The following is a 132,787-nucleotide window of genomic DNA, read 5'->3' on the forward strand; positions in this document are numbered from 1 at the left end:
CGTATGTATATGGTGTGTAGAAAGGATCTACATGCGAGTAGATAGTGGAAACCCTCTTAGTTTTAGATGGAACTGCATAGCGTGGTTTCAAAGTACCAGGGTAGTAGGACACATGTGGACCTTTTGGAACTGTGGCACTGTCCTCCATCTCCCTAAGGAACACTTGGTAGCTTCCTACCTTGTTCATTAAGTCTGCCATGCTAGAAAAGTATGCATCATGATGTTTGGCCCACTGACAGGTTTCCAAACCTTTTATAGCAATGCGAATGGCATCTTGTTCCGCGAGCGGTGTACTGCACTTTGCTTGCTGAACCTTGAACCTCTTCAGGAACTCTATTGCCGACTCCATTGGTTGTTGATACATGGAAGTCAAAGATGACAAATCCACTTCAAGCTCAACACTTCCAAAAGTCGTTTTAAACATTGTCTCGAGCATGGACCAATCTGAAATGGACCTTGGTGCTAACTTGGAGAACCAAGATACCGCCGGTCCTGATAGAGATGAACCGAAAGCCCTCATCTTGAAGACTGAATCAGATGCATATGGCCCGCAATCGCTGTGGAAATGCGAAATGTGCTCAGCTGCATTCTCGGAACCCTCTCCCGAGAAAGTCTGGAACTTGATTGGTCGATAACCCGAGGGCCAAGGACATGCTGTCACCCATTCCGGGAATGGACTTGTATAGGATATGTTCGCGGCAGCATGACCATGAATGGTCCTCACACTCTCTTGGATCATCTTCTGAACCTGCTCTTTGGTAAGGATCTGACCCTCTTCTACTTCTTGCTCAAGCTCTTCTCGATGCTCTTCTCGATGCTCTTCTCGCCGCTCGCGACGGAACTGGTGTTGACGCTCATGTCTTCCGCCTGGTTGAAGAAATGCCAATGCCCTCTGAAGTGCCTCAACCTTGGGTGTGTTCGACTGTCTTGAACTTCCAAACGTGAACTTTCCCTTTTTGGCCTTCGTCTTCTTCTTCCTTGCGAGTTTGATATGCTCAACATCTGATTTGTCAGCCTCATCACCTCTGGCCTTGTCCACTTCACCGCCGTCGTCATTACCGGCACTATTTTTCTTGTTGGACCTAGCCTTTTTGGTTGCCTTAGGCTTGTCATGGTTCTGTTTCTCGTAAAGCCCAACGACAGTCCGTTGGATTCCCAACGCTTCCTCGATTTGCTTGAACCGCTCATCCTGGCCTTCAAACTCTAAGCGAGCATTGTTCGCGTGCTCGTTAGCACCCAGAACCAACTTCTTCAATCTGTCGTTGGTCTCAGCCAGACGCTGCCCCTGTGTCGACTGTAGTTGCGACACAATATCCAACGTTCTCTCGACCGCAGTCATTCACTCGCCGGATGACTCCTCCAATGACTTGACTACCTTTGTCAACTCCTTGAAAGCTAGTTGCATATCTTCCGATGTCGCCATCACTTCAAATTTCAGTAATGCCTCAACCGCTGTTAAACCTCTGCAAGTCGCTGTGTTGTAAGGAACACACTGCGAATGCCCTGGTTTCGAGCAAGAAGGATATCCTCGCGAGTAAGGATTCCGGCTTGCTATCTTGACATGGTTCCACTGGGCGTGCCAAATGTTCGAGCTGGGAAAAAGATCTCCTCAGGGAATAATCAGCAAGTCCCGGTTTTGAACCCTAGGTGGTTATAACCTTTATCTTATGTTGTTGCTTGGCGTGCCAGTACCTTTGAGTTAGGTACAACTCTTGCTTTGTTGATGATGATTGCGCTCACGTACTGTCTTCTTCTCAAACAATTGATATGCAGTTGCGGATAAACCGCTGAAGTTCGAATGACCTATATACAACCGGAGTTTCTAGGTACCTTTCACTCCATCTCAAGTAGATGGCCGATTTTACTTTAGACCGCTTGGGAAAAAGCAGAGCTTATAATGTGTCGTTGATAGCGGGACTCTCTCGCTGTAGGGAATTGCTGACTAGTGCAGACTTTTGTGTTTGCTAGAAGCTAGGCTAGCGACTCGATGGACTTGACTCTATTTGCCGAGGTTAATCGGACTTGTTTGCTACATGCAGCGCGAGGCGTACATCTGGGTAGCTCCGTTCCGATGGGAGACTTGGTTGCCGAAGCTAATCGGACTTTTACCCCGCGGGGAGATTTGACTATGCGGTTGTGCGATAGTTTGTTTGACGTTGTGTGTGTATTATTCTGCACATTCGACCCCTTTATATAGAGAACATAAATTGTTCTTTCTTGCGGATCAAGTCTCGAGAACCTCTTAGTTGATTTGGATTCACCTTCCTTATTCAACTCAGATTCTATGCAGCATTAGTCCCCGAAATCTATTCCAATAAGGAACGTAATCTTGCTTTTTGATAGATTTTTCCCAAATAACCGGTCCACGAGCCTAAGTAGTCTATAGATAATACCAGAGTATTATTTTAGGCCCAAAAATTAGGTCGATTCATTCAGTCACTTGCTGAGTTCTGGTGATTGTCATACTAATTAGCTCACTAAACATATATATCGTTTGGAACATGCATGGATTCTTTTGGCTCTATGGTCAACATGTTTTGCAAGTTTTTTTTCCCAATTATAGTCTTCTGCAGTATCTAATTGTTTATCTAAGACCTAATGAGATATTACCAACGTGAGAGGTTCTTACTTCCTAGTGATAAACACAAACAGAAAAAAAATTAATCTTTAAATTTCTCAACTTTTGTTTAATTTTTTTAGTACGAAGTTCTGATCTACATTGAATTTTACAATAATCTTAATCGAGGAAAAAGACACCTTATGTGTATCTGCTGCTGCTGGCACATTAGGACAATAGCAATAGCAATTAGACGGAAGTCTTATAGGTCAAGCGAATTGAAAGTTGGCCTTTTAGCAGGCTTGCAGAAATTAGCCTAGCTGCGGGAATTGAGTACGCACTTATTCACTATGAAAATTGAAAAGGAAAATGGTTTAGTGCTATAATTTGATGCCGCAATCACACGTGGCATGTCACGTCATCTTGTCATGTCAGTAATTGCAATAATCACAAAATGTCATTTTAAATGAAAAGACAATCATATCCTTATTAATTCAACGAATCTAGATTATTATAAACATGATTATAGTTCTTTTTTATATTATTTATTTTTCAAAATGCTTTCAAAATACTTTCAAAATGTAATAAAAAATACGATATATACAAATATACTTGAATATATATATATATATGTGTGCGCGTGGGCGAGATATATATATATATATATATGTATGTGTGGTAATTGTATTAATTAATTATAGTTATTAATTAATCATAAATGTAAATTAATTAAATAAGAAATTCATGAATCTTGACATATTTGTCATTAGGAATATTACCATCGACATAATTGTATTAAATATGATATTAATTAAGATATGTATACTCTAGGAAAAATAACATTTGTTACCTTACATATCTCCTTAAATCGATTATACCCTAACAAAAAAATATTTCATTTCAGAAAAAAAAACCAAAAGAATCTTACCAAAAGTTTTCATATAAATATAAATGTTATAGTTACCTTACATCTAAATATATTTTGTGCATATATATATATATTTCGGGCGTGCACACACGTATTTCAAGCATATTTTCTTAAATTTCAATTTTTTAAATTGTATTTTTGAATATTATTGTGATGAAAAAGAAGAAATAATAAAAAGAATAAAAATATTTTTTAATAATTTAGAACAGTTAGATTAACAAAGATATGATTGTCTTTTCATTTAAAATAATATTTTTTATATATTTTAATTGTTAATGTGGCATGCCACTTAAGATAGCGGCGTCGGATTTAGCCTCATATTACGACGCCTTAGCACTCCTGAATTTGAAAATAACTTTAACTAATAAGAGCATCTCTAACAACTTTTCTAAAACTCAAATAATCTCTATTATGAAGGAAAAATATCAATTTTTAACTCAAACAGATCATGTAAACCATAATTATAATAGAAAAAGTGAGAAGAGAGAGAAACAAAATATCTAGATCTGTAGAATTTTCAAAATGTGTATAATTTTGAAAATAATCTCTAAACTTTATTTCTTACTAAAAAATTCACTCTTCATCCTAAAAAATAACAAAAAAAGGAACAATTTATCCCTCATTCTCTCGTCTTAGTATAAACTATAATATTATGATATTTAATTTTTTTTAATTATATAAATTTGTATTAAATTTTATAAAATAGAACAAAGGAGCTGTGGGAGTTGAATATTTTTTTTTAAAGAAATTTGGTGTTTTCGTCATCTATAATAGAGATTTTTTTTTTTTGAAAATGAGGGTTTGTGAGGCTACCCTCAAAATTAATTGATGAAACTGATGTATACATGCAAGGTGAGACATGAAGCCTAAACTCTGATTACAAAGATAAAAAATAATATCAGACACATCTACAAACTTGTACTAAACTGGCACCAACTAGAAAATAGTGCTCTAACGGCTACTCTATTTACTTTAGAATAGTTGTGACATACCGGAAGGATAACTTAATTGAGTACTGCGAAACATAATTACCTATGCCATAGTTTTCCCACTATGTTGCCGTCAGAAAAATAAATCCGATGACACTTACCTTCACCATGTGATAGAGCATTCTAAGACGTCTATAATTAACCCTGCAAAATGTCATCGTTAGTATAGAATAAGCATGAATCGTTCAATCCGGGGAATTGAAGGGAACTCAACACTCATCATGTTAATGAAATAGGGAGGTTTTGAGATTGATTGTTTAACTACTAAAGTAAAACTTAAACTACTATTTACATGATCGACTTCCCTTAACTAACTCTCATAGAAAACACTCCTAACATATAACAATCACATGCTTGGACTGAGAAACACGTTAAGCATAATTCATATTTTAGTTCCGATTTAATTAGAGCCTCAGTGGTCATCTAATCGTTATAGACTTCTTAAATGTTTAGAAATAACTCGGAGTTGAATCCTAAACTTTATGCTAATTCGTTTAAAGACACTCAATGTAGAAATTAAGCAGAGAAACATATAAGCACAAAAGTCTTTATCGGAGACATGTTAACACAACGACATAGTACCAACACAAACCGAATCTACTCAGTGCATGATTCGATGCATATTGATATGACTGATGAAAACAGTACTCAAATAACATCATGGCCAGGATTGCATTCAAGCACCAAATTCGTTTGGACGAAACTATAAATTAACTAAAAACATATAAAGAACTATGAAGAACACATAAACTGAAATCCAAAAAAAAATGTCTCATGATTAGGTTGTGAATTGCCTTTTAATAATAAAATAAAATCTGAAAATTTATTAACAACATACAATACCAAAGTCTAAACATTAACACGAATTCACACCCTTCATAGATAAAGGGTTGTGAAACTATAAAATCAGATGATAACATAATGAAGGGTTGCGAGAATCACACTTTGGAGTGGCTTTTGGATGGCTCGGCTGAAAATAGGACTGCTCGGCTAGATTGTGGAATGTCACACGACTATGGCTTAGTGCTAAGGCCGTGAGAGTGGTGGTAGATAGGTGGTGATGGAGGGTGGAACGGCTGCTAAGTTTATAGGATTGTATGGAGATATTTTTGGCAGAAGTTAGGCTTGTATTTGTAAAGGAGAAGTGATGATTTTCTATTGAGAACGTGATGTATATATAGAGGCACAAAGGTTAGGGTTTGCACACGTCCACAGCCTTGAGTTTGGCTGATTGAAAATTGATATTTTTTTCAAGAGGCACAACCTCTTTCTAACTGTCCTATCTCTTCCTAGTTCTTCTCCTCAATTTGTGGATTCAAGTGCTGCATGGTATCCTCTCTTTAATTAATTCTCTCATTCCTTCTTTTGTATTCTATCTGCAGTCATCTTTGACTTGTCTCTTCTTTTGAAAACCGTACCCTCTCTCTCTTCTCTCTTCATGGTTTCCGTTCTTTCTTTAATTTAATTATGTCTTCTTTTATCTATTCCTTCTTTTTCTCATTTAATTTGAGTGCAGCCTGGTCTTCTTGATTACTGTTGCATGCATAGTTCAAACTTTTTCCTCATTGGGCTACCGTTCTCTCTCTCTCTCTTATCTTTTCCTTCATTTTAGCTACATTTTCTCTCATGCCGTGCACCTTTCTTTTTATTTAATTAATCTCTCTTTTATCTCTTCTTCTTTTCTCTTTTTTACCTCCTCACGGCTTCCTCCTTCTTCTTTTTTAATTTCACTTGTTTTTGTCCTTGGTAAATCAGATTTTTATCCCTTTAATCAATTCTTTCTTTTCAGTCGTGCTCTCTCTCTTTTCCCCTTAAATATTCTGCATGGTTTCCTTGTTTTAAGGGTAGCACAATTGGTCTTCTCTTCATTTCTCACGACTGTTCGTTGCTTAATTTCTTTTTAATTATCTTCTCCTTTTATTTTACACGGCATTCCATTCTTTCTCTCTTGCATTATCTCTTCATTCAAATATGAAATTAAGAAAAGAAAAGAATAAATACAGGATAATACATTAAAATAAACTTGTTCTAATCTAGACAATTATTGTCTTAAAAAGATATATATGTAATAGATAAGCTCGTTTAGATTAGGAAAGTTTCAATTTCACAACATGGAACTTGCTCGATCAAGTAAGTTACTAGATTAGGAAAGTTCAATTAGGAAAGTTACTGAATAAAAGTTTTAGTTCAAGTATGACTTTCCAAATTGGTACGTTTCTTAGTTCCAATACAAATAGGATTCTCAACTTACCACAAATGTTACAGAAACGTCGAATAATGAAGACTCATAATCCAAGTAGGTTTCTTAGTTCCACATGGATTCCTACTACAAATAGAACTCTCGACAATTTTTGCGTTTTAAGCCTGTTTTTTCACCATAATGCAACCAACGCCACCATAGACTCGTAACTCGACTAAATGACTTAATACTACAACAATAAGAGCTAAGTAAAGTACCAATAGAGGTAAAAATATGTTAAGAACGTCGCACAAAGTGCTTCTATCAACTATCTCACACTTGGTTTTTGCTAGTCCCTTAGCAAAACTAAACAAAACAAGAAGTCTACAAAATACAAAATACACTATTGCCCCTAAATGATTCTCTCAGAATCTCAAAACACATAGCTTTTAAGTTTTAAGCATTTGAATGTAAGCACATAAATTCCAAGCTTCATAAACATGTTTTATGGTATGAATAAGTCAAAAACGAGAAAATAAGCATTTAACATATTTTAGTCAAGTTCAATCCGCCTCACATGACATACTCTCTTCTTTTTACTCAGATTCATGACTATATTTTACACACAAATATATGACAGATAATAGATAGTAAGGCAACAAATAATTTGCATATTTCGACAAATGAGAGCACTTTGTACCCCAAATTTGCACCCCGAACTTGCATTTGAGTCAATTTACCTCCTAAACTTGGTAAAAATTGCCGATTTACACCCCGAACTTGTATTTGAGTCAATTTACCTCCTAAACTTGGTAAAAATTGCCGATTTGCACCCCATCTGTTAAATTTAACTGTTTCTATCCAATTTTGCGTCACATGTCATACACATGAGGAGTAATGTTGTCATTTTCTATTTATATTTTTCTTAAAAATAAATAAAAATATTCTTTAAAATGAGATTATTTTGTTAATCAAATTATTTATTTACATCTTTTTTCTACCTACTTAACCCTACTTTGAATTATATATTCAATATACCCACCCATTCAAATATAGTGTGTTGTGTATAGATATATTTTTATATGTACACATTGTTGGAGGATGAACAAAACGAGAATAATAACGACATAATAGAACAGAACGTAACCGTTTATTGATTGATAATGAGGCCAATATATAGGCATTATATAACCATAATCAGTAGGATTCAGAGTCCTAATCTATTACAGACATGCGAATCTATCTCTAACAGGAAACCTAATAAGGCTAACACACACAATGGTAGAATAGTAATTCTCTCGGAACACACATTTATTTTTAATTTTCAATGTATTTATTTATTTATATTTTTTCTAATATCTTTTAACATACCATATCACATAAAATAATAAATATATATATCAATAACATGTTTCGAAAAAACAAACATTGTAGCAAGTGTTACTCTTAAGTAATTTTATTAATTTATTTCATTATTCAATATGAATAAATATATAATGACAATACTACCCCTTAAATGCATGATATATGACTTAAAATTGGATTGAAAACATTAAATTTGACTGATAGGGTGTAAATCCGTAATTTTTACCAAGTTTAGGAGGTAAATTGACTCAAATGCAAGTTTGAGGTGCAAATTGACAATTTCAGCCAAGTTTGGGGTGCAAATCGGCATTTATGCCGCATATCTTTTGGAAAACCTCATTTTATAACTAAGTGCATAAATGAACCAAAATCATATGCTCAACTCTTCTGATCATCTCCACAAACCAAGATTTGCTCATTTTAAGAATCATTAGGATCATTATACAAGGTAAGTGTTTAGGCTCAGCTAAAGGCATGAAATATCAAGGAATCACAAATATCATCCTATAGACTTAGCAGAGTAAACATCACCTTAATGGTCAATACAAGTTGGGCCCAATCATCATGTTATACACAATGTGAAAATTGACAAAGGTCAAATGAAAATTTTTAGACCTTCAATTGCAACTCAACTCCAAATCACAAATATAAGACAATATAACATTTTTTTCTCTTTTGCCGATCTCATTTTTCAATTTCATTCATCATTTTTTTTCGGCAACTTGATTAAAAGATTTCGTTCAATTTTTTCTTCACATGTCTTCCAACCCACACTTATTTCATATATCATATCAAAACATCAACTCAAAAATAGTTCTGCCAAGTCTATAGGACAAGGTAGAAGTAACTATACTAAGCATGGAGATAATATATGTGATGAAAAAAAGCTCAATGTAGACTCAAATGAGGTTTAACTAAGGGGTCTCAAACATGACACATATATGAATACATGACTGTTTGGCTAAAGTAGTGGTATTCTTAAAAATGATCTATAAATCTATTTCAAAGTCATAACATTTTATGACTTAAACCTTTCAATAATCACAAAAGCGAGTTCTAATAAATTCTAGAGTCCATTAAAACCTATGACACATAGTCATTGAATATGCAAAGAATAATGAGGTTCAAAAACAAATCATGAAATTTTATATTAAATCTCATGAAAAAAGTACATATAGGCTCAAAAACTCACAGGTTATTATGGACTAAAACTAACCAAATATGTATGTCATATCATAATCAATCCATATCTCACATGTTCATACAAAATCCACATTATTAATGAAACTCACAATTTAATTCTTATGCAATGCAAAACCATCATCTATGCATTTAGAGACATAATCATCTTAGATTTTAAGGGCATCCTAAGACTCAATAAAGCAATACATTTTTTTTTTCATTTTTTCATTCATTTTTTTCCGTTTTTTATATATAACAAAATAGAAACAAACAATCAATGATCTTGCAACCCTACTCCACACTTAGAAAATTACATTATTCACAATGTAAGCTCAATAGTAAGAATGTAATTCACAAGCATAGAATAAGATCACACATCAAACATATACAATTCAACCATAAGAGTGAAGGGATTAAAAAATTCAAACTCCCGTAGACGACTCCTCCACAGGTACGGTTGAAATGGATTGCCTCCCATGCAACGCTTGAGTTTTATAGTCTCTCAGTCTAAACTCTTCTCATGTTCATTCTCCTTTTGGCGCATCTCTCAAATTGTTCTCCTCATACGCGTGGTCCTCAAATGGCTCATAGTAGGGCTTAAGTCGATGCCCATTCATCTTGAAAGCATTCCCTGTTTGATCACTTTGTATCTCAACTGTACCATGAGCAAACACATTAGTAACAACAAATGGGCCAACCCAACGCGAACGAAGTTTCTCTGGAAACAACATAAGCCTCGAATAGAATAACAACACTTTCTAGTTCACTTCGAACTTTCCTCTAATCATTTTGTCATGGTAGACACGGGTTTTCTCCTTGTAAATCCATGAACATCGAAAGCCTCATTCTTAATCTCCTCAAGCTCATTCACCTGCAATTTCTGATGTAGGCCCACTTCATCCAAGCTCATATTGAACTTTTTCACCGCCGACCAAGCTCTATGCTCTAACTCAACTGGAAGGTGACATGCCTTCCCATAAGTCAATTTGAAGGGTGACATCCCAATTGGCATCTTGTACTCTGTCATCTAGGCCCACAATGCATCATCTAAGCGATCACTCTAATCTTTCCTTGTCGGACCTACAGTTTTCTTTAGAATTCATTTTATCTCTCTGTTGGACACTTATGCCATTCCATTTGTCTGAGGGTGCTAAGGTGTCGAAACTTTGTGGGTCACTCCATACTTCTTGAGCAATGTCTCTATTGTCCGATTGTAGAAATGAGAACCTTCATCGCTAATCAGAACACGTGGAACTCCAAACCTAGAAAAGATGTTGGTTCTAAAGAAACCTGCAACCACTTTAGAATCATTAGTCCTGGTGGCTTTTGCCTCCACTCACTTTGACTTATAATCAACAGCCAATAAGATATACAAGAAACCTTTAGATGAAGGAAATAGACACATAAAATCAATACCCCAAACATAAAAAATTTCAACAGTGATAATAGGAGAAATGGGCATCTGATCCCTTGGATCAATCTTGCCGGTCCTCTGACATCTATCAAAAGAAATACAAAACAAGTTTGCATCCTTGAAGATAGTAGGCCAATAAAATCCACATTCCAAAACTTTCATGGTTGTTCTCCGAGGTCCAAAGTGACCTCCACACGCCTCATTATGACAAAAAGTAAGGATTGACCTATGCTCATTTTCTGGGACACATCTCCTAATAACTTAATCACTACATTGTTTCCATAAATACGATTCATCCCAAATGTAATATCTAGCCATTTTCTTCAACTTAGCCTTATTAGCATGCGAAAGTGTACTAGGAAAAGTCATAGTAACTAAATAATTGAAAATGTCTGCATACCAAGGCACACTTACCTCCATCCCAAAGAGCTGTTCATCTGGGAAAGTCTCTCAGAGTGGCTACCTTTCCTTATCTCGCACAATCTTGCTTAAATGATCAGCACCACATTCTCACTTCCATTCTTGTCTCAGCCTGAATCAATAGTATCTATCGGATCAGCCTAGGTTTAGCATCCTTCTTAGTCATCAAATATCTCAGGCTGCATGATCAAAATACACAATTACTTTAGATTGCAAAAGATATGATCGAAATTTTTCTAAAACAAAAATTACAGACAATAGCTCTTTTCCGTAGTTGAGTAATTTATTTGGGCCTCATTAAGAGTCCGAGAAGCATAGTAAAAAACTATGGGATTATTTTATTTTCTTTGGCCCAAAACTGTCCCAACTACATAATCTGAAGCATCACACATTAACTCGAAGGGCAAGCTCTAATCCGGAGAACAAATAATGGGTGCACTCGTCAATAACTCCTCCAACCTCATAAATGCTTGCTCACATGCATCATCACAAAGAAACGGCACATCATTCTGCAATAGGGTACACATAGGCCTAGCCACCATGGAAAAATCATTAATGAACCTCCTGTAAAATCCTGCATGACCAAGGAAAGAACGAACCTCCCCCACAGTTCTGGGAAGCACAATATCAACCTTAGCCTTGTCTACATCTATACCCTTAGCATATACAATATGTCCTAAAACTATCCCTTGATTGACCATGAAATGACATTTCCCCAATTAAGCACAAGGTTAATTTCTACACACCTTTTCAAGATTAGCTCTAAGTTCTCTAAACATGCATCAAAGTTTGTTCCATAAATGCTAAAATCATCCATAAAGACCTCAATGATATTTTCGATAAAGTCAGAGAAAATAGCAAGCATATATCGGTAAAATGTACCTGGTGCGTTGCACAACCCAAAAGACATGCGTTGATAGGCAAAAGTGCCAAATGGACATGTAAACGTGGTCTTTTTCTCATCCTCTGGTGAATGAATATCTGGTTGTACTCACTGTACCCATCTAGAAAACAATACAACTCGTGCCCAGCCAATCTCTCTAGCATCTGGTCCATGAACGTCAAATGCATGTGATCTTTGCGTGTTGTAGCATTCAGCTTCCTGTAATCGATGAACATCCTATGACCAGTAACCAACCTCTGGGGTACTAACTCATTCGCCTCATTCTTCACAACAGTGACTGATAGAGCGTTTTGTTAGAACGTCTATAAAATACCCTGAAAAACATCATTGTTAGTATAGAATAAGCAGGGATCGTTCAGTCCGGGGAATCAAAAGGACCTCAAAACTTATCATGTTAATGGGGGGATTTGATTTGGATTCTAAAACTACAACTTAAAATAAATCCTAAATTACTTATATACAATTGATCAACCATTCATCACATAAAAAAAACATGAATTTCACTCAAGAAACATGTATAACACGTGTAGAACAACATATAGGCAGCAAGTATTTTCGATTATATCTAAGTCTATTTCAATTCCAATTCTAATTAGAGTCTGAAGCGGTTCATCTAATCGTTAAGACTTCTTAATCAATTAGAATCAACGAAGCGTTCAATCCTAAACATATGCTAAAGAGGGTTCAACATAACGAAGCGTACTAGTTAAACAACAAAGTAGCACATAAGCACATTAAGTCGAATTGGAAACATGTTACACAAGCATGGCGTCACTCATCTTGATTAAACATGCAAATCCCTAGAACTATCACAACCCTAAACAAGTATCAATTATTGAAACACGAAGCGCATATTCAATCAAAGAATACTTTGGTGAATGAAATCGCAACCTTAGGAGAACCATGGCCTTGGCTTCCTCAAGCATTGATTTAGATGCACAAGTTCAAGGAATAAATCAAAATAAAACCTAAAAACAATTCGAAAACCTACTGCCCCTATTCATCTAGCACGTCATACATACATATTTCAATGAATTCATACAATCAAAACATAAAACCAAAGAAGTCTGAATTTATGCTCTTCATATATAAAACTGAAAATCACATCCAAGAATTCATACAATGAAATCGAAAATTGCAGAAAACCAAAAGAAAAATTACAATCCATGGATGAATCACACTTTAGAAACCTTCTAGGATTCGGCAAGAATGGATTCGATTTGGAAGAGGAGGAAGATGAGCACGGCTTGGTGGTGATGGATGAAGGTTTTTGGCTTGAATTTTCTGGATGGATTTTGGCAGAATTTCGGCTGTGTTTATGAGAGAATGGAGATGAAAAATATGAAGGGAGGCCGAGCTATATATAGAGGAAGGAAGAGAGGAGGGGCTGCTAAGGTTTAGGATGGCTGATCCATGTATGCACGGTTGGGATTTCTCCTTCTTAATGGGATCGAATGGCTCTCCTTTTTCCTTGGATTAATTCAGCTCTTATCCCCTTGTTTCTCTAGGGTTACACACGGCTGGACTCCTTTTTATTTGCTGAATTGATAAGGCACGTCATCTCCTAGTTATTCTCTTAAAGCTTCACACGAATTGGACTTCTTCTCCTTAATGAATATGGACGGCATGAAAGCTTCCTTGTTGCACACAACCTCCTTGTTTTCCTCAAGCCGTGAGTTTTATCTTCAGCTGATTGTATATGCACGACATGGCCTCTCCTATTATCTTGTGTAACTCGGATTTGACTCCTTCTTTATCTCTTTGAATTATCTCTTCAATCTGAAAATAAGAAAAGAAAATCAATAGTAAGAGATAATGTATTTCAAAAATCATGTTCTAATCTAGACATTAGTTGTCTTAAAAAGACATATGTAATAGGTCAGCTCAACTAGATTAGGAAAGTTTCTAATTTGCAAAAAGGAAACTTACTAGAATAAGTAAGTTACTAGAACAAGAAAGTTCATTTAGGAAAGTTTCGTAATAAGAGTTTGAGTTCAAGTATGACTTTCCAAAATGGTACGTTTCCTAGTCTAGCAAGGATTCCTAATGCAAACATGACTCTCAAGATATCGCCAATGCGACCAAAACGTAGAAAGATGAAGACTCCTAATTCAACTAAGTTTCCTAGTCCTATAAGGATTCCTACTCAAACTAGGACTCTAGACCAATTCTTCTTTTTTAACTCGTTTAAGCACAAAAACACATCCATAACCATCCAAGACTCCTATTGTGACTCAATGACTCGATATTACAACAATAAGGGTTAAGTAAAGTACAAATGGAGGTAAAAACATATTAAGAACGTAGCACAAAGTGCTCCTATCAGTGAGCCCACTTTTCTTTGCACGACTTGCACTGGAGAAATCCACCAACTATCTGAGATAGGGTATATTACTCCACAATCTAACAGCTTGATCATCTCATCTTTCACAATTTTCATCATTGGTGGGTGCAATCTCCTTTGAGCATCACGTGTTGGCTTTGCGTCATCCTCAATAGTATATGATGAACACATGTAGTAGGGCTGATTCCCTTGATATCTGCCAAAGTCCAACCAATGGCAGTCTTGTTCCTATTCAGCACATCTATCGAACTCGCTTCTTGTTGCTCACTCAACGTTGATGACACAATAACTGGTAACGTATCATCTTGTCCTAAGTACACATATTTCAAATGATCCGGAAGCTCCTTCAAGTCTAGCTTTGGGGCCTGTACCACAGATGATAACAAATTGTTAGTGGAAATAATAATTGACAAGGAAGAAAGATACCTTTTGTATGGTCGAGCCTCAAGCTCATCCACTACTTCAACGATCTTAGGCTCAAAATGAGCCCACTCTTCTCTTGAGACACGGTCCCCATGCTTGTCAAATCCGGCCCCAAACTCCATAGCTAATTGTTATGCATCCAAAGTTTTTGATAAAACATGTGCAATAGAATCAACAACATCAACATAAAAGCAAGGTTTTAAATCAGAAACCGGGTACTTCATTGCTTCAAAAATGTTGAAGCTAATATCGTCTCCATAAAATTCCATTGTGAGACTTCCATTTGCAACATTAATGCAAGTCCTTGCAGTCGTCATAAATGGCCTCCCTTAAAGCAATGACGTTGTTTCCAAAGGCGAGACCTCCATGTCTAGCACATAAAAATCTGTAGGGAAAATTAGGTGACTGACATGCACAAGAACATCCTTAACATACCCAATGTTCTAAATATCGTTTTTGGTATCGTATCGGTCGAGAGGTAAAACGATATATCGGAGGATATATCGGTTTTATCGGGGATATATCGGTTTTATCGGATTTGCTTATTTTCAATAAAATTTATAAAATTATACTTTAATATGTATCAAATAAACTAAAAAAACGGTACTAAGTAAACTAAAGAAAATAAATACTTGATTTAATGACAATTAAAGTACACGAACGACATCTAATAATAAAAATAGGCATTTAAGAATGATTATTTAAACTTAAAATTCATCATATATATTTAAAATATATAAAGTAAAAATATATATGAAAAAATGAAAAAAAAATAACTTTTTCAAAAAAAAAAAGAGGAAATAAATATTAAAAAATTAAACAAAAATTGAGAAAATAATTAAAAAAATCAAAGTTTGACCGATATATCGGCGTTTGACCGATATTTGACCGATATATCGGGGTTTGACCGATATTTGACCGTTGACCGATATAGTCAACCGATATGGCGATATCGTATCGTTTTCTAAATATCGCCGATATATCCGATATTTAGAACACTGAACATACCCCTTAGGGTACTTGTTAGACCTATCTGCCAATTGAATAATTACATTATGATTCTTTAAGGGGTCTTAATCCTAGTGATTGATAAACATTAAAAGACATAACATTTATTGAAGCACCTAGATCAAGCATGACATTTTCAAAGAATGTGTTACCAATTTTGCATGGGATAGAAAAACTTCTCATGACCATCATCTTAGGGGGTAGTTTCATCTGGATAACAGCTGAAACTATCTCATTCATCTTTACTACATTCTCTTCCCTAGTATGTCTCCGTGAAGTGCAAAGCTCTTTTAAGAATTTGGCATACTTTGGGATTTGCTTGATACACTCCAACAATAGAAGATTAACTTGCACCGTCCTAAAGACTTTCAACACTTCCTCATCAGATTTGTCCTTCTTGCTCTTAGCAAACCTAGAAGGAAAATGTACACACGAAATGAGATTAATCTTAACTGAATCACTTGAGTTAACATTTGTACTTTTAGGTGCCTTTTGGAAAGGCACACTTTCCTTCTTCGAGGTCGGTGGATCTTTCTCCAAATCATTGTTGATCAAAATCTCTTCATCATCATCATCATCAATGTGGGCCGTTTGGGCCTTTTTTAGAACTCTAGGCTAATCCACTAGCTCGAGCCCACTCCTTGTTATGAAGGCTTGGGCTTGCTCATTTCTTGGGTTGGGTATAACTCCCCACAAATTTGTGCTCCACTTGTTCTCATAAACGGACTCATCATCTTCGAAACCTTGTCAACCTTGTCCTCTAGAGCAGAATCTGAACTTGCATTTGTCTCATGCACTTGTCTTGTGGAACTAGCATATGTTCCAAATTGTTGATTGTTCATGGCTCTTTTCTCCCATAGATCTTTTGCTACCATATTACTCTTGTCTAGAAATGATCCACCATCACTCTCTCTCCATTTGTAGCAATCCTTCATAGAAATATTGAAGCAACAGACCTTCTCTAATCCCATAGGCCGGGTATGATGGTACAAGAGATTTGAACACTCATAGTAATTGTAGGATGACTCATCTGGCCCTTGCTTGATTCCTGTTATCTACTTCCTAATGTGTGTCACCCTTGATGAGGGAAAATACTTTGACAAAAACTCATCATTGTTGTCCATAAAGTAATACGACCAGCAGGTACCTCAAACAACCACTTTTGAGCTCAATCCTCTAATGAATATGGAAACGCCTTCATTTTTACTATATGAATATCAGCTCCTCTAGGGCATATGGTCTCACAATTGAACTGAAACAATGTAAGATGCTGATTGGGGTCCTCTCCTGAGAGTCCATGGAACTTAGGCAAATGATGTAGGAATCCACTCTTCAACACAAAATCACTCGTCTTGCCCTCCTCTGGAACATGGTATGTTATGTTAGAGGGTGATATCCCCCCAACTGCTCTTTCTACTTGACCATTATGTACTCTGATTGACGCCATTTCTGGTCCTGGAACTGGGTTTTCCTCTGTTGGGCTTTGAACTGTGGGCTCTGGATCATGTAAATCAAAATTCAATTGGCACAAAGGACACAGACTTGTCAAAAACTCTAGCTATGAATCCTCAAAGAACAATGGATTAAGCCCACTACAACTTGATGAAGCTAGAAATGGTGAAATTGATCCAAAGTCTCTTCCTTCGTGAAATGAACAATCTGAGTTGATAGAAACGTTATCTCCCTCTCCTTGTAGTTGAATTCTCTTCAGGTATTCACTAAGCTCTTGAGACCAGCCACTAAATTTGGACATTCATGTGCCTGAAAAGACTAAGTGTTAGCAACTTTACATAGTATGAAATACAAGTATGAGTAAATAAAGACTTTATTTCTATCTTTCTTTTTCTTTGTTTCTCTTTCTTTGTTTTTTTTCTTCTTTTTGTTTTTACAGAAATGTAGGACTAACACTATGTCTAATTGATTTTATTCACAAAATCCTGAATTTAAAGTTCGTTGAGCAGAAGAGCTAATTATGCAATGGACTGAGACATCCCTAGGTAGGGTCTTGCTTTTATTTGATATACCTTAAACTTTAGGGTATCATTTTCTTTAAAAAACTACATATACTTATTTATAAAAAGTTATTTTCTAAGTTGTAAAGTAAGGTGGACGTGCGGCCTAAATATGTCGTCTAGACAAAACTCATTCCTTTTATTTCAGAATGCTGCATAGCTATATTCAGAGATAGTCACAAACCATGACTCATTTGTTGGACACCACACATGCTATATCCTCGAAAGGATGTTTCCACTATCGACTCCATCACTGAGATGTATGTCAGTCTATGGGCCTCTGAGATCTAATTTTGTAAACCTTGAACTAGGGTAATGAAAATATCATGCCCCATACTCAGTTTGGAATAAATATTTGTGTTAGACTGCTCGTAAAGTGTTAATAAAACTCGCCATCAACTCCAAGTGACATTAACAAGGTACAAATGGAGAGTTAAGGCTAATATTAACAAAATGGACTTTACATATTTTGTTTGCTTTAAAACTTACAATAAACTAAGCATAAATAAATATTTAGCTACCTTAAAAATTTAACTAAGTGTACTTCTTATATGCATACTACTCGAAACATTGTAACAAATAACTCAATCAACAATTTTACAACTAATAATTTTTACACAATGATACTGTTCACGGGTTCTTTTACCTTTTTAAGTTAATTTTTTTAATTTACTACTGTTCATTGTTTAGTAATAAGCTTATTTATTTTTAAAGTTGTATGTTCTATGAATAATACAAGCATATCAATAGGAAAAATACTAAGTGAAAACACTATATTCCCTTTATAAGTAAATGTGAGATCCATAATTCACTATATTTGTAAATTGTTATACCGCAGGCCCATAGCTAAGTGCAAACGTTGAGAAACATTCCAAGTGAACTCACAGTTAAAGTCGATAAATCAATAATTATGTACGATAAATTAATATTTTATTACCATTCTAAATAATAATTTATTGAAATTTATCTCAATAAGCTGATACCTTTGATAATTAATACTTTTTGATAGTCCGAGTTAATAAATTTAAAAAACTGTTTTTAACAAACGTAGAATCTCTATTCACACACTTTCAAATGTTCTATGCTTTAAATTGGGTGCGTTAATAGAGAAAACATAGTGTGTTTTGAATAGCATTATCTTACATAAGAAAGATATATGGCGTGTGTCAATAGAGAAAAATGGTGTTAATAGCACCACCCTTAATTTATAGAGGTTTTATTGTTTTTTTAATTAAAACGTCAACTCATTTGTATTTCAGTAGGTAAAACCAAGATAACACACCAGAAGACCGACAATAAGAGTTACATCTTCTAACTCAAATAAACTAACTCTCCCTAAGTAAAACTAGTCAACAACTAGCTACCCATAGATAAAATTAGCCAACAAAAGCCAAGATTTACCCACCTTTTCATGGTCATGAAACACAAAACAAACATGATACATATGATGTAATAGACATGAATAAATTTTAACAACCACATCATTATATCACTATAACGCGATTCGAATTATGCAGATACGTCAAAGGGAGATCTCTCCTGCTCTGCCTGGGTTTCATGAGAGACGACAACCACTGGATCATTGTCTACTACTTCCATCGGACTCTTCACAAGCACCAGAAAATTATCCTCCTCTGCCACTGCTAGTCGCTGCCCACTACCTGGATGAAACGAATGCCGCACCTGTTCGACACAACTCTAATCCGTCATGTCGGTAATAGGAGCACAAAGTGTGACGTTCTTAATGTATATATTTTCTATTCTTACTCTTTGTTACTTCTTATTTAGTATGTTTTAGTTTATTTTGTTAGAATAAATGTTTAGGAAGAGCTTAACTCGAATATGTATGATGCATTCCTAGGAGAAGGAGAAGCTATGTTGTGCCAACCATTCCTAGCCCAAGATTGAGAGATGCCATGCAACCCAATGAGGATTCCCATTTAGATTTGATTTCTCATTCAGAGTTGGAGTTGGAGTTGGAGTTGGAGTTCAAGAATCAAAGTCCATATCAAAAAAGATTTCAATGTCCAAATCCGATTCTATCTCCTCAAAGGCACATCAAGGGGTTTGATTTTACTCCTATATATAACACACGACATCACCATAATTTCATCATCAATCCTTGCGTCAAGTACTAGTTAAAGCTCTACCCAAACATATACTCACCACCAAGAACTATAGAATCCAAAATATTCAGCCATTCACCATCTTTTTGCTCCAAAGCTCGAAACCTAGAATGCTCACACCCTTGAAGATCTCTAGTTATCTTGTCTTATGCCTCAAAGGATAATTCAAAGTGTAACTCTATGATTTTCATATTTAGATTTCAGAAGTTTCTATTTTTGTTCTTGGATGATTATTGTTTTAGGTTTTGTTAAGTTTACTATGATTTTATCTATGAGATTATATGTAACTTTTGAATTATATATAGATGAATGATTTTGATTTGTGTTCTATGATTTTGGTTTTATGCTGCGAGTTTTCTTGAATGATTTAGAGAGTACTTAGTTTCTGTGTTTGCTCGAAGTTTTACATGATATCTAAGTTGTTTGATTAAAGACTTGTGTAATGAAATGTGATTCTCTTACTTGTTGCTCAAAGTATGCATGTTAGGTTAATTGTGTTAGATTTTAAGTAAGGCACGAAGCAATGCTTGAATGTATTAAGTGTCTATGTGATAGAATAACATCGAATGACCCTAATTGCATGATCGAACCTAAGTTACTCTAGATGACCTACGACATGAATCTGATTGAGATCAAAACTTGATTTCATTATTCTTGTATAGTTTGTTTTGGTGGTTGTTGTGTGTTGATTGATTGATCACATGTATATATTAGTTAGGTTTTATTTTATGTTTATAATCCAATCCGAAACTTATAAAACTTTTAATCCAATTCGTGATTTTCGATATTTTGTGATTCTATGATTCATTCCCTGGTTTGGATTCCCGGCTTGTAACGATACTCTCTTACTATATACTATTAATGATTGTCTATATATTGAGTTAATATTGATGAACAATTCTAACGCTTCCATCAGTCGGCAACCTCGAAAACAAAACTCTTCCCAGCCTCATTCACGGTCAAGCCACGTTTCACCCTCCACATGGATGAGATCTCCCCCTTGGATTTAGGGAAATTCTGGCGATTTCCAACAATCGACCCACCAAGTAACAGTGCCAGTCAACGAGTACACTCCTTCCTTTCCTACCCAACTCCAATCTTGTCGACTCAGTGAGATGCGCAGGAGAGGCGAGGATGCAAGGAGGAGTGGATTGGGATCTCGCCTTAATATTATGCTTTTGACATATCAATGTTTTTTTCTTCCCCTTTCTCTGAATTGACTTAGCAAGATGCAGCGGCACTTCGTATAGTCTTTAAATTATGCTGATTGGTTCTTTGATCAATTGGTTGAAATTGTGTCTGCAGTTTGCTTTCCTTGAATGTTTTGTTGCCGCTTCCTTTATTGACGATGATGTCAGTGTATAGATAGCTACAATGGTGGATCCAGGATTTGAACATGGGGTGGGTTTCAAGTTTGGCCGAAGGTAAAAAAAAAATTATTGCTACAACCATGTAAATTGTAAATGTTCATGAGTTTTTTAAAATAAAAATGGGCTTGAATGTAAATATAAAAATATTATGAAAAATTAAAGACATTAGAAAGCGCGATAATTTTTTTTCTTTTCAAATTGATTAGATTGAACCTCAATAGCTCATACTTGCAATTTCAAAATTAATAGATAGAGAGAAGATAATTAAAAAAGTTTTTACTTGAAGAATTTTGATTATTTAAGAAGAAGAAAACTGTCTTACAATATATATATATATATATATATATATATATATATATATATATATATCAATCAGAAACTAGAAGATATAATGGAATCAGAACAAATAACTGAAAGAAGAAAATGTGGAAGAGATAACTAAATAACAAAAGTCAGGGGTGTAGGATGAGTAGAATCGGGAGGAATTTGCCTAAGAACAATTGCAAATAACACAAAATTAATGATATATACCTATTTTTTTAAACCCAAAAATCTTGGTTGGGCTTGAGCCCCACCAATCAGTGCCTTGAATCCGCCCCGGCTAGCTAGTAATAAAAAAACATTATAAGTTCATGCCTCATGGAGAAGAAGATAGGCTTGTACGTAGATAGTTTCATATATATGTACGTTGAAAAATATTGAAATAAAAAGCGCGTTCCTAAGTCATACTATATATTGACCTACACATATGGACCATCGAAGGCGCTTAGCCATTTGCTTATGTACCATCTCAACTAGTGACTAGGAAACTTACCAATTATTGGTTATTAATTTCTGAGAAACCAGAAGTCAACCACGCTTTCAGAATAATCAACAATCACCCTCTTCCATTCTAAAGCTAAAAACTCGATAAAAAAATGTAACGTACATATCATGGTGTTAATTGAGTCGTGTATCGCTATCTGGATTCTGGCTGCCCTGTCTGCACGTTAACGTACGTACATGCGTCGTCGGTCATGGAGCACTTGATATGAAACTTCACTGACGTGCTCAGTCAATTTAGTTTGAATCGAATTACGATTACCAAACAAAAATCGGTGTCTGGCTCTTTATATAGTTCATCCAGTTTGGTCTATCGATGTCTGGTAGCTCATAAGCCTTACGATAAATACGAAAATGAACCAGCCAAAAACGAAAATGAGCAACGTGAGTCCGGCTACTTACTGGTCATACCGGTCATATTTATATGTATCATTATCTCACATATGTGAATTATTGGGTTTGATTAGTGTCCTGTTGGTTAAGATGCAGCAGGAGAGGATGGTCCGGGGTGTGAATGACCAGATGGAAGTGTGTGTCCAGATCCGAGGAAGTCCTTCCCAGATTCGCGAGTTGTTTCAAGGTCGTTCATCAACCGCAGGTAATTAATTAATTTTAATTCTATGACTAGCTATTTACATCGAGATGTTAATTTTTTATTTTTCTAATCATCCAAACTTACTTAATTCTATTTTATTTATTTATATATAGCAATTCAGCAAGGAACCACAGCCTATTCAATCTCTGGATCAACCTGCTCTGGTAGTTCATCAGGTCCTTCTTTGGTCTTTGTCCCCATCTTCTATGACTAGCTATTTACACCGAGATGTTAATTTTTTTTTTCTAATCACCCAAACTTGCTTAATTCTAATTTTATATATATAGCAATTCCGCAAGGACCCACAGCCTATTTAATCTCTGGATCAACCTGCTCTGGTAGTTCATCATGTCCTTTTTTGGTCTTTGTCCCCATCTAGTTCCTTATCTTGTATTATCTTTCCTTTATTAAAAATTGAAAATGGAGGGGTGATCAGTCTTCCCCTCTTATATATATGGATTTCTAGTACATACGGTCCTCTTGTAATCAGGAACGAGAGGATGATATCTCTTAACGCATGCTCCTCTTGCAATGACGGCTAACGAGGGGCTCAAATTGCTTAATCTTAATTGAAATATATACACACAGACATTATATTGATCGATGTTTCTGACGTTAAACTGCCTTATTATTCATGTATTTAGGGGTGCAATTCGCTGAAATAGAGAGCGGAGCGAAACATGAAGAGATATGTAATGCGAAGCTGTGTTGCGGTGGTTGTTGTCTCATAATCTTTTCTCCGTTGGTAAAGATAGCGGCTCTCTTATCCGGTTTGTTAACTTGTTGTTGTTAGGCCGGACACTCAATATTTAGGCAGCTTGAGAGGCACTATGCATCTACGTTAACTTTCATGTTGTAATTAGGACATTTGCTCGATCTGAGTGGTTCTTATTTTATCAAGAAATCTGAGTGGTTCTTATTTATCAAGAAATTATATATACAGAACAAAGGTTCAATTCTTTAGAGTAATGACTTTTGCCTTAGTAAGAGTTAGAGATATTACATACTTCAATTCAATCACCTTAAAATCATTATGAATCATCTCTCTCATTTCCGGGCAAATTCTGTCCCCTTCACGAACGTTGTGCTTCATACAAAGGATAACTTTTTTTCTTGGTGAAAAAAGGATAACTTAATCACATGGTTGAATCAGTGAGAGCTGCACCGATAAAACGCTTTCTCCTAACACGGACAGTGATTGATATATAGTCCCTGCAGTAAGCTTACCTCTAATTGTAAGAGAAATTGAATCTAGGTTTCTCTCCTATATACGATCCAAGGCATATTCAAATAATTATGTTTAAATTGGCGTGTATGTACACATTGATCTAAAAAACTCGTTAAATTATCTGAACATATTAGAATTTGATCAGCTAGTAATAAACGTGATTTTTGAATACTGAACGGCAAGTTCCACATAGATTATACAATGACGTCCGCAGCTAGTAGCTTTCTTCAAAGTCAAGTATGAAAAAAAAATTGAATATCTAAAACAGAAGAACTCTTCTACCTCATTATAATTATAGTCTGTTCTCTACCTATGTTGATATATTTCTATTTCTCTTGCAGGTGGACTAGTTAGCATAAACAAACATGTACTTATAAATTGATACGAAATATGTCTTATAGTTTGTAGTATTATTTAGCCTTTCATCTTAGAGTCTTAACCAAGAAGACCAGGTACCCAGAATGTATGGCAAGATGGCCAGAAATGGATGAGGGGAGGAATTTGCAGATACAAAAACAAGGAAATTGAAGTATCAGATTTCTCCCACCCGGGATGCTTCCCCAATAATGAATAATTTTCATTCCTGGAAAGATCGATATTCATAGGCAAGTGCAATCAATATAATATGTAGATAATTAATTGATTTAGTCAAGTTACATACGATCATAGAAGATTTGAATAGATTGAAGTTATTAGTGACAATTCACAAGTTCTTACTGAAGTGGGACTTGCATGAAATATTAATTTTCTACAACCTTGTCATTCATGATCGACGTCCTAAATAAGACGACGACATGATACAACTGTCATAAGCAAACCCCATCCCAATATGTGGGAAATTTCCTGGATGATCTTCCTGGTAGAAGAACAACGATTTATTGACTAATACCAATTTCCTAGAAACTACAAGTTGAGCCAATAGAATAATAAATAATCTCCCTCATCCGGCAACATATACCTAACACCCAGAGATACCAGTCTCTATCTGGGAAGCGTTCATGGCAAGCAACAGAAATGTTTACATACAGTGTTGGTGCCTGGACTTCAATATAATAGTACAGCTAAATTTCCAGTAAAATGTCAATGCACTTCTCGGGCCTAGCTTCACAAGATGAATTGCATATATAGTATGCAGTCTTGCAGGAATAAGAAACCAAAGGTGAATCTGATACTGCTCGTAAAATGAGCGAGCCAAATTCGATAATGGCTTATGTAAGATTGATGGACCAATCGATCTCCATGTTTTGTGTCTTTATATATTATGTTCTAATTTCTAAAGGTGTGTGATGATTAATGAGTTATCCATTTTCTTTGGATTATCACAGCACACACCAAACAGAGGCGAGCAGGAGTGGAGGTACAGGAGTGCAGATAAAAACCAGATAGATGTGATGATCCATATCAGGGGGTCTCCTTCCCAGCTTCAGGAATTGTTTCAAGGTTCACCAGGTTGTTATATCTAGCTAGGGTTATTGCTGCAGATGTTGCTTCAAGTGTAACTTTAATTTTCAGTCCAAAACGGTCATGCCCACTACATATCACATTTTAATCTACAATTCGAAATTAAATTAATTAAATTCTTTCGGAAAAGTTTATGCAGGAGGCTATTATGGAACTCCAAGATCAATTGGAGGAAACAATTGTTCATTATGTGAACCAGACTATTCTAGAAGCTCAGGTATTTTCATTCTTAATTTCTTATATTCTTTTTCATTTTAGCTTGATCTCCGACAGATAATAACTAAACAAGTTAAGCAAAATCAAGAACAATATATAGATTGAACCAAACATGCAGCCTCATACAACTGAAACGATAGGACAGATCATCAGACAGCACGATATTTATTTGCTTGCAGCACTGATGCTCAAGGAAAGTTTAGGAGTTCATGTTTCAAAACCCTGAGCCCGACTTGCTAAATTAATTTTCATATTATGTCTTTAACAAATACACTAGCAGACTAGCTAGCGAGTTAATTTATTCAACATGATCAGTTCCTTGTGGTTTTTCTTTGATTAGTTTGTGATTCTAATGAAGGGGTGCACTTGCAAAAACTAGAAAGGGAATCAAGGGAACCAACGATCAGAAGAACACACCAAAAGCAGTCTTCTGGTGGCTGTTGCATAATCTTCTCTCCTTTGGTAAAACTAGTGGAATGCTTAACCGTGGTGCTTACTTGTTGCTTTTAAGTTGAACTAGAGTTCAAACAAAGAATCAATACATGCACAAGACCTTCAAGAAAGAGTGTAAGGACTATCAAGTTTCGACACTGTAAGAGCTGTAAACTTGAAAATATGTGCTAAACTGAAGTTAATTTATGTGTGTGGTACTCCCGTAAGTTCTATCAAATGGCAATCTTCTTTATTTTTTTATGTATCATGAGTGATCGAATATTTCTTTTTTCTATTTGTTTCTAATTCGCACCTCATTTTCCGTTTTAGTTTTAGTTACAGAAGTTAATTAACCAAGTAGTTACAACTAAAAGAAATACATTATAATTAAACTAAAAATACAAAACAACGGAGATCAGTGGTGTGACATATGAAGTCTTACACTCGATCATCCCTACAAAATGACCACCTATAACAATAGACAAGAAACCTAAAAGAATTTAATTGTAGCGCGAGCTTAACATATTCTAAAGTATGATGCATTCTCATGACCAACCGGCCTTAAAAAAAACGCTAGTTGTTATTATTATATTGTATTGTTTTTGAATCTAGGGTCATTGAACTGAGAAATTAATTACATATATATTACTGGTTGATGCCTTCAATTATTGGTTGGGTATTATATTATAGATATTAGTTTCCTTTATAGAAAGATACTTTGGCAATATTATAGGTTGTATAGTCATGAAAATTTCATATATATTGGAGAGGAACGAAACGAGAATTATAACAATGCAATGAAACATAACGTAACGGTTTATTGATAATATGGTCTATATGTAGACATTACATAACCACAATCTCGTAGGATTCAGAGTCCTAATCTATTACAGAGATGTGAATCTATCTCTATCTGGAAATTTAATAAGGTTAAAACACACACGATGGTAGAATAGTAATTATTCCTGAACACTCCCCCTTGTATCGCATACCTAGGTTGCATGGTGCACACATCGTTGCCTCGGTAAAAACTTTGTCAAGCAAAATAAAAACCTCTTGGGTAAAAATAAAAGCTTGATGGAAGAGAAAAAGAGCACAACGCACCGTCTACATTTGATAGCATCATGTGAGGTACACTCCCCTTGATTAGTGTCATAATCATGGAGTACAAAGTATAACGTATACAATGTTCATTACATGCTTCTCAAAAATAGTGTTGGGCTAATGATTAATCATTAATCTAGCCACACATCCTTAAATCATACATGCTATACTTAGCCAAACTTAAATCTTAGGAAACAAGATTGCATAACAACTCAAAGCAAGAGTTTGCAATGAAAATCAGATTCTCAGGTAGAATGACCTTCACTCACTTAAACGGCCATAACGTCTTCGTCACAATAGGTACCAGTAAACCGTAAAATGCTCTGTCGAGTTGACTGACTTGCAAATTCCCGGACATAACTATCCTATTTTGCTAAAACGGCCATAACTCACGCAATACGATAGCTGTGAATAAATGGTTGGTGTCTCTGGAAAGTAAACACATATACCTTTCTAACGATACCAAATTCACCATATTTCATTGAGTGAGCTGTCATGTAGGTCTCATTGAAGTTGACCTAAGAAACTGAACAGATTCTGATTTGTTATATTCAATGTGTCTTTCACAAAGGAAAATGGGGGAATTGACCAATGAAGGACTGATGTTGGTCCGAGATGGAACCATACACATCCTCTACGCTACCAGTGTCAACTGCTACACCAAGGCGTACGTTGATGTTCCTGGAGCTATTGGCGGCGTTGGTGTGGATAAGATTTGTGTTGGTTTACTAAGTGTAGAACTAAACCCATGTTAAAAGACTAATGAAAGTCTAATGATGATGCATAGGCACATAGTTGATCACATCATAATGAAAGCAATAGTGTCCCAACAACACTTACATATATGAATCCATAGCTCATTGAGTCTCTTCATCATCTTTACTTAGACGGAATAAAGTCCAAAATTGGCTTTCATATGAACACATATGGGTATAAGTTCTTGCAACCGATTTGTACTACGTTCTTTCGAACGTCGCAATCTGATTGCATAAGCTCTCCGTGGTCTTGAGGCATTTAAGGTCCCTCGGGCACTCTCATATCTGCGTCAAGATCTCTTTATAGATATGTTATGACCACTATCATATTCTGCAAATCAGTTTTCATGGACACTACTACTGAATAAGTAGTGGAAAGCAATTATGTCCATTACGAGAGAATATGACTCATCGTAGTCAATACTAGGATAATGAGACAATCGTTGCGCCATAAGTCCTGCAAATATCGCATGATCATCTTTCTCATTACACTTACGAATAATAACTAACATAATAAGTCTAGTTCAACCTGTATTGATTCTTTCCATTTCGGTCAAGTTGCTCATCGTTGATACTTTAAAACGAAATAAGAGCATAAACGAATATATCATCAATCATAGGAGATCAATACATTAAACACACACGCGCGCTTTATGCGATCAATTTCAGATATTTTTATTCTTCTACAACATCAACAAAAAGAGTTTGTAGTGTCCCACATAAACTTAGTTGATACACGTGTTTAGAGAATATCTCTTGATGATGGGCGAAATACTTGTGCCTACGCACCTCGTTTCTTTCTGTTTTTTTATTCCATATAATAATGGTCTCCCCCTAATCTAGATAGGAGCCAAGACCGAAGCTATGACCCTTATTAGTCCATCTTTGCGTTTGCCGCCCTTGTTTTGTGGTGCAATACCACGGGTGCCGACAACAATACAGCGTACGATGGTGCCATCGCCGGCTTCCTTCCCACTGTCAGGGATGGTGCCAACAGTTCTAGGACCAAGTCATATGAAATTCTCCTATATACTGAGAGTTCCAACCTTACCGGCACATTACAGCATTTATGTGCGATCTCGTCACTTTCGCAATATCAGTAAAGTCATTGAGCATCAAATCTTTGACTTTCTGAAGGTCGATAATGTATTGCACATTTGCTCACTTTGAGTAGTGCGTGATCTGAATGAGACATAGTGCAACACCACGTTAATTTCTGGCATTAAAACTGGAATGTGAGCATTCTATATCTCCCCCTAACGATTGGAACTATATCTCATCAAAGTGACCGTCTGCGGATATCGCAGGATAGAGATCCACAGTTGTAGATTGGAAATAGCGGATAAGTGTTCGTGATTCATAAAGCATAATCAACCAAAATAATTAAGCGTTTCAAGTAGACCCATGGAGATTACTACAATAAAGGCACATAAACAACTTAACCAAATACACGTTAGTGAAAAGAATGTTGGGATCGTATCCAGTGACCATCTGGTACACACTAAGCGTTTAGTGAGTTGTGGGTCTGAAACGAATAAGTGTCGCTTCATGCAACATTACATATCTCCATGCAAAGACCGGCAGGTTAGTACGCATAACCAAGTCCGAGCTCTGCTAGATTGTTCAGTGAATGAACATGAGGAATAATATGTTCAACGACAATCCCAGTAGATATGCAAACTGAAATCATCAAAGTCTTGGAGGTTAACTCTCCAACGGTATCCAATCAAATAGATTTGAGAAGATGGGAAGGGTGGTGAGCCCTTAGTATGATGATGATAGCTAAAACTTTTAGCAAATGCAGCGTTCAATGTGGAAAGCAAAGCGACGTGTGACCAACGCGTCGATGCTCTTAACCTATACAAAAAAAAAACCAAAAAATGTCCGCATTCGGTTGGATAGGGTCCACTAATGTCACCTTAAATACTTTGTAAGAATGGAATATTCTCGGTCCATTCCTTAGCAAATGAAGGACTTCTATGAAATCTAGCAAGAGAACAATCTTTGCAAAACGAGCGATGGGCATTAGAGATTGCCATGGAGGCATATAAAACACGAGAGGCATCACAAGCTCCTGTGAAGGAGGGGATGCCGCCACCGACGGCCTGAATGTTGTGGAGCTGCCGAGAGGGGCAGGTTCGGCCCCACCGTGCATGTCATAGATAGGCTCGGTCTCACCGTGTGGAGCACGGGTGAGGTGGTCCATTAATCGCTTTCGGGACTTAAAAAATGGATGACCATGTGAATTAGTAAGAATTATAATCATCATATCACGTCCAAGATGCCCAAGACGGGCATGCCAAAGCATAGAAGAGTCTGAATCACAAAGTTGGCGTTCAACCACATATGATTCAGAAATTCGAATGGAATTAAGATACAAACCATTCCCGAGGCTCTTCATTTTCCATAAGATGCGGCAGTGGGCTGCTGTCTTAGAGGTAACACAAAGATACTCATGTCCATTCTCAACACAAGTATCAAGATGAAAATGTATTATTGGCATATATGGCCTTTAAAACTTAGTAAGGCACGAAAATATAGAAGATAATCTTCGCACGAGATCTGTAAAATAACTACCTACACCGTAAAACAGTATGGATGATTATGCAATTAGTAAGACACTCGATTTCACTGTGAGATATGCTCAAAATAAAATTAAGAGATTCAACGACGCGGTGAACTTCTCTAGATAATACACCGTAGAATATTGTAAGAGGGGGGATTGAAACAAAGTGTAATCTGATCGAATGTATCACATTGCAATAGAACTACATTCTTCAACTGAAAAGTTGGAAAACTATGGTATTGTAGCAGTTGAATACCAAATAATTAGGGTGATAAAAACCATCCAATTGGTGCGGGTGATCACCAAGAAACGACTTGGAGAAAAACCGGAAAATTAACAGGAAAACTATGTCAAAATAACTCAAAATGGTGTGAAATTTGGACTGGGAAAACGTGGCAGTACAAACTATTGGAAATATGCCGGAAAAATGACGAACAAATCGCCGGAAAACTCACCGGAAACCGGCAGCGCTGATTACCGGAAAACCAACCGGCGGAGGCCGGAGCTAGCTGGTATGGAGGCCGAAGTTGCAGGTCTGACAGGGGATGCCAGCATAAACCGGGTGGTGGCGCCAGAAAGGCCGGAAGGCAGCCAAAATGCCGGAAAAGTAATCGGGTACGACCGAGGCTAAAACGATGTCAAATTTTGACGTTCGAGGTCCGTTTTCTAAATTTTGATATCCAAATTCACAATGTAGTGTTATTGGAGTCCCGTGTAACCTAAAAGCGGCCAATTTAAAAAACACGTGAGTTGCAAACGTTGACCATTCATGCTAGGTTAAAACAAATAAAATTCTCACAAGATCATCTTATAAATAAGGAATATGAGAAATTTTATTGAATATGCCAATCATTAATACAACATAAACAAGCTTCCAATTCCAATAGACAACTTAAGCTAAAGTCGAGCGAGAAACATGACAATGCAAACATTATACTTGAAAAATAATAAGCAGAAAACATAGTCAAAAGAGATTGACTAATCAAAAATCTGTAGAAAAAAAATCTTGCATATCGGATTGGGCGGAACCGTAGCCTGAAGCACAAACATTTGCTTACTTGAGAATGGAAGAATGTTACGTTTCCATCTCCAAAGATCCCTCAATAAATAAATATAGGTGCCAAAAAAATGGTATGTGTTTCTTAGATGTGGAGCATGCATCGAGGTCAACTATGGTAAAACCACGTCATAGACGTTTATGTAATCATTTTAAGTGTGTCCCGTATAATTTCTTATTTTTTGGATATTTTGTTAGCAAATAGTGCTATTTCAGAGTAATGGATTTCAACTCAAATAAATGAGTATGTACACATTGGGATTATCGTTTATAGACATGAGTTAAAAAAAAACTAAAATATTCAAATAACAGTCACGATGGCGACACATCCATAAGAAACGAGGGTTGTATAGGTTTCGAATACTTAAAACTATTGAAGTATTCAGTCGAAATTAGAAGACTTGTGATGTATATGGTCACAAAATAATCGATGCATATCGGCGATTCTCATGATCGCACACGAAATCGATTTTCTCTCTTTAAATAATAACATGACTCCTCCAGGACTCTCACACGAAAAACGTCGACTAAGATGGGAATCATATCCCTCTTTGGTCTCATCGGCGTTATAAGAAAAGCCGAAAACGAGATATGAAGAAGGCTAACAGCGCCCGATAATTTATATATATATGTCTGAGTGTGTGTGCGCGCGCGCGTGCGTGCGTGCGTGTGTGTGTGTGTTCAAAAGCAGCAACTTTAAGAAAAGCTTACTCGGTGGTTTGCCAAATAAATCGCATTAATTTGAAATAGTCTTCAAACTTATCTTCATGCAAGAAAGTTGCTTGATGAATTCTTTTTCCTTATCGATCTTCGTACTGATGGCATCGAAAGCGTTGATTAACATCCATCTCTGGCATGCATGTCATCACAGTGGTACGAGCACAAGCATTTTAGTTAGAAAGATGTGCCGGGAAAGCAATGAAATAAAGGAATAAAAAAGGGAAAATAATGTTTAGGGCTACATAGCACGGAAGCTTACCTTGACGACCGATTCCTGCTTCTGAAGCGGAAGCAGAAGCGCGACGGAAGCGCGATTCCAGAAAAGGAGGGTTTGGGAGGGCGGCGGAAGCGTTGGCTTCCAAAATGGAAGCGTGGTGGAAGCGTTGGCTTCCTAATTGGAAGCGCGGCGGAAGCGTTGGCTTCCTAATTGGAAGCACGATTCCTTCCCTTCCTTTATTTCATCAATCAATGTCTTGAGTCACTTCTCTTCTCGTCATCTCATCTTCTTTCAATTTCTTCAAGTGGTTAAAGATGAATAGCATCAATTAATCTAATGTGTCAGAGAAAAAAAAACTGGGGAGAGATATGAAGAAAATCTAGACGAGACAAAGAGAAGACGAACATTTTTTAATTCAATTTCATCCAGTGATGTCTCTTTAACTTGCACGTGCCAAACACCTTTACACTATACTAGACATTCTTTTGTTTGAATTTTGAAATGAAACTTTAATATTGCTATACCAAGGATAATCATGGTTTAAAAAAGAAGTTATTAATAGTTATCAAGTTATTTTAAAACTGGATAAAATATTTTAAAAATGAAAGATAAAAATAGTATATAATATATATTTATTATTCTGACGCTTTCAAAACGCACCCGCTTCCTTAAGTTTTGAAAAAAACGCTTCCGCGTTTCCAAACGCTTCGCTTCCACGTACCCACACCCGAGTCCATGCATCCTAGGTTTAGGGCCAATAGGCCATTGGGCTCGGAAGAGCTGAGGCCCAAATTGAATGGGTTGAAATCTTCGCGCAGGGTCAGGCTCGAGTGGACCGGGTCAAGAGTTGGGCATCCAAGTCGAGCATGTCTGACGCGGATATGATCGAGATGCAGGTGACGTCGAGTCAAAGGCTGTCATCGGAAGGACGCGCGGGGTTGGGTCGTGGCGGTGTTGGACGACGTCGGGTTTTTGAGAGATGTCGGGGGACACCGTTGACGTTGCACCGATCAGTGACAAAGCGGGCTTGGTCGGCGTCAACTTGAGGAGGGCGTCGGAATAGAACCGCTTTGGCGACGTCGATGAGTCTGGGTCAGGTAAATCGGGGCCTAAGGTGACGCTGGACGGCGACTATAAGCGGCGCGTAAGGCTAGGAGGGTGGGTACGTCATCGACCGACTGGTTTGCATGGAGGAGAATATGGGTGCCCATAAAAACTTTCCAAGGTGCCCATAGTAGATTCGATTTATGATTGATTTTGTTCCCGACAATAATTTGTCGGCAGCTTATAGCTTTTTCCTGCAATGCCAATGAAAAAGGTTGTCGGAGCTAAGGATTTCAGGGTTATGATTGATTTCTCTGGTGGTGGCCTCGTCCCTCAGACACTTTAGAACAAAGTGCATGATAACGTGTTTGAGGAGAAACGAAACGAGAATAATAATAACGTAATGGAACATAATGTAACCGTTTATTGATTGATAATTGGGCATATATATATGCATTACATAACCACAATCTCGTAGGATTCGGAGTCCAAATCTATTACAAAAATGCAAATCTATCCATAACAGTAAACCTAATAAAGTTAAGAGTCTAAGATACACACAAAGATAAAATAATAAATCTCCTAGAACAAAAAGATATATATATGTCACCTCAACTTTATATAGCTGATTTGTTTTTCTCCTACAACCATTATTAGTCAATATAATTTGGGCAAATTATCTTATATGATATGATGAACCGCCATTTTATGAAGTTAATTTGCTATTCTTCTGAGCAACTTTCATGAACACGTTACGTATGTACCTCAGTCATTTTCTAGAATTGATTTGTTCTTCCTCTAGAATCATATTATTAGTTAAATTAACTTGGAAAAATAATTTCTCCCGAAGTTACGGGGTCATTTTGCCGAGTTCCTTCGACATGGTTCTCTCAAGCGCCCTAGTATACTCTACTTGTTCACCTGTGTCGGTTCCGAGAGAGAGAGAGAGAGAGAGAACAATCACGCGTGAAGCTTCTTTCTAATCTCCACCCACATCCCTTTCCTCTTTTAACCCCAACGTAAAACTCACTTCCACCATGCCTTCAACAGTTCACGTGTGCAGCTGTGGTTTGTCTTAATCCCCATCCTCGATTATTTTACCCTACTTGTTTGCTAAGAAATGTCACAGTAAAATGTAGAAAAATAGAATCGGTGGAGCACACAGGCAACTTCCAGGTTGATGAATACCTAATTTTGTATTGGAGTTTGGTTTTCAACAACAAATATCTATTGAGATTCTCCCTCGAATTATTGATCACTGAGTGTTCATATATATAGCTTTCAGTGAGCTAATTTTCAACATAAACTCAACATAGTCGATCTTGATCTTCATATCAAAATACCAAGAAACAACCCTACGCCTGAACTAAGAATGAGCAGCGAGGTGAGTGACTTTAACCGATCGATCTATATGTGTGTTCCAGTCTTATGATTGTAGCGATCTGTGTAATATGTGGGATTATCAATGGATTCTGATGTGATTTTTTTTGGGGTTAATATATGTAGAGGAAGCACACAAGTGAGCAGAAGATGCAGAAAAGCCGTAGGAGTGGGGAGGATAAGATTAAGGTGACCCTCCGTCGCCATGAAGTGGAAGCGGTAGGCAGTCCTAGTCAGGTTGGCAGGTTTTTCCAGGCGGCCTGTGGAGGTAGTTGATCTGCTATATATTTTTAGCCACTTAAACATAAGTTAAATTGCTTTTATGATTTCCGATCCTCGCTCTTCATCGACCGAACTTTGAAATGTGTTCATATTAATTGGATCCCTTAAGTTATCTTCTTTCTTTGTTTTCTTCCATTTATGGTTGAACTTTTGTAGTCCAAAGAAGTGCAACAAGCTCAAGTGGAGAATCCAGGCCTCGACTTCCCCCCAAGTCACAGGGTAATTAAGCCTGGAACATATTTATGTATATGTATATATAGCTCTGCTTGATAGTACGCATGTCCTTAGGGAGACTTGCAGATTTTGCAACTGCTTTGATGATCGAAATTCAATCAGAACGAGCTACCTAGCTAGATTTATGTTTATTCGCATTATTCATTTAATTTTTTTTCATACTACGAGCTGGCATATGACGAATTTCTTAGTAGTGAACATACTCCCGTTGAAATCAACATGCATGTGCTGCACTTAAAATTGATTTAGGAGTAGTTCTATAGTACTACTAACGTCTTAAACAGAAGATTACTTTGTAAAAATTTGTTTGATCGATTGGACCTAGCTAGCCTGCAAGTTTCAAATTTATCTTGATCACCATTTGGGGTAAAATTTATTTTTATAGCCGGCCAAAATCATCTTATAAGAAACATTATCCACGTTATCTCTTTAAATTAAATCATGTTAGGAAAATACATTATATTGAAAGGGCATTTGTATCAACAAAGATATAAGATTATATAAAGGTATTGTTTTATTTTTTTAACCCAGAATATCTATACTCTTATAATTTTTGCTAGCCAAAACATATTTGTTTTACTAAAATGACCTTCACATATTAAAATACTTTATAATAATTATAATCAATATAGCTAAAATAGTAATTAAATAAATATAATAAAATAAAAATAAAAAAGTGGTGATTATTTGAAGGGCAAATTATTGTTTAGTACTAAATTAAATTTTAAATTATAAAAAAGTTAAATAAGAGAATCAAATTAAAAGATGGTCTTCACATTTAATTGGAAATTACAAAAAAATCAACAAGTTTTAAATAAAATTAGAAAAAACAACTTTTTAAATAACTTGCTGACTGTTTTGCCCTTTTTCACTCTTTTTCTTCTTATTTTTCATTCTTTTTCTTATTCCGGCCATAACTTTGTCATCCGGCTATAGATTTGAGCGTGATTGGTACCGTTAGAAAGATTTTTTCCCCTCCTTCATTTGTATCATACCCGCTCCGAATCGACCACCGTATCAGACACAAAAACCCTCGAAAAGGACTGCCGCCATTCATGACGGTGCTCCAAGCTATTCTGGCGAAACTGGAGCCCAAGACTCCATAATTCTAGTTATTCGCTTCACTACTAATGTGCAAGGGATGAAGAAATAATTAATATAATTAACGAACTTTTGTCACACTACATGTCACACTTACAGTCTCACCGCCAGTAACATCACGAGTCACAATTGTAGTCACATTGGTTGTTACAATAATGACATTGTGACTGCCACTGTATCTGGTAGTGTGACTACCCATGTATCTAGTAGTGTGACTATGTTGTGATAAGAAGAAAATGTGAAAAAAAAAGAAGAGGAAAAGAATGAGTAGAACTAACGAACCATTGTCTCTTGTAATGTGATTTTAAACTTCTCAAACAATCCAAATATCAACATTGACGTTGTCACACTAGTAGTCACACCAGTAGTCACATTGGTAGTCACACTGATGGTTACACTCGTAATCACATGATTAGACGTCACATTGGGAGTTACCTCGACTGTCACATAGTCATAATACTTTTATAACTGAAAAACTAGTCAGCTACACTACTAGTCACACTATCGGTTACACAACTATCTAAACTAACATTCTTTTGTGATGGGTAGTTTGACTATAAGTGTGACAAAGTATGTGACAAAGAAAAAGATAAAAATGGAAATAGAAATAAAACAAATTGATGTGGGCACTCAAAAACTACTCTAGGCACCCACAGCTCCACCGTCAGCTGCTTTGTGCAGCGGCCCAAGCCACGATGTCATCCCATCCTCTCCTCGTCGTCGTTGTCGCTGCTCCAGATCATCACCATCGTTGCCGCCGCCTTGAAATCTGTGAGTTTCTGCTTCATATCGTTTTCAAGTTGGGCATGACGACACCGGTGGAGACAACGCTGACATCTCTTTTCTAATCTAGGCTGCTATCTAGGCTGAAGCTGCCACGCCGGTGGATACAAAGCTGACATCTTTGCCTTCCTCGACTGTCGCGATGTCCCCGTCACCATCAAGATCCTAGCCTCCGTCGGCGCCGACGTCTCCCTAGATCTCCTTTAAGGCAAAGATGACGGTGTCGATCTCATGCTTGGTGCTTACTTCAACATCGCCTGTGCCGGTGGCGCCAACCTTGCTGCCCACTGGAAAATCAAATTGAGGCCTTAGTGCTCTAAGTGGCAGCCCTGTTAGGTCATCGAAGGAGACTTCTATGGGCGTCGTCGATGGCTTTGTTGCTTGAATCCACCGTCGGTAGTCGATTGAGAGCCTCCTCTGTTAATTTTGACGATAACAAAAGAATTAGAGAGAGAGAGAGACAGTCTATGTAATTATCACAAACTTTATGAGTAACGGTTTAAGTATATTTAAAAAATAATTTTTTTTATAATTTTGAATCTTTGACTGTTTTATATTTAGTTAGTTCTTTTTTTTTGTCAATAATTTAGTTAGTTCAATGTGATTTTTTTATGATCTACCTTTATTTGAAAAGTAAATCCACGACTAAATAGTTTCACACACGTAGAGAGTGTGTTGTGTTGGTATAATTATAATGTAGTCATTTTTGTGCTCTGCCTTTGTTCTCCATTACTTCTTTTTCCTCGTGCATTTATTGTCAATAAACCATGATTCTCCACATGGTATTAGACCCCATGGTCACAATTTTTGTGCTTAATCGCTTCCGTTGTTTTCAATTTTAGTTCCCATCGATTTTGGTTTCCCCCAATCCTAAAACCCTAGCCCCAATCCTCTCGTTGTCATGCCTAATCTTGTTCAATTAAAGTTGAGAAACCCCAAATTGGATCATCGCGTTAGGCTTCCTTTTTTGATTGTTGCAGTCTGCGTCGTGCTTTGCTTTGGTTCTCTTTATCTCAGATTTTGGGGTTCTGCCATCAGCTTTCTTCACCAGCCATCCTTTGCCTCCAGCGTGACCCTTCTCAAGCCTGCAATCGTGTTCCACGCGATAAAATCATGGCTATTGTTCTTCATATATGATCGATTTTGCCTGCAATTGTCCCTTATTACCCAGATTGTCTGGTGAGACTGTTTTGATTATGTTGTCTGATGGGCTCTGGTGTTATAATATTGGGTGCTCTGAAATATGGTGCTGCTTGGGTGATGAGCTTTGGTGTTATAAGGCTGGTATGCTTTGATTATTGAGATTTCAGTGATGTTCATATGGTGCTTCAAGATATCGATGTGTGCCAGTCTTCCCCATTTTCATTTGTGCTTTAAGCCTTTGTTTTGTTTTTTGTTGTCCAATTACATAATCTCATCTTCATTTTCCTCTTTGCTTTACCTTCAATTATCCTCTATGCAATTATTAGATAGAACAAAAACATTATCAAAATATGTTCAATTACCTTCGGAAACAAAACAAAAAACATTTTCAATCATGTATAATTACCAAGTTTCTTCTTGTCTTCCTTCTGCTTTTCCTTTCTAGGTTTTCTTTACCTTCTCTTTCATTTCATAATCAATTACAAGTTGAATTACCAGATGAACCAATTTATGAACATTACCAGTACAATTACCAATGAATCAACTTTTGTCCAATTACTAATTAATCAAATTCTGTCCAATTACCAATCGATCTTCTTTTGCTTCATTTTTCCTCTTCTTTGCTATTTTCTTATGGGCTAAGGTTGTGGGCATAGCATTCAAGTTAGAACCGTTACTTAACTCATCTTTGTTGGTTATGGAATTAAATGAAAAGGCACCGTTGCTGTTCAGTGGCTTTTTTTTATTGGCAAGCAACATGTATATATAGGATCTGCTGCTGTGGGTGACTGCAAAAAATGTTGCAAGTGGTTTGGCTTCTGCTTTTAGACATATATGTATCAAGATTGTGTGCGGAAAGTGATCGTAAGGTTTTCTTTGCATGTGTTGCTGAATGGAATTTTCATTACACAGCTACTTTAAATCGACAAAGATGATGGGTCAAGATCTGAGCCATGCTTCGACACAACTTATGTTGGGGTGCTAATGTTTTCAGCTTTGGTAAAACTGACTCAAAGCCGCTGGGGTTTAGATATGAGTCATAGTTCCAACTATTATGCTTGGGTCTCCCCCAACATATGGTTGGGGGGATGTTAAGAAAACACATTATATTGAAAGGATATTTGTGTCAACAGATCTATAAGATTATATAAAGGAATATTTTGTACTGTTATACTTTTTAACCCAGAATATATAATGTAATCATTTTTGTGCTCTGCCTTTGTTCTCCATTACTTATTTTTCCTCTTCTGCATTTATTGTCAATAAACCTTGATTCTCAACAAATCATGATGCCAAGATTGATCAATATACTTCTTCTATCTGCAGAACATGGAACAAGCTTAGTTAGAAGTGATCGTGAACACCGAAGCTCTCAGCAGACAGGTTCAAGAAGGATTCAAACCCGAACTTCAGAGGGTACGTAGTATATATGCCCCTGCCTGCATGTGATTCAGTTCTTTCCCCTTTTTTGTCGTCTATTTGTTGGAAGTAACTCAAGTAAGGATACTACTCATGCTAGCTTATATAACTTTTCGGTGTTCTAGCAGTTGTTTCAACATGTTAATTCAACAAAGGCTGTGAGGTCGACCTGTAAAACTTCCTCGTAAACTCACCACTCTGTTTTTGACCAAAAAAAAAACTCACCACTCTGTTACTAAAGCAACATATGCAAGTCACTCAAGTAAATTTCTTCTATCTTTTTATTTTTTTTCTCAAAACTGAATTTCTTTTAGATATCACCTGATTCTGTTATCTGGGTACATATGGTTCTAAATGGATGTGGAAACAAAGGATGGAGTGAGCAAGCACGCACGCCATAGGCAGAGTTGTGTTGCTGTTGTAGCTATAAAAAGCGGTCTGGTTAGGCAAGTGGTTCTTTCGATCTCTTGTGTGGGAGATGCATGCTGAGTTCCTAGATCTTATGCCTATCAATAAAACTTCCGCTTGCTGGAAAAGTCGACAAATGTGTGTTTAAGCCTTTAAGGGTATGCAAATAGGTCACAAATCGATGTTATAGACAATCGACTTTGTGAGACTTGCAAAAAATAAAGTTATTTGTGACATCAGTCTTATAAACTCTGAAATATATGTATAAGCTGAAGTGAATGTGGTATTTCCGTATCACCGTATGCTTTATTGTAATGTAAACAATCTTCATTATTTTATATGTATCATGCGTGGTGGAATTTTGTTTCCGTATGTATCTCTGAGTATATTATCTCTATTATTTTCTACGTATCGATATCATGAGTGGTCGAATATTATTTTGTATTGTGTTTTCTAACTCGCGCCTCATTTCATGGAATTGGTTGTGTTAGCTAACCAATAAGTTACGGCTAAGGAACATTATTACTTTTTGAGAAAATGAACTATATATTGCAGCAAAATAAAACTATAACTAACTAAGAGGACACTCCGTGGTGGAACAAGATTCCCCACACTCAATCCTACCAAGATTGTCAGTCACATGACTATAGACATGAGTCAAAAATGCTCAATCCCGAATCGAACCAAATTATTCTAGAAGTAGTTGATATTAACTCACCGCCAATCTAAAAAAGAAACCATTACAATAGCATCACATATCAAAACTTCTGGCATATTTGTAGAGACGACATTCCCATTACATTGACACCTAGAAAGAAACAACATTTACATAATCCCTGAAAATGACACGGATCATAAACATGTGTATTCCACGACACGACCAAACCCTACCTACCTACAACCAAACATCAAAATCAATCCAACAGAGGTTGCCATGATCTGACCTACGTTGGCGAAGCAACCTAGACAGAATTGTCGGCGCCTCCACACCCTTACTCATTCTCGTACTACAACCCAGTACCACCCGTCCATGGCAACCAAATCAGCGACTTCGGAGCGGCGGAAGCATCACCATCAGACAAGGACCCCTGCAAAACCAGAATATGAAGCAAACAATCCGATGACAAATTTTGGAGCAACCATCCTCCATTGATCCACCACCATATTCCTCCTTGCTCGGCCACTAATTGACCCAATCCAACTTCCCGTTCGGGGGCAATGTCAGTGGATGTGCCACCGGATGGAGATGAAATTTTTCCTAAACCCTAAAAACCCCGATTTCCACAGAGCAGTTAAGGAACATTATTACTTTGTCTTGTTTTTTTTGTATGAATTAGCTAAAACTCTATGGGCCTACGAAGTTAAGCAATTTACACAATAGAAAATGTATTAAGCATGAAAACCCAGTTATATATATATATATAGTCCCTATCCAGAGTAAAGCTTCACTCTGAAATTACAGAGTGAAGTTCCAATTTTGGCACACTTTTCGGTCAATTTTGTTCACCATAAGTGATTCAATATTTAGGTATGTTATTCAAGATCATCTCTACAAAGTTTCATCCAATTTGACAATGGTTTGAGCTTTCAAAATTGAGATTTACACGAACGGTTCATATTAAATAGTTTTAATTCATTCATTGATTTAATCTAATTTCAATACCTTAACGATGTCCGAATTAGATGAAATTTTGTAGAGATGATCTTGAATAATATACCTAAATATTGAATCGCTTATGGTTAAAAAATTTGACCAAAAAGTGTGCCAAAATTGGAACTTCACTCTGTCATTTCAAAGTGAAGCTTCACTCTGGATAGAGACTATATATTAGTCCCTATCCAGAGTGAAGGTTCACTCTGAAGTTTCAGAGTGAAGTTCCAATTTAGCACACTTTTCGGTCAAATTTTTTCAGTATAAGCGATTCAATATTTAGGAATGCTATTCAAGATCATCTATATAAAATTTCATCTAATTCGGACATCGCTAAGGTATTGAAATTAGATTAAATCAATGAATGAATTAAAACTATTTAACGTGAACCGTTCATGTAAATCTCAATTTTGAAAGCTCAAATCATTGTCAAATTGGATGAAACTTTATAGAGATGATCTTAAATAGCATATCTAAATATTGAATCGCTTATGGTGAAAACATTTGACCGAAAAGTGTGCCAAAATTGGAACTTCACTCTGAAACTTCAGAGTGAACCTTCACTCTGGATAGGGACTATATATATATATATATATCAGTCTCTATCAAGAGTGAATCTTCACTCTGAAATTACATAGTGATTTCAGAGTGAAGTTCCAATTCTCATATGCCAACATTCGGGCAGTCCGCACTGTGTAGATTCGGCGATTTCAGCCGCCATGAGCTGGTGCTACAGCTCGGCTGGCACAGACATGAGCGTCAAGAGGAGGGAGCACATGTGGTACCATCAGCGCCATCGTCGCGCGTCACTAGAATCTGCACGGTGCAGACGTCCGCACCTAAAAACTTTTCTATATATATATATATATTATACATGCATGAAGTCATGAACTATCCACAATATCCATCTCGCTCAAGCAACCACTTCTGCAGCAGATGAGAAGTTATATCATTGAAGCAACACGCTAGAGCACAGCTACTAAGTAAGATCTGTTTGTACCTCAGTTTAGCAGATCGGCCTATGTATGAGATCGATCTTGGCCGGTACGTACTCATTTTAGCATATCTGTTTGTACTTCTGCAAAGCTACGTGTTAATGACCCTGATATTTATCTATACCGGATGATGCTTCCAATTATTGCTTGGTTATTATATATCAGATATTAGTTTCATTTCTTTTAAATGAAATTTGAAGGCACGACCAATATTATAGATGGTTGATATATATAGTCATGTACGTAAGTTTCCTATTAACTTTCTTGGATGGCATTGAATTGTGGAAAAAGAGCTAGTACGTCCGTTCACATATACAAACACCGAAACACGCAAGATTTGAATAGCTGAGTACTCATAAATTATTCTGGATTAAGTTAAGTGGAACGTGAATGTAAGATTATCAGTTACAAGACTTTCGTTCACATAACGACAGTATACAATTGCCACATACTCTCTCTGCCCCAATCATATGGGAAATTTCTTGGTGATCATGTGACATAACGACAATCGATCAATATATATATTAACTCTTAATTACTATTTTCCTTGTTAGCTAGAGACACCATGAGGCTGTTAGAATAATGCTCAATCTTCCTCATTCATCATCAAGCACCTAACACCCAGAGATTTCTTTTATTTTTGCAGTTCATGAACGTATCCCTATCTGTGATGCTTACCTTACACACAGCATTGGTCCCCGTACATATAATATTTCAGCAAAATTTCCAACAATGACGGATCATTTGTCGAGCCTAACTTTCCCAAGTTGCAATGCGTATATACTAAGCAGCACGTCCAGACTAAGAAATCAGAAGTGAATCGGTATCAGATCGTAATTAAAGAAAATATATGAACCAGCCAGAACCCATAATGGCTTATGTAAGTTCATCCATGTACCGTACCCATCGATACATACTGTAGTTGTCTTTTACTTTATCCAGCTAAATATGCTAATGGTCTGTTACAATTAATGGATTATGTATCTTTCTTGTATTAACATAGCCGAGATCGAACAGAGGCGAGCAGGAGTGGAGGGTTGGGAGTGCCAATGGAAACCAGATGGATATATCGATCCAAATCCGTGGCTCTCCTGGCCAGCTCCGCGAACTGTTTCAAGGTTCACCAGGTAATTAGATCTAGAGTCGTTACTGCAAGATCATACTTAGATGTGCATTAGTGTACCTGGTTTGCGTCGTCATTACCAGTTCATTAGTACTTATTTCATCTTCTTCGATCTGATTGATTCTTTTAAGCAACAAATTCAGAAGATCGGCCGTTTATAAATGACTGATTTTATTTTCGGCCGAGCTTATGCAGGGTGTCACTACGGAACAACTAAATCGATTAGTGGAATCTATTATGGTAACTCAGGTATTTTACTTCTTACTTAAAAGTTGCCATTCTCGAAAAGTTACTGAATATTGTTCCCTTGAATATATATACCTATATATAGATAGTGCATTAGACTATTAGCAAGGGCGGATCTAGGCTTATTTAGGGGTGACTCAAGCATTCCCATTGGTCAAGACAAGGAAAAAAATTAGATTTTAAATCTTTTGATTTTGAGATTCTCTTAAACGAAAGCATCACCAAATAACTAACTCTACTCATTTGTTTCCCTTCTATAATTTACTATTCTCCTCCTCAATAGCGTGTCTTTAGCCAAATATATATTATTCTAAAATGCTAGTTAGGTTACTAGCTATTATGTCGTTAATGTATTCAGTTGTGTATTAATTGTGTTAGATTTTGACAATATATATCATTTTGTTTGATATATATTAGTGGAAATAAATTTGTTGCCCACCCCTACCGTGTCTACCTCATGTCCACCTCACAAATAAATTACAAATGTCTTTTATAATAACCATAGTTATAAATTTGTTCAGAAAAATGGTACTTCACATTTTTTTTGTGAGGTTGGCATGGGGTGGGCACTATAGGGGTGTCAATTAGACTAAACTGTTAAATTTGAGTCAAACTGAAGCGTTTGAAAAAAAATATTCTTCATGGTTTCAAAGAAATGTCAAGTCTACATTTCTAAAAAAAAAGGTCTAGTCTACAAGTCCAGATTTGAATTATTTTCATTTTTATCTTTCCGAAGCTTTATTGATAAATCACGATCTTTAATTAAGTTTTTATTGGTCATTTCTTAACCTTTCGAACCGCTAATAGAATGTTTTTATAAATAATTCTGAATTACGATGTACATACTATATGAATATTTGATTGGTTAATTTATGTTATTTGCACATATACATTAGAAGAGTAAGCCTCATTACTTTCAGTATATTTTTATAGTTAAGTTCAAGCATCCCCAATGATCCAATCTTGGATCCGCCACTGACTATTAGTATAGCAACTTTGAAGGAACTACCGAACCAAAGTACGTGATCGATCATAACTAGACCTCCAACACAGACTTATGCAGGTTAAACTTCAAAATTTAGAACGTAATCAAAATTTCATCGGACGAAAGCAAACCACCTATTATAACAAGTATTTGAATTGATTTTATAGTCATTTCTGGAACTTAAACTTAAATTTTCGTAAACGTGGGCCGGACAAATTTCAAAAACTGATTTGGTGGATTTAATAAAATGATGAGCTTGTGTTTACAGTCAGCTGAGAGGCACTTGCATGTTTAGATGCTTCTGGTAGAGTGGTAGTCATGACTCATGCTAATAGCTGATCGAAGAAACAGAAGAAGAAAATTAATGTAGTTATTGATTTCTAATTCACTTGGACGTACTATTTCTCAAAGAGAAAGTTGATATATAATTGGTTCCATCAGCTAGCCCGCCTCCTACTACTGTACTTTTTTTTTTTGGTATTAATAAACAAAACTAATGCAGTCTTTAATTTTTAAGATGCATTATCTTGTGATTTCGATGATTTACTTGGTTTCTGATTTGCATTTTAGGGGTGCGGTTGCAAGAACTAGAATGCGAATCAAGAGAGGCAAAGACAAAGATGAGAAAGGCACACCAAAAGCAGTGCTGTGGCGGTTGTTGCATAATCTTTTCTCCATTGGTGAAGCTACTGCTATGCTTATCAGGGGCGTTAAGTTGTTGCTTTTTAACTCTTTAAAAGGGTCGATCAATCAGGAAGTTATGCTAAGAACTTATATATAGCTCTTCAATACATTGTAAGATGTAGAAACTTTATATAAAAATAAGGGTGTGGTGTTAACACGCCAATTTAAAGAGAATGATCATACGCAATGAAAAAATATCATGAAGCTGGCCATATATATATGGGCCTTAATTAGCTAGACGCAGATCACGCAATACTACGTTCAGACCAGAAAAAACTAGACTCGATAGTACCCTCAACTTGACGATGAATTAATACATAAAAAAGTAAACTAGAATCATCGCTAAATCATACGCAATGAAAGAATATCAGCTTCGTATATACGTTCCCAGCAGTTGAAAATGCATGAACTATACACCGGCAATTGCTTCCGCAGAAATGAGAACTCACATCCTTGAAGAAAAGAAGATCGAGCCCGCGGAACCAGTACTGAAACCTTATTTACTGCTCCGAGCAATCACAGAATTGAACAATTAACATCTGCTCGCGACAAGAGGCCGGCATGCATGGCATTAATTCAACTGACATAAGCTTTAGATCGAGGAACACAAGAATATACATGTAGTTGCAAAAAACTTAAGCTCAAATAAGAGCAATTCGATAATAGGTGGAATTCTCAACTAAGAGTACTTAAAATCGGAGCTCCACGCTTGTTAATTACAATACCATTACTATCGTGTGTGTGTATATAATCTCTATTCAGAGTGAAGTTTCACTCTAAAATTACATAGTAAAGTTCCAATTTTTACACACTTTTCGGTTAAAATTTTCATCATAATTAAATGATTTAATATTAAATATGATATTCAAGATTATCTATATAAAATTTCATTTAATTTAATAATGATTTAATATATATATATATATAATTATTCGATCATGACTGTTCCTCACTTACATATGAAAATTGCTAGGGACGAACATCCTAGCGTGTTAGTTGCAAATGGAGTTTATTCACAACACTTCAAACAATAAATCCTCCAAATCATGATGAAGCGAGGGAAGATGGATCGGAGAAGAGCCCTGGGCCCAAAAGCCTCAGCCATAGAGTTGATTTGTTCTAAAGTTTCATAAAAATGTATTGATTAAGGTCAATATTATGGAGATCAAGATTGAAGAGGCTAGGCGTGTGAATATGGATTTGCACCTCAGCCATAGATTGATTATGTTTATATATTCCGGATTAAATCGAGGCTGAAGCTAGAAGGTTGGAATGTGAGCTTGCTAGGACTCATCAGATGTCGCCAGGATCTTTCAAGTTTTAAGCCGGCCGGCTGTCTAAAAATTGTTAAGGCTTGAAAGTATCCGGATGTTGATGATTCTATAGGTTGATTATAGGAAAACAAATTCCCTCTATTTGTCCACCTTGTCTCACCCTTCTAAACTCATGTCATATGTCTAATTACTCAATTATTATCTAACAATGAGTTGAGAAAAGACACATAACATGAATTTAGAAAAATGGACACAAGACGGGCAAATAAATGGTGGTCGGCAAATTTGTTTCATTGGTTATAATGGATATCATGTACGTACTGCTTGGCTTCTATGCCTTTATCTATCATTTTTCTCTCATCATGTATTTAGAGATTCTAATTCTTTAGCTAAAAATCTATGTATGTTAACTCTCGTTCGAGCATGACTTTACTTGTAATTGGTTTAGCTCTATACATGCATGTTGATAGAGCTTAACGACCCCTGATCAATGCTGATAATAACAACAAATTATCAATAAATTAAACTTTTAGATTAAAAAAAAACTTAAGATAGATCTACTGTGGTTATTGGTTTTGTTTTCTGTGTAACCAAACATGGATCATATTGGGGTTACTCAAGAAAAGCCTAGCCAAGGATTAAGAGTCAAAATGGTTGTGGGGGAAATCAATATGACAACTCCCGAATTAATGATGATCAAAGAAGAATTAATGAGAGCTGACATGAATGCTCAGTGGGAAGTTAACACGAAACCGAAAAGGTCGATGAATAAATGTAACGTAACGGTTGGCAAGTAAATGCAACATAGTTGTCAACGGATAAATGCTTGTCAGTGATTAATTGAGTGTAACCGACGAAAATTAATGAGTCTGAAATTGTCAAAGAGTAAATGCTCACCAACCTAGCAACACCTATCAAATGGAGATGGAGGAGCCAAGGTACGCATTTGATTCCAATCTAGTCAGAGTATATTAGAGCATAATACTGACTTAAGCGTCGGAGAGTCTTTTGCAGGTCCCCCCCCCCCCCCCCAACTTGTTTTCATCCTTGGAAAGTTTGTAATCGACACCAAGGCTGAAGTCGTCAACCAAGTAAAGGGCGACAAAGAAAGTGCAGTCAACACCAGGTTAGGTCAAAGGGCATTTGAAGGTTGTAGACGATTCCTAATCTGCTTCCGCTCCAGTCCACATTTAATTGGAGGTCGAAGTCAATGACGAGATTTTACCCTCCAACAATTGGCGCCGTCTGTGGGAAACATTTTTTCCTAAAAAGTGATGGTGGAAGTTGGATAAAATGGAATCTCATTTCTATCACTCGGGACTGGAGGTGATGAAATGAACCAAGACGTGATGGACCTAAATGTGCCTGCAACCGCTGCACCTTATGGAATCTATTTTTTGTCGCTTATGACTGGAGTGACGAAATGAGTTTGACTCGAATGAGGAAAAACATATTTACGGTGAGAACTTTCATATTATGTTATTTACGAGACAGAGTAAGAGTGTCACAACCCTGAAATTTCAAGTGATAAACTTGAAATCGAAGCCATGCAAAACTCTAAAACAATCTCAAAAATATTGAAATCATCTCATAGTCACAGCGTATCGCAACTGAGTTCATAGTAGTCTCAGTCGATTTGATTATTACAAAACCAGTTTAAACTCAAGCATTATAACAAATGGAAATGTATAATTCTTTCAATCCTCACCACAAATAGAAATAATAAACTTCGAAATTCTTCTAATTCTGCTAATCCACACCTGCAGAACTATCCCCTACACCATCGAATAGGTGCACCGGGATTATAAACACAAACCCGATAAGTTTTACAGCTCGTATGAGTAAATCAACAGTATAACACACATAGTAAACAAAAGAAGATACATATGACATTTAAATATAAATGCACTCATAAGACACATGACGGCCCATCTGGATGTCTAATAATATCTGAAAATATGTGTACTCATGAGACATTGGGCAACCAATCTGTTTATCCAAATTACATTTATAATACGGGTACTCATATGTTACCCTCATGTAGTACGTCGCCAGATACTGGGTAACCCATCTGCTACCCAATATCACAAAAATATGGGTACTCATGAGACCCATGTAACCCATCTGTTACCCCTCATGCAGTATACCGGCAGACAAACTAGAGCTCTAATTGAATCGTAACTATCACCCGGCCAAAGATTGGTTCTGATACTGCCATCACGTCTGAAGACAGGAAAAATGTTTTAACATGACTCAAAGTTAAAACCACGTACAATACAATCCTCACATGTTATCGTACAACAACCAAGCGATTCATGCTCAAATAAATTAAATATTGGTGCTATAATAAAATTCATTTGGAAATAAGAATGTGACAATATATAATATAACAACCCATATATATATATATATATATATCGTATTTACCATTTATATACATACATAACCCACTATATCATATACCATAATTCGGTCTTTTAAATAAAACGTAAATATGAATCACTGCCAAGGGTAGACTCGTCATAGTAAGATTTACTCACATTTACCATAGTCCATAATCACTAAAAACTTTTCAAAATCATTTATTAAAATAGCGTTTCACTTACCTATTAACCGTTGACGGTCAAGTTCACGAATTTAAACCAAAATATATTTTTTTTAAATAATTTTTATAAACTAGTGATGCAACGACTATGGTAACAAGTCAAACTAAATTTAATAATTATAACACTATTTCGATCATGATGATTATTGTGAGGTTTACTCACCTTATTTCCTGCGTGCAACTTCCACAACACTGAAAGTAATTCCCTCACTTGTTTCGTCGATCACCTAATAGCATGATAAAATACTTAGAAAACGATACGTAAAATATCAGGTGACGATTTCCTTACAGCTAAATGTTGTTCATAAAACACTGTTCACATAACATTGTTCGGGTTCACTGTTTACAAAACATTGTCCACAAACACTGTTCACATTTACTGTTCATGCGCCGCCACCATTTTCCGACCACCACCAATGACCACCAAATTTGACCATCACAATCTAAATGACATTCATAACAACTTTCTAGTTCACAACAAAGTATAAATCAAAGCTTAAAACTTTCAATTTTGGAATTTCCGTAAAATTCCAAGTCAAGAACCCTAGAATTGAAATTTCTTGGTTCGAGTTCTTACCCTTCGATTTAGCTCAAAACCTTTACAGGGGTTGTTGACGACGTTGAGGCAAGGAGTTTGAGACTGGTGGTGAATCCTAAACTCACCGGAGCTCGCCGAAAAATTGAAGAACACAACCGGGTCACCGACGGGTTTCCGGGTCGGCTTCCGGACTTCGATGCGTGGAAACCGGCGTACTACTCCACGATCCACCACACAGGGAGGCGTGCAAGGAGGAGACGAAGCGATCTGGGCTGGCCCAATCGCCTAAAACCGCTGGAGTCAGCCGGAAAAGTCGGGTCGGGTCGGCCGGATCCGGGTCGGGATAGAAAGAAATTTTTTACTCTAAATGGCGTACGTGCGGAGAGAAAGGGAGAGAAAAATAGGGGTATTACAAAGAGCTTGCAACATGTGTATGCGTTGACTAGCGACATTAGAGATTCGTCATATACGCAAGTTAAAGGTGAAAATTTTCTCTAAATAAGGTACTTTAGCATTCATTTTAGCATGGGGACAAGTTCATTATTTTTACCATGAGGCGAACGTTATGAACAAAAAATGTGACAACCAATGACATATGGTCAATGCCCTGAATATGTGAGGCTGAAAGCCTGACCCTGTATGCCCGATGGGCTGACCTTGTGTGGCTGAAAGGGCGACTTTGAGAGGCTGATAGCCCAATTTTTGTATGCCTGATAGGCCGACTTTGAGAGGCTAATAGCCTGATTATTTGTACGCCTGATGGGCCGATTTCGAAAGGCTGATAGCCTGATAGGCCGATTTTGAAAGGTTGATAACATGGTTCCACTAAAGTGGATGAAACCACGCATGTGTTTCTTTGCAATGTTGTTTTTGATTTTCTCATTGTGACGGTTGATACATATGCGGTGAGGGCATGTCATTATTTTCCTTTATCGTCTTGGATTTTTCGCACGACAAAGCAAAACAAGGGGGTATGTAAGATATAGAAAGCACCATGAGAAAAGGTGGGCAATGAGCGATTCCCCGTGGGTAAAAGAGGAGTGTTCGATGCAACCTAAGCTAGCTAAGGATATAAAAGTACCATCGACATCTTAATTGGAAACGAGGCTATATGGTTGTCGACCAGAGGTTTTTGTCATTCAAAGTCGTTGTTAATATTTTAGCCGTCCAAATGAGTTTTGGTGGTTCACGTCGTCGACGTATTAGTTGTTAACGAGGTTCCATATCCCGAAAGGGTCTCGAAGAGGGGTCACTGAATGGCATCTCAGGAGGAGTGAATTTTATTAGGTCCAAAAAAAAAAACAAAAGCACGAAATTAGAAAACGTGAAGGGAAATCGCCCGTCGAAAAAGAGGAAGTGTTTGTCAATATAAAATTCATCTACAGTACCCTTCAAAGTAGAACTGTTTTGTCAAAAGAATTGTCGACAATGTCTTCAAAGGGGAAAACAAGGAAAGCATTGTCGACGATGTTTGAGTTAAAAAAATGAAAAACTATGATTTAAAGTCGTCAATAGTACCTCTCAGAGAAATTGGACTTCGTGGAAAGAAACTTTGTCAATAGTTAAAAGAAAGGCCGGTGTGTGAAAGTTCTCGAGGGTGATGTATATGCTGATGGGGTTTGTAAGCTCGAGGGCGAGGTACATGTCGACGAATTTGTTAGCTCGATAGTAAGGTGCATGTCGACGAGGTTTTAGCTCAAGAGAAATGTACATGTCGACAAGGTCTTTAGATCTCGAAAACGCTATCGACTAGTTGTGGGGCACGAAAGTGCTGTCGACCGGTTTAGGAACACGAAAGCGTTGTCGAATATATCTTTAGAGCTCAAACGCACTGACGACGATATCTCTAGAGTTCAAATGCAATATCTAAAGGAGCTCAAAAGTGTTTATCGACTATATCTTAAGAGGAAAGACTCGCAAACATGGTCGCCAATCTCTTAATGAGAAGGGCTAAATTGAAAGACGTGGTCAATGCTATCATGCGCATTGTTGAAAGCCGCGTGAGTAAAAGTCTATCAATGGGTAAGAGAACTCCGACGAACAAATAATTTTTACGATGAAAAGCCATCGCCAACGTGGTGTATGCATGATTGAAACACATTTGGGAGGGGGCAAACTGATGCCACGGGAGAGCTGAGCATTGACCTAAAAGATTAACTAAGGTTAGAACATATTACTTTATATATTTTGCTACTTGATGACATTTGCAGGAGAAAGAGTGGAACTTGAAAGTTTTCCCTTTGGACTCAGTCATCCAAAGAGAAAACTTGGGGGCATTGTGGGGGAAATAAATATGACAACTCCTCAATTAATGATGATCGAAGAAGAATTAATGAGAGCTGACATGAATGCTCAGTGTGAAGTTAATAAGAAACCGAAACGGTCGACGAATAAATATAATGTAACGGTCGGCAAGTGAGTGCAACATAGTTGTCGACGGATAAATGCTTGTCGGTGATTAATTGAGTGTAACTGACGAAAGTTAATAAGTCTGAAACTGTCAAAGAGTAAATGCTCACCGACCTAGCAACACCTATAAAATGGAGATGGAGGAGCCAAGGTAAGCATTCGATTACAATCTAGTATGAGCATATTAGAGCACAATACTGACTTGAGCGTCAGAGAGTCTTTTGTAGGTGCCCCCACCCCTCCCCTCCCCCACCCACTTGTTTTCATTCTTGGCAAATTTGTAATCGACACCAAGGCTGAAGTGATCAACCAAGTAAAGGGCGACGAAGAAAGTGCAGGCAACGCCAGGTCAAGTCAACGGGCATTTGAAGGTTCTAGACGATTCCTGATCTGTTTCCGCTCTAGTCCACATTTAATTGGAGGTCGAAGTCAATGACGAGATTATACCCTCCAACAATGGTTTCCATGGGTACCAAAGGAGCACCACATTAACAGTACTAGATGACTTCGACTATATTTAGAGCTCATCATTTAACTTGTTACTTAAGTTACTGGCATGTAAATATGTCACCCGTGTCTTTTCTTACCTTTATGTGTGCAAATTATTCTTGGCAAACTAGTGCATTTGTACACCACCACCCCCCCCCCCCCCCCCCCCCCCCCCCCGAAAACACTGGGCAACCTTCGACATGTCTCCTCTTCTTTTTTCCTTTCACATTCGACATGCCCCAAAAAAAACAAAAGGAAATCACAAGACAATTTCCTCAAAAAGGGACTCCAATTGAATTTTCTCACACGCGTCTACAAACCTCACACGCACACAGAAACCCCACATCACATCACATCACATCGCATCATAGTCATACATGATACATCACGTCCACCATCATCACTCCTGAAAATGACCAAAACTCTCAAAGCCTTTGATGGTATAATGCTCCTTCCTCCTACTCCAAAACCCACCCACTTTCACTCTGAAATTTCCTTTACAAGTTTTCATTTTGTGTTATTTTTAGCCTCGAATAACTTCCCAATTTCTTAAAGTTTGTTCATTTAGTGCTTTCCATATCTGGGTTCACTGAGACCCACTTCCTCTGTTTTCATAATGTTCATTCAGTGCTTTTTGTTCCCCAATTGTAGATTCGAGACCTGTTCGTTAAAATTTTGATTATCCTCTTAAACTGTTTCTGGATTTTTTTTTTTTTTGCTCTGTGTACTTTGCAAAAGTTTTCGGCCGGTTAGTTTTGCATGAAGAACAGAGTATATTCCAGAGAAAATGCTCTGTTTTTGCTTTATGGGTTGAAATGTTAAATCTATTCCAAGCCCAGATTGGGTTATAACTTTGGTTCATTTTGTTGTTTCAGGGGTGGACTCAGTGAAGCCGGAAACAGGAGCCCACAAGCTGACTGTGGTCGGGAAAGTGGACCCATCAAAGCTCCGGGAGAAGCTAGCCGGAAAGCTGAAGAAGAAGGTGGACCTGATCTCGCCGCAACCCAAAAAGGAGAAGGAGAATTCGAAAGAGGACAACAGCAACAAGAAGCAGCCTGAGAAAGCAGCCAAGGACGACAAAAAACCCAAAGAGGTGAGTGAGGGACTGGTCCTCATTTTTGCTAACATGTGCTTGTCTTATTGTTCGCACCATATTACCTACGTCAATTTGGTTAATAGTTTATTCCTCTGTTTGTGTAGCCTCCGGTGACGACGGCGGTGTTCAAGCTTAATACGCATTGCCAGGGTTGCATTGATAAAATTTACAAGACAGTCACCAAGACCAAAGGTGAGGTTGTCATATCTCATTTGGGTTAATTTTGTTTTACTTGAAACTGCGGCGTTTTGTGGTGGTGAATTCGTGAGTATTGATATTTTGGGTTTTGGTTTTGGTGTGGTAGGGTTCCATGACATCAACATTGACAAGGAGAAGGAGTTGGTGATTGTGAAAGGAGCAATGGACATGAAGGCAGTGGCTGAGAGTCTCAAAGTGAGGCTGAAGAGGAATGTGGAGATTGTGCCACCCAAGAAGGACAAGGACAACAAGTAGAAATGGGAAGGCGGTGGCGGTGGCGGTGGCGGCGGGAATGGTGGAGGTGATAAAAAGAAGAACAAGGAGGAAGGAGGAGGGGAAGGTGGTAATGCCGGTGGCGGCGGAGGTGGGAAATTGGACAAGATGGATTTTCCGGCGGGGCAGCCAGGGTTTGGGCAGGTTCCTCCATATGGGGTTGTTTATGGGTATGACTATCCACCACCAATGTACATGGGGAATCAACTTCATGCACCTCAGATGTTCAGTGATGAGAACCCAAATGCTTGCTCAATTATGTGAATGTGATGATGAATGAATCAGCTACAGAATCAAAAGAGAAGTGTAAATAAGAGATTGGCTAGGCAGAGAGAGAGTAAACAAGAAAATGGTTTAATGGGTTTAGTTTTGTTCTGTGGGCTAGTCAAGCTAATATTTTGTTATGTATCCAACTCTTCATCAATGCTTTTGATCTAAATTAGTGTAATGGGATACTATGATGATGGTTAAATGTTAATTTGGGCATCGAGCCATGTGAATTTATATCTGAAAGCTTAGCAAATTGTGTCTGATATTGTTTCTTTCTAGCCATTGCTGTCTGTTATCGATTTATACTAGGCAAGTTGGAAGATGAGGATAAGCAGTTAAGCACTCAACATCTGTTGAAGGCAACCAAAAATGGGGGAAATTGTTGATGTGAGGTTTTGATGTGCAACTACTTGAACAAGGACATGTCATACCTCATCAAATACTCAGCATTTCAACACATGGTCGTGGGGTCAAAAATTAACAGAGGTATATGATCTGGAAAGATTCTTGACACAAATTTGTTTAGAAGGATATTGTTATGGAGTTGTTCATTGGAATAAAAATGAACAAGGGGGGTTATTATAAGTCATGGGTTGTGCTCAATTTTGTGAGCACATTGGTTTGGTTTGATTGATTATTTTTCTGGCCTGTATTTTCTATGATTCCAATATTTCATAACAAAGTATTTAGGTACTATGTGATACAACTAAGGCGGGGAGTACCATTTTGAATTCTCACCAATTCTCTTGTATCCAAGATTCCTAAAAATTTCAATTATTATGTATTTGCAATGCTGATGTAGCATATTTTCATGTCAAAATATGGATTTTGACTTGTGTCCAAGTCACACTATATTATAGCAGCTACAATCCACGATTTTCCCTCAAAAAATAAAAAATATAGGTTTGCATGCAATTGATCTAGCAAACACCACTCAAAATGTACCCATTGAAATTTCATTTCATTCCACATCTATGCCAAGTTACCGAGCTTATTGAATTGGTATAAAGGTTGCTTGGAGTTGCTTCTACTCAACTACACATATCTATAAGATCATTATACAAGTCAAAAATGTATGAGAATTAATTATGCATGCATAAAATTGTGTGGTATAATCATGAGTAATTATTATGTGTACCCGGAACATCACGTGACACTGTTATGTGGTGTGCCCAGTTAATTATATTCCTCTATGGTGTAGTAAACATGTACGCGGTAAAAAAATATTATTTAAATATGAATGACCAATCAAAAACAAACACAATTAAAAATGAATCAATAACATTAAAGGTGTACGCCACATAAACTATGTACCGGGTATATATAATATATATTTTTCTAATGATCCCCACAAATTGCTTTTCCTAATCAATCAAGCTGGACCCAAAGAATTCAAATTGTTTCTTTCATAACTATCTTCAAACTAGAATTGAAGTCACTAAAATGAGTGCTAATAGTTACTCTTTGATCTTGACGAATGAGTGCTAAAAATGATCATAAATGAAGAAGAAATATTTTAACTTTTTAAACTAAGACAGAGACTATTTGATTGTGTTATCACAAGAAATCATCTCTACTTGTAGAGGTGGCAAATGGCTCGAAAAGCCCAAGCCCGGCACGGCCCGAGACCATTAGCGGTCCAGCCCGGCACGAGCTCGTTAATGTAATGGCCGGGCCGAGATATTTGAACCCATGGGCCCGGCCCGGCTCGATCCCATTTTGAGACTAGCACGGCCCGAACACGATAAATTCATGGGCCGACCCGTTAAACACATAATTTTATATTATTTATATAAATATTTAAACAATTATCATTATTATACTTGAATATTATAACTTTTAAATTAAAATGTCTTGATTATTTTATTATTTTAACTACAATATTTTATAAATATTATCAAAGTAGTGAAGAAAACGCCATTGTTTTGACATACATAACGTTTTAAAAATATAATTATATAATACGTTGTAGTATTTTATTATTCTAAATAGCTATATAAAATAAATATTCTAATTACATAATATTGTAATTGTGTTTTAAAGCTAATGGGCCGGCCCCGCCCGATATATGTATGAGCTATGGACCGGGTCGGACTTGATGTTTAAATAAATGGGCCGGCCCGAGCTCGACACGATAAATAAATAGACCAGCACAAGCATAATTTTGACCCATAAAATGGACAATTTGCAGATACTACTTGTAACCAAAAAGAAAATAAAAAGAAATCATCTCTACAGTTCTGGTTAATTTTTACAGAACAACTATGAAGTAGTAAATACCGATTGAAGTGATTCCACATGCAAAAATCGTGCACAAGTTTCAAAGTCCGTACATACAGTCGGACTTGACGTACCAGATTCCCATAGTAACTCTCCTGATCTCCTCCTCCATTTCACCAGCTCGGACGGCCGGGCCGGGGCGGATCATGCTCCTGTCGAGTCGGGTTGTCCTTTACTATAAGCCGCGACGAACAAAGCACTGTGATTGAAGGAAAGGTAGAGTGGTCTGAGTTGTGAGCAGCAGAGCCTGAGACTACACTGAAGGCCACTGTGGGACAATCAGAGAGGGCAGAAGTGGCTTAAAGGCTCCTTGTCCGTACCCTTAAAACTTGTCTGTCCCAAAATTAGTATAGTATTGTTGAGGACCAGCCATGCAATGCCGTAGCCTCTCTTGCTCTATTTTGCTATATAATAGTGGATGGGTGTTTGTGGGGAAGGGAAGGGAAGGAAAAATATTACGGAAATAAATTTGCCAATCACTTTTGATCATTTTATGTTCATGATTATAAACTTATGTCATGTGTCTAATTGCTTAATTATTATCTAAATATGAGTTGAGAAAAAACACATTGTATGAATTTAGAATAGTGATACAAAATAAACAAATGAAGAGTGATCCACCCATTTACTTCTAAAGTACCACTGTACCCATGGTTAGTGGCCATCGGAGACATTGCAGACATGCCCTCTCTAATATAGTACTACCCATCTGCCCGCAAGACAAATGCACCAAACTCACATTAATATCCTCCAAACAAAGCCCTTGCTTTTGTTTTGTTTTGTTTTCTCTTTCATTTTTACCTTTTTACTTTTGTAGTGCAGTTAGAGTGGAAGAGAAAACCAATATGGGTTTCATCTTGGCTTGATGGGCGTAGCTGATGGGATATGATCTTTTAATTTACCTAATCAAGAAATCAATAATACAACTCCAGAATGATGCTCTTTTAGTATTTGGAGATGTTATCATTGATATATACAACAAGCAATTACTACGATTTTATTCGGATTATGATAGCCGTAGGTATGAAGTGTGTTCTCTTCTAATGATCAGGTAAATGATGCTTCTAGCTTTTGATGTGATTCTCCGGTTCACTTGTCATTTGTATAATTCGGTTATGTTGGTTGTCAAATTTAGTTTATATTATATAGAAATTCACAAAAGTACATACTTACCATAAAATATGTCACTAGTTATTCCCACAGGAGAATAAGTACTCAGGAGTAGTTGCATTTATAATACAATGAATAATTAGTACTTGATATAACCTAGCCGCCATCAGATATTTAATGTATTCCCTAAATTAAATCAAATAACTTGTTCATTGCACAATTCTTAAACAAAAGTTGTCCGACCCTTTAACTAATCTATCAATTACACAATTCCTAAACAAAAGTTGTTCGACCCTTTAATCAATTACTTCAAACAAAAGTTGTCCGACTCTTTAACCAATTACTTCTACTTTGTCGATTACACAATTCCTAAATAAAAGTTATCCGCCTCGTTAACTAAGCACTTCAAACAAAAGCTGGTCATCTTTTAACCAATTACTTTTGCTTTGTAAATTACACAATTCCTAAATAAAAGTTGTCCGACCCTTTAATCAATCACTTATAGGAGTTGATCGGTAGGTATATCAATCTCATTTTTCCAATACCATGTACCAACCAACATATAATTGGTATGAAAAATTCACCATTAAACCAACTAATAACGTTGGTATACCAATTCATTGGTACAGTTGGTACGGTTGGTAATGAGCTTCTACCAATATGTTTATGGCTCAAAAATTTAAAGGTCAAATCCAAATATGTAATAGCAAATAACAACACAAATACAAAGTTTTATACAACTTCAACCAAATTACCAAGTACAAAGTCATAAATTAAACATGTCAAAGTCCAAATATTATAAATTTAACAATAATCTACGGTTGAAATATATTTTTAACAAAAAATATATTTATGGATATATATAATTTAAGAATATATATATTGTTTAGCAATGAGTTGTTATAATTGCAATGATAGCCTAGTGGTAGTTGGCTTCAACTTGTATGGAAGAAGACAAAGTTCAACTCACCATAGATGCATATATTAAAGTTTTTTTTTCATAAAACTTATATTTCGGTTGGTACAGTATACCATGGTACACGAAATATTTGTACCACCTACTAACCATTTTTTGAAGTATGGTACAATATACTATACCGAGTACAATGTACTAATTTGGTGGTATACCAATATATTTGGTACGGTTGGTATATGAATTGATTGGAATGAAATTGTGTATCATTACCACCCCTAATCACTCCTGCTTTGGTAGGCCCTCTTAATAAGTGTATTCCCTTTATTAACAGAAACACATTAAAAATTTAGAGCCATACATAGAGCTAAAACATTATAATATTTCCCGAGTTAAAATGAAAATATATATGTTACAGGAATACATGGTCTCGAAGATTACTCATAATCTTATATTAGTTCCTAAATGGAGTTGAAGGAGACCGAGAGTATGGTGAATGTTAATTTTTACCTAGTTGCTAGCTAGGTGGAAGCCACAGTTAGAATTAATACATTTAAGAATTTTCGGTATATTATAACATTCCATTCCAGGTCACGAGCTGCCATCGATCAACCCATGTATGTGTCATCATCCCTATATACATTTGTAATTACCATACATGCCATGGCTAACCATACATCTGATCGATTCGTGCGTGCCTCTGAGAAAGAGACATGAAGCTTCACAGCCCCTACGTGAGCAAAAAGCCAAAAGGAAAACTTTCTTGGAACGCTTCTTACCTGGGAAAATCATAGGGAGACACTAAATAGTGTTCGTATAAACAAATTTAATTAAAAAATTAATCTCAAAATATAATAATAATTATTAGATTTTAGAAATTTAGATTTAAATGGTGTGGAGTTTGAACTCAACTACACTTTTCTTTATTTCCTTTTCTTTCAAGCAAGAAAATTAGATTGTGAAATTACAACGTTATGAGAGATGAAAATTTGTTGCATTGTTAAGGTATTTCATTTAATTTGTCGAAAGATCGATGTCACTAAGAGCCGCAATATTATTAATTAAGAGAATGTTAACTTATTGAAAAACTTAGATAGTATCTGTAGTTTTTCACTATTGTATATTGTGAAACCGGTATTAAAAGCTAATGCTCTGCTGATTTCCCTTTCAAGTATGTCGAGAGTATGAGAATTTATCAATTCACGTAATGTGTTTGCATGACACAAGGTTCTGATCAATCATAATTTGCAAACTAATCTGACAAAAATTTCGTATTCAAGTTTTTTTTTTCCTTTTAGAGAAACTGCATATTTTTTTCTTGATCAAAAACACATATGTCGGTGCCGAAATCTAAATAATCAATTGAAAAGATTTTAGAACTTTGAGTATGAAGATCCTAATTTCGACCAACTTAAGAATATTCATCAACAACGTACCTCACAAGTAGTCCATTAACCTCAACAAGATAATATTGTCTATTATCACACTACTAGCTATTGGAGCAATGGGCACGGACTCATTGGGGACGAAATTGATTCCGTTCCCATATGACATTAATGGGGACGATATAATTGTTCCGTTCTAATTTCAGATGTTGCGACAGTAACCGTCTCCGCTTAAACGTTTTATATAAGCATCGTGAATAATAACAAGATAGTGAAGGAACAAAGCGAAGGAACCCACAATGTCCGTCCCCATATAATACAGTTTGTAATATTATTGGGCTCCTCTTTTCCACAAAGAAAGAAAAGAGCCAAACACTAGGCTTCTGTCCGTCCCCATATAGCTCTTATTTTAAAAAAAAATTGATACAGGTTTTCATTAGGGGGCAAGAGCCCAGAAACACAGCCAAACAACAAGGTAGCTTTCTTCATCTGATTTGCTGCAGCAATGACTCCAATGAGCGCAAATACAATCAATTAGTCGAGTTGTCCACCCCCCTTATTCCTCCGATTTGCAGATTTTACCAGATTTCTGAAGAATTCGATAGGTAAGTTCTTACTTAAGAAAATTCAATTTGATTAAATTTAGAGGTTGCTTGATTGGTAGAGAGAGTACATATGGGCGTAAAGCTGTGATCTTGTTTTAATTTGCTCAAGTTTTTGTTTCTTTGGTTTGTTTAAATTTATATTCATTTCGATTATGTGCGTTTGTTTTGAGTTTACTCACTTGTTGTGGGGATTTTGTATCCTCGTTGATTATTGGTGAGGCATCCAACCAATAGATACTCAACCGATGAACAGAACCAAAGACAACAATTATCAGAAACAAACGAAATTGATATAAGGATTTTGATTTGTATCTGTAGCAATTTACAGTTTAGCCAACAAAAAGGTTGGAAATACTATCACACTAAGCTCTCAGTGCCAGACTACAAGTGAGACTCCAAGAACACTATATCTCAACCAGAGAAAACTATCAACAACTCCAGATTTCTATAAGGAAATAGGGAGAGAACACCTTTTCATGGGGATGGGCATGGCAAGTTTCTGGATGAGTTTTTAATGGTTTATGAATGCTCCATGTTTACATATTTTAGTGAATGCTGCCTTAGTGGATTTGCTTTTCATCATAAATTGATTACTGCTTGTAGGCTTAGAAATTGTTTGGAGTTGATCAAATTTAGTGCCTTTTAGGATTTTGATTTGATATTTTGCTACTGTATTGCTAAGCTCTACCACTACTTAGCACAAGAATATATTTCATTTTTCTTCTAAAACAGAATACAATTTTTGATTTTCTGAAACCTGAGGATAGACCAAGTAACAATAAAAACTATGCCTTCAATCTATGTTGTTGACAAGTATGTATGTGCTATACCATAGACTTCTTTTAACCTTCAGGACTATTATTAGTGAATCAAGTTAGTATTTTATATTCATCCATGTTTTTCAGTTTTTCTATTTCATGTTCAACTTGTTTCTTACAGTATTGGGCTGGTAATAATCAAAGCTTATGTCTGACTAAACTTGTTTTCCACTTTGTTTGATGACTATATGAGAATTTTCATTAGTTTCCTCTGTTCAGTTTGTAATATATATATATATATATATGTATAACTTTAATGAAGTAATAGACTTGTAAAACATGTCTGAACTAATTTTCCAGCATGATGGAGAGCTACACTTTATTACTAAGCATATCAGTATCAGGTTTTGCATAAGTACATACCTATGCAGCAACTAAGTGTTGAAAACTAACTTTATTCAAATGACAAGTATCAAATGATGAACTTAATGACTGATTGACTGAATCCATATTCATTATTACATAGTACTAAGCAATTCATACAAATGTATCACACGTTCACATACATAATTTCATTAATGACCATAATGTGCAAATAATCACAACCATGTTGTAGAGCCTACAGTTGGGTAGTGGCCAAGTTCAGAAGTCTTGTTCTAAAAGAACCTTAAACTTAACTATTTGTGACATGTAGGTAGGTACTTATGGAAATATTAGATACCATAACTTTAATTCATGATGCATCACATTTGTTTTTAATTAAATTATCACATGTTTAGGTATGGTAAGGTAAGAGGAAACAATAAACTCACTTTAAAGCTAGTATGGTAATGTAAGAGGAAACAATAAGCTTGCTTTAAGACTTGGAGTTTTCTAAGGAACCTACATTAGCTCATCTATAAACAAGCCAATCACTTGACAACCCTAAATCCCAGGTTCAATATTATCAAGTATCAACACACTCCATGAATCAATTGGTATTAGCAAGCTTAGTCACCAACATAATAGAACCACACAACATACCTTGATTACCTTCACAATGTTTTCACCAACAGTATCAAGTTTATAAAGACGACAAATCTCTATATTCTGTATGGAAGTGCCGACAGTTAATATCTTCTAGATCGGTAAAATAATATACAGTAGATTCCAGTATAAAGTTCCAGGATGACTAATGGTAAGTAACTTTGGTATGGTAATGTAAGAGGAAGCAATAAGCTTGGAACTAAATCAGTTGATGAAAGGTGCTTCATTGTTCTATTGAAGGAGTTCTTAGGTGCCAATGTTTGACTTGGATGTCAGAATCTGCATTTTGAAATTGTATAATTTTACATTAAAGATATTGGTGTTTTCAAATATACTAATTTGGAGCAGAAAATTCATCCATATAATTTCTTTTGGTATGGTTTTGCAGGCCTCTCCTCATGGATAAAGAGTGGGTATTTCTTGATCGTAGAAGTGATGAATATATGACTGGATTACGTGCATTTATCAACAACTCCTTATCAGTTGCTAGTTTTGAGGGTAAACTTAAATGTCTGATAGAGCATTTTGTTAGAACGTCTATAAAATACCCTGAAAAACATCATCGTTAGTATAGAATAAGCAGGGATCGTTCAGTCCGGGGAATCAAAAGGGCCTCAACACTTATCATGTTATTGGGGGATTTGATTTGGATTCTAAAACTACAACTGAAAATAAATCCTAAATTACTTATATACAATTGATCAACCATTCATCACATAACCAAAACACGAATTCTACTCAAGAAACATGTATGACATGCATAGAACAACATATAGGCAGCAAGTATTTTCGATTCTTCTTAAGTCCATTTCAATTTCAATTCTAATTAGAGTCCGAAGCGGTTCATCTAATCGTTAAGACTTCTTAATTATTTAGAATCAACGAAGCGTTGAATCCTAAACATATGCTAAAGAGAGTTCAACATAACGAAGCGTCTAGTTAAACAACAAAGTAGCACATAAGCACATTAAGTCGAATTGGAGACATGTTACACAAGCATGGCGTCACTCATCTTGATTAAACATGCAAATTCCTAGAACTATCACAGCCCTATATAAGTATCCATAATTGAAACACGAAGCACATATTCAATCAATGAACACTTTGGTGAATGAAATCGCAACCTTAGGAGAACCATGGCCTTGGCTTCCTCAAGCATTGATTTAGATGTACACATTCAAGGAATTAATTGAAATAAAATCTAAATTGAAATCGAAAACCTACTGCCCATAGATGCTACACACGGCATACACACATATTTCATGAGTTCATGCAATCAAAACATAAAACCAAAGAAGTCTGAATTTATGTTCTTCATATATGAAACCGAAAATAACATCCAATGATTCATACAATGAATTCGAAATTTGCAAAAAATAAAAAGAAAAATTACAAGCCATGGATGAATCACACATTAGAAACCTTGAAGGATGGATGAAGATGAATTCGGTGGTGGAAGAGGCAAGAGGATGGCACGGCAAAGTGGAGAATGGATGAAGTTTTTGGCTCGAATTTTCTGGATATTTTTAGGCAGCAATTTGGCTGTGATTGTGAGAGAATGGTGATGGTGAATTGTGAGGGAGGCCATGCCTTTTATAGAGGAAGGAGGAGAGGAGGGGCTGCAAGGGTTTTGAATGGGCTGATCCCTATTTCCTTTTTTTCTTTTCTTTCCTTCTCGATTGAATGATGATCATCTTTGTTGGTCACATGCATTCTCCCTTCTTCTAGGCCACATGCATTCTTCAGAATTATCTCTTTGTTCTCTCCTTCATTTTTCTTCTTTTGTTTCCTTCTTTTCTTATTCTTTCTATTTAATGGCCGGATGAACCTTCCCTCCTTTGAGGCTGCATACTTATTCCTTTTCATCTTATTCAGAAACAAAATTACTTCTTTCCTTTTTCTCCTTTTGTTTCCATAATTTCCAAGTCATTATCTCACAATTAATTCTGAAAATAAGGAAAGGAAATAATAAATATAAATCACATATGTTACAGAAATATCGAATAATTAAAATCCTAACCAAACTAGGTTTCCTAGTTCGACAAGGAATACTACTCTATAGCACTCTCGACAATTTCTGCATTTTACACCCATTTTAGCACCAAAAGGGAATGAACATCATTAAAGACTCATAACTCGACTCAATGACTCTATACTACAATAATAAGGGCTAAGTAAAGTACGAATGGAGGTAAAAACATGTTAAGAACGTCGCAAAAAGTGCTCCTATCAACTACCCCACACTTGGCTTTTGCTAGTCCCTTAGCAAAACAAAACAAAATAACACAAAACTCTATTGCCCCTAAATGATTGCCTCAGAATCTCAAAACACATAGCTTTCAAGTTTAAGAATTTGCATGTAAGCACATAAATTCCAAGTTTCATAAACATGTTTCATGGTATGAATAAGTAAGAAATGAGACAATAAGCACATAACATGTTTAGTTAATCCAATCCTCCTCACAAGGCATACTCTCTTCTTTTCACTCAGATTCATGGTTATGATTCACACACAAGTATATGCAAGAGAAAAGATAATAAAGCATCAAATAGCTTGCATATTTCATCAAATGAAAACACTTTGTGAATAACAAAAGGAAAACCTCATTTAACAACTAAGTGCACAAATGGACCAAAACCATATGCTCAACTCTTGTGATCATCTCCACAAACCAAGATATGCTCATTTTAAGAATCGTTAGGATCATTATACAAGGTGAATGTTTAGGCTTAGCTAAAGGCATTGAATATCGAGGAATTACAAAGGTAATCCTATAAACTTAGCAGAATAATCACCATCCTTATAACACCACACACCATCAAGGGTCAAATATAACAAGTTGGGCCCAGTTATCATTTCTACCACAAAGTGAACATGGACAAAGGTCAAATACACATTTTTAGACCTTCAATTACAACTCAACTCCAAATCACAAATAGAAGACAACATCCTTTCTTCTCTTTTTCTTGTATTGCCGAATTTATCTTTTTTTTTTCTTTTTTTTTCATCTCTTTTTTTTCGGCATGCTTAAAAGCTTGTTCATATTTTTTCTCATGTCTTCCACCCCACACTTATTTCATACATCATCACAACATCATCTCACCAAAAGTTATGCCAAGTCTATAGGACAAGGTAGAGGTACTATACTAAGCATGGAGATAACATTGGTGATTAAGAAAGGCTCAATGTAGGCTCAAATGGAGTTCAACTAAAGGGTCCCAAACAGGGCACATATAGGGATACATGGCTGTTTGGCTAAAGTGGTTGTATTCCTAGAAATGATCCATAAATCCCTTTCAAAATCAGAGCATTTTATGACTTAAAAGTTTCAACAATCACAGAAGATGAGTTCTAGTAAATTCTAGAATCCATTAAAAGCTATGGCACATAGTCATTGGATATGCAAAGAATAATGAGGTTCACAAAACAACCACGAAATTTCATATTATCACTAAAGAAGAAAGCATATATAGGCTCAAAAACTCACAGGTTGTTATGGACTTAAATTAACCAAACATGTATGCCATATTACATTCAATCAAAATCTCACATGTTCATACCAAATCCACATTATCAATGAAACTTACAATTCAATTCTTATGAAATGCAAAACCATCATCTATGAATTTAGAGACATAATCATCCTAGACTTTAGGGGCATCCTAAGACTCAAAACAACACATTTGTTTTCCATTTTTTTAAACATTTTTTTCAAATTTTTTTCTTTCTTTTTCGTTTTTAACATGAAATCAAAGCAAAAATCAGCAAACACTGATCATGCAACCCTACCCCACACTTAGAAAATTACATTGTCCTCAATGTAAGCTCAATAATCAGAATGTAATTTATAAGTATAGACTAAGATCACACATCAATACATATACAATTCAACCATAAGAGTCAAGGGATAAGAAAATGCAAACTCCCGTAGACGACTCCTCCATAGGTACAGTTGAAATGGGTTGCCTCCCATGCAGCGCTTAACTTTTATAGTCCTTTAGCCTAGACTCTGCACTTCTTTTTAAGTTGTAGGCGACGCCACTTGGAGTTGTACACCTCCAAATTTGTGCCTCTTTGACTATCAAAACTCAATCATGTTCATCCACTCTTAAACTACATCGCATCAAGAGAAAGAACATTAGAAGAGTGAACATGGGAACTCAAAGAATAAGTTAGTATAATGTTAATGATTAAATAAAAGTTAGTATGAGTTAAATTAAATGCAAATCACGAATCAAAAGTTAGAGTGTGGTGGAACTCCGCTTCTTGCAACACTTGTCGTACTTCCCAAGTCATTGAGAGCTTCAATCAACTGTTAACAATAGAATTCTCCAACTCTTTCTTAAAATCCCTATCTGGCAACTAAGGTATACAAAGACACACAAAATGTTAGCGATTAAGTATAAAATGAAATAAAAGAAATGTTAGCAATTGAATACAAATATAGTCAAACTTAAAGACAATGTTTTTCTTTTTTGTTTCGAAATCTACAAGTGTATAAGTAATACTAAGTCTAATTGATTTTATTCACACACATTCCTAACTTTTAAGGTACGTGGAGCAGAGGAACTAACTGTGTAATGGATTGAAATAATCCCAGGTAGGGTCTTGCTTTATCCGATATACCTTAAAAATTAGGGTATCATTCTTTTGAAGTTATATATACTTATTTATACAAAGTTTTTTTCTAAGTTATAAAGCAAGGTGGACGTACGGCCTAAGTATATCGTCTAGACACAAACCCATTCCTTTGTTTCAGAAGGCTGGATAGCTAGATTCAGAGATAGATACAAGGCATGACTCATTTGTTGGTAACCACGGAGAGCAAGCTCTCTATCGACTCCATCACCGAGATGTATGTCAGTCATGGGCCTCTGAGATCCAATTTTGTAAACCTTGAACCAGGGTAATGAAAATAGCATGCCCCTTACTCAGCTCAGAATCAATTTGTGTGTTAGACTGCTCGCAAAATGTTAATAAAAGCCGCCCTCAACCCCAAGTGACCTTAGCAAGGTACAAATGGAGGGTTAAAACTAATATTAACAAAATGGACTTTACCTATTCTGTTTGTTTTATAACTTACAATAAACTGAACATAAATAAACATTTAGCTTCCCTAAAAATAAAACTAAGTGTAACAAGTATCCTATATGCATACTACTACAACAATATAACAAATAATAACACAAACTCTATCACAATTAAAATTTAAGTTTTTTTTTACTCCTTTCGGAGTTACTGTTTACAGAAGCACTATTTACGATTACTGTTCACATAAGCATATTAACTAAAATACAATTATACAATTCACAATATAACACAAAATTAACACTTCAAAAAATTGAGAATTAATCAATTCCCCGGCAACGGCGCCAAAATGATAAAGCGTTTTGTTAGAACGTCTATAAAATACCCTGAAAAACATCATCGTTAGTATAGAATAAGCAGGGATCGTTCAGTCCGGGAAATCAAAAGGGCCTCAACATTTATCATGTTATTGGGGGATTTGATTTGGATTCTAAAACTACAACTGAAAATAAATCCTAAATTACTTATATACAATTGATCAACCATTCATCACATAACCAAAACACGAATTCTACTCAAGAAACATGTATGACATGCATAGAACAACATATAGGCAGCAAGTATTTTCGATTCTTCTTAAGTCCATTTCAATTCCAATTCTAATTAGAGTCCGAAGCGGTTCATCTAATTGTTAAGACTTCTTAATTATTTAGAATCAACAAAGCGTTGAATCCTAAACATATGCTAAAGAGAGTTCAATATAACGAAGCGTCTAGTTAAACAACAAAGTAGCACATAAGCACATTAAGTCGAATTGGAGACATGTTACACAAGCATGGCGTCACTCATCTTGATTAAAGATGCAAATTCCTAGAACTATCACAGCCCTATATAAGTATCCATAATTGAAACACGAAGCACATATTCAATCAATGAACACTTTGGTGAATAAAATCGCAACCTTAGGAAAACCATGGCCTTGGCTTCCTCAAACATTGATTTAGATGTACAAATTCAAGGAATTAATTGAAATAAAACCTAAATTGAAATTGAATGATGATCATCTTTGTAGGTCACATGCATTCTCCCTTCTTCTAGACCACATGCATTCTTCAGAATTATCTCTTTTTTCTCTCCTTCCTTTTTCTTCTTTTGTTTCCTTCTTTTCTTATTCTTTCCATTTAACGGCCGGATGAACATTCCCTCCTTTGAGGCTGCATAGTTATTCATTTTCATCTTATTCAGAAACAAAATTACTTCTTTCCTTTTTCTTTTTTTTGTTTCCTTCTTCTCCTCTTTCTTTCCATAATTTCCAAGTCATTATCTCACATTTAATTCTGAAAATAAGGAAAGGAAATAATAAATATAAATCACATATGTTACAGAAATATCGAATCATAAAAATCCTAACCAAACTAGGTTTCCTAGTTCGACAAGGAATACTACTCTATAGCACTCTCGACAATCTCTGCATTTTACACCCGTTTTAGCACCAAAAGGGAATGAACGTCACTAAAGACTCCTAACTCGACTCAATGATTCTATACTACAATAATAAGGGCTAAGTAAAGTACGAATGGAGGTAAAAACATGTTAAGAACGTCGCACAAAGTGCTACTATCAATGTCCTTGTACATAATGTTACAATTGTGGCTGGAGATCACCGAAAGATGTGGAAGATCATCTTAAAGTGGATGGCATGTGGCCAAAGTATGTTCATTCATGCTGGAAGTGGCATGGTGAGGCATTGCCAATGACTAATGTGGGAGACCCTCATGTAGGGGGTGCTGATATAACAGCTGTGCTCCACGATGCGTTTGGCATGCATGGTCCTAATAATGATGACAATTTTGTAGAGGAAGATGCAGCTCCTCAGAACTTCACCCCTGATGTCGCAAATTTCTATCGTTTGATTGAAGAAGGTAAAGTTGAATTATACCAGGGCTGTGGGAAATCAAAACTGGATTTTATTTTGCAGTTGTATCAACTCAAATCTCAAAATTGTTGGACTGATGTGTCTTTCACAGGTCAGTGGCCCCAATTGTTGTTTAAACTTTGTCCTCAATGCCTTGGAAACTTTTATTGTCAAATTATATCTGCATTAGTTGTTTTATTTTCTGTTTGAGAAATATTGTGAGCACTATCTACTTATGACAAAGCTTTAGTATTCACATTAATGGTAGCTGCATCTATAACTATCAAACCTTGCTATGTACAGTTGCAATTTGTATATAATATTTGCATTCAATAGAACTTTCAATACTCATGAACATATAAGTTAAGTTATAAGAACATGTGCCTCGTTTAGTGAGTAGTAACATATACAGCATTATATAATTTCATTCCACTCAACTCTCAAAACTTAATTTTATTTACTACTGCTATATCCAGTAAGTTATATTGATGTAATATCTACTGTTTTGGCAGCCTTGTTGAACATGTTACAGGAATGGTTCCCTGAAGCAAGCCTTCCTTCTAGTTTTTACCAAACAAGGAAAATGGTTACTGATTTGGCATTGCCTTGTGAAAAGATAGACGTATGCCCCAAGGACTGTATGTTGTTTTGAAAAAAAAAGATGCTAAACATGACAAATGCAAAATTTGTGGAGCCAGTCGTTACAAGTCCTAGGCTAAGTTAGGACATCCTGGAGTTCCTCATAAGGTATTACGTTACTTTCCATTGGGACCTCGACTTCAACGCCTTTACATGTCACGCCACACTGCTCAAAATATGGTTTGGCATTCCGAAGAGAGAACTGATGATGATATTCTTAGACATCCAGCTGATTCACCTGCTTGGAAACATCTTGACAAAATGTATCCAAGCGTTGCAACTGAGCCACGAAATGTTCGTCTTGGCTTAGCAAGTGATGGATTTAATCCTTTTGGTACGATGAGTCTATCCCATAGCACGTGGCCTATTGTGATATCAGTCTACAACTTTCCGCCTTGGCTCTGTTTGAAACAACCTTACTTGATGCTTTCGTTGTTAATTCATGGTCCGAAAAGTCCCAGAAATGACATAGATGTGTTCTTGCAGCCTTTAGTAGAAGAGTTACAAACTTTGTGGAGCCAAGGGATACCTACGTACGATGCGTTCAAGAAAGAAAGTTTTAACTTGCATGCTGCGGTTTTGTGGACTATCAACGACTTCCGATCATATGCTATGTTATCTGGTTGGAGCACTAAAGGTAAACTAGCATGTCCACATTGTGCATTTGGCACCAAGTCAACTAGGCTAAAACATGGAAAAAAATAGTGCTACTTGGGACATCGTCGCTGGCTTCCAAGGGCTCATAAGTATCGCATGTTCAAGAAACCGTTTGACGGTGAAATTGAGCTAGACCCACCACCTGATCCTATGATAGGGTCAGAGTGTTTGGATTCATTAAAAGGATTGAAGTTTGTATATGGAAAGGGAGATAAGTACAAGGCGAAGAGACTGAAACGGAAAAGGGGAAAAATGAAGAGAATATATAGTGGCCCTTGGAAAAAGAAAAGCATATTTTTTGATCTTCCATATTGGAAGGACCTGCTTTTGCGACATTGTCTTGATGTGATGCACATTGAGAAAAATGTCGCTGAGGCTATTCTTGGAACCTTATTGGGTATGGTTGGTAAAGATAAGGATTCGTTAAATGCACGGTTGGACTTGCAAGAGCTGAAGTGCAAGCCCAAATACCACCCAAAATTAGTTGGAAGTTGATGGACATATGACCCTATGCCATTCAGTTTAAAGCCTACTGAAAAAGCTTTAATTTGTGAGATATTATCTCTTGTTGTACTTCCTGATGGTTTTTCTTCTAACATAGCAAGATGTGTCCAGAAGGCCGAAAAAAAGCTGATTGGGTTGAAAAGTCATGACTTGCATATCATAATGCAGTATTTACTTCCATTGTCAATCCGCCATTCATTACCAAAAGAAGTCAAGGCTGTTTTGCTAGAGCTTAGCTCATATTTCAGAAATCTATGCACCAAAGTCGGAACCCAAGAACATTTTGCGGATTTGAGTGAAAGAATTGCCATTATATTATGTCATTTAGAGAGATTAATGCCGCCAACATTTTTTGATGTGATGGTCCACCTTACTATCCACTTAGCTGAAGAAGCAAAAATTAGAGGTTCTGTTCAATATAGGTGGATGTACCCAATTGAGAAGTTAGTTACTATTTTTTGTTCTTGTTGTTGTATTCTATCTTTTTTTTGTTAATGAAATTGATCCAAACTTTTCTCCGATCTATAAAATGTTATCATTTTCACAATTGTTATTCAGATATTTAGGTTCTTTATAAAAGTATGTGTGTAATCGAGATAAACCGGAAGGCTCCATCGCCATGGGGTATATTATTGAGGAAACACTTGGATTTTGTGCATTGTATTTTGGTGATGAAGTGGTTACCAAAAGAAATAGACCATGCCGTAACACTGATGCTGTTGGTGAGGATACTAAACATTATTTTTCTGTGTTTGCGGGCAATGGTAGATCACTTGGCAGTAAGTAACTTATTTACCTTGAGCATTTAGAGTGGGAACATGCACATTGGGCTGTTTTATTTGCTTGTCCACAAGTTGCAGATTACATCAAGTATGGAACTTATGCCATTAAATGCAAAATCAGTAGTGAATTATCTATTCAGTACATATACAAATTTCTTTCATTTGTATGCAGGCAACATGAGAAACTGATTGTAGATAATAAATCTTCACGTGAGTCACATAAGGTAGCTCAATCACGAGCACAAACCGAGTTTCCCGGATGGTTCAACACACATGTAAACATTAAATTTGTTAAAACTACATGCACATTTATAAACTTTGCTTTGTTACTATTGTTTCAAATAAGATTATTATTTGAAGATTCAATGTCAGGGGAAAGAACATAATTATGCTTCAATGTCAAAATTTTAGTTGTTTTTCTGAGTCAGTTGGCTTTTAACTTAAAACTGAACGCTTTGGTTGGGAATTTGAAATTGTTGTCTTCTAACAAATTGTAAAAGACATCTTGAAAATCATCTCAGTTTTAGAATCTCTCAAAAACGATTTTCCTAGAATGGATTCTGATTTTTCAAAGTTACAGGACAACAACTTAAATATTATGGAAAACAATATTGTTATAGATGAACTCTTTAAATTATATATATTCTAGTGTGTTGATAAGATTATTCTGTATTTGAAGATTCAAGCTCAGATTGATGATGGAGTTGAAATACATGAAGACTTGCGAGCATTGGCTAGGGGTCCAAGCCATTGGACAAGTCGGTCCAAGTCTTATATTGTCAATGGCTTTCGATTTCGTGTCAGATCAGAAGATGAGGACGGAAACACTCAGAATAGCAAAGTTTTTGTGAGGGCTGTGGAAGATACATATGCCTCTGCTCAAGATCACAATCCAATGGCTGTTATGAATGACTATTACGGTATAGTGAAAGACATAATTGAGTTAAACTATTACCGTGGAAAAAAAGTTGTGTTATTCGATTGTAATTGGTGTGATGGAAGGGTTAGAGTCGATATGTGAAAATTGATGATGATGGTTTTGTGTTGGCTAACTTCAAACACTTGCTTCCGGGGCCAGACACATATACCCTTGCTTCAAATGTCAATCAACTCTTTTATGTCCAGGATCCCACTCAGAGTGATTGGCATGTAGCTATAAGAACAAAACCAAGAGATTTGTTTGATATGGGTACCATTATGGAAGATGACATTGCAGCTCGTCAAAATTTAGAACCCCTGCTCGTTGCTGATGAAGATGTTCAAGTAAGAACCGATATGCCTGAAATTGTGGTGTGATGAAATATTAGGCAGCTCATAAATCCCAAAACTTTTGGTGTGTCTGTTTTTGGAAAATATATTTTATGTACTTTGTCAAGTATATTTGTAAGCACACTGTGAATTTAAACTTACTTAGACCATGTCAAGTTTTTGGATTCAGTGTTTGATTTATTTAGACCATGCAAAGTATTGGGATTCAATTATAGTAAGTTTGAAGTTGGGCTCCTCTTGTGAACTATATTTATCACTTGGATTTGTTGTTATTTTGCAAAAGGGAGATAAACACATAATACTACCCATTTAAACATCCAGGTACTTACTTACATAGCAACCAAGTCCTTACAATAGCCTTGTTTATTTTGCATGCTTGAAATAAATTACTCTCATAATTAAATCTAGCATCGACCATACAACAAAGTAACATATATATTACAGAAAGGATGACAAATGAGGACCGGAGCTCCGTCGGCTCCTATTGACGCGAGGAGGAGTTGTAAATTGGTAGAGGCCATTATTTGGGTTGGATTGAGTGGAGACATTTTCGGAACTTCCCTACATTCGGCGTACTCGCCAATATATATGCCTAGCATCTCTTTCGCTAATCGAGCATTTGGGTTTCGCAGGGATGCTGGTGTGTTGGATGAGGATGCCAGTGAGTGAGGAGGTTGATTTTCAGGAGATGGATTTTCAGGGAATAAAACTTTTGCACTCGTAGATGCATAACTTTTCTTCATCTTGCGTTGATTACGTTTGTGTTTTGGAAATGTACACATTCAGTAGTGAAAGGCTTGTGGGTTATATATTGCTCTAAAAGTAACATGATGGTCACCTTGTCAAATTCATCATAATGCAAACTCTTACTAGCAATGGTGAGGAATCATAATTTAGAAGGACGGAAGGTTCATTCTCATGACAAAGAATCTAACATGATGACATGTTAAGATCATCATCACTTCTAAAGAATTGACATAGAAGAGTAAGTTATTTTTAATTTTTTGTTCTTTATGTTTATATGGAAAGCTTGCTTTAAATTAACCTAGCGTGAAAACATATTTGGATTTCTAAGAGAGTCACCCTCTTATTTGGATTTGAGGGAGTCAGTTTGTATATCCCCAATGAGTTTTTGGTTGCAACACATTTCCAATTGTAAATATAATACTTCATAATTAGCGGCAAAAATGAGCGCTAAATGGAGAATTGTAGCGGCAAGCAAAGATATCATATCCCTTTATATCAATAAATAACTATTTTCCTTGAATAATTCACCTAGATCGGCCAAAAGTGTGAGATAAGATTGTATTTCACTCTTTCAACTCAATTTGGCAAGTTCACTCAGAAAACCTATTCCATTGAATTCCCAAATTGATCATAATCAATATGGGGCTTAGATTACAGTAACCTTACTAAAGCGAATTCAGTGCTCACCCCTACCTTAGAGGCAAATCTGTGTGTGTCATCTAGAACAAATATTCTCCAGCGCAAGGTTACGATTCTTTTTATTACTGTCCAATATGAGTAGTCATGTCAATCAAGCTATTCTCATCTTCATGTCGTATTGTATGTGTAGATAAGATTCCAATTTTGAGATCCTGTAAATTGATCTGATGAGATTTGGTGGGTTCATTCGTATATTCATTTGTAGATAGAATTCCAATATATATAAAACAAATTCATGACAATCATTGGGATTTTCATATGTTCATATGTACATAGGATTCCAATTGGAGAACATACTTATGACGAGATTATATAGGTGTTAAGAAACAATATACATGATTCATGATTCCTCCTCTAGATAGTAATTTCCTTCTTACTTATAGGAACAGTTTCCTAGTTTCGTTGAAGTAATCTAGCCAAAACATACTTTGTTAAATAGGGGTTCTTATGGTTTAGTTTCAGATTGATGATAGTATGTTCTATAATAGAAATAATTTGTTCATTCCCACAGAAGATGATCCCACAAACTGGAGGCTTGTTTGTGGGATTGTCAGAAGACTATGAGACACAATCTCAAGTGCATAGCCCTATTCCAGATAATGAAGAATTTATCTCAATGATGGAAATGGGTAGTGCTTACAATACTAACAGTGGAAGGAGTGGATCATTCCCACCTATGCACTTAAGTCGGCCGTTAAGCTCAAGAACTACAAATCCAAGTGTTGACAGTGAGGTGCCAACTGATATAGGATTGACTGTGACTGAATGTGGAGAGCAAAATAAGGCTGGTATGAAGAGGAAGCAAAAAACGAGAAAGGCTCGAGGAAAGAACAAGCCCAAGTTTGGAGTGAATGGACCTGAAATCTTAACCTTCAATGCACGCGGACAAGTTGTTGCCCCAAATAATAAAGTGGCCGAGTTTGGTCATTTTATTGGACAACTTGTGGTGGAATGCAGCAATTTTCCTCTCAACGCCAAAAATTGGGGAGAAATTTGTACGAAAGGGAAAGCTGAGGAGGCATGGCTCATTGTTAAAGTAAGTATTGCCGTATGTTACATTATTTGTACATCTGATCTTGTTGTACTTAGTTAAGGGAGTTGAATTTGATTAAATTTATATATAGCATGCATTGAATTGGTCTGATCTTGCTACACAAGCGTTAGAAGCTAAGATCAAAGAAGTTGTTCACGAAAATTTGAATTCTCGTTGGAGGGCGTTCAAGAATAGGTTAAAAACAAAATGGTACAAACCATATAAAGGCCTGGAAAAGAGGTATATTTGTGGAAATAAGCACGTTCATCGAGGACAGTGGCGTGCTTTGGTGAATACATGGGATGACTCAAAAGATCAAGTACATCATTTCTCATGTTTCAACTATTAGTTTCTTTGTGTAAATGTATGTGGTGTATTATACAGCTGCATCTGATAAATATTCATTTTTATGTATGAGGTTGCAGAAGTAAATATAACAAATCGGCAACAATTGAGGTTACACCAGACAACCGGAACAAAAACCTTTGCTCAAGTCAGATATGAATGGGTAATAACTTTCTAACACTTGAAATTCAAATAGGCCAATATTACTGCTACATACATAAATATATTATGACCAAGTTTCTATAGAAATATAATGATGTGCTAACATTGAATGTCATATGATGGACAAACAAAACCTTCGAATTTTCAAAGTAAGACAAGTTCATTATATAAGAAGATTAAGATTTCATTTATATGGTAAAGAAAAATGTAGAAAGGTGGACGTCGGGTGATAATAGCCAATTATTTTATCATTAAATCTGCTATTATTTGTCATGAAGTATGTTTATGTTCTGTTTTGTGCAACTGTACCAAACTAAGACCATAATCTGGTTTTTAAGAATTAGAAAATCCTGGAAAAGTACTTGATAGGGTGACATTCTTCGACCTTGTACATTCATCACCAGAAAAAGATCTGATTAACCCTCGCCCTAGTAGTGAGGAAGCTAAAAACAAAAAGGTATGCTTCAAGTTTTGTTGATGATAACTCTTTACGTAATTCATTCATGTGTTTCTAATGAGATTTATAATTGTTTTAGGATAAATTTAAACATCTTGAAGATGAAACTCGAAGGGAAGGTCGCGAGGTCACTCATGAGGTTCAGGATGAACTATTTAATGATGTCATGGGCCCTGAGATGCGTAATAGAGTTCGAGGATACGGTTGTGGTGTCAAATGGATTGATGTTCCAGGTATTGTTACACAAAGACATGGGCTGAAACATCAGATTAGAGCCTTGCATGAGGCCCTAGAAGCAGAACGGGCTGCTAATGAACAAAGGGAAGCAGCTTCGGCCATTAAATTAAGACAATATGTTGAGAGGGAAGAGGGCATGCGAGCTGATCTTGGAGCGGTAAGCTCCAAATTGGATGCATTGCAAACACATGTCGGTGCTAATCAGTTGACTGAAATCTTGGCTGCAGCCGGGATAACATCAATGGACTCCTTGGATCTGAACCGTCTCCTCAATTTCATAAAGAAGCCGGTCAATCATGAAGCAAACTACCAGTCAGGTGATTAGATGTGAGGTAAATGTTAGAACTTCAAACCTTCTAACCTTTTGGATATATTAACAAGTTAGTGGCTTAAGTATATGTATGTAGCAGTTAAATAACTACTTTTGAATCCAACTTAGTTATGTAGGATTTTTTGACAAAAGCAAATATCATTTTATCCAATCAATGTGGCTTAGAATGAAATTTGCTTTTGTTGTATGGAACTTGTGATGGTAGCTAGCCTTGATGTTCTAGGTTTAAGATGTATGTAACTTGTAGTCTACTAGAACTCCTGACATTGTTTATATATGTATATGAATGAATCCAACTTAGTTGGAAACTTAAGAATGTTTTGGCTCTTTTTTCCCCAATTCTGCAGGTGCTTTCATATATTTCTTAGCAGTATTGCTTCAGTTCCAATTTGTGTGTATTTGACAACGTATTTGTCATTTTGTAACTAATAATTTAATTATATGATGCTTTTAAGGGTAAATTTAATACATATCAAAATTATCAGGTAACAAAATTTATTACCATACAGGTAAAATCAGGATACTTTTTATTCAAAACTAGAATAGTAAAAATATTTCAATTCCAATGCATTTTTTTTCCTGATTCGATACAAGTTGGGGACGGATGGAGAAAGAAAATGAATATTCAATATGGGGACGGACCAAGCGTTTGTAATTAATTAACAATGCATTATTATAGTATATAAAAAATATTGGACCTATTCACAGTCAGAAGGTAAACACAGCGAGTGAGGACTTCATCTGGTTATGTAATTATGAAGGGACAAACAGCTTATTCCGTCCCCAAAATATACCCAAAACAAAATGGGGATGGTATAAATAGAGACGGACATAATTTTCCTCCCCAACTAATAATAGAGACTGAATCTGTCCCCTATAACGTCGGTAGAGACAGAATTATGTCCGTTCCCTCTGAACCAATAGTTAGTAGTGTCATCTCATTTCCTAATGTTTAAAAAATGGTCGTGCCACTTCCTTTTGTATTACTCAAAACTCTTAAGTATATGGGGGTGTTACCTTTGAGATTCCAATCCATATGCATGTGACCAAAGTTCAAATAGTTTTGCTTGGAATCTTCTTTATTTGTTTTAGACTGATATCATTGCAAGGGCTCAATCCATGTGAGCATTTGGTAGGGTTTCAAAGGAAAAAGGTTTACCAAAGGTAGAGGCACCAAAGGAAAAAGAATTGGGGTTGATTTGTTTTTTTTCCAAGAATTAACTCTTCATTTGTCCTTGGAGATATCTTTCCCAAGAAGATATTAGAAAATAATGCAAAGGGTGCTCCTTTCCTACTTCTACAACTGTTTCTATTTGCAAGATGTTCTGTTAACCATAACATTGCTATTAATTTATAACAAGGACTTAGTTAGCTTAGTTAGTTACTGAAATAGAAATGTCCAATAAATATGTTCGAGAACGTAATGGAAAGAAAAATTGAAAGTTCAACTTTCATATAGGTGTGCCGATCAATTCCTGTCTTAGCTTATCAAACTATTTTTCAAATTCTGATGATGAGCATCCTCAACAAGTAGGTTTTTTCAGTTATCTAATAGAAAACCATAGTTTCATACGTACAATTTTGATCGATGTTTACCTTGATTGATCTCCAATTTTGTGTCATTTGAGCACGAAATTGAATTTTAAGTTCTTATCTAATGCTCATAACTGATAATTTTCTCATAATTTTTTTCTTTAGAGAAAGCATCTCTATTTTCTTCGGTCGAAATTATATACTAATTGTTAATGTAGGCAATTAGCAAAGTTATTACATTATATTTATCATCTTTTGGTCATGGAATCAAGCGTGCATTGTTCATGATGAAGGCTAGAGGGCGAAGAACAAGCTCCTTGGTCGGTCAATTAGTGTTAATTAAGCAGGAACATAATGAGGCTTTTTGTAGAGATTAAAGTCATTAAGATTAGCCACATGCATGCAAAAGGAGCAATATGACCTCAATCATATCATTTCTCTTTCGGATTGAGGAAAGAATTCAGTTCATTCCAATATCTGATTTTGGATTGGTAGGAAATTTCCAAGTATATCTATAACCTTGAATTATGAGTCTATAATCATGACAAAGTGGAAAACAAAAAAAAAGGAGAAAGAAAATAAGTGAAGAACGAATGGAGTCAATTAAATCACGAATGATAAAGTTGCCTCTTTTTTATGAAAACAAATTTCTCAAGTGTCAAGAGATGTCGGGGAAAAGTGTCCAAGGTGAATGAAGAAAGCTAGCAGCAAGAGAAAGACTCTCACTTTGCCACACTTCCGTCATTGTTGGTTTGCATATTAGAGCAATGAGACAAAGTTTAGAGACTAAACATGGGAAATTATTCTAAACTTTCTTCACAATACAGTTTAGTACAGAACCCAAATCTTGATGGATATTCCAATTCGATAACTTGCTTCAGGGGTCAAGAGAGAACTTGATGAGGAAGTTCACGGCTATGTTCCAAAGATCATATCACTGTGAGGTATGTGGTTGTGTATGTTCCTACGGTCGCATGTTTATGTAAAATTGGACAAAAGTTAACAAATTAGTGACGCTGGACCAAATGATTGTACGCGGTATTTTTCCTTAAATATCTATGTTAGTATGTTACGTGGACATGAGTGGACACATAATTCCAACGTAATATTTTTTTTGGTCGAAATAATTCCAACTTAGTATGATAGTGAACAATCATGGAACCGACAATTAAATTCGTAGCAGTTGGTATAAGTCCTCTCACAAACCCCACTCGTTGGAAATAGAGAGCTTCATGGAAGAAACTCTTCACAAAACAAGGAACTTCGGCCATACGGTTAACCTAAATGTACGGTAAAGCTTTTATAAATTAAGAGCTTTAGAATCGGTAAAAATTATTAATTTAGCAAGATATTAATATATCAATCAATTAATAATTTATTAATTTATCAAGATATAAAGAATATTTTATTTCACTTTTCTTCGAAAAAAAATATTTTATTTTGTTTATGCACTACATTGTTTAATTTACCATATAGATCTTATTCAATATATTGTTTTTTTGATGTATTATATTGTTCAAAATATTATATTATTTTATAATGATTATATTAATAAAATTCTTTAATAAAATCCTCATAAATTTAATATTTATTATATAAATTATGTTACTATTGATTTATATATTCGATGTGGTCTATATAAATTCTCAAATTTCTATTATCTTATAAATTTAGTGAATTATTAATTGGGCAAATTTAAAAAAGTATCATTTCTAATTATAAATTATAAAAATGTCACAACTTATTTCCCATTTATAAAAATGTCATCTCAATTAATTAAAAATCTGAAAATAGTCAACAAACTTATAACTAAATTAGAAAATAATTACTTTTTAAATATTTTCCGGATAATTTTACCATTTTTTCTTCATTATCATCTTATTTTTCCTTCTTCTTTTAATTTCGGCTATAATTTTGAGTGTGGTTCGTATCGTTGGAAAGAATTCTCTCACCTCTTTCATTTGATACCATACCCACTCTGAAACGACCATCGTACAAGGCGCAACAACCCTCGCAAAGGGTTACCGCGGTCAATGACGGTGCTTTAAGCAATTCCAGTGAATTTCGAGCTCAAGGTTCCCTAATTCTAATTATTATCTTCATTCTGAGTATACTCATACTAATCTCCTTTGAATTTGAATATAATTTTACATATTTAGACATTTCCTCTCGGCATGTCACATATGTTGTCACATTACCTGTGACATATGTTGTCACATTACCTATCACATCACATGTCACACTACCTATCACACCCGCTGTTACACTACCTATCACACTAACTACTGCTGTCACACTACCTTTCACATAATACTAGTCACACTACATGTCACACCTGCTGTCACACCCACTGTCACACTAACCTTCTACTATGATAGTAGCAGCAGTAAACTCGTTCAACCTATTTTCCGACGACGAAAATATGCAAACTAAGAATATCAAATGTGATGTCATAACCCCCGCAACATTACCTATCACACTACCTGTTACAATCTATCACACTACATGTCACACTAACCTTCTGTTGTGATAGGTGGTGTGATAGCTAATATGACAGACAATGTGATAACTATTGTGATAGCAGCAGCTGTAAACTCGTTCAACATCTTTTCCGGTGACACGTTCCTGAAGAACCGAAGAAACGAACAGAAATAAAAATTAACTTGGGCACCCAAAATCTATAAGCACCCATATCATACATCTCCTCCAATCTAGCTCTTTTTTTTCGGCGACTGCTGCATCAGAAACAACTCTTGTTCAGTGGACATAGCTCTTGTTCAACACCTTGGAAACTTCAACGCCAAGCGGGGTGATGAGGCGGTGGACGAAGGCGCTTGCCGATGACGACCTAAGCTTTGGATCTGCGTCGGCGGGAGCACATTTGACGGCGGTTCCATTTCAACTTGATCTGCATTGGCGCATTGCACACCAGGAGAAATCTACACTCCACCACCAGCAGCACCGATGCACGTCGCCAACCATTAGAGGTCGATACATCTAGGTTTTTGCTGTTGGAGATCGATGGAGGATCAAGAATCGTTCACCAGCCTCTTCAATTCGTTGACCATCCACACAGAATCTGACTGCCTCTCTTCACCGACGTTATTTCGGTCTTCTTCCGGTGACCGATTCATCTCACTCTACACTTTCCTCGTCGTCGTCACTGAGGCCTGCATTTTCGTTGGTTTCTCTTTTTTTTTTTAGGGAGAGATAGAAATTGCAGTGGCATCATGTAATTTTAATAAACTTCTTGGGCAACGGTTTAAGCGTTTTTTAAAATAGATTTTTTTTTAATTTCCAAAACTTAGGTGATTTTTTTTTATTATTTCATGTGTCAAAATAGATTTTTTTTTTATAAGAAGCCCTTATTAATTTGGCATGTTGGCCCCAAGTCGGGACCAATAAAAATTAATATTTTAGTGAGGCTATTAATTAATCGGGTATTACTTTAACGAAGTTTTACTGTAGTTTTTGATTTGTTGCACTTTAACCTATTAAGTAGACCGTGACAACTCTCACTTTCATATTAATACGTCAAAAACCACAAAAACATCTCAGACGGGAGATGAGTACAAACTGGTGGCTGCTACTATGGGAAGTTATACCCCGGTTGCTGCTGATGTGCTTCTTAAGGAATTTGTGTAGCTCCAATTGAACCGAGCGTAATAATAAATTCGCACCAGCAATTTGTATTGAGAAATGATGGGTGTCAAGGATGAGACATTATATAAGAGTATAGGTTCACCTTGTTACTTCGTTATGAAATAAGATATGGTCATTTAATTTTTCGTCAAAATTAACATCAAAACAGTCGTGATACATTGATTTTTCTCCGACTTGACGACTTATGATATAAATTCTATAAGATCGGTAGAACTTTGTTGATTTCATATGGCCAACAGTCTAAAGGGGTCCAGGCTCTTTCATTTAATCCGGAATGTGGATGGATAACGGATGGGGCTTAATTTTGGTAGTCTAACTATTACTAGTGTTCTGGGACATAGAAGAAATCTTTTTTCTAAACTAATCTGTCGCAGATGTCATTTGCATTTGGAATTTGATATGATCAAATTATCTGCGGATATAAGGTATCTGTGAGAATCCGGTCGTCTTCTTTATGGCTCTCCATTGCCAGCTCTCTTTCCTTTGTATTCGGGGACTGATATAAACACTTCGAACTATATCACAGTCAAATGGACCTGAGTCGCTGTTTTGTGCTTCTTTCTACTATTAGCAGGTCATATCCTTTCATAGAAGTTAAGATGCTAGTTGGTTTGTCTTCTCCTATGGCACCATTGTAGTGTTTATAATTGGTTCAAGACAAACACTCATGCTTCCGCTAATGGATTAATCCCCTTAATCATTATTTCCGACTGAACACTGATGAGTGTCGCAGTCTGGTTTAAGAATGGGTGGATTCTAAGAGCTTGGAATGAGTGATAGATCTTATTTTGGTCGATCTGGTTTAAAACCTTTCGTAATGCTGCTACGAACAGATCACAAAATATCCAGCATATAGACACACATCGAAGGAATCCAAGAGAATTTTGGACGTAATTTCATAAGCTTAAACTTTGAACATACTTCGACACATGAATATGAGCAAGAGCATTGACATTTTCCAACAATCAACTCACTAAGCTTCATTATGAAGGAACATTATGGAACTTAGTCCTGTGCAATTTCCAAGACAAATTAACTTCAAAAACAATTCATCCTGAAGTAATAGTATGACCCTGATGTGAATTTCAAAATACCACTGGGTTTGCTGATATTAACACCAGAGGCATATACTTTGATGCAACTGTAATTGGACTATGAATAATTTCACCTCCTTACTCTAGAGGAACATATCCCACTTCACTAGTCTCTCCAAAAATGTTAATGGGCAGAAAGCATGGCCGTCTCTGAAGAATTATGACCCTATAATGGGTTTCTTTATGTAATATATCAAGAAATCATCCTTATAAGTTCAACCGACCCTAACTTCAACCCTTCTACCAAAACAATTTATTATAGATATTAAACATATAGACAAATAGAAGGAAGAAAAAAAGGAATACTCTACTTGCTAATTTGGCATAGAGCTATTTTCGCCATAATCAGCCAGAGGTAGGTTAATTCCATCATTTACAAGAGCATGCACAACTGCATTGACTATAGTCCAAACCTTGGGGTGGATTCTAAATATCATTTTTATCAACTTCAGCCTTGAACAAATAGGAAAGATCAATGAAGAAAACATAAAATTGAAGCTCCAATCTGTGATTTGAAAGGAAACTTTTTCAAGATCAGTTGATGCAGCTAGCAATGGTGGAAACAGTTTTCCACGGATAAATTGATCAATTCAAGGATTTCAAAATCAGTATAAGCCTACCAAACAACATAAAATGATTCAATACTTGAACATCACCAAGGTAAAACGGATTATTTTATTTATTAACTTGGCCGCGAACTGGTTTCATCATTATCATCAAGAACAAGTTTAACTCCATTGTTTTTAAGAGCATTGACAATAGCCCATACCTTGGTACGGTTCTTGAAACCCTTCTTCTCAACTTCACTATTCACATTAACATGAATTCCTCGTCCTTGTCCCTGGTCAAGACCTTCCACCTTAAGTCGCATAGCGAGCACCTCTCCAACAACTGATGCTGCCTTTGCATTGCAAGAGCGCCCACACTCCAGTGAGTGCTTAACTGAATGTTCAATTGTAGATGCTGTTACAACAATTCGACCATTATTTCTGTCAACGACATTTGCTGTGATGTACTTCAATGATATGAATAACCGCAGCACATACCGCTTCATAACACTCATTCTTGGACACTCCTGCATTTTTAACAAATCCCAATCAGCTATGAAACCAAGGGAGCCTTTCCAATGAGGACCATTGAGTGATAACAGTCCTCATTGGAAAAGATTCCATAAAACCAAATATAGTGAAAGAGAAATGAAAATGCCAACAGTCTGAAATTTAATCTCCCCATGGTTAGTGGCAAGCTCTTACAAAACACTCTACAGGGTAAGTATCACAGGACCAGTCACATTAAACTTAAGAGGCAACTTTATGATAATTTTTCATCAACATAATCCCAAATCTAGGGTGATGTAAATGGAAAAAAAAAGACTGAAGTTAAAGATGAACTCAATCACATGTGCCTTTCTGCAATAGCAGGTACATTCTCTTGATAACTACTGCTTTATGAGGACAACATGACACTGTTCTAACGCTAACATGAATCAAGAGTACAGCTCATGCCAAAAATCAGAATTACTTCAGATTTGATAACATTTGAAAACTAAAAATATGATAATAAGTAAAGTACGTATTTACATGTAAGTTCGAATTTCTCTTCAAGTATACTGTATACATAAGCCAGGGTGCATAGGCATCTAACCTGAACAAATTTCATTTTATAACAAAAGAGAAAACTGTCCATACATGACAAAACTCTACATGACCAAAGTCGCAGTGGCATGCTTCACAATTTTCTCAAAATAAATTCAGCAATTAAGTGACCATTTTAACAATCGGATATCACAAATTACCTAAAAATGGAGTAACCCCTACTATCCTGGATAAGTAAACAATTCAAAATACCCCCTGGTCACTATACAGGTGATGTCTACTAAAGCTCCTAATCCAAGTTGAACATACGGGCTTGACACCAATATAGATCAGACTGTTTTAAATTGACCAAACTGAACAGGATTCATTCTTAACTCTATAAAACTTCTTAATCTATAATCGTATACAGAATATAATTCCAACATTAAACCACAAGAGGCAATACAATGAAACCAAACTCGCTTGAAATGAACAATTATATTCCCAGGTAATAATTATCCAAATTGGCACACATAGTCTTCACCTTCAATTCTCCTCAAACATGAACAAGTCGATTTCACAGTAAGCACACCAATTCACAAATATCAACAGTCCCTTAAATTACCTTCCAATGAAACTGGAAGCTTTCTGATCAACTCCACAGGGTAATAACTCTTCTCTGGTTTCTCAGCTACAAACACAAGCTGAGAGACCAGGCCAAGCAGGAGAAGCCCAATCGGTGATCGGAGACACCGGAGGAGGCTGCGAAGTCGCGGAACAGGCTCAAACCAATCAGAGCTTCTGGCCTTCGATTCTCTCTCCACCGCTGGGGAAGAAGACGACGGCGAGACGAAGCAGAAGCAGAATAAGCTCGGGTGTGTTATAAAGTTGCTAAACGCAGCGTTTTGAGATTGTGATTTTTTTAACTGAATTTCCTAAACTACCCTAACACAAAGCGGTGTCGTCTTCGAGTGCAGACAAAGCAGAACCAAAATTGTATACGGAACCCCTGAGCCATAGTGTGGGAACTGCCTCCAGATCCTCAACACGTGTCACTGGAGACCCAACCCTAACCCTCTCACCTTATAAATCCCCCAAATCCCTGACCTTCCGTTTCTGAAAAAGCACCCAACCTAACTTCTCTCTCGGGTTTTAACCAATCTCGCCAGATCTGACTCCCACCGCTAAGCTCTCTTCTCCGATCGCCTTCTAGGTCCGCCCGGCCCAATCTCTCATCCTCTTTCATCCTCTTTTCTCTTCGTTTGTTTCAAATTTTATTGTTTGTTGCGATTTGGTTTTTGATTGTGGATTTGGTATTTGTGTTGTTAGAGGTTTGATTCTTAGAGACGATGGTGTCTGACGCGAGCAAGAAGAAGGCGGCTCAGAAGAAGGCTGCGGCGGCGGCCAAGAGAGGTGGCAAGGCATCGGCGGCGGCTTCTTCGAAGTCAGCGGCGGAGTCGCAGAATGGAGCTGATAAGCTCGCTAATGGTGTCGAGTCGATGAAGATATCGGATCGGAATTGCACCGGCGTGCTTTGCTCTCACCCTCTTTCCAGGGATATCCGGGTTTGTACATCTCACCACGTCTCTGTTTGCCTTTTATGTTTATGAGATATTCTGATTTTCAGTTGCATGTACGAAATCATAAATGATTTAATTTGTTCATATGGCTAGTTATAGCTAGTATGTATAGGTAATTTTTTAAGTATTTCATAATCAAAGAAAGTAAGGGGGTATGTTTACTATCAGTTGCAGGTTTGAGTTTTGGTATGAGTTTTGTTCATGTTTACTTTTAATAGTAGTTGATTATGAGTTCTGGTAAAGTTTGAACTGAGTTGTACCTGATTGTTGCAGATTGAATCTCTATCTGTTACTTTCCATGGGCACGATTTGATAGTTGATTCTGAACTGGAGCTTAACTATGGCAGGTTTGTTTCAGCTATTTTTGTCAAATCATACTTCGAATGAATGATTTTCAGATACCTACGTATACTTGTTAATATCAAAATTGATTTTGTTGTGTTTATGTTTCAGACGTTATGGTTTACTTGGGCTGAATGGGTGTGGTAAGTCTACTCTGCTTACTGCAATAGGGTGCAGAGAGCTCCCTATTCCAGAGCACATGGATATCTTTCATCTCAGCAGAGAAATTGAAGCGTCAGACATGTCTTCACTCGAGGCTGTCATTAGCTGTGATGAGGAAAGGATTAGATTGGAGAAAGAAGTTGAAGAATTGGCAGCTCAGGTAAGATTAAATTTACTGTGTCAGAACTCATATATAGTAGTAGCAAAGAGTCTGGTTAGGCATTTTGGACAAATCAAATATATTGCATTACTGATTTTGTTAAAAAAAATTGTCTCTTCAAAACCCTCCGTAGATTTACTAGATGTCATGTAGTATCTATCTTTTGTCTGAATATATCTTTACTGTTTTTCCACATGAATATGTGAGGCAGGAAAGCCAATTTCATTTGGTGATATGCTATGTAGCACTGATACCGATACCGATACCGCGACACCGACACGGCGCGACACCGCAAATCTAAAAAACCTAGATTCCGATACGGCGTCGACACGGCAATTTATATATAGTTTAATATATTTATTAATGCAAAAAAAATATAACACATGAAATAATGCATAAAAGATTCAAGTTCATTTCATTGCATAACAATTCAAAAGAAATAAATATAAGGAAAGAATAAAGGGAAAACAATAAGGCTGAAATAAAACTTGGGTTAATTCTGTTTTTTTTTAATGTTTTTTTTTAATTTAAAATGATGATGTGGCGTGTCGGAGAAGTGTCGGAAAAGTCAATATTATTGACACGCCACGTGGTGTGTCAGGGAAGTGTCGGGGAGTGTCGGGAAGTGTCAGACACTCCGACACTCTGGCCTTAGAAGTGTCGGTGCTACATAGGTGATATGTATTGTTCTTCTTGTCACTTGTGTGTGTGGGTTATTGATCGTGTCTTTATCGTCATGAGGATAGTTGGAGTAATGGAGATCTGAAGATTGATTAAATGTTCTGCAATGTATCAAATTCAAAAAAATTCAGTCTAGCTGTAGGAGCCTCTTTGTTCTCCCTATATATTTACCAACATGAAGTAATAGCTATTCAGGAACTTGGGTGCATTGTTTTTGAAAATTGAAAATCTGTCATTGTACTCCACAAATAGCATCTCAGTTTGTATTAAAGTAGTGCAAATTTAACGGGACAATAGCTAGCTCTGTAATTGGTATAAATTAGTGTCCCTGATTTCTACTGTTTTTGGCAAAAATAAAAACTCATTAGTGTATGCTTTGGCTAGTTGGGTCTACTTCTCTGCTGACCTCTTTTGTGATTATAGGATGATGGAGGTGGAGAGCAGCTTGAACGTATTTATGAGCGTCTTGAAGCTTTGGATGCAGCAACTGCAGAGAAGCGGGCTGCTGAAATTTTATTTGGTCTCGGTTTTGACAAACAGATGCAAGCAAAGAAAACTCGAGATTTCTCTGGTGGTTGGAGGATGAGGATTGCACTTGCACGTGCTTTATTTATTAACCCAACGATCTTGTTGCTTGATGAGCCTACCAACCATCTTGGTCAGTTTTTCTGCCTATTCTGTTGCAGCTAATAGTAAAATGCCTTTCTGGTGTGCGAATTCTTAACTTGGTCAGATCTTTATTTAATAGGCTGTACATCATAAAATTTGTTTTTTTTTTCTCATTATGTGAGCGTATCTATTCTTATTAGGTTGTAAAGTGACGTTATCTGATAAATTATAAATTGTCAATTGAGTGCAAGTACATCCATCTACTTTACATATCTTGCTACTGCATTTAACTTATTCGTGCTTTTAACTAATATAGATTGTCTTATAATTTCTGATCTGCTAGATGATAGGAATATTTTGAATTACAGTGATTTTGACAATATTTTTTTTATAATGTATGTTGACAGATCTTGAAGCTTGTGTGTGGTTGGAGGAGACTCTGAAGAAATTTGAGCGCATCTTGGTTGTTGTTTCACATTCTCAGGATTTTCTGAATGGTGTTTGCACAAATATCATTCACATGCAGAGCAAAAAACTAAAGATTTACTCTGGAAACTATGATCAGTATGTCCAGACACGTTCAGAACTGGAAGAAAACCAGATGAAACAGTACAAGTGGGAGCAAGAACAGATTGCTAACATGAAAGAGTATATTGCTCGTTTTGGTCACGGGTCAGCAAAACTTGCTCGCCAGGCACAAAGTAAAGAGAAGACACTAGCTAAGATGGAGCGTGGTGGGCTTACAGAAAAGGTGGCCAGAGACAAGGTCTTAGTCTTCCGTTTTGTTGATGTGGGAAAGCTGCCACCACCTGTACTGCAGTTTGTTGAAGTCTCATTTGGTTACACTCCTGATAATCTGATCTACAAGAACATTGACTTTGGTGTTGATTTGGATTCGCGTGTAGCTCTTGTTGGCCCTAATGGAGCCGGAAAGAGTACTCTCCTGAAGCTGATGACAGGGGACTTGACTCCTCTTGATGGCATGGTCCGGAGGCACAATCATCTCAGGATTGCTCAATTCCACCAGCACTTGACTGAAAAGCTTGATATGGAGTTGTCTGCCCTCCAGTTCATGATCAAAGAGTACCCTGGTAATGAGGAAGAGAAGATGAGGGCTTCAATTGGTAAATTTGGACTAACAGGGAAGGCACAGGTTATGCCAATGAGTAATTTATCAGATGGGCAGAGGAGCAGAGTGATCTTTGCTTGGTTGGCGTTTAGGCAGCCTCAGATGCTTTTGTTGGATGAGCCGACTAATCATTTGGATATCGAGACAATTGACTCACTGGCTGAGGCACTGAATGAGTGGGATGGCGGTCTGGTTCTTGTTAGCCACGATTTCAGGCTCATTAACCAGGTTGCTCATGAGATTTGGGTATGTGAAAATCAAGCAGTGACCCGGTGGGAAGGTGATATTATGCAATTTAAGAATCACCTAAAGTCGAAGGCTGGTTTAGGTGACTAAGAATGCAGCGGCTGCTGATAAGTTTCTCATAAGTTTTGTAGTAGTTAATTTGTTGACCTTGCTTGCTACATATGGATGAGACACTGTAGTGAGGGTACTATCTTTTCTGAGCTACATCTTCTCAGAGTGAACTATGATGAAACCAAGAGCATAATTGGCAAAGAAGGCTTGGTTGTTGTTTCGAGCCGTGGCAGTTTCTATGCCCTAGCCCAGTTTGTGCAGGGGTTATTTTTGTTGTTTTCGTTTTGCATGTTTCATTTGGTAGTCTATTTTACTTGGTTATTAACCAGGTCGATTAAGTTATACTTATATTTTAGGTAGATACAATGTCTATGAGGCTTGGTCTATTATCTGAAATGCTATATTGTTGTACTTGCGTATTCTATAATATGAAGTTTCTATTCCATTTTTCTCAGTCTGTGGTCTTCAGTTTGATGATGGTGATTGAATTTCTTGTACAGTTTATGGGGCCTGTGAATGTCGGCTATTGTTGGTAATGATTGCTATAATTCCGGGTTGTATTTCGTCTCACTGTTTCATCCAATGGTACGGGCGATAATTCACAAGCCGATCTTGGTGAAGAGCGTGAAGTAGATATACAAGAGGTTCTTATGCCTGATTGCTTATGTGTAGCGACACCCACCTTAAAACGATCAGCATGATATTTTCTTGTTGATTAACTAAATTTGTATGGCTGCAAGTCCGCAACTTTTTTTTCGTGTTAGGGTTTGGATCAACACTAACTTCCATCTGTGTTTAGGACAACTCTAACATTAAGTCTTATTTAGGGGGTGATAATCTTATTTTAACATTTTTTTCATGAGTTATAAATATGATCTCCAACAATAAGATCTTATATGAGGTGTTATACTCAATATACTTGATTAATTTACTAATTTTGTATTGTTTCATAAAAACAATAACTCACCAGACGGATGTAAGACCTATAAAATTGATTGAGTCTTGTTCTTGGAATTGGCTTAGATATAGGACTTCAAATAGAACCGAATCCTATATTTCAGAGATCAGCACCCCCTATATTTGCCTATTGGAGATGAATTTCTCAATTATAGGACCAGTCTTGGTTTATAGAACCATGGTTGGAGTTGTCCTTACCTAAGCTAAAAGATCTAGTTGCATTAAATTCTCAGTTGAATCAGAACCAAAGCAATCCTCAAACTAACGTTCATTTCACATACGTTTGTGCATTTCATCATTCTCTTGTCATAAGTCCAATGAGTTATTTTTTTTTGGTGAACTATTAAATGCACAAATATATCCCAATCTTCCCTTAAGTTGTACTGATTTACCTAACAAGCTACGAAACGAGTAATTATTATGAATACCCAAAACACCACTTGACACTGCCATGTGGTGCATCCAGCCAATTATATTACACCATAGTGTGATAAACATGCATGCAGTGAAATGAAAAAAAATATTATTTAAATATGAGTAACCAATTAGAAACAAATACAATAAAAAATCAACCAATAATATTAAAAGGGTACGTCACGTAGACTATATTCCAAGTAGACAATTCTCCCGGAGAACCACATGGCAATGTCCAGTGGTCTTCCAATCCAATTACAATTTGACACGTGGATTTATTACACAAAAATTATAATTTTACAAATTTTTATTACTTGTGAAATGACCATCATGGGTATTGATGATTTTGAACTAAGATTTCATATTTAGAGTTTAGAGTTTAGGGTTTAGAGTATTAGAGGGTAGGATGTATGGTTTTAGAAGAAACTCAAAATAGTCTTTGATAAAATAGTTTAGATATGATTTTTCTATTTAAATCATACGTGTTAAATTGTAATTGAAAAGAATGACCATTGGACATTGTCACGTGGTTTTCCGGAAATACTAAACAATTCCTCTATTCCGAGTACATATAATAATGTTTCCTAAGAAATACAAAGAAAATGTGCCGTTGAGCTATTTTAAACAATTCATAACGGTTGGTTATTAAACAAAGCTATGGACAAAAACAAAACGTACATAGTGTTAAATTTTTTGATAAACTCATGAAGATGATAAGGTTTCAAACGAAGAAGAAGCAGGGAACGAAGAAGTGAAGAACTGGTATTGATAATATTAATATTTTTTACAAAATGATTTTTTCAGCTACATTAATTCTGGTGAGTATCTCTACTTAATACTACTTAGATGTTGGGCTAATATGAATTGGGCCGTTTTCTATCTTAACACATAGGCCCGATAAGCATCATGTTGCGTTTGGTCATAGAGCTCTTTCGATCTATCCCGCTCAATATTGATCCACATTTAACATTAGTACAATGATAGCTCTTATATTCAGTCTACTTCACGAAAAGGAAATATCTTGGTTTTATTTTTAAAAAGAGCAAAATATCTTGCTCATTTTCAAAACATAAGCAAAAACAAAACTATCATGCTAATGAAGGAGAGATAAATTTTTCAGTGTTACCGTAGTACCACATGATAATGATGTATCAATCTAACCACAAATTAACATGCAAGATTTAATTAAAAAATTATATTTAAGCTATTTTTATCAAAGAGTATTTTGAGTTTCTTTCTAAAACCCTACATCATATACTCTAATACCCTAAATCCTAAAACCATATACCCTAAACTCTAAACTCTAAACCCTAAACCCTAAACCATAAACCCAAAACTCTAAACTTTAAGCCCTAAACTCTAAACCCGAAATCCTAATTCAAAATCATTAATACCCATGAAGGTCATTTCACAAATAATAAAATTATGTAAAATTATAATTTTGGTGTACTAATCCACGTGTCAAAATATAACAGGTAAAAAGAACTACTAGACATTTCCACGTAGTACTACGGTAGCATATAAAAATTTCTCTTGAAGGAGCAGAAAGATTTCTCACTAATTAATGACCAACACAAAGAACTAAATATTTAGGTCAAGTAGATTGATGAACAATATATTTAGGCTGAGTTGAAGAAATTACATATATAATAACATAACATCCTCTCTCTCCCTCTTGCTCTGACCTAGAGTGGCGACTTCTTCCCCTTCCAAATCTTCGTCTGGCAGCGCCGAGTTGCTTGGTTGGCCTTCCGGCTATGCCAACAGCTCATGGATTGCTGCTAGACGAGGAACAATTTCACTCATTAAGGCATTTTTTTTTTAATTTGGAATGCTAGCTTTTAGCCCTTTTATATCAGCTTGATGCTTTGGTCTTGATTTCATCGCGGGAAGGTGGTGGTGGTTAGGGAGTGGCGACTTTGATCTATGGTATGTTGTTCAAACTTGGCGGGCATCTGATAGAGCGTTAATTAAAACGTCTATAATAAACCCTGTAAAACATCATCGTTAGTATAAAATAAGCAGTGATCGTTCTTTCCGGGGAATTGAAGGGAACTCTAAACTTTTAGTGTTAACAAATAATGAGGGGTTTGAGATTGATTATAACTACTGAAATAAAACATAAATTACTATTTACATGATCGACTTCTCTTTAACAAACTTAAATCAAATTTACCATTACACCACATAATTACACGTTCAAACCTATCATGCATTCTAATTCGACCAATTACATACTTTCTAGACACCAGTACAATTAGAGTCTTAGGGGATCATCTAATCATGCAAGATTTCAATTAACATTTAGATTGACTTAGGGCCTAATTTAAATTTGCATGCAATAGAATTCAATAATACTTAGAGTAGAAATCAAACAAGATTACTTTTAAGCACCAAATCTTTGTTTGAGACATGTTTCATGTATGACGTCACCCACCATGATTTCACATGCAAATTTCCAGAATTTTTACCACTTTTAATCAACACAAATCGAACCTACTTAGGGCATGATTCGATTTGTGTCAATATGGTTGATGAATCTAGCACTCAAACACAATCTTAGGAACTGCATCCAAGCACTAAATTCATATGCACATGTCTGAAAATTAACTAAAAGTATGAGAAAGATGATTAGAACACAACAATATAAATACAAACTCATTAATTATAGAAAACCATCAATTCGGCAAAGAACCAAAAATCCAATAAAACAATCTGAAAATTTTGATTCTTAATACAAAACAATAATCTCACACAAACATCATACTACAATCTTCATAGACAAAGTATTATAAAAATAAAAAACGAACAAACCCATGAAGAAGAGTTGCGAGAATCACACGTTGTAGCAACCTTGGAGATATGTCTCCAATGTTGATTTCGGTGGAGATGGAATTGGTATATGGGGGAGAACAGCTTGTTGTTTTGGTGAACGATGTTTGAGGTAGTATTTTGGTAGGGTTTTGGCTCTTAAATGCAAAGGAGAAGTGATATTTTTTCTATGTGAATGATGTGCTATTTATAGAAGAGTTTTGTCTCCTTGAATATTATAGCTTGAACTTTTTTTTCTCAATTTATTTCATTTATTTTTGTCATTGGTGGGTGCAATCTCTTTTGATAAATTCCTTCTTTTTTGGTGTCTCATTCTTTCTCTTTTGCATTATCTATTTTTATTCTCTTCCTTTTTCTTTCTCATCAAATTCTTTCATTTATTTTTGTCATTGGTGGGTGCAATCTCCTTTGATAATTTTTTTTCTCCTTTGTAGATGTCTCATTCTTTCTCTTTTGCATTATCTCTTTTTATTCTCTTCCTTTTCATTCTCTCTTTTTCTTTCACTTAATTTTGTCATTGGTGAGTGCAATCTCTTTTGATAAATTCTTTCTTTTTCTCCTTTGTAGGTGTCTTATTCTTTCTTTATTTTCCTCATTTGCTTGAATTTTCCTCTATTTTTTTCCTTCATTGTACAATCTGAAAATAATAAAAGACAAAATAATTCATATAAGAAGATCAAATAAGTTACTAGAATTGGAGAGTAAGATTATGAAAGTTACGGAGTAAAAGTTTAAATTAAAGTAAGATTTTCCCAAATGGTACATTTTTTAGTCTAAAAAGGATTCCTAATGCAAGAAGGACTCTCAAAATATCGCCAATGCGACTAAAACGTAGAAAGAGGAAGACTCCTAATCCAACTAGGTTTCCTAGTCCTACAAGGATTCATACTCAAACTAGGACTCTAGACCAATTCTGCGTTTTTAACTCATGTAAGCACAAAAATGCATTAAATACCGCCCAAGACTTACTACGACTCAATGACTCAATAGTACAACAATAAGGGCTAAGCAAAGTACAAATGGAGGTAAAAACATGTTAAGAACGTCGCACAAAGTGCTCTTATCAGCATAGATGGCTATTGGTGGTTATCATCTACGACGGCGTCGTGCCGGGGTTCTTATGACGTCGATCGAGGCTTTGCTTCCAAGGAAAGCTGTGGCTTCAGTCTCGGGACAACGTGATTTATCAGATTTTGGTCTTGATCAGAGCGGTGTGGTCATTGTGGCGGAGTTGCACTAGTGTGTATGGTCAAACTTCGCAGGCATAGATGGCTATTGGTGGTTATCATCTACAATATCGTCGTGCCATGGGTTCTTATGACGTCGATCCAGGCTTTGCTTCCAAGAAAAGCAGTGGCTTCAGTCTCGGAACAACGTGCTTTATCAGATTTTTGTCTTGATCAGAGCGATGCGGTCACGGTGGCGTAGTTGCACTAGTGCGTATGGTGGTTTGGCAGTGAAGATGACTAAAGCTTGGGCTGGTTGGGTTGCAAGTTAGTTGACATTTCTAGGGTTTTGGTTGAGATCTATTTTGGGTCAAGGCCCATATCTATATATTTAGCTTTGGCTAAATTCTATTTTTGTTCTAGTTCTCAGGATTTTATATGAGTGAGCTTGTTTTTTGCACGATCCTACTTAGTATATGATATAACTGATCTAAAGTGGAGTCTATCCTATGTACCACTGTGGGAGTCTGTTCTCACAACTTCTTATTCCGTCTGTAAGATGATAGTTGAAGAGTATGTAATGGCTGCATCTGGCCTTACCGTGTACTTGTTACTAATTAATTTAAAAATCGTAATGATATTTGATTTTAAAAAATATAATAACATAACAAATTTGATCGAGATACATATTCTGCACCAGAGCAGGAGAATATCGGCAAATTAACAGCAACAGTGGATGAGGAGGAGCTAGACTTCCTCTTCCTGCTGCCATTGCTCATCGTTTAATATCCTCTCGAGCTCGCTTGAAGGACAAGGAATCATTAGAGCACCCTCACGATTAAAACTATACTCTTCCGCTGCTTGCTCCAATAACTTCAAGAATCTGGGACAAGGTAAATAACCCAACGCCACCATAAATCTCTTCACCTCGCTTCCGTACGCAGCAGTCACTGCAAAGTGGCCTTCCTTGACATCGCCGGGCACATATATATGTTGAATCATCACCACAATCAGAGCTCATCTTTCCACCCGATGATAGATTCCTCTGTATCTTTTCTACAACAAACTTGAGCTTGATAGTGCTGTTGTTCTTCTTGGAACTAGCTCTAGACTTCGCCATATTGATCGTGCTAAATTTCTTGTTGTATAGTCACTATAGTGTGTTATTTTGGTTTGTATATAGTGTTAGGTAGAGTGATACCAGTGGTGCAGGATAAGATTGGGTTACTCACTTACTCTACATTGATTCCTATTGACAGACGAAGAAAGTAAATCCTGGGGTTAAATTTCGGGAGCAACCCATGTGAGAGAGAGCAACTTGTAGCTTCCAACTTACCATGAGACGTCCCTTTAGCCTTTGTCATATCAACCTCCATGCGCGCCCAATTTTTTTGACGACGTAGCTAGCTAGTACTGAACGACTGATGGAGACATGGATGACGTACTTATTTGCAGGTTATCTGTTCACATATGCAACCGATTCTCTCCGCCCTGAAGCGTTCTGGAATGGTCCCAGACCACTCTGGTCCAACCCTGTCGAGGACAAGTGTCACCAATTCATTCGTCCAAACAGATCCAATTAACGGTTTAGATCGTTAGTTACTGTTGAATTTTTGTTTCATTAAACCAGTAATTAAATATATGGAAAGGTAAACTATCAGAGGAAGGTAAGTTTTCTAAGTTGGTATGTTTACGGGCAATCGAAAATCGAAACTGATTGCTCATTGGCAAAAATGAAAATGTGTTTGTCGGCGTCGTGATCCACCAGATCGCCTTCTCCTTCGTCAACGCCATAAAGATGTCGTTTGCTCCCTCCGTCGCGCAGCTCCATCCGTCGCGCAGCTCCAGACAGTAGCCTGTCCTCTCCTTCAGTCCTTCAGTTCTTGCGCGACACCAATTCCTCCTTCTTCATCAACGTCTACCCCTACAACCTCTACCGCCTCCGGAGCGAGATTCTGATCAGGTTTCCTCTCTTCCAGGACCACCCCTTCATCTCCCACGACAACATGGCTACCGGCGTCCGCTACTGGAACCTCTTCAACATGATGATTGACGTCGTCATCTCCGCCATGGCCGTCACCAGATAGGAGGGCATTCCTGTCTTCGTTACTGAGACCCGAGTTACGCGGAGCTCTACCTCAAGGGGCTATTGGGGCACCTCCATATTGAAGGGCTACCTCAGTTCTTCATCTATAAGTTGATTGGTATGCAAGCGAGGTAGTGACGCCAATGTGGGATTATGTTCTGAATACGACCAAGAAGTACAAGAACGTTGACTACAGCTCTGACTCCAATGGCCTTCCTGGTGGTTTCAGCTTCTTAAAGATGGTGCTTGGTCAATTCTTGGTCTTTACTTTTCTCTGGCGTCAGCGATAACGCTGCTATCTCGATGCTCTGTTAGTTTTGGTGACCTGTAGAATTGAAGCTTTATTATGATTTGCTTTGTGGAGAACTGAAATTTGGGGCTTTGATTTAGTGAGTTGTTGGATTTTACTGTGATTTCTGTAGATAATTTGGTATTGTTTGTTGTCTATAAGTAGGGAATTGTTGATGTATGTTTTTGGTGATGTAGCTAATGGATCTACTGATACTTAATGTATTGAAAGAACATCATATTTTAGAAGAATTTTAATGTAATAATACATTGTTTTGGCTTGCTTTTATATTTAGGTGTCTTCAATTCTCGAATTTGATCTGAAATAACTTGGTTTCTGGTGTTAAGATTCAACTTCATCCCTCAACCATGGGCTTGTTTTCTACTTTATCCTATTTTTGATGTCTTTTATTTTGGAAGAGCACTTTAAATTAACCTTTCAATTGTAGCTGGGAAAGCACAAAAAGAAACCATGAATATGTGTGCTTGATTATCTATGGGATTGAGTTCTATGTATACCATATACCCATTCATGCAACAATTTAAGCATAGACGTTTACATCAACTTTGATTGAATTAACTTATCATTTAAAATTTTGGAGATGACATTAACTTGCATGGGATTGGTTTGACTATTTAACCAGCAAATCAACCTCCCCCATCTTTTACTATAAAAATGATTCTTCATGGGGCTACAATTGATAGTGCACATTGTATTGTATGATGATTGATTGACTACTACAATCCTTGTGTGGCAAAGATTTAGGCCTAAGTGTTCTAAATCATTGTAGCGTGGTATTTTCTTTTTCATTTATAATTTCAAACACCATTCAAGAACCAACTTCAACATGTCAAGATACTAGCTCTTGCGCTTGGAACGCTTTCCTTGACCCTTCTTGGGTGAACCTTTTTCTCGACGCTTTAATATTTCTTACTTGTTGGTGTGCCTGTGGGGAAGCAAGTGGAGATGAATCATGACTATAAGCAAATGAGCAATTCTATTCAAATTAGATGGGAAAAAGAGAGGAAAACGATTTCTTAATATAAAGTTGGTTGCAAAATCAAAAGGCTGACTCTACTTTATAGACCAAACACCATGAAAGTGATAAGACATTAAACTATAACCTAACTATTACTGTGCTTCCTCTTATTCTATAACTCGAATGTAGTGATGATGTATTATTCTCATCCTTCTACAATGCATTGCCATTAATAATGAAATTTTACAATGTTCCTTTGTAATTTTATACGAGGATGAAACATAAGCAAATGGATAGATAATAGAGCATATGAGATGAGCAATAGAGCATACTCTTTTTCCTCAACTTCCATGACTAGGGGTCATCTTTCCGGATGTCATGTAAGTACCACTGGTCCAAGCCCAATCAGCTTCTTACGCAGAATCTTATGCAGACTTCAAGTCTGTGGGGTTGATCATATGCCCGAATAACCTTTCCACGCCTCAGTTACCCCAGTTAATACTCAAAATGCTCTTTAGACTTGCCATCTCACTTTGCCTCTATAATTCAAAGAAAAAAAACTTTCAGCTTTCAAGGTGGCACCACAATGCAGAGCTAATTCTTTCATAATTTCAATCCATTTAAAAAAGAAGAAGAAGGAAATAACCCAAACAAAATCATTTGTTAAGTTACAGTTATTATCTCAGATAAAAAAGAACCAAAACCCAACATACCTTCATCAAAATAAATCCAAAACAAAATCAACATCTACCAAAACTCCAACTTGAGAAATTCCAGAAAATTACCCCACCCCAAAATCCCCATATATCTTCCTAACACAAAAGGAATTATGTGTCTCATTGCATAACAAACATAACCAACCCTAATAAAAATTTAGTGAATCTAACTGAAAACAATAGAGTTATAAAACAAGAAAAAACTTCATTCACCAAAAAAATAGATAAAGTAACATTAACTAGAAATTGAATCACCAAAACTAAAAGATATAATCAAACTCAACATGGCGACATTCACATGCAACCTAAACTCTCAATAAGTGTAAGGAGAGAATAAAACAAAGTTCACTAAGCAGATGCTTCCTCATATTAGTCAAAGATTTCAAATGTGAAACTCAGATATGAAAATCAACAAGAAATGAAAACATCGAAATTTTATTTCACAACACATTGATAGACATCAAACATTCACAAGACCAATTTCAAAATGAATAAAACAAAACCCCATAAAAAAACAAGAGAACAATATCTTTGAAACATAACACAACTTCAAATATCAAAGTCACTCACAAATCCCAAACCATTCCAAACCTTTGCAAACTGCTAAATGGAAAACCAAAAACCAAAACGAACAACAACAACGCGAATCAAACTAACGACAAAACTCCTCCTTCACCCAATCCAAATCCTACGACAAAACCCATCACCACAACACCAAAATCTGAGTCCTCCCCTCAAAACTCTCTTTACTACCTCTTTGCTTAGCTTCAATTGCTGAAAGAACCATGTAAGGCAATGACACTACCATATCATCTAAAGCCGAACAATTTAATACCGAAATGAAACTTGAGGGTCTAGAATTGTGTTGAAGCATTCACTGTGGCATTTCATCAAACACTTGGTGTGCAACCCAAAAACCCATTGATTTCTACCGATAAAGTCATGTCCTTTAATCAAAATGATACGTAATACTCATTCCTCGCTACTTTCCCAACTAAAAAAAAGCCAGAGAATCACACCTATTGTGAGATTGACAGAAACAAAATTGAGAAACAAAGAGTGAGATACTTGATACTAATGTAAGAGATCACTAGTGAGACAAAGGCATATGATTGCAATGAAACGAGGTGAAGCAATATCAGTCTCAGCCGTCCAAGCCATAAAAAGCCAAGTATTATCATCAAGAGAAATATCCAAGCAGGAGAAGCAACAAAAGCAACCTCAGAACAATATAGAGAATACGTTTATGGAGAGACATACATATCTAGGTCCAAATCTGGGAATCCAATTGAGAGAATTTGACCTTAAAAGTGGGAACTCCTAGTATTATCTACAAATTGTTTCTTCGTCGAACATATCGAAAGAAGAAATGCGACTCTTTCATTTAGAAAGACCACAAAAAAATCAAGACAAGTTTGAGAGATGAAGCAGCTAATGAGCCAAGAATGCCGGAAAAGTCTACAGAGTTGAAGAACTCAGCGAATACGATCAATCATAGAATTTCTAGTGGATGACATACCTCTCATTATGCAGATCCCCTTCTGGTTTTGATCCATCTTAATAGTAATAACTTCAAACCGGGCACGTGCAAACCGACCTCCCCCATTTACGGTAAAAAAGAATCTTCACCGCACCACTGTATCGCTACAGTGGTAACGAGGACAAACGCTCGACATCGTCGGACCACGATGGGGTTGGACCAGAGCAGAATGCTCCTTCAAATAGATCGTTCTACAATACAAGGAATTGTGCGTATAGTATACTGCACGTGCTTAATTTGTTCCGAACTTGCATTTAACACCACACAGTAGAAAATTCTGGGTACAAATACATCAATATATCACTTGCCACCCAAAAGATCTGATACATCTTAGGAAGATAGAACTGCTCATGGTGGGAGTTGTATATGAAGAGCAACCTAGCTATCCTCGGCCGCCTCGATCATGCTCTAGCTAGCTATCACACAATTTTTTCGAAGCGTGAAGTGATTGTGTAGGTTCCTGAACTCCCCATGTGTAAATTGTGTGGAGTACGTATGTGGCAACTAAACTAGCTGCGCATGTTTTAATTTAGGCTAGCTTCCTGTACGTTGATAAGTCTGCAAGTTTTTCAAGTTTCTAATGCGTAAATTAAGCAACTTCATCGATCATGTTGCTCGATCGATCCCAATCTCGTATGATTTACTACAGGGAAAGTGGATCGTTCCACGTTGGTATATATCATACATGTGTAATTTTGTATTAAACTCCTCAAATGCCGATGCAAGGAACCTTGACTTCGATCGGCTAATATGCAGTTCTTTTTTTGCCCTTTATGAGGAAGAAACTCTTACCGTCTGCCTTAGCTTCAGTTATTGGGATATTATTGGGTTCCTTATGCATTTATCACTAATTGATTCCGGGTTAGGGTTTCAAGTATGTAATTTCTACCCTTGTGTTGATTTGTTTTCTTGATTACCTCTTGCTTCCGGTTTAATCTACATTAAATTATTTAGACAAAATTGCCAAAATACACCCTAAATTTGGTTGAAATCGTTAATTTACACCATGAACCTGTATTTGAGTCAATTTACCTGCTGAACTTGGTAAAAATTACTGATTTGCATCTCATCCGTTAAAATTAACTGAATCTATCCAATTTTGTGTCACATGTCATGCACATGAGGGGTAATGTTGTCATTTTCTATTTATATTTTTCTTAAAAATAAATAAAAAATATTCTTTAAAAGGAGGGTTATTATTTTTAATCAAATTATTTATTTACATCTTTTTTCTACATACTTAACCCTACTTCGAATTATTTATTCAACATACACACTCATTCAAATATAGTGTGTTGTGTATATATATATTTTTTATATGCACACATTTATTTTTTATTGTCTAGGTATTTATTTATATTTTTCTAATATCTTTTAACATACCATATCACGTAAAATAATAAATATATAAATTAATAACATGTTTCAAAAAAATAAAAAAACATAGTAGAAAGTGTTCCTCTTAAGTAATTCTATTAATTTATTTTATTATTAAATATGAAGAAATATATAATGTTATACTATCCCTCAAATGCATGACATGTGACTTAAAATTGGATGAAAAACATTAAATTTAACAGATGAGGTGCAAATCGGTAATTTTTACCAAGTTTAGGAGGTAAATTGATTTAAATGCAAGTTCGGAGTGCAAACTGACAATTATGACTAAATTTTGGGTGCAAATTGGCATTTTTGCCAATTATTTATGCATGTAAGTATTATCTTATACATTCGTAAAACTCCATGCATGTTAGTTTTGTAGATCGAACATCAGTCATTTAGGGACAGAAGTACTTCGATCAATGCTACCCCGGCCACCTGAAACATACACGTCGTTTCTATACACACAGGTGCGTACGTACCGTACCACATTTGAACTTTTGGCTAGCTAACTTTTAGGTATGTCGAAATGTGTTACAATCAACTTAAATAGCTAGCTCCATCATATGTGGTAACTTCTTTTCAGCAGAATATCTGCAATATGCAGTCTCTAATTCAGTGAAAGTATGGACCAATTTGATAAAGCTCATTTCTCTCTTTTCCTCTTCGCTCACTCGATTCTTACTAATGTTGGTGACATTTGAATTCAAATTATTAATTTGTATACGTGTCATTTGTTATTAATTATATAGCTTCTTTTAGTTACAAAATTCTTTTAACAAAAATTATCATAATTAATGGTTAATTTTTTAAGCATGTGTTGCACCCTTATCTAATTAATTAGAACAAATGATACGTAAGAGAACTAGTTCTAGTGGTGCGGTAGAAAGTGGGTACTAGTAAAACTACTACGTACATGAGTGATGAGCTACTAATTGACTTTAAATATTACCTGGAATTAAACTATGGGGAGACCTACGTACCCGTGTGAGAGTCATCGAGCGACTTGTAGCTTCCAAGTAATATCAATCTCCCTTTAGCCATGAGACGTCCCTTTAGCCTTTGTCTTTTTCTTTTTTTTTATACTCCCTTTAGCCTTTGTCATATCAATCTCCATATGCACCAAAATCATTGCGACATAACAAAAGCTAGTACTGAATACTGATTACTCATTTGCCAGATACCTCAGCTAGCTTCCATTTTTTATATATCAACATATTACATATGGAACCTATGCTTTACTTAATAGGAAGATGCCCTTGAAATGGATTGATCCTACAATACGGGTGCGTATAGTACATAGAGTACACAGCACAACGACCTTTGAATCCGATTTCACAAATAACTGCACACAACTAATTCAAAAAGTAACGGCGCGAATAATCATCAATTTATTACTTTCCACCCAAAGGATCTAGATAATGGGGCTCATCAACGAGTTGGGCTTTATTACATTTTTTTTAAATAGCGGACCGGGTTAGGTCAGGTCTTACAAAAAGTCTAGAATCCAAGCATGCCCGTATAAAGTCATCATTGCGGGCTTTTACGGCTCGGGCCGAATAGCATATCGTGGATCTGGAGGGGCAGGGATTTGTTTATAAATACATATTTTATCATACTAATTTTTTTTTGGACAAGTTTAGTTCGAAATATGGTCGATTGACACCAGCAGATCTGATCGGTATATATTTAGAGACCCCGTAAAAATGTCATCTGTTTTAGACATGGTTTGACCATCCGTACCTACGGTCAACAAAAAAATAGGCGTTTTGACATACTAAACCCCAATTGATCGAGGTTTTACCAAATGGGTTTTATCGGTGTGACCGCGCACGATCAGTGATAAAAATTAGGTGAATCCAAATATGTAAACGGCTATCGGCGTTCGCATATTGGTAATAGGTCATCTCATAAGGTATATTAGTTGTGTTTTTGGTTTACTGGAAATTCCGACAGTCAAACGAGGTTCGAATTGGATGAATTTTTTACATGGTCATTAAATATATATACCGATTACATTGGTTGGTGCGATTGATCCCGAGAAGTTTCCTTCATATAGTCGTTTCATAATGCGATAGTTTTATTCTAAAACTAATATAAATGTTATGATATATTTGTGGACACTTTGACAATTGATAACTCAAATTCGAAATATGGTCGATCGACACCAACAGATGTGATCAGTATATATATTTAGAGACCCCGTAAAAATTCATCTGTTTTGGACATAGTTTGACCGTCCGTATTTAAAGTCAACAAAAAATAGGCGTTTTGACATACTAAAACCTCATTGACCGGGACTTTGCCAAATGAGTTTCCACGATGCAACCATGCATGATCAGCGACAAAATTAGGTGATTTCAGATATGCAAACGGCTTTCGGCATTTGCATCTTGGTAATGGGTCATCTCTTAGGGCATTTTAGTGGTGTTTTTGGTTTACCGGAAATTCTGACGGTCAAACGAGGTCAAATTGGATAAAAATTTTACAAGTCACTAAATATATATACTGATCACATTAGCTGGTGTCGATCGATTCCGAAAGGTTTTCTTCATATAGTCAATTCATAATGCGATAATTTTATTTATAAACCTAATATAAAGGTTATGATACATTACTAGACACTTCGGCAATCGATAACTCCAGTTCGAAATATGGTTGATCGATACTAACCAATGTGATCAATATATATATTTAAGGACCCCGTGAAAATTTCGTTCGTTTTGGACATGGTTTGACTCTCCGTACCTACGGTCAACCAAAAAAATATGTGTTTTGACATATTAAACCTCATTGACCGGGGGCTTTACCAAATGAGTTTTCTCAGTGCGACCACGCACGATCGGTGACAAAAATTAGGTGATTTCAAATATGCAAACGGCGTTCGCATCTTGGTAATTGGTCATCTCTTAGGGCATGTTAGTGGTGTTTTTGGTTTACTAGAAATTTTAACAGTCAAACGAGGTCCGAATTTGATGAAATTGTTACAGGGTCACTAAATATATATGTTGATCACATCGGCTGGTGTCGATTGATCCTAAGAATTTTTTTCATATAGTCGCTTCATGATCCGATAATTTTATTCTAAACCTAATATAAAGGTTAAGATACATTAGTAGACACTTCAGCGATCGACAACTATAGTTTAAAATATAGTCGATTGACACCAGCAGATGTGATCGGTGTATATATTTAGGATCCCCGTAAAAAATTTGTCCTTTTTGGACATGGTTTGACCGTCCGTACATACGGTCAATAAAAAATGAGGTTTTTTGACATATTAAAACCCCATTGAGAAAAATGGACTATAATAAATAGTGACTACTGGAAATATATACGTATTCCAAATATGCATCAGTTACATTCATCACTGTTTTGAAATTCTATTCTTGCTTCTTTTTTTCTCTTTTAATTTCGGGAAATTTACTTGATTAATAAAGATATGTACTATGATTTATTATAACATTATTATTTGTATATATAAATATTTATTATTCAACATATTAGCATAATATATATAATGATATTATTTGTATATAAGTAATATATTTATGTATCATATATTTGCAGGTTTTCACGGGCTAGGCTGGGCTCAGCGGGCTTTCGGCGGGTTAGGTTTCTCACCCCTAAACCAAATCCAACCATCTACCCACTGGGCCGGGCCTATAACGAGCTATTATGCGGGCTGAGCCAGGCTTGTGGGCCTCTATCGGCCCACTTAATCCGTAGGCTTAATGATGATGCTTATTTGACACATGTGACTAATCTGAGAAAGATATACAGAACTGCATATGGTGGGAATTGTATAAAGTGCGTTATATTGGGGGTTTCCCTTAATTAGGCCCTTTACATTGCGGTATGTATATATATATAGTTGTAGGCACTTGATGGAACGTGATTCCCCCAATCTAGGTAGACATTACTATAGTTTATAACTTCTCTGCTCGATCATATTCATTGGCAAGTGTATTATGCAATTATTCTACAGCACACCCGACCCTAGAGCAATCATGGGTCATATAAGATGCATATGGAAATAGTTGTCCGAGTATTACCAACAGTCAGAGATTCCCTACCTCGATCGTTCATTTGCGACCGCAATATTTTTTGAACTACGTACTCAATGGTCTAAATATCGTTTTCGGCATCGTATTGGTCGAGAGGTAAAACGATATATCGGGGGATATATCGGTTTTATCGAGGATATATCGGTTTTATCGAATTTGCTTATTTTCAATAAAATTTATAAAATTATACTTCAATATGTACCAAATAAACTAAAAAAAGGTACTAAATAAACTAAAGAAAATAAATACTTGATTTAATGACAATTAAAGTACACGAACGACATCTAATAATAAAAATAAGTATTTAAGAATGATTATTTAGACTTGAAATTCATCATATATATTTAAAATTTATATAAATTAAAAATATATATGAAAAAAAATATAAGTTTTTTTTAAAAAGGAAATAAATATTAAAAAAATAAACAAAAATTGAAAAAATAATAAAAAATCAAAGTTTGACCGATATTTGACCGTTGACCATCATTTTTGCGTTGACCGATAAATTTTGACCGATATGCTCTTATCGTATCGAATTCGAAATATCAGCGATATATCGGCCATATCGCCGATATTTCGAACAGAGTACGTACTTATGGTGACTACGTACTTGTGTTTACACTTTACATCCTATTTGGCAGCAGGCCGGTTCTAAGTATTCGAAGGCCTAGTGCGAAATTTGAAATGAGGTTTATATAAAAATAATTATTAAAAAAATAGTATTCGATTTTTCATTAGGATTTTGCTATAAATTAGCGGCTTCATTGACTAAATTTTGCGGTTCCTTTGTAAGAAATTATCAAGAGTCTTTTTTTTTAATATGAATTGGTTCATTGTTTCTTATTTTTTTTCATAAGTTAAGTTGATGTTTTCTAATATGAGCGAGTTATAGAGAATTTTACAGGTAATTAACAAGAATATGATTGGGGGGTTTCTGGTGTTTCTACGCAAAGATTAACTCAAGATATCAAATTATAGATTGAAAATTATAATATATGCTGATTTAGAAAAAAAAATTAAAAAAAGTGTGAGTGTTTGGTCTTGAACTCAAGGCGTTTGCAAACTTAGCCAAGAAAAAGTAAGCTCTATTGCCAATGAGAAAACATGCATAATATGTTTAAAATAGTTTTAATATTTATTAGAGTATTGGTTTTTGGTAAAATCCGACTTGGGGCCTTCACTGGATGAGGGGGCCTTGTGCGACCGCACCAGCGGCACTCCCATGGCCGGCCCTGTTTGGCAGCAAAACTAGTAGTCTTGTATGATCTAGCTAATTTCGGGACAATTATTTGAAAAAGGCACATTCAGTAACCCAGGACAATACATGAAGTTGAGTAGTAAAATCGTATTACTCAGTAGCTCTGCACTAAAGCTTTACAAGAACTCCAGTAAACACCCGAGCTAGATGAGGATGAGTCTTTCTCCATAATATGAGGATGAGCATGCTCATCTCTTAACATCTTCTCGAGCTCGCTTGGCAGACAAGGAATCGCTAGGGCACCCTCGTGGTCAAAGCCAAACTCCTCGGCCGCTTGCTCCAGCAGCTTCAAGAAAGTTGGATGAGCCAGATAACTTAATGGCACCACAAATCTCTTTGGATTTTCCCCGTCCGCAGCAATCACCGCAAAGTGACCTTCCTTAACGTCTTCCGGCACTGAGGTAGAGTCGTTTTGGAAACTTAAATTGGATTTCCGGATCAACGATAGGCTCGTCTGCAGCTTTTCCACTAGTACCTTGAGCTTCAGGATGTTGTTCTTCTTCTTGCCACTGGTACTTCTTGACTTGGCCATACTTAATTAGTTTCTTTTTCTAGCTCTCTGTTCTAACTTGATGGTCTTGATATTTATTCTGCATGTTAGTACCTCTTTTTATAGTTTTGAGTCGATGACTAGTGTATTCATGCCTGTCAGTGACGATAAGATGGAACATAAAGTTTCTGCTTAAATGGGGACAATAAGAAAGAGAGACGAGGACAACAAATGCCCGACCCTGAAGTTAAATTGATGAGACCAGCCCATGTGAGCAGCTTCAATGTTACGATGAGAAGTCCCCTTTAACAAGTCACGTCAACCTCCATGTAAACCAAAAATCATTAAGCACACTGGTACAGTGGTACTGTACACTGGATAGCCGCTCTACAGCGTCCACGTTGTTGAAATGAGTTTTGAGTTCCGAGTTTAGAATTTGTGAAGAGCAAAATGATATGAAAATTATATTTAGTTAGCGGTTCATGAACATTATGTCATCTTTTGCTCTTTCTGTGGATGAATGCTGGTGCAATTCTCTGGTATATAGCTGCCGGAGCCATTCTCGGCAACTACCTAGCTTTCTCGGCAAAGTACATTGTTTACAACGTTGGCACCGATGTCAGCCTCTTATTCAAGTCTAAGTCTTACAAGCATAAGTTTCATGCTTGTCTATATACTTTGCATTAATATATTATAACTGTTTTTTTTGTTCATGTCGTGTCTTTTCAAAATATTATGCATGTACTCTTGCATACACTAAACAAGTTCATTCACATGGTTACTGATAATTTCATCAAATTTTAATGATTAAAACTTAAAAGTATGTGTCTGTAGATTGTGGATGCAGTTTCTTCTTACACCTTTTTGTCGTTGGTTACTCTAGTCTGTTCCCAGAAAGTTCGAGAGAGGGTGATGAACTTCAGAATAGATCAGTAGTACCTTCTACAACAAGCCCCACCTGAAAAATACAATTCGTTTTGGTGAATGGTTCAGCTTACATGCAAGGTACACGTAAACCAGAGCCTCTATCATGATTTAACTTTTCGTTAAATCTATTTCAAGTTTTGATTTGGTTTTCTTTAAGCACGTACATTCTGGAACGTACAGGCTCGACACACAGTGGGAACTCTATTTGATGATCGTTATATGTTCGTAACGGCAAGAGTATCCGCAATGTTATATAATGTGTGTCAAGTTTGGTGATGATAATTGATAACTGCTTTAAACAATCCCGTTCACATGGTCAGTAACTGATTATGAAATTCATGCTCAACTACTATTAGATGTAAATCCAAGGGTTGAAAATAAAATTCACACGGTCAGTAGCTGACCATGAAATTTTCAACCACCATTGGATGTAAATCCAAGGATGAGGAGAATCTTTCTAAAAATGAGTTATTTTATTTTCAACCCTTAGATTTACATCCAATAGTAATTGAGCATGAATTCCATTGTCAGCAACTGACTGTATCAACATGACTGCTCCATTGATAGTAGCAAACACTATGGGTCAAAGAGGGATAAAAAAAGTAAAATATTTATGACATGTGGCAACTTGCCATCATTTGGTCCTTATTTGTAAATTTTGGTTCTTATTTGTTTTATTAAATTAAGTAGTGAGTTATTTATAAACTCAATTGTTGTCAGGTACTTTTGAGTAGTTTGTTAAAAAATAATAGGCTTCTAAAAAAATTCACATTTGATACGTGTATTTATAAAAAATTCAAATAATATTTAAAAATTATAAAAACGTCATTTAAAAAAAAGCTTAAATAGTTACCCATAATAATGGAAATATTTACATCATGCTATTATCTTAAACCCAGCAACGACGTGAGGATCTCGAACTAGTTTGCATGTGTTGAAGGAAAGCCAATGGCTTAGTATTCTCCTATATCAGTGACTCAGCTGGCGGACGAATTGATGGTCAGTAATGGTGGCACGACAGGCTGGTTTGATGGGTTACTTCAAATCCATATTCGGACCTTGAAGAGGGTTTTAATGACGTTGCGGGGGGGGTATGGGGAGGAGGCGCTGGGTTCGTTGGCGCATAGAGAAAGGGAGGCGGGTGTGACCGTAGACGCTCTGGTTTCTTTGGCGCAGGGAGGAAGCGTTGGTTCATCGGTGCGAGGAGAAAGGGAGGCGGGTGTGGTAGTAGAGGCGTTGATTTTGTTGGCGCAGGGATGAGCAATTGGTCCAGCGGCAAAAGCTTTATGTTGGCCCTAACAGTGTTGATGAGTCGTGATTGGAGATATTGGCATGGGTGCCCAAAGTAGTTATCTGGGTGCCCAAGTCAGAATTTCTGTTTTTCTTTTGCTGTTTTTTGTTTCTTCAATTTCAGTTTTTTACCCGTCACACCACCTGACACAATAGCCGTCACATTACCTGTCACAAAACAATATTTGTGTAATAGATAGTGTGACATGCGTATAGGTAGTGTGGTAGGTAGTGTGGCTCGGGATGTGATATCACATTAATGTTAATATTTGGATCGTATGAGTTGATTTGAAAAGTTCAAGATCACATAATAGTAAACAAATGTTCGTTATTTCTAGTCATTCTTATTCTCTTCTTTTTCTTGTCACTACAGTCACATAAAACAGTGTGACAACGGGTGTGACATGTAGTGTGACAGCGGGTGTGACATGTAGTGTGACAGAGGGTGTGACATGTAGTGTGACAGTGGTTGTGATAGCAGGTGTGACAATGGTTATGACAACGGTTGTGCAGTGAGTGTGACAGGAGGTATGATAGTTAGTGTGACAACGAGTGTAACAATAGGTGTGACAAGTAGTGTGACAATGGTTGTGGTAGCGGTTGTGACAGGTAGTGTGACAGCATGTGTGACAGGTAGTGTGATAGCGGGTTTGACATGTAGTGTGACAACGGTTGTGACATGTAGTGTGACAGGAGGTGTGACAAATAGTGTGACAGGTAGTGTGACATCGGATGTGATATGCCGAGAAAAAAATGTCTAAATATGGGAAATGATGTTCAAATTTAAAGGAGATTGATATGAGTATGCTCAGATTGAAGAAAACTGGAATCGAGGAGCCTTAAGCTCCGATTTCGCCGGAATAGCTTAGAGCACTACTATGGATGGCGGCAGCCCCTTGCGAGGTTGCTGCTCCTTGTACGGTGGTCGGCTCAAAGTGTGTATGGTATTAAATGAAAGAGGGGAAAAAGATCTTTTCAAGGGTACCAACCACGCTCAAATTCATTACCGGACGACAAACTTATGGCCAGAATTCGAAGAAAAAGGAAAAAGAAGATGAAGAAAAATAGTTAGAGAAATTGCAAAATTGTCCAGAAAATATTTTAAAAGTGACTATTTTATAATTTTGTTCCAAGCTTGTTAACTATTTTCTAATTTCAAATCACTTGAGATGATATTTTTACAATTGACAAATAAATGTTGACATTTTTCTAATTTATGATGAGAAATAGTACTATTTTATTATTTGCCCAAAAAAACCAAAATAAAAATCTTAATTTGATATTGTAAATTGTGGTTGCACTGATCCCGTGACTTCAATAATTAATCTACTCTTTTCGAGTGTGTATTTATTTGAAAAAGTGTGCTAGAAAGTAATTAAAACTTCACTTTGGATAAATACTATATATATAATTTTCGTAAATAAGTATCTTAAACATCAACAAATTGAAGTGTGGGAACTTTGTCAAGTCCCCATGTGACATATAATATCAACTAATTTTCTAGAATTATCAACTACTGTAATTCTTAAGAAGAATTCATCGGGGACTCTAATATACGTATGGTTATAACGAGCGGAGCCTTTCAACCAACTCATTACCTGAACCTCCATCAGTCCATGCCAGATCGATTAGTGACAACTTGGTGAATAGGAAACCTTAGCAAGCACATTAAACCTCTTTATACTTTGCTAGCAAGCAGCTCTTTGATATACTTTGGCTCTGAACTGTGCAAACACATTAAACCTCTTTATACGATCCTGTCAATGACGAATTAGCTAGTCTCCCTGGTTGTTCGCGATCGTTTACCCACATCTTTCGGTGAGTTGGTGAATGATCGACGCATCTCATAGATAATTAGCACGGTGGCATGGGGATGCATAATCCCATAGCTTTTGCATTGATTCAATTGTGTTTCTTTTCTTGTTCGTCCACATATTTTGGAGGATTAGTTAGGCTTTTAGCAGATTGGAACTAGTTTTGTTTCATTTTGATTATTTTTCATTAATCTAATATAAAAACACGAAGAAGAAAATGTGAGAAGAAAAGTCTATACATTTCTTGATGAACATAGGAACATATACATAGACCTTTGCCAGAACATACAGACTGCTAATATGTTCTCATTAACCATTTGAGAAATTATCTCTCTTGCTAATATGTGAATACACATCACCCAAAAAAAAACATATTTAGAGCCTCCAAATGCCAAAAGAACGCAAGTGGTCGAGTTGGAGGATGTGATTGTTGGCAAGGGCAGAGCAAAGTCTATGTCAGGACTCAGGAACAGAAAGGGCTAGCTAGCTGTTAAACATGTCGAGGGCCTATATGATAAGCGTACATGTAGATAAACGAATCGCTATGTGTCTGTTGAAAGTCCTGGCAATACTATATAATTAGCACGGAAATGTTATATCTACTAGTATGCAAGAAATTTATTGATTAAATTTGGATATCTAGAAGCTTCGCCCTCATGGCTAGAGTCATGATATCTTCAAGAAAATTGGTTCGGCATAGATATCCCACAAATGTCAGGCTCATATGCTAGCTTATCTTCATTCAAAATTTGCAACTCATCCATGACATCTTGCGATTGTTTTCTACTTGAACTTGGTTAGACACATGAGGGAGGATAGAGACACATATAGCCGCTTGGAGCTCAATCGTTTGACATTCCCCAATTAAATTTCCATTTTGACTATGCTGAAACCTACACCTAGAACGGTGGTTTGGCTTAATTGCATGAAGATAATATTTCAGCTGATAGTGCAATTTGCAGTTATGAAGTGCCGAGTGTTGTTTATCAATATAGCTTAATGGTATGGCCATTGAGACTTGAAAGACTGGTTCTAGCTAGAGTGATCGACCACTCCGTCGACCTCATCACCGATTTATGCCAGCCATTTGGATCTAAGAGATGAGAGGGAATGAAGAAAAAGGATATGATTCATCGGGGAAGGTTGATACTAGGATTTTGGATTGAAAAAAGGGCATGGCGGCAACGAAAGGAAAAAGGAGAGGAGAGAGCTCCTGGAACCTTTAGGACGTACCCTGAGCAAATTATCGTGTTATTACACCAATGATATGATTGAACACGAGTGAGAAACTAGAATCAAAATTATCCAACTCAGTATGATTTCTCTAAAGTATATGGCTTTTTTGTTGAAGGCTGATTGTTTTGTTAAAATGTCATGTACTGTAAGAAACTGCACGAAAATTAATTAGAGTCTGCTGACGGCCATGATATTACGTGGCTTTCAGAGGGGGAATTCTTCATGTAATTTTAGAGATTGATTATTGAAAATTAGAAGGGTCGGCTGAGTTTGGCATCGTCCATTTCAAATGTTGTTCATCCACGCATATTAAGTGTCCGCAAACGAAGGCAAATTCAGTCATTCATATATAGGTATAGTCAAAACCCCCCTATAACTATGGCACTCGTATCCTTAAGATCCAAAAATTGCTCTGTTGAGATTTTCTCAAATGGCAGAATTAGATCATCAGAAGAAGCCTCACGCCATCTTCATCCCTTACCCTCTCCAAGGCCATGTAATCCCCTCAGTCGAGTTGGCCATCAAGCTTGCATCACGAGGCTTCAAGATCACCTTTGTTAACACTCAATCCATCCACCACCATACCTCCAAAGCGCAACCGAAAACCGGCGGCGACCTCTTTGCCGCTGCACGTGAAGCCGGGCACGACATAGACTACACTACCGTCTCCGATGGCCTCCCAGTTGAGTTTGACCGTTCCCTCAACCACGACCAGTTCATGGCCTCTTTGTTGCATGTGTTTTCTGCCCACGTTGATGAGTTGGTCGGAAAACTTGTCACGTCCTCGGCGAGCACCTCATCGATTACTTGTCTCATTGCCGATACGTTCTTCGTCTGGCCGGCCAAGGTTGCCAAGAAGTTTGATCTGCTCTATGTTTCGTTTTGGACAGAGCCTGCGTTGGTTTATTCACTCTATTATCATGTTGATTTTCTTCGGAGAAATGGTCATTTTGCATGTCATGGTAAGTTACGTACGTACTGATGAAGCTACATGTGAATTATTGCAGCTGATCTTGATGGTTAAGGTTGACATATGTGCTTGTGTTATTGTTAGATCTGCGGGAGGACGACATAGATTACATACCTGGAGTGAAATCAATTGATCCCAAGGACATGATGTCCTATCTTCAAGAAACTAATACCACAACTGTGTGCCACAATATCATTTTCAATGCCTTCAAGGACGTTAGAGGAGCACATTACGTTCTATGCAACACAGTGCAGGAGATGGAATCTGAGACCATCAAACCCCTCCATGCCAAGATCCCCTTCTATGCAATTGGCCCTATTTTTCCCAACAGGTTCAACAAGAGCATCGTTGCGACTAGTCTGTGGTCCGAGTCGGACTGCAGCCAGTGGCTCGACTCCAGACCTCATGGCTCAGTGTTGTATGTCTCATTTGGTAGCTATGCACATCTATCCAAAGGTGACCTTATAGAGATAGCTAATGGACTTGAACTTAGCAAAGTGAACTTTGTTTGGGTACTCCGGCCGGATATCGTTAGCTCCGAGGACACAGATCCGTTACCGTCTGGTTTTAAAGAGCGAACCAGTGACCGGGGAATTATTATTCAGTGGTGCTGCCAGAAATCGGTCTTGGCACACCCGGCTATAGGAGGTTTTTTGACACATTGTGGGTGGAATTCTACATTGGAAAGTATTTGGTGTGGTGTACCATTGTTGTGTTACCCTTTACTTACTGATCAATTCACTAACAGAAAGCTAATAGTTGATGATTGGAAGGTAGGGACTAATTTATGCGATCGGAAAGTGGTGAAGAAGGAGAGAGTTTCGTATAAAATCAACCATTTGATGGATGTGAAATCAGGGGAAGAGTTTAGAAAAGCGGTTGCCAAGGTTAGGAAGACATTGGAAGATGCATTGAAACCCAATGGATCATCTGAGCAAAATATGGACACATTCATCAAGGATCTTAAGGCCAGGATTCGAAAATAAAACTTCAGTGATATTAGTTCATGGATATACTCATGTATCATTGTTTGTAGTCGCTCACTTTCTGTAATGTATATAATATGTCACTTATCTCGCCTGTATTTATTCCAACTACAAGATTGATACTCAGCTCACGAAAACCAAATTTAAAAGACAAGGACTCCAAGAAGTTGAAAACAATAGAAAATGGCAGCAAAATCTGCTTCCTAAAATAATTACCTTTCATTAAAATTTCCTCAGTTTTTTCTAGAGCAAAATTGCACATGCAAAGACAATTTTACAATTTTGGGAGCCAAATGAAGCACATGGCAACTTCATTTATCTTGCATTGTTTGTATCCCGATTACACTTGAAAATCTTAGACATGAACCTTTTATTCCCGACTCGAAAGTACAGTAAAACAAAGACGAGGAGACGATACCCAACTGCCATTAGAAACAACACCAATAAATTTGCCCACTTGGAATTACTGTCCATAGAGGTATCGTATGCACTTCGGAGTGCTTGATACCCAGAGATGGTCCGTACCTGCCCAACTGCAAAGGAAGTCCCAAGGTATTCATTCTCCAACAGCCCCTGTATATCATAAGTAGAACATAACTGATTATTATTCAGTAAGAGATTTAATATTAGCCCAGTAGTTCCCGAATATGAAAGACTTGAACTATAAATGTGAAGATAACATAGAAACTCTTCTTGTTTTGGTCTTCTTTTTCTGACCAAATTCAAGAAACTCATTGAACAAGGTAGCTTACAAAAATTTTCATTTTATTTTATTAATTTTTATTCCAGTGTTACTATGCCCAGATCAAAGCTCTTGCCTGTATAGAGTAGGTGTGGAAAGCAATATACGATATTGGATATGTCCACACTGGTTTAGGCAAAGCATTTCGAATTCTGAAATAGCCCGCAGATAGCATCATTATCACCTGAAATGCGTATATTTTCAGTGTAAGCTTAGACCAGCGAAGGAAACAAACAAGTATAAAATTAGAACATATTTGTAATAATATACTAATATAAACAACATGTGGGAATATAAATTACAATTTTCTTTTGCGTAGGGGAGGTGGTCTTTACTTATCCATGTAATGAAATTACTGTCAACGCAGGATGATTGAATGAAAGAAAAACAAGATGGTTTAATGAACACATTGAAAGTGGAAATTTTAGATTAGATCACTGAGAAGAACTCTTACTTGTACAGATACTAGAGTCAGGGTGCTCCAATAAACGTCTCGCCATAAAGATACAACAACCAGCATCAGTCCTTCATTGACTAATAGGCACATGAAGAAATTTAGCACGAAGTACATCAGCAAGCTGAACTCATCTCGCAATCCTACAAGGAAGTAGAAGACAAGACTTGACGAGATAGAGATGAGGAACAGGAACGGGATACTAGAGAGAAGCTGCCCAACTAAAAAGACTAGTGCCCCCAAATGTTGGTTTGACTCTTCACTCGCATATATCTGCACATAAGATAACAGTGTGATCAGAGCAAACATACAATTGGTCCTTTGACTGATCAGTTGTAGTAAAACTTGAAAGATGAGAAGACTTCATACTAATATCAAATGTTTTCATTTTTCACTAGACTGGTTTCGGATATCAAAATATCTCTTTGTATAACAAGAACCATATACAGCCTTGTCCATATTAACAAGGATCTTATATGCAAGCTCGCAAATATTCACCGCAGATGAAGAGAGTTCATACATTTTGAATATTAATAACATCTAACTGTGCGTAACAAACTACCCAAGACCACCAGAAATTTGTTATATTAATGTCGAAACATTTTTCACATTTAAACTTGGCAGATGCTTATCACAAATTAGAAAAAGAACAGAATCCTTGTTACCTTGACTTCTTTCATAATTGCAGGAACTCCAGCGATGCTTAGTAGTGCAGTAAATGAAACAAACACAAATATGGCTGCAACTCTTGTCTGCATAGAAGATGTAAAGAACAATAGTCAGATGTCACAGAAGCAAACAAATATAGTGGATGCATGTGACTTGAAAACAGGTAGCATCATTGTCAAGACCACTCATTCACTACTAACTATGTAGCACGTACCAAAATCCAGCAATGCTTGCTAGTGCAGTAAACAAAACAGATCAAATTACACTCCAACTCTTGTTTGGAAATGACGGTGAAGAAAAAAAACTAATATCTGACGCAACACAAGCAAACAAGAACTTGTCCTAAAGGAGTAGGTAATTATATATGTTTAATGTGAAAACCTCATCAATATTAAGCAATATTAAGAGAAATCATTAATAAATTGTGCTGTAGCCATACAGGTGTGGTAGTTCCAGGAAGTCGGGTCAATCAGATGTTTAAAACAAGCCTTTATCCATTATATCAGACTTTGAAACTTCCTTACAGTATCTAATTCCTCGAACTGAAAAGGCACTTGGGATTTACCAGGTGTTGTAGTTCCTATAAAACTGTGGTACGCTTTTGAGTAGCAACAAATCAATAAAAATGGAACCAATTGATATGAAGATAAAGACCGGACTGGAAATATTGCATATGTTGTTGAGTATAAGACAAGTATTTCGCTATATTATCACTAAATTGGAATTGCAAGAATAATGAAGGAATATTTCTTATTCAGGGTATATTTTATCTTTGAGATAAGTGTTTACTAGTAGTGGTTCAAATACACAATTTTTTCATTCCAACAAAAACTTAAGAGACTAAGATACTCACCAGAACTGAAGACAAGGAATGCCCTAAGCCAGAAAATGCTGTACCAACAGAGAGTGCAAATATGATATAAAGAATAAGTCGAAGCCAGTAGTATTTCCATTCCCTTGACATTATCAATAATGATCTCCAAGTTAAGACTGCTATCCGTGTAGCACTGCCAGCCTTTCCTTTGCTTTTAAGTAATGGACCTTCCTGTTGAAGCATGTGCATATCGGAAGTCAACGAAATCATAGAACCTAACATAATCTATCGATATATACATAATATGTATATATTTGTAACTAAATTAGGGACTGCAATACAAAACTGAAGCTGCATGTGTGTGCAGCCACCCATCTTAAGAGTCTTAAGTTGTGTATTAAAAAATAAAAAACATGTCAAACCAGAACCTTCTCTGTGAGTCTTAGTATCATATTTTCAACTGCAGCAGCATCAGCTGATGATCTATAAGTTGCTTCAAGGGTGCGTATTGCAACAGCTGTGTCCATGTTTACAGATGAGAAGTCCCCATTGTCATCCTATCATCAAGTTGCAGTCAAGATATATGTCACAAAGGAACAATGGTAAATGTCTAACTAAAGTCTAAGAAATGATTTATAGACCGACAAGTATCATGGTGATAGCATAACAAAGTCCAGTTGAAGATACAGGATCCAAAATTTGTCGAATCACTTAGTGGAGCATATTATTATAGTAAAACTTTATGAGGCATCTTTAATGAGTTAAGAAAAAAAAACAACAAAACTGTAACAAGCAATTACCTGCCAGTTCTTGCACATTGCAATGATCCTATCAAAATCTGTATTTATTGCACGCAGGAAGTGATCGGAAGGACTTTGCATTATCGGACATGGAAATCCAGCATTTGAGAAGTGCTTCATCATCATAAGATATTTAAGTTAGAACTTCTCAATAACGCTAAATTATTCTTTGATAAGATGAAGAAAATTATCTTCTAGAGCGTTAAAACATAATCAGTTTAAAAGAATGGTTGTCAAAGTGAAACATGTGACACCAACAAGGAAATAAGGTTAGACTTGCAATATTCACGTTCAGCAGTTCCAATTCAAATTTCAGTACAAAATTACTGACCTGCAAGCAAGACAATGTTTCTCCAAAGAAAAGGGTGTTCCCATTAGAAAGCAGACATATCCTGTCAAATAGGCCAAAGACTTCTGTGCTGCTCTGGTAAATGGTAAATATCAGAGTGCAACCTGTACTTGCAAGCTTCTTCAAGGTAACCATCATCAGCAATGCAGAAACACTGAAATGTAACAAGTACTTTAGTTACAGTACCGCAATGAAGCAAATAATTTCGCATGAAAACGCGTATCTATAGGTATAAAAGACCTAAATTAATCAATTCAGTGATTCTGCAGGATTTCTCAAAACATGCATACTGCAACAACTATTAATAATTGATGGTTCCATTGTCCAAATGATTGTTTGCAAGGATCATATAGATGCTTATCAAACCCAAACTTTTATATTCAAGAATTCAGAACAGTTGACTTGCAATTTATTGGAGAACATTGAACAATTGGGTCAAATTCCCCCATTTGGTTGCTTGGATAATAAACAAAAAAAATGAAATTTATAGAATCAGGAGGCATGCTGTTAGATAACTTTAGATAGAGCTATGCATCATAGAATTCATAGAATCTAGCGTTACCTATCAAGGTGATAAAGAGGCTCATCTATGAATAAGACATGAGGCCTCATCACAAGTTCTCGGGCAATGCTAATGCGCCGTCTCTCTCCGTTGGGAAGGCCTTTCATATAGCAGTGACCACCTATCAATCTGTTTGCATAATCACCCAGTGACATGGCATGAATAGCATCCTCTACTACACCCTTCTTCTGACAAAAAAAACCAGGAAGCTGAAGGAGTGCTGAGTAATACAGAAACTCCCGAACAGTTAGAGATCCAATTAAATTAATTTCCCTCTTCACGAAACCCTGCAAATTGGATTACCGAACGAACATCAAACAACAGACCAGGCAGATAGTCAAAATCAACCAAAACAATGATTGCTTTGCTGCATTACAGCCTTTATGTACTACATATTCAGACAACAACTGGACCGCAGAAGCTTCAAATTCCAAGGCAACAATATTTTCAAACTACCCTCCTATACAATCTACAGTAGAAAGGCAAAAATGAATACAGCCCCATTTTTAAATTTTTGGAATCATGTACTTTGTATAATGAGCATGTTTATCAAGACTTTCCCCTAGAGGAACAAGATAATCGAGAAAAGAGCAAAATCCTACGCTTCAATAGAGAAGGGCAAAAACTCATGATGTCAGTGACGCTACATGGTACTGGTACATGACAAGAAGCTTGTTTAAAATGCACACTAACACAAGCTGGGTTCAAGACCTGACTTCATGCAAATGCATTATTAAACTGACACAATTGGGCAAGTAGAGTGGTTATTCACGTCTGATGTCTTGCTCTAATATTACTTTTATATAGACTTCAGATTACCTATACCTAAAGAGGAGTTAGCCACAAAAAGGATAAGTATTTAAACATGAAAACAGAAGATGCAGAGTTCAATAATCACTACAAAGTAGATAACAATTTTTCCCACTATCAATTTGTGATTTTAATTCCCAAATATTGTGAAGAAAATCCCAAGTCATGGTCAATAATGTCAACCAACTGAAATTTCATCACTCTGCAATACTTAGAGGACCTATGCTAACATTTTTAGTTGATGACTTGAAGAACTGACCGCCCAAATAAGCGTATTTGAGTGGTTGCTAGAACCAAAAAAATAAATTATTGGAAGAATGAGGAGACGCATGCATTATGTATCAAACAATTGGAAATTGCTTTGATGATAATGAATATTAAGTTTGCAACACAAACATGCTACATGAAAAGATTATGAATTTTAAATAAATCTCAAAATTAACTCAGTAATAGTAGGTAAAGATATAAAAGAATGCATCAGCTGAACTACATAAAACACAGAACAAAAATGTAATAAATGTGCAACTTACATATGAACCATATGGCATTGACACTTTGTTACCGTTTACAAACACTTCACCATACATTTTTGCTGAGTGAGGCAGTCTTCCTAGAGCAAGACAAACCATCATTAGTACTTAACACTTATGCATCCAAAGAAAAGAAAAGACGGAACTCTAATGCTTAATTTAGTATTAACAGTGAGTGCTTGAAGACCTGCAAGTGCTCTTAGTAGTGTGGACTTCCCCGATTTAGCAGGACCCATTATTACTGTTATAGTTCCTGGCAATGCATAACCATTTGAACTCTTCACTACCCTGTCCGAGTACTTTCTTTTCCCTTTTACTGTAACAGTCAAGTCCTTCCACACAATTGAAGCCCCTGCAATCTTTCTTACTACAGTTGCACCCTCGGGTAATGGTGGGGATGGCAAGGACCCACTATTGAGCTTTGAAAGCGATGGTGAGACCGGAGTGGTTGCAATATTGATAGAGTCACCACCTTCTTCCACCCTAACATCAACATCTGTGTCCTCCCACTCAGGTGAATCTTCAAATGAGATTGGTTGTCTGAGTGAACCAGGTTTGTGCAAGTAGAAAAAATTACTTGAAGGCACCCTACTTGCCGGACTGCTTGCTGAAGATGATGACGACCTATAATTATCTGACTGTGACTGTATTTCTTCCATTATCTTCTCACCAATGACAAGACTTCAGTTCATTCTACAATAACTTTCGTCCAACAACGAGCTTGCTAACTCACTACCACTACACTATTATCAAACTCTGTTATCAAACCTTGGCCTGTCAAGCTGTAGGAATGAAATCAATATATAAGGACCGGAAGGAGAGCTGATCAAAAGCAAAACTGAACCTTGATTTTGTAAAATGACATTTGAGAGAACTTCAACAGCAAAGTAGAAAACTTCTCCTCAAAACTTTCCCCAAGGGGAAACTCCTATAATTTTGCTTACGAAAGATCCGAAAAAATCAGGCTTGTAAAGTTATCTTCCTCATCTATATCCAATTCTAAGAATGAATAACGTGAATGTGAAGGAAATATCTCTACATTTTAAGCAACCATTGACAGAAAAATGAAAAGAGGAAACAATCCATTTACTTTCTCTAACCAATACCCACGTCCATTTCCTCAATTTGATATAAATCCCAAATACACAATGCTTTGTTGGGTAGCTGAAAACCTAACAATGACCGATAAAATCCAAAGGATGCGAACCCTGAATCCTAGTATTCTAATTCACTCGTCTGAGACACTAGACTAGAAGCCATTACCTCTTGAAACAACGATCAAAGAATGAAACTACGGTAAACTTGAGCCCATTAAAATCATAATAGCACCAAAATAGTATACCCAGAAATGTGTACACATGTTACTGTTTCTTTTTACTTTCTGGGATACCTAACAGAACTGGAAGCTGAAACCCAAATCGAACTACTTGGAAGAGGTGATAGTTAAAGCAGTTTTGCATAGACAGAAGACAAACCTGGATCTGAGTGAGAGCTCAGGGAGAGCTTCTAGTAGTGTAACAGTGACAGAGAGAAAGAGAGACAGAGAAAGCCAAATCAGTGGACTATTTGACCTGCTTTTTCCGGTTTATGTATGCTTTGCATCTCACTTTATCTTTCCTTTGTTTTTTTTGTTTTTTGTTTTTTGTTTTTATTTTTTTTTCCTTTGTTTTTTCTCTAGTTCTTTATTGGGTGATTCTAGTTGTATTTCCCTAATTCCTATATATACCTCAATCTAACTTTTTTTCCTCAAAAACTTCCTTTTTTGTCCATTTTTATTTCTATCTACACCTCTATTCTATTTCAATAAAATCTCTTGCGGGTTATATGAACAGTATTCATTTAGAAATTTAGTCACTATTTGCGTTTAATCAATGTATATATTATATTTCTCGGTTAACTATTTCTTCATCAATGTATATTTTTAGTTATCGATTCAAAAATATCATTTGGAGAGCTCATTTCTACTACTATAAAATCAGCACCTAAAAATTTCACCAAATTGTGAACTATTAATTTTACTAACTTTATTCTCACACACAAACATAAGAATAATTATGTAAAATACAAATATTTTACCAAAATTATCCTTCATAGGAAACAAAATTACATAAAAGAATGAGATTTTAATAATCAATAATAAAATTCTACAAACCTGCGCAATCACAACACGTGCATCGCACTGGCACGAGGCTAGTAATATAAATATGTTCTCAAAATAATAATCTTTCGATGAGTTGTATGTAAACAAATGCAAATTTATTTTAGTTTCTATCTAATCAAATGTATAGAGATTTTGAAATTTCAAAGGGGAAAATTTGATAAATTGGGGAAAAAATATCAAACTAAAATAAAACAGAGGAGCACATAAAAATAAGGGGCAAAATTGGAAAATTTGAGGAGAAAAAATTAGATAAAGGTATAAATAGTAAAAAGTGAGGTGCAACTAGAATCACCATTTTCTTTTTAGGTGTTTTTTTTTAATTAAAAAGAACGAGGTGCTTGTCTTAGTTGCAGTCATTGAAGTTTTCGTTGATATTATTATTAAAAGTTGAGCAGACCGCAGTTTACTTTGGAACGACTCAAACCTCCAAGATTGTACCAAACACTTCTATAATTCCACCAAGCCGGCATCGTGATCTCAAACCTAGCCAAACCGCCGCGTGCCTTGGCTTCTGAAATTGGCTTGGTGGGGTAAGCCATACAAAGGGAGGGGACAAATGACCAAAACCATTGGCAACATCACAAATATCCTCGTAGTGGACATCCGGATAATAACATATGCCTTCGCTAGCAGGGTGCGAAAAGTTGATTGGTCATCGCGTTGCTTCACGATTTTTTTTAAGGAAATGAATTTACTTCATTCGGCGACAACGTCATGTACGGTCATAAGGATCAAATACAAGAGGTGAAAAACCACCTCTCATACAAGCTAAATCTAAGTAAAATAAATAAATGCACAAAAACGCGCTTATTAAACAAACCAAAGTCTAAAATAAACGTCAAGATAAATGTCAAAACAAACGGACTAAAACTTCATTGCAAAGCAAGAAATGAAATAACTCCTAAAACCTTAGTTTCAAAACAACAACCAACCAACTCAGGCCAATGGCATCAATTGCGTACCCTACATCGGTAGAGTTAATAAAACTAGGGTTTGAGAAAGTTTTCTTAACTAACCAGACAGGAAAGAAAAAAGAAAAAGGATGGAAGGCCTGAACCCAGTGCTTTTTCAAGGCCCAAAAAAGGTACCTAAAAGAAACCATGCCCAAATCCCAACCAACCCTTCTCTTCAATCATCCCCGTGACCTTTGGCACCACCGCTCCGACGGTCTTGTATGATCCTTCGCCATACCTCCAAGCCTAAGAAGCTTAAGCCTCCTTCTAAAGGCTAGGTTAGTGCCTAAATCCTTAGAAAATATTTGTCTTAGATCCAGGAGCCTCCGCACAAAACCAAAGTTCTGGTGCAGAAACCCACCTGAGGTCCGAAGCAAACCAAAGACACCATATGTGGCCACCGGCCGAGGTAGCTAGTCGTCGGTCTCTACCGCACATTATCGACTTCAGAATCGAGGATTCGAGATTCCGGCACATCCAAAACAAAGTCAACACTGATTGGAGTTGAGCATGCTCCATCACAGTTGCACCTTGTCTGCGCCAGGAATGAATGCTTATAGAAAATGATGTTGAGGCGTCCTAGAGTGAGCGGGTGAGAAGCTGTCGCCGTCCATCACAAAACCTACAAACCCTAGGTTTCAGAATGTTAGCTCCACCTCATTGCTTCACGATATATGTGCTGGAAATTGAAAACAAAATAAAAGCGCTACTGCAAGAGATCTTCTAATCCACTATGTGATCCACAAATGATAGATTATCACCCTCCCTAAAAGCCCATTAACTAACATAGCACAATCTTTCTCAACCTCGATTTGATCCCACTCCCGGTGAATTGCCATCAAGAGTCTGGCACGCAATGCTTCAACCTCTACTTGATAAGTAATCTGGGCAAAAGGAATTGGTTTGGCTAAGGCAGCCATGCAAGTTCCATTCTCATACTAGATCACAACTGCAATACCACTAGTCATTTCTTTTTATAAAAAACCTCCATATATATTTATGTTAAGCCTAGCTCGAGGAGGATATGTCCACTTCAGTTTTTGGTCTTCTGACCTTGTTGCATTTAAAGGGATGACACTTTATACCAGTGGTGGAACCATAATTGAAAAATGGGTAGGGCTGCTTTTTAGTCAAATTTTTTTTTGATAGAAAACTAAATACCTAAAGAATATGTAAATAATATGTTGTAACTAAAGAAAGATAATGAGAAAAAATAGGAAGAGAATAGAAATAAACTGATATAGAGTTTAGAGATAGAAAATTGTAGACAAAGTTGTAAAGCATAAGAATAGAGAAAAAAATTTGAAAGGGAAAAAGAACTAGGAAGGAAGAAAAAGAAGAAAAGAAAAACAGGAAAAAACAGAATGAGGAGGGTGGGAATTGAACCCAGAACCACTTGGTAGGGCTAAAATTGAGGTTGACAGTTAGCCAACTCGACCAACTCAAACATCTAAAAATATAGCACATATAGTAGGTAATATTTGTGGGTGTTTTCGGTAGGGCTATAGCCCTACTTGCCCCTCCATGTGGTTCCACCCCCTGCTTTATACTCTTGTAGCAAAGAAGCCATGCCCGGCCTGCACCATAGATGTTGGATTGAAGCAACCGTCATTCCAGACCAGTTGGGAATTCCTTTCATTCAAGATGGACCACAGTGACGGTAAGAAAAGCTCAATCTTTAACTTTGGTTAATTTTTGTTGTCAATGTAATGGGGATGGTGGTCACTGCATATATGCTAGCATTTTCGGTACATAATTCTTGATGAAACAATTTTCTTCTTGAGGTTGGCCATGAAAAGTATCGAGACTTGTGGAATAGGTTAGGTTACAATTGATTTCATTTTTAAATTTTTGGTCCATAATCGCTATTTTTTAGATATGGACTCATCGTGGGAATTGTGGTGGATATCACTATCTACATTGGTTTGTAATATTGGATTCTATTTATATTATAAATATTTATTTTTCTTGATTACAATACAGTATGTTATTTATTGAAATCAATAGTAATCTCCCTTTGCGCAAAGAAATTAAAAAATCTTTAATAGTAATCATCATGACTCAAAACTACACTTAAACCTAATCGCTAATGAGTTTCCTCACTCCAATCTCCTTAGTTATATAGTCCCTCTCATACATAAGTTTACTCGCATCATGTACTCGCATCACATTCTAGGGAGACGTAGATACATAACCAGCACATACTATAACTTATGCCAACCATAAGATCTACCACACATATGAGGTACAAAATCATATACAAAACGAAATGCCACCGGAGCAATCCATCGTCGATTGGACATCATCGATCTCAAGGTTTTTTGGTGTGCATATCGGAAGAACATCCTGCAGAGTTCGCGAACCGGCTTGGAGCCGAGGCATGTCTAAACCCTTTCGGCATGCAACCTTTGATTTCCCTCCCATGAAAGACTGCTTGTTGCTTGTGTTTCAAGTCCTGTGGCCTAATGCTCACGTAACGTTCTTCTCCCTCAGTGACCAGAGGCCTCACCATTGTGCTGGGAGCGCTGGATGGGATGTTCCTCGCTGCCATGGACACATCAAAACAAGACAGCAGTAGTAGGGAATGTATGAAGACAACAATGTAAAGAATAGTGGTAGACATGTCTCTGAGGCTCTTGTCTCGAGAGGAATGGCCTGGAGAAATTGCAGATTTCTGAGAGGTGTGAGAATGGAGAAGGGGGGTTTAGGGGTATTATATCATGAGGTTGGCATTGTGGAAAAGAAGGTGAAATTGAAAAGGGTCTTAAATGAGCTCGTGAGTAGCTGAACCAAGGGCACAGCTCATTGCAAGCACTGCATTACTTTGATGGTGTGGAGATGGTGAGTGGGTGTGTGTGGTGGGTTCTATTAGAGTTCCTTTTAGAGTATAGAGGAAGGAGGATGCCCGTGAATTTCTGCCATTGCACACATATGTGATGCCCCAAATCTAATGCTTTTCAAGGACCAATTTTCTTGTTTCTTGCTTCTCAAAAATCAAAATTTTCTGGAATTTCAAACTTTTCAGAGAAAGGTGTCTAGCTTGTGACGTATATTGTTTCAGCATTTCAACAATATCCAACCCTTTCAACATCAAATCCAAGTAACCAGATGAGCTTCGATCAATTAAAGTTGCATACAAGTATAACTGTGCATGACATAAGTAGGAGGTCATGTATTTGTCTCTCATAACATCATCTACCCATATGAATGGATTACTATCAAACTAGGGTGTATAGGAACACCCACTAATTAATCAACAGCATCTACCCATAAAGGAAAGAAGAAAACTTTAATGTAATTTATGAAAGCATTTGCTTGCTGCAACCCAACTTTGATGAACTAATTCAACACTCTTTGGTATAATGTCACACTCTTTGCAGAGTTGGGTGAAGACACCCCATCAAATACAATTAACATGAAAACTGAACCTCTTAATGCTATATATCCAAACAGTAGGACATATATTTATTCTAGTGACATAATCAATCTCCATTCATTCTTAATTTCTTACCGTACGGTATTTATTACATCTTCCCAGTTTTAATGTTGCAGGAAAATGAGCCATGGAGTCACAGAAATCCTAATGTTTTCACCAATCTCAGAATAAATACAAACTCTTGAAAGCTCCAGTAAGGGTAGTATTGAAATTGAAATTATATTCAATTTCAGGGGTAATTACGAAATAGAAGCCAGGATAAGGCTATTAGGACCTGGGACTTCGCCCGGTGTTAGAAACACAGTGAATGATGATGGAGTTGGCTGTGGGGAAACTTCCATTTCTCTCCTTCCCCAGGAGTGAGTTTTCCCTCTCTGATATTTATTTCATGCAAAGAATTCAAATTTCCTGGCCGTTGTGTATCTTCCCATTTTTATTGTGCACCTGCATATCTTCTCATCTTATGAGTGTTAATCTAATGGAAGTGAATGTTGTTGATTGATTGGGTTTAAAGTTGGTAGGCGAGACAGATAGTGAGACAATATGAGATAAGTATGGAATGAAAACTACTCATATCATGCATTTAACTGCATTTCTGTTTTTGGAGAATCATATGAAGTAGCTTCCAATGATTTGGTTGTTTCACCAATATCCATTGATTGTAATCCTTATACTGGAAGGTTTTCTGTTGCAATGCGTCTTAGAATTAAATTATTGATCTTGATACTAGTTATAAAGAGTTGTTGAGGGGCCACCCATCACTGGGGACCCTAAAGATTAATATTGCTTGATGAGTAATAAACTGATTAATTTTTATGGATGGTGATTCTTGCCTTTCTTGGTTCGTTGGGTGGATGTGAAAATGAGTTCCCTTCGCAGAGTTAGGTGTTTTTGTTTTGTTGCTTCTTAGTTTTGGCAAGTGAAGATGGTTTCTTGTGGTAATATGGGTTTATAGATTCTATCAAGGGATATCGTTGTTGTGGAGTTGGGGTTGGTGGGAGCAAGATGCTGAGATGTATGATACAGGTAGAACTGGTATGTGTTCAGTAGGGAGCAAGATAGAACTTGAAGGATGATGAGGCTAGAATATAGGAGGCCATTATGAATGGTCCATAAGTAAGATTGCTTGGATCTGATGGTGATTGGTGTACGTATTGGTAGAAGCAGAAGTAATTTATTTCTCAAGGTAGAGATTGTAAGCAATTTAGAGTCTGTTTTACGATCAAGTTAGTTGTACAGTTCAATTCTAGTACTTTTGTCCGGACATGAGGCTTGCAATATGAAAACTAAAACACGTGTGTAGGCTTATAGGAACTTCTAAACAAGTGTAATTGTATAAACAGATAATAACATGATGACATTTACATGTTTCCGTTTTCTGACCATATTCTTAGTGGCAAAAGTCTGGCTACCCAAAAGTTATGCTACTATACTTGGTGGCTAATTCAGATGCTATCAGCTCTGTCAATCTTATCTCAGGTAGTTGTGAGGTTCACCACCTCTATTATAGCATGAACTGTCAAATGTGGAGCTTCACCATCTGTTCTGTAAGAGAAATTGATGGCTGATAGATAGGGTTCTTTTGGCTGCACGAATTTTGGCTCTCCTCCTAGTTACCCTTTTGTTGTTTGACGATAGGTATATTGTTTCTAGCTCCAACATGTTTCCTTGTTACTGTTTTCTGTTCTCTTTTGTTTAAGAATCCTTCAATATATGCATTTTCCTTTTGTATGCTTTTTGGTATATATATATATATAAATAATTTTTTTGTATTTAAAATTATGAAGCTTTTAGCAAGTTAATATTTTGATTTCGTCATCATTAGGATTCGTTGCTTGGTTTAGCATAGGAAAACAAGATGGTGAGATTAAGGTTATAGGTGGAACTGGAGTGTACTTAGTATGAAGTAAAGTAGAATTTGAAGCATGTGGTACTTTGAATACCATAATTAGATTCTACCAGTTGCCAAGGATGATGCTCAGTCTTAAACTGAAAACTCATACATAATTGTGTCCATTATTCTATCCCCTATGATATCTAACTCATCACCCCTTACGTTCTCGGAAGTTCTCTCCAAGGAACCAAAACTCAGCAATCATCTCCCCAGAATCAACTCCTAATTTCCCAATTGGCTGGAGTGTACCGGCTGATATAACACTTCCTCAACATCATTCTCCAAAGACTTCATGGGATCAGATTCTGCAGTATCAGATGATTTGCACCCTTGACTTACACATTATGCATCATTAAGGAGGGGAAGCATCATTTGCTTTTAAATTGAACCAGTATTTACCTCCTCATGAGGAGTAATTCAAGCTCGCACTTGCACTTTAGGAGGAATATACTTGAGCTTTTCACATTACAGGATAGTGAATAAAATTGAGGAAGGGAAGAGTTGGTCATCAACTTCTTTCGGTAGGAGTTGAAAGCTAAGCCTGAATATGAGTTCTGGTTTCCATTTTCTTAGTTTCTATTTTCTTAATTTCTATTTGACAAGTATAAATTCGGTTATTTTTGCTTTAATGCATATTGCAATGCATGCCGCTTACATTGATTGTTGGTTTGATCAAAGAACATGGTTGATAAGGACTATGCTTCAACACATCCTGCTTACTGATTGAAAGTATACTGATTTGTGGGGACACTTAACATTAAAATTGTTAATGAGTTGGTCAATTTAATTGATCTTGCTAAATTGCACACTTGGTTTATTGGTGGAGGTAAATATGAGCTGAGTAACTTCCTGGATGACGGAGCTTAGTGACGCATTTGTTTACTTGCGTCTTTGGCTAGTTATTTGTTTCCTATGCTAATATGGGCTTGGAGATTCTATCAAGGGACATTATCCTTAAGGAGATGGGTGTGAGATAACAGATGGTGGGATTAGGATGTCAGTAGAGCTGAATTCAATTTTTTTTTTCAGGGCTAGTTGGGACATGAAACACGATAAGGTTAAAAGCATACGAGGTATTTTGTATAACATCGCATGGGTCTGATAGTGGCTAATGTATGATCCTGCAGCTTGAATAATCATCACCTGTTATCCGTCAAACTAAGCCTTATATATCAATACCCAACTTTTGTCTGCAGTTGAGGCTGGAGACCCCAAATCTTGAACATGGTGTGTCTGTGCTTCTGATAGGTTAACTTTGGGCTTTGGATAGGTTCAATTTCCATCTATTGAAGTTTGATATGCATTTTGTACGGCCAACAAAAACCACTGAAGTAAACATTACTTCCTGCCAACTACTTTGGGAATTAATAACAGAAATGTATCTTATTTAGTTCATAAACGGCACATATAAAAAGAATGTATACAATTATAACAAACCAAGCCACATTATAGTTTCCTGTGCTCGAGCTATTTCTATCAAACTAACCCCTTTTCAGAACTGTAGATGCCTATGAAAGACTCTGAATCCTGTGGTGGTTCTGGTATATGTCCTGAATGCAAAGGTGAAGGCTTTGTACTCAAGAGATTGTCAGATGAAAGTGCTGAGAGAGCAAGATTAGCTTCTAAGAATGCAGCCACTCGATACACAGCAGCGTATATGTGCACTTCCTTCTGATTTTCTATCAACTTTCCTTATCCATTTCTCTCAGTTTCTAATAATTCGTAAATGCTATCAGGCTTCCAAAGAAATGGAGCTACTGCACAAAGTGCTCTTCTGCCCGATCGTGCAACACCTGCGGTGGCCGTGGAAAGATGGTTTTGCTTTAACCATCTTTCTTGGATTAGGAGCGACATGAGTGTGTATATATAATTGATTTCCTACATATATGATCGGCTTCGAGTTGAAAACATTTGTAGTAAGAACTCTTTGTTGTATTTCTTTAGTTTCCATATTGGCTTGTTATTAGAATATCAGGTGTTGGGTGATGTACATATTTTATGCAATCTTGCTCAGTTCCCCTATATGGTATAAGAATAGTTCAAAACCATTCCATAAAAGCCGGGTTTGAATACTAAGAGTAGTTAATGGAAAACTATCAATTGATTTTTTTTTTTGGTATAGTGCAAGGTGGAAGGGCAATGTACAAAGGGTGATCAACAATGTAGGGCAAGTTTTCTCGTATTGTGATGGTCAGTTTGGCTTTTCTGCTTCCCCATATTGATTCCTTGGTCTTTGAACCTTCTTCCGGTACTTCCATTTGTTAACCTTCTGCGTTCGGAGAGATGTTTTTTCTTTATTCATTCAAAATGGAAATTCATTCAAAATTAAAAGAAGCCGCCGACAACATAACCGAACTACAAAGGGAACCTAGTTAAGATCAAAGACTAAAAAATCAATAAACAAATCACTGATTTTTCGGCTATAATTTTGTTTTTTCGTGATCTGGATATTTCTGAGGCTTACCAATTGAATATCGCACATGGC

The 132,787-nt window shown here is 36.5% G+C and overlaps 10 protein-coding genes and 2 pseudogenes across 22 annotated transcripts; 8 read left to right on the top strand and 4 right to left on the bottom strand.

The window, feature by feature from the left end:
- Positions 1 to 22,375: 22,375 nt before the first annotated feature.
- Positions 22,376 to 23,567, top strand: LOC126788834 (uncharacterized). 2 transcript variants are annotated; one of them, XM_050514845.1, is made up of 5 exons: positions 22,376 to 22,427; positions 22,533 to 22,641; positions 22,752 to 22,802; positions 22,926 to 22,976; positions 23,283 to 23,567. In XM_050514845.1, exons 1-5 carry the CDS (start codon positions 22,398 to 22,400, stop codon positions 23,429 to 23,431), a joined length of 390 nt encoding a protein of 129 aa, XP_050370802.1. In that variant the 5' UTR covers positions 22,376 to 22,397; the 3' UTR covers positions 23,432 to 23,567. The 2 variants fall into 2 exon arrangements, with proteins under 2 accessions (XP_050370802.1, XP_050370803.1); XM_050514846.1 differs by lacking the exon at positions 22,926 to 22,976 and having other exon boundaries at positions 22,752 to 22,814.
- Positions 23,568 to 24,974: 1,407 nt separating this feature from the next.
- Positions 24,975 to 26,229, top strand: LOC126786614 (uncharacterized). 4 transcript variants are annotated; one of them, XM_050512481.1, is made up of 4 exons: positions 24,975 to 25,078; positions 25,192 to 25,315; positions 25,458 to 25,544; positions 25,884 to 26,229. In XM_050512481.1, the coding sequence occupies exons 1-4, from the start codon at positions 25,049 to 25,051 to the stop codon at positions 26,051 to 26,053; spliced, it is 411 nt and encodes a 136-aa protein (XP_050368438.1). In that variant the 5' UTR covers positions 24,975 to 25,048; the 3' UTR covers positions 26,054 to 26,229. The 4 variants fall into 4 exon arrangements, with proteins under 4 accessions (XP_050368438.1, XP_050368440.1, XP_050368439.1 ...); XM_050512483.1 differs by having other exon boundaries at positions 25,902 to 26,229; XM_050512482.1 differs by having other exon boundaries at positions 25,467 to 25,544.
- Positions 26,230 to 34,710: 8,481 nt separating this feature from the next.
- On the top strand, positions 34,711 to 40,562 carry LOC126786616 (uncharacterized). Of its 8 annotated transcripts, none has more exons than XM_050512487.1 (5): positions 34,711 to 34,822; positions 34,945 to 35,086; positions 35,257 to 35,319; positions 39,688 to 39,777; positions 39,906 to 40,562. In XM_050512487.1, exons 1-5 carry the CDS (start codon positions 34,811 to 34,813, stop codon positions 39,923 to 39,925), a joined length of 327 nt encoding a protein of 108 aa, XP_050368444.1. In that variant the 5' UTR covers positions 34,711 to 34,810; the 3' UTR covers positions 39,926 to 40,562. The 8 variants fall into 8 exon arrangements, 5 of the variants coding, with proteins under 5 accessions (XP_050368444.1, XP_050368445.1, XP_050368446.1 ...); XM_050512488.1 differs by having other exon boundaries at positions 39,909 to 40,562; XM_050512489.1 differs by having other exon boundaries at positions 40,095 to 40,562.
- Positions 40,563 to 43,561: 2,999 nt separating this feature from the next.
- Positions 43,562 to 46,046, top strand: LOC126786615 (uncharacterized). Its single transcript, XM_050512485.1, has 4 exons — positions 43,562 to 43,714; positions 43,838 to 43,961; positions 44,153 to 44,206; positions 45,759 to 46,046. Exons 1-4 carry the CDS (start codon positions 43,685 to 43,687, stop codon positions 45,923 to 45,925), a joined length of 375 nt encoding a protein of 124 aa, XP_050368442.1. The 5' UTR covers positions 43,562 to 43,684; the 3' UTR covers positions 45,926 to 46,046.
- Positions 46,047 to 53,599: 7,553 nt separating this feature from the next.
- On the top strand, positions 53,600 to 55,226 carry LOC126787314 (heavy metal-associated isoprenylated plant protein 3-like; annotated as a pseudogene).
- Positions 55,227 to 69,829: 14,603 nt separating this feature from the next.
- Positions 69,830 to 71,836, top strand: LOC126787315 (uncharacterized). Its single transcript, XM_050513220.1, has 4 exons — positions 69,830 to 70,157; positions 70,558 to 70,667; positions 70,760 to 71,321; positions 71,499 to 71,836. Exons 1-4 carry the CDS (start codon positions 69,830 to 69,832, stop codon positions 71,834 to 71,836), a joined length of 1,338 nt encoding a protein of 445 aa, XP_050369177.1.
- A 13,020-nt stretch (positions 71,837 to 84,856) lies between these two features.
- On the bottom strand, positions 84,857 to 86,611 carry LOC126788431 (uncharacterized). The gene is made up of 2 exons (XM_050514421.1): positions 86,397 to 86,611; positions 84,857 to 85,272 (listed from the first exon to the last, which is right to left on the bottom strand). Exon 2 carries the CDS (start codon positions 85,258 to 85,260, stop codon positions 84,880 to 84,882), a length of 381 nt encoding a protein of 126 aa, XP_050370378.1. The 5' UTR covers positions 85,261 to 85,272; positions 86,397 to 86,611; the 3' UTR covers positions 84,857 to 84,879.
- A 276-nt stretch (positions 86,612 to 86,887) lies between these two features.
- LOC126786750 (ABC transporter F family member 1) lies at positions 86,888 to 91,185 on the top strand. The gene is made up of 6 exons (XM_050512670.1): positions 86,888 to 86,984; positions 87,103 to 87,336; positions 87,625 to 87,698; positions 87,805 to 88,015; positions 89,120 to 89,354; positions 89,713 to 91,185. The coding sequence occupies exons 2-6, from the start codon at positions 87,121 to 87,123 to the stop codon at positions 90,768 to 90,770; spliced, it is 1,794 nt and encodes a 597-aa protein (XP_050368627.1). The 5' UTR covers positions 86,888 to 86,984; positions 87,103 to 87,120; the 3' UTR covers positions 90,771 to 91,185.
- Positions 91,186 to 96,847: 5,662 nt separating this feature from the next.
- LOC126787316 (protein SMALL AUXIN UP-REGULATED RNA 12-like) lies at positions 96,848 to 97,220 on the bottom strand (annotated as a pseudogene).
- An 11,289-nt stretch (positions 97,221 to 108,509) lies between these two features.
- On the bottom strand, positions 108,510 to 108,947 carry LOC126787317 (protein SMALL AUXIN UP-REGULATED RNA 51-like). The gene has a single exon (XM_050513221.1). It carries the CDS (start codon positions 108,945 to 108,947, stop codon positions 108,510 to 108,512), a length of 438 nt encoding a protein of 145 aa, XP_050369178.1.
- Positions 108,948 to 114,602: 5,655 nt separating this feature from the next.
- Positions 114,603 to 116,128, top strand: LOC126788718 (UDP-glycosyltransferase 86A1-like). Its single transcript, XM_050514734.1, has 2 exons — positions 114,603 to 115,134; positions 115,227 to 116,128. The coding sequence occupies exons 1-2, from the start codon at positions 114,603 to 114,605 to the stop codon at positions 116,126 to 116,128; spliced, it is 1,434 nt and encodes a 477-aa protein (XP_050370691.1).
- Positions 116,129 to 116,379: 251 nt separating this feature from the next.
- LOC126786103 (ABC transporter G family member 3) lies at positions 116,380 to 123,437 on the bottom strand. 2 transcript variants are annotated; one of them, XM_050511815.1, is made up of 12 exons: positions 123,334 to 123,437; positions 122,046 to 122,640; positions 121,859 to 121,938; positions 120,519 to 120,805; positions 119,939 to 120,110; positions 119,608 to 119,721; positions 119,236 to 119,364; positions 118,847 to 119,038; positions 117,990 to 118,076; positions 117,325 to 117,597; positions 116,947 to 117,054; positions 116,380 to 116,701 (listed from the first exon to the last, which is right to left on the bottom strand). In XM_050511815.1, exons 2-12 carry the CDS (start codon positions 122,515 to 122,517, stop codon positions 116,444 to 116,446), a joined length of 2,172 nt encoding a protein of 723 aa, XP_050367772.1. In that variant the 5' UTR covers positions 122,518 to 122,640; positions 123,334 to 123,437; the 3' UTR covers positions 116,380 to 116,443. The 2 variants fall into 2 exon arrangements, with proteins under 2 accessions (XP_050367772.1, XP_050367773.1); XM_050511816.1 differs by having other exon boundaries at positions 122,046 to 122,551; positions 123,334 to 123,384.
- Between the last annotated feature and the right edge of the window lie 9,350 nt (positions 123,438 to 132,787).

Source organism: Argentina anserina, chromosome 3, assembly GCF_933775445.1.
Source record: "Argentina anserina chromosome 3, drPotAnse1.1, whole genome shotgun sequence".
Taxonomy (NCBI): Eukaryota; Viridiplantae; Streptophyta; class Magnoliopsida; order Rosales; family Rosaceae; genus Argentina; species Argentina anserina.

Bases quoted from the DNA above. Each gene is read 5' to 3' on its own strand.
- LOC126788834 (XM_050514845.1), top strand. From the start codon at position 22,398: ATGAACCAGCCAAAAACGAAAATGAGCAAC. The intron at 22,642-22,751 runs GTAATTAATTAA...ATTTATATATAG, and splicing joins AGGTCGTTCATCAACCGCAG to CAATTCAGCAAGGAACCACA. The intron at 22,803-22,925 runs GTAGTTCATCAG...TTATATATATAG, and splicing joins CTCTGGATCAACCTGCTCTG to CAATTCCGCAAGGACCCACA.
- LOC126786614 (XM_050512481.1), top strand. From the start codon at position 25,049: ATGAGCGAGCCAAATTCGATAATGGCTTAT. The intron at 25,079-25,191 runs GTAAGATTGATG...GGATTATCACAG, and splicing joins CAAATTCGATAATGGCTTAT to CACACACCAAACAGAGGCGA. The intron at 25,545-25,883 runs GTATTTTCATTC...TTCTTTGATTAG, and splicing joins AGACTATTCTAGAAGCTCAG to TTTGTGATTCTAATGAAGGG.
- LOC126786616 (XM_050512486.1), top strand. The intron at 35,087-35,256 runs GTAGTTGATCTG...GAACTTTTGTAG, and splicing joins TTTCCAGGCGGCCTGTGGAG to TCCAAAGAAGTGCAACAAGC. The intron at 39,778-40,152 runs GTACGTAGTATA...GTGGAAACAAAG, and splicing joins TCAAACCCGAACTTCAGAGG to GATGGAGTGAGCAAGCACGC.
- LOC126786615 (XM_050512485.1), top strand. From the start codon at position 43,685: ATGAACCAGCCAGAACCCATAATGGCTTAT. The intron at 43,715-43,837 runs GTAAGTTCATCC...GTATTAACATAG, and splicing joins CAGAACCCATAATGGCTTAT to CCGAGATCGAACAGAGGCGA. The intron at 43,962-44,152 runs GTAATTAGATCT...GAGCTTATGCAG, and splicing joins ACTGTTTCAAGGTTCACCAG to GGTGTCACTACGGAACAACT.
- LOC126787315 (XM_050513220.1), top strand. From the start codon at position 69,830: ATGTGGCCAAAGTATGTTCATTCATGCTGGAAGTGGCATGGTGAGGCA. The intron at 70,158-70,557 runs GTCAGTGGCCCC...CTGTTTTGGCAG, and splicing joins GACTGATGTGTCTTTCACAG to CCTTGTTGAACATGTTACAG. The intron at 70,668-70,759 runs GTATGCCCCAAG...TACAAGTCCTAG, and splicing joins TGCCTTGTGAAAAGATAGAC to GCTAAGTTAGGACATCCTGG.
- LOC126788431 (XM_050514421.1), bottom strand. From the start codon at position 85,260: ATGAGTGTTATGAAGCGGTATGTGCTGCGGTTATTCATATCATTGAAG.
- LOC126786750 (XM_050512670.1), top strand. From the start codon at position 87,121: ATGGTGTCTGACGCGAGCAAGAAGAAGGCGGCTCAGAAGAAGGCTGCG. The intron at 87,337-87,624 runs GTTTGTACATCT...TGATTGTTGCAG, and splicing joins CTCTTTCCAGGGATATCCGG to ATTGAATCTCTATCTGTTAC. The intron at 89,355-89,712 runs GTCAGTTTTTCT...GTATGTTGACAG, and splicing joins TGAGCCTACCAACCATCTTG to ATCTTGAAGCTTGTGTGTGG.
- LOC126787317 (XM_050513221.1), bottom strand. From the start codon at position 108,947: ATGGCCAAGTCAAGAAGTACCAGTGGCAAGAAGAAGAACAACATCCTG.
- LOC126788718 (XM_050514734.1), top strand. From the start codon at position 114,603: ATGGCAGAATTAGATCATCAGAAGAAGCCTCACGCCATCTTCATCCCT. The intron at 115,135-115,226 runs GTAAGTTACGTA...TGTTATTGTTAG, and splicing joins TGGTCATTTTGCATGTCATG to ATCTGCGGGAGGACGACATA.
- LOC126786103 (XM_050511815.1), bottom strand. From the start codon at position 122,517: ATGGAAGAAATACAGTCACAGTCAGATAATTATAGGTCGTCATCATCT. The intron at 119,039-119,235 runs GTTCTGGTTTGA...ATGCTTCAACAG, and splicing joins TACTAAGACTCACAGAGAAG to GAAGGTCCATTACTTAAAAG. The intron at 118,077-118,846 runs GTGAGTATCTTA...TCTTCTATGCAG, and splicing joins ATTCCTTGTCTTCAGTTCTG to ACAAGAGTTGCAGCCATATT.